General features: G+C 45.3%; 3 protein-coding genes and 1 long non-coding RNA gene across 4 annotated transcripts; 1 reads left to right on the top strand and 3 right to left on the bottom strand.

The window, feature by feature from the left end:
• The first annotated feature begins 20,175 nt into the window (after positions 1 to 20,175).
• On the top strand, positions 20,176 to 26,371 carry LOC144124294 (uncharacterized). Its single transcript, XM_077656933.1, has 6 exons — positions 20,176 to 20,428; positions 20,478 to 20,485; positions 21,851 to 22,140; positions 22,703 to 22,888; positions 25,770 to 25,905; positions 26,349 to 26,371. The coding sequence occupies exons 1-6, from the start codon at positions 20,220 to 20,222 to the stop codon at positions 26,369 to 26,371; spliced, it is 852 nt and encodes a 283-aa protein (XP_077513059.1). The 5' UTR covers positions 20,176 to 20,219.
• Positions 26,372 to 29,963: 3,592 nt separating this feature from the next.
• LOC144124283 (uncharacterized) lies at positions 29,964 to 41,244 on the bottom strand. The gene is made up of 4 exons (XM_077656924.1): positions 40,918 to 41,244; positions 35,105 to 35,927; positions 32,790 to 33,670; positions 29,964 to 30,032 (listed from the first exon to the last, which is right to left on the bottom strand). The coding sequence occupies exons 1-4, from the start codon at positions 41,242 to 41,244 to the stop codon at positions 29,964 to 29,966; spliced, it is 2,100 nt and encodes a 699-aa protein (XP_077513050.1).
• A 7,106-nt stretch (positions 41,245 to 48,350) lies between these two features.
• On the bottom strand, positions 48,351 to 73,615 carry LOC144115805 (uncharacterized). The gene is made up of 5 exons (XM_077650296.1): positions 73,461 to 73,615; positions 65,776 to 66,127; positions 64,016 to 64,140; positions 62,297 to 62,596; positions 48,351 to 50,621 (listed from the first exon to the last, which is right to left on the bottom strand). Exons 1-5 carry the CDS (start codon positions 73,536 to 73,538, stop codon positions 50,352 to 50,354), a joined length of 1,125 nt encoding a protein of 374 aa, XP_077506422.1. The 5' UTR covers positions 73,539 to 73,615; the 3' UTR covers positions 48,351 to 50,351.
• A 5,060-nt stretch (positions 73,616 to 78,675) lies between these two features.
• LOC144115804 (uncharacterized) lies at positions 78,676 to 95,734 on the bottom strand. The gene is made up of 2 exons (XR_013311554.1): positions 94,568 to 95,734; positions 78,676 to 79,295 (listed from the first exon to the last, which is right to left on the bottom strand). It is a non-coding gene; the product is annotated as an uncharacterized LOC144115804 (long non-coding RNA).
• Between the last annotated feature and the right edge of the window lie 48,445 nt (positions 95,735 to 144,179).

Here is a 144,179-nt window from a genome sequence, read left to right as displayed (position 1 = left end):
TGCGAACAGTAAATGGCAAGCAGCAGCAGCAGTGCATCATCCTTTCCTCTGTATTCATTGTCTGTGTACTTTACCAAAAATAAAAATTACGATTACTTACGCTGCGAGACCAGGCCGGATCTCATCAAACAAGCCATTTCCTACAATGTGCTTCGCACCAAGGCACTGCGAGTTTTATGTTTGAAACATAAGTTAAGGAGCTGCACAACAGAGTCCACACAACTTTCTGCACAGTGCGGATGTCAGACGAGTGATGTATTCCTTCCAGTCCTCATAAATTGGTAGTCAAACCACACCCTCGGTCACATGCAGCGTCACACTGATATGGATGTTAGTTTTCTGTACACTAACATAAGAGGTGTTCTATCTGAATACATGGCTCTTTCTTCACTAATCGATTCAAGCAGTTTGTCTATCATCACGCTTACTGAGACCTGGTTAAATGACATGATTTCTGACAATTACATTTTCCTCTGCGACTCCGAATTTAACATATTTCATTGTGACCACGTCGGCCGTAGGGGTGGTGGTGTACTTCTTGCCATTAAAAAAAGAGGTTACTGCTGTGCTTATTGAGGTCGTATCGTACCTGGAGTCAGTGTGGGTTTGTATGAAATGTGGTCCTAGGGATGTCATTATTGGTGTTTACAGCCCTCCTGACATGAGCACTTTTTTTTCAATTGAATTCTGTGGAATGTTAAGCGAAGTTACTGTTCGATTTCCTAATTCAGGCTTACTGTTACTAGGTGATCTTAACTTTGCAGCAATTAGTTGGTCTTCATTAACAGCTACAGCTAATGATCCTGAAGCTCAGGCTTGCGTGTTTTTTTTATTGCAACAACATATTTCTGAACCCACGCATTGTTCTGCCAATGTTCGTGATCTTATCCTAACCAGCAAACGTTTGCTCCAATATTACCCTCTTAGAAGGCCTTTCTGATCATACTATAATCACGGGAAAGCTTAATTTCAAACACCACAAGAAAGCAACTCGGAAAAAACAAATCAGCTGCTACAACTTAGCAAACTTTGCCGAAATAAATGCTGAGTTGACTGTTTTTGCTGAGCACTTTCTTCTAAATTTTTTCAACACGTTCAGTGCAGGTCAACTGGAACCTGTTCAGTAAAAAACATGCTGCTCTTATTGACAGATTCATGCACTAATCCTGCGCTTTGGTTTAATCGGCACCTACATCGCCTAAACAGTGACAAAAAACTCTTTTACAGACAGGCTGACTGCTGGAAACGCTACAAAGGCTGGAAATGCTACAAAGCATGCGAAAAGGATTAGCAGTTGATGTCTAAAAAATGGTGTCATTACATGGCATCAATTTTTTGTCGAAGAAGCATTCGAGTGCTTTTTATTTATTTACACATACTGCTGTCTCTTCTCATAGAGGCATAACAGGGGTGGGCTACACAGCATTTGATTACAACAATGCCAATAACATGGTTAGGCAGTTCTTTTTGAAATTATTTAGCAATGCATGCAGAGAACCGTCCAAGTTGTTCCATAATTTAACGTTCCGTGGACCTTGATATGCCGGCCTTGATATGACGTAGATGTGCAAGCTTGAGCCATTTTTGCAAGCCACCCAAGACAAACACATTAGGTAAAAAATTGTGAAGCATAGTAGTGATGTCATTGTTAAACAGTATGAGAAGACGGGACACATGAAAGGAAGACAAGCTACACAACCACTGAAGCAAATGGATCATTACCAACTTGCCCAAACAGAAGCTTTAATTTAGTGGTGATATGTTCACTTTGTTTCAAGAACTGGTGAGCGGTTTCAGCAGCTTTGCACCGTACCAGTATTTTTAGTTTTCATTTACCCACTGCAGTACGTTTTTTTCACATTCACACTGCCCTGATATAACAACTGCCAGCCCTTCTGACATGTATGATCCTGAAAAACTGAACGAAATTTGGCGTGCGCAGAAAAACCCATATACATCGCCATAACCCATAACATTTCCAAGGTAATCATGAGGGAACATGCACGCTCCATTCACTGGCGTAATGCCAGGCAACTGGTGCACAAGGCAGCAGCGCACCAATGAAGTTTTTTCTACACAGCCACATTCTGCAAACCTTTAAGGCTGACAAAACAGAAGATAGCAGTGCAGCACAAGGTCATGACTGTGACTCAACATTTCTGGATGATAGGATTTAACAAAAGTGGCCATGGAAAACTCTGTATCAAACATGCACATAACTAACATACAACAGAGAACCGTACACTGGTATGGTTTATTAGGGTTCAACGTACCTAAGCAACTCAGGCTATGAGGGACGCCGTAGTGAAGGGAACTTCGACCACCTGGGGTTCTTTAACGTGCACTGACATCGCACAGTACGTGGGCCTCTAGAATTTTGCCTTCATAGAAATTCCGCAGCTGCGGCCGGGATCGAACCCGCGTCTTTCGGGTCAGCTGCCGAGCGCCATTACTGAGCCCACCGCGGCGGGTCGTACATAGGTGAGTTGTTTGTATTCCATGGCAACAGCAGCACCACAAGACAATGGCACAGGAACAGCACAGCCCCCTAGTTCTTGTGTCAATATCATTTGGTGCTTCTTCTATCACAGACTGAATATTCTATATTCAGTACTTATCATGATAACTTGGTATCTTGCAAATACTTTAAAAAGTGAATATTTACAATGAACTTAAACACTATTACCCATTCTTTAACTACTCATAACATGCTTCAAGTTTGTTTGCTTATACTGATTACTCATACAAGACATGTTAACCAGTTGTAGCATTTGTCATTATGAGCAGGCAGTGGTGGTGAAAAACACTACAGTAAAAAAAAATACAGAGAGAGAAGAGGCTATCAAATACGGATGCTTTGCTAAACCATGTTGATGACCTCTGTTAACACTAGTTATGTCAAACTGAACTGGTTGCCGCTCATTTAAGGTGCTGAATCGAGCAGGGCTGGTCAGAAACGTGCTTATGGAGTGTCTTTATACTGTTATGAAGGCATCAACTGTACAGCAATTGTAAACGTCACTGTCATTTTGGCTCAGGAGGGCTAATATTTTAGTGTGAAAGTACTACTACATGAGGTCTAACTGGCTCACAGAATTAGTGTGAACCTTGACCTTGAGGATGACCTTGGCTAACAAATAATAAAATATTGCCGTGACTGGGATTCAAACCCACGGCAGCACAAGCAGATCAATTTCGCTGGCCTGTGGACGAGAACACTATGCTGCTGCCGCAGACGACCACGGCTCGCGTTGTTGCCATGAGGCTTGGCACATACCCCACGACAGGGGATTGGCCAGGGTTCAGTGGGGAGACCCCATAGAATAAAGTAAACTGCGTCAAGCTAATGATTGTGCCTTGGGTGAAATTTCAGAGTAATTTAAAAGAGAAGGAAGAAACAAAATACCGGGAGAGAATATCTGAGAATTAAATAATTAAACATACGAAAATACCCAAACGCTCTTTTGAATGCGGGAAATTTTTGAAACAATCAGCAAGGAATCTGCCGGTAGTTAAATAATTGTGGAGGTGTTCGCAACTTGATGCAATGCAAAACCCCTTGCGCTCATGCCGAAAGAGTTGAGAAGGGGAACCGACAAAGTGAGACCCAACTTTGTAATGGGAATTTCTAGGTGCGCTCTCCTCTGGTGTGCAAACCTCCAGCAAGAGAGTAGGAAATGCTGCAATGTCTCGACTTCACTACAAGCCGCACAAAGGTTTCTGGGACTGAACCCGCATCTACATAAGTAAAGATTTAAATGGGGAACCCTGCACCGCATGAGTGTCATCGCTACCTCACACTGCCGGGTTTTACACGCATGAGCCTTCCATGGGTACATGAGATGTTGGCAGCCAACGGTAGAGAGTAAGGGATCGTTGCACGTGGCGGTTATAAAATGAAAGCGCTGAAATCGAGTCATACCAAAAAGAACAAGATTAGGGACGCTACAGGCAACAGGTGCATTTAGAGCTTATTTTGTCAAAAAGTCTGCTGGTTCATTTTGTAAAATACCACAGTGGCCTGGTATCCAAACGAAGCGCACCTCTTTCACCCATCCAGGAATAAAAAAAACTTTAGTGGGCGTATCAAAAAAGCATTTCATGTGGACTCCAGCACCAACAGAAACAAACAGAGAATCGGAGAGGAATATCACCTGAGAAACAGTTGGGGGAATTCAAAGTGACCAGCCCAAGAGCCATAAACTCTGCTATAAATATGGTTGTGTAATCCGGGACTCTAAACGAAAAGCTCCACAAGAGAGGCTCAAAAAATAGCAACCACTGCCTTCCGGTTGGCCCAGACGCATCTGTAGCAATCACAGTATGTTGCGGGTAATGGGCAAGGTGATCAATGAGGAGTCCAGTTAATGTCCTTGCAGGCAGATGCTTCGCATTAGGTGGGAGATTATAATCAAAAGCAATATCCACAAGGACGCTGCCCAAACAACTCTGCATACAAAATTGAGATGCACACCAATGTTGGATAAACCTTGGCTAATGAGGAAGTGAGAAAGAGGGCTGGGTGACGAAAATAGTGTAGCCACATCAGGAGCCAACTCAAATGCCCGCAAAAAAGTCCTGACAGTTAAAGGTGAAACAGGAGTTAAGGTCGGGAATACGAGCCTCCAGGTACAGAACTGCGGTGAAAACTGATTGAGGGAGACCTAGGCAGAGGCGCAGTGCGCGCTTTTCTAACAGCAGCAACGGATGAAACTTATATTTAGGGGAGCCAGAAAAATTATGCAGCCAAATTCCAAAATGGGTCTGACATAGGCAAGGCTTTGTAGTGAAGTACAAGCATGTCCGGTGCATGCCAAATTTCCTATTACTCATCCATAGTAGCCTACCTAGTGCACGCTCACCTTTCTGAACGTTAGTCTTGATGTGGGGCCGCCAATTCATACTGGCATCATAAATGACGCCTAGATACCTCAACGTTTCTACCTGAGGTTATGCTGTCCGAGCAATAGTGTAGCGATATATATATAGAGGCATGTTGGTTTTTAAAAGACCATCACGCTGCTTTTATGCACATTTAATACCAAATTTAACGTATCCAGCCAAAGCGCGAGCGCATTGACGGTAATCCTGGAGAGAACGATATAGGGCATGAATGTCTGCTGCCGAAGCAAAGAAGGCTATGTCGTCTGCATAAACATATACTGTAACATCAGGGTGTACTGGAATGTCACAAATCAGCAGATTGAATAGAAGTGGCAGAAGTACAGAACCTTGTGGCATGCCTCTGGTTTGGGCATAGGTGTCTGAGGTGAAGGAACCGTCAGAGCAAAAGAACTGCCATCCTGTTAAAATTCGCGGATCCATGCATGAATGTAGTACGGCGGGTGTAATAATGCCAATTTAGAGAAAAGGGTCGAATATTCAACACTGTTGTACGCTTTAGCAATGTCGAGCGTAGCTAATGCTGATACTTCTTTCTTGCGCATAGCAAGGCGGAATCTGCCTCTCTAAATCGACATGGGCCAGACCAAACGGAGCATCCGCGGCGAAAGCCAATCTGGGCAGAGCTCAATGCGGTCACTACTGGAACAATGCGTGATAGGCGGCTGTGCACAATTCTGTCTATGAGCTTTACCAAATTGAATTAGAGCTATCGGCAAATGTTATCAATATGGAAGCCTTTTTTTTGTACCTTTTAAGAGCAATATTATTTTCGCCACCTTCCAGGAGTGCGGCAACCATGCAGTTTCCAATGATGTATTGACCAGATGGGGGGTCCCGAGTGAAGTCTTGCGCTAACATTTTGAACATACCGACCGTAACACCATCCCAACCCGGAGCTGAGGATTGCATTAAATAAACTGCAGTTGTTAACTCTGATTTGTCAACCGCAACATAGTCTGAGCCGGGGTAGGGGGCGAACAAAGGGACTCTATGCTGCTCCTGAAAACGTGAAGCACGCCCCTTGAGCAATTCGCTCTAACTCATCTTTCTCCTCATGTGGAGAGAGCACCACTGAGCTGCTTAAATGCATGGCTGATGAGTTCACATTCTGTTCCATAAAACGATACAAAGCTTTCATATTTTTTGGATTTGACAAATAGGTGTTCAAATTTTGATTGTAGTCATCCTTTGCCTTTGCTATGGTTTGTTAAAACGAGGCCCGAGAAAAATTTGTAGTTGATCCAATTTGCCTGGCTCTGATTATGCGAAAGGGTCCTCCACACTGCTTTCCGGCAACGGAAGGCTGTCTCACCTGCGTCATTCCACCATGGGGATGGTGATTTCTTGCAAATAGCAGAACGCACAGTGAACTGGGATCTCTCCGTAGCCTTCAAAACTGAAGAAAAATCTCGCTGAGCCCTGTCGGTCACACAATAACAAGGATCAGATGTAAGGGAGGCGCACAAAGATGATTTGTAGCCTGCAACTAATTTTCGGGCAGAACCATTATCTTGGAGGGGCTCACCAATATGGTGAAAGTAATTGGCAGGTGGTCACTAGATGTGCCACAGTCAATTGTGGACCATGCCCCTATACCTACTCCTCTTGCTGCCAAGGACAAATCGAGAACTGAGCGTAAGTGTCTGAGGATGAAGGTTTATGGCCCGAGAATTGCAGCAGCGCACATTTTCTGACATCATGCCCCATAACATATGTCCATGTGAATCAGTATAGGAACCCCAGACGACGTGATGTGAGTTGAAGTCCCCAGCAATGATTACCCTGCTAGAGCTTGCAAGTAAGCTGTCTAGGTGGTCTGTTCTGCATATTCATTTGGAAAATAGACGTTTGCGACTGTGACAGTAGAGCAGTGCGGCAAAGTGAGATTTATAGCTAGAAGCTCACAATTGGAATCCATTACTTTTTAGTTATTAATGCCCGGTGACACAATTTTGACGAAATCAGGGTCACGAACCCTCCCCCCCTGCCATTAATGCGGTCCACAGGGAAAATACAAAACCTGTTTAAAGAAAATGACTTAAGAGGGAAAGAGCCAAGTTCCTTGCAAGAGCAGAATATCTGGGCTATGAAAAGAGAGAAGGAATTTTAAATCGGGAAGAGAAGATGCAACAGAGTGGCAAATCCATTGGAGAACCTTTACACCTGCCATGATGCCTATTTGAGAATAGAGGCTGAAACAGCCTTTTGTAGCATATCTGACCTGGAAGACACTCTAAAAGCTTTTTTTTCTCTTCAGATGGGGAATGGAGGACTTAGAAGGAGCGGTTGAAGCACGACGCTTCTGTGTAGGACACGCCATTTCTACATCATTAGTGCAAACAGTGTTGCAAGAAAGACTTACAGGGGCGCTGTCGAGAAGCGGCATGTGAGACGGTACCTTGGGTGATGACGTGGCAATGAAACTTTGAGCACAGTGTTGCTGTGATGTTGATGCTGGTGGAATTACAAGCTGAGGTTGAGGAATAGCCTGATTTGCAACAATATCAGACAAGGCCTGCGTGAAGCTGCTAAACATGCGCTCAACCACAACTGAGAGGGCTTTTCAACGGTTGACATTATTGAGGCAGACAATGTGGCCTCGAGGTCAGGAGTAGAGGAATGCACAATGCTGGCATATGAATGTTTTTTTGCGGTTAAGGAGTGCTTAAGCGTCTGCCCGTGAGCAGCGATTCTGCTCAATTAATTCCAGTAAACTTTGCTCCTGTGACCGACTTTCACAAATGGCATCATCGCCGCTGTGACTGTTACTGCATAGACAACAGCTTGGTCGTTCAGCGGTGTAGCTGTCGGAAGAGCGACCTTCGCCACACACCCGGCATCTGGTCACCTACTTACAGGCTCTGCCACTATGTCCAACTCTCCAACAGTTGGTACATTGCAGGAGTCGAGGATGCAGCGGGTCCACGCGGCAGACAATAGGCCAAATTTTCAACTCCGAGGGGCATGTGCGACCATCAAAAGTTGTTATGACTGACTCCGCTGCAACACGGACTACAGCCGTCTCGCGAGAGCAGCGGTATACAGAAATAATTTCCGCCCCGGCTTCCTGGAACTCCTCCAAAATTTCTTGAATTGAAGATGACGGGTCCACTCCACGTACAATGCCCTTAGTGCACGCAAGCTGCTCAGGAATGAAGGCTTTAACTGGCAGAGAAGTGAAGGTATTACACCGGAGCAGATCCGACACACAATCAATGTTTACCGACTTACAAACAATGCCCCACCTTCCAAAAGGTCGCACTTCAGAGATGTCGAGATAGTGACTGGTTAGACGTTTTAGTTGATGCTGCATTGTTTTGGGTTCTTCATTTTGAGAATTGCATCTCCAATCGGTACATGCGCCATGGGAATTGAATCGACGCCATTTTTAGAAATTAATTCAAAGGCAAGCTTTTGGCCGGCAGGCTGGTGAACCAGGCTGCCAAGCCTCCTCCCGGGGAGGTGAAAGACATGCCTACACACTGCGCGCCGGCAACCTTACATCCCCTGAGTAAGCACAGCTACCCTGAACTGTGGCAGAAAACCCATGAACAGGGAACGGCCTCACCAAAAGAAAAGAAATGCCCGGCACCACCAGGAAATGAAGCAGGCAGGCGGTGACGAAGCAGCAGCAGCCACCAAGCAGCGGTTTTTCAGCCTTTTAGGCCTTTGCGCCGGCACTTGGCGTCTAACACAGCAACGTTCCCCAAACTGCGTTAAGCTGCAACACACGCTCACGCTGTGCATTGCATGTCGTCGTCTTCCATTAACTAAAACTACTCTGGAACTAATCTTGTCACCATAAGTGCCGACGACCTAGCAAAGCAATACCATGAGACAAACAGGCTAAACACATGCTTTCGCACATATACTCGGTTTAACTACGTTGAAACCCTACCATATTTTCCCCCCTGGTGCGGTACCCATTTACTATACAGGGGCAGAGTGGCTGAGCTCAAGCACTGCGCTCAGTATTTCTAAGAAAATTAACTGTGTGAACTCACTTAATTGAACAGGTCAGGCCTGAAGCGATCAATTTCGTGTCGCGTCACACGGAGGTACTATCGGCAGGCAAAATTTACGAGATGGGAGTGTACGGGAAGAAGATGTTTTTGGGGAAAAGAAATGACGCAGTATCTGTCTCGCATCTTGGCGGACAACTGAACTGTGCCGTAAGAGAAGGGATAAAGGAGGGACTAAAGAGAATAAGGGAAGAAAGAGGTGCCGTAGTGGGGGGCTCCGGAATAATTTCGACCACCTGGGGATGTTCAACGTGCACTCACATCACGAAGAGCAAAACCGCAAAACAGGACGGGACCAAGGCAGGCGACAACACAGGGCGGTACTTTCGCCGCACTGAATGTTTTAGTCATGGTTGCCATTGAACTGTTTCTACATGCTTCATCTTCTTTTTATGATTTATGATTGCTTTCCAGATTACACGCGCGACTGATCCTTATAAGCTCTGCTGTGTTTCAATAAATGTTCAGTTGTCAGTACCGCCCTGTGTTGTCGCCTGCCTCGGTCCCGTCCTGTTTTGCGGTTTTGCTCTTCATGATGTCATACCAACTGGCCTACACCACAGTCCTTCTAACTCACATCGCAAAGCACACGGGCGCCTTTGCGTTTCGCCTCCATCGGTAACGCGGCCGCCGCGATCGGGTTCGAACCCGGGAGCTCCGGCACAGTAGCCGAGCGCCACGTAAGCCAATCGCTCGAAGTGTCTGAACGAGGCGACTTGCATTCGCCACACGCTGGTAGCAGTTTTAAAACACTAGTTCGCGAGGAAGCTCTACAATAACTTCTTCCAAGAGAACACGCACCCCAATAACTTTTGCTGCTGGTGGTACATGCATTTACGCGGTATGAACTCGACTCTGCCCGACAGGATTACGCAGCAGAGAAAGCCTCCGAAAAGAAAAGTGACTATAAGGTACCTCAACTGCTGTTTTCCGAAAAATTAGTACAGTACTAAAGAAGGCCGTGTAGGCAGCTGCGCAGCACGGAGAGCTCACCTGAACTGGCTCCAACGTGTCATACTTCAACACCGCAGCCTAACTTTTTGCTTGCGCTTAAAAATGCACTTAGTGTTACAACAAACACAAGAACAGCACCAATCCAGCCACAGATACAAACGACCCGCGGCACGCAGAAGGATGATGCTGATGTCGATGGGCAGGCCATCCCAGCAGATGGCGCTGCAGCGCCACCTACGAAATGAACTTTTTGAGCAACTGTTACGAAATCCGCTGGAAGCATGACTCAGAATTAGTAAGAAAGGACACCACATTAGCACCATAAAATATAATTAAAGCTGACAGCAAAAATAACGAAAGTACAGATTTTAGACAGAACTGCCGATCGTAAAATCAAAACCCAAACTCGGCAAAGAATGCACTCAGCAGACGACTTTACCATTTTTTTTTGTCATCGAAGCGCGTTGACCTACAACTGCACCAACTTGAATCTCAATTTTGAAGCGTGAAAATGTTATTTCTCGAATCAAATGCTCTCTCATAACCGAAACAAGATTGGTTTCGTTTCCTTAACGTGCACTGCCATCAGACAGTGCACGGGCCCCTAGCATTAACGCCTCCATCGAAATGCGACAGCCGCCGCGGGATCGAACCTGTGCCTTTCGGGTCAGAAGCCGAGCACAATAACCACAGCAGCGCTGAGCGAAGGTGCTGGCATTCATGGAGGTGCATGGAAGATATTAATTGTGCAGTCTCAACCCTTTCTCGAGGCGTCATATCGCGTTTCACAAGGACGGGTAAATAATGCAGGCTGAGATAAGCTGCGTTTACAAGAATGCAGCAGTGCCGCACCGTATATTTCACGGACGCGACACGCCACTATTCACATACAGCATGTACTATCCGGGACGAGAGTTCTTGGAAAAACGTTTATTGTAGCTCCACCGCCCTCACGGAGCAAGACTATACAGGAGGTGAAACTCCCGTCAGCGCGAGCGAGCGCAGGCGCAGGCGACCAGATAGTCACAATTTTATGCGCCGACGGGGGCGCATGCAGTGGCGGCGCCTTGCGGCGCCTCGTAGAAGCAGCAGGAAAAAAAAATGCAGCGCCCAGACACGCGGCTCCGGCGCGCTCTCCGGTGGCGCGAGCTCAGAGCAGACAAGCAGACGAAACGGGTGTTTGCTTCAGCGGGCACGCCGTGACGTTGTATTTCAGTAGTTTCTTTCCAGGCCGCCAGGCGCCGCCAGCAGGATAGTGGCGCCGCGGGATGTGACCTTTTCTGGTCGCCGCAGACGACGGAGTTTCCACTCCTTATAGTCTTCCTCCGTGACCTCGCTATTCAGTCGCCAGATACTGTATGACGTATCATCATCATCATCATCATCAGCCCTACTACACCCACTGCAGGGCAAAGGCCTCTCCCATGTCTCTCCAATTAACCCTATCCTTTGCCAGCTGCATCCACCCTTTGCCTGCAAACTTCTTAATCTCATCCGCCCATCTAGCCTTCTGCCGCCCCCTGCTACGCTTACTTTCTCTTGGAACCCACTCCGTTACCCTTAAAGACCAGCGGTTATCTTGCCTTCGCATTACATGCCCTGCCCAAGCCCATTTCTTTCTCTTGATTTCGACTAGGATGTCATTAACCCGTGTTTGTTCCCTCACCCACTCTGCCCGCTTCCGATCTCTTAACGTTACACCTATCATTTTTCTTTCCATGGCTCGCTGCGTTGTCCTTAACTTAAGCTGAACTCTTTTCGTTAGCCTCCACGTTTCTGCCCCGTAGGTGAGTACCGGTAAGATTATGCTGTTGTACACTTTCCTCTTGAGGGAAATTGGTAAACTGCCAATCATGATCTGCGAGAATTTGCCATATGCGCTCCACCCCATTCTTATCCTTCTAGTTATCTCCCTCTCATGATCCGGATCAGCTGTCACTACCTGCCCTAAGTAGACGTATTCCGGCACAATTTCTAGGCTCTCGCTGCCAATTGTGAACTGTTGTTCCCTTGCTAGGCTGCTGAACATTACCTTGGTTTTCTGCATGTTAATTTTTAGACCCATCGATCTGCTCTGCCTGTCTAACTCGTTGATCATGATTTGCAGTTCACCTCCTGAGTGACTCAGCAAGGCAATGTCATCAGCAAATCTCAGATTATTTAGGTATTCTCCATTTATTCTTATTCCCAACTGTTCCCAATTCAGGCCTCGAAATACCTCCTGCAAACATGCGGTGAACAGCATTGGCGAGATCGTGTCTCCTTGCCTGACGCCCTTCCTTATTGGAATTTTATTGCTGACTTTATGGAGGACTATAGTAGCTGTGCAGTTGCTATATATATCTTCCAGTATTTTGACATAAGGCTCTTCTACCCCCTCATTACGCAATGCCTTTATGACTGCTGAGGTTTCCACTGAGTCGAATGCTTTCTCGTAATCAATGAAAGCTATATATAGAGGTTGGTTATATTCTGCGCATTTCTCTATCACCTGATTGATGGTGTGAATATGATCTATTGTAGAATATCCTTTACGAAAGCCTGCCTGATCATTTGGTTGATTAAAGTCTAACGTTGCCCTGACTCTATTAGCGATTACCTTAGTAAATACTTTGTAGGCAACGGATAGTAAGCTGATCGGCCTGTAATTTTTCAAGTCCTTGGCGTCTCCCTTCTTATGAATTAAGATAATGTTTGCATTCTTCCAAGCTTCTGGTACAGTCGAGGTCATAAGGCATTGCGTATACAGGGTGGCTAGTTTTTCTAGCACGATGTCCCCTCCATCCTTCAACAGATCTGCTGTTACCTGATCCTCCCCAGCTGCTTTTCCCCTTTTCATTGCTTCTAAGGCTTTCTTTACTTCATCTTTCGTTACTGGCGGGATGACGCATTGCTGTGCACTGCTGTCTTTCTCATTAGCGTTCTGATTACATTGGCTACTGTACAGGTCTGTGTAGAACTCTTCGGCTACGTTAACTATCTTATCCATATTGCTAATGACATTGCCCTGCTTGTCTCTTAATGCATACATCTGGTTTTTACCTATGCCTAGTTTCCTCTTCACTGTTTTTAGGCTACCTCCGTTCTTTAGAGCATGCTCGATTCTCTCCATATTAAACTTCCTTATGTCGGCTACCTTGCGCTTATTTATTAACTTTGATAGCTCCGTTAGTTCTATTCTATCGGTAGTGTTAGATGCCTTCATGTTTTGGCGCTTCTTAATCAGATCTTTCGTCACCTGAGATAGCTTCCCGGTATCTTTTCGAACTGTCCTACCGCCTACTTCTACTGCGCACTCCGTAATTATTGATGTCAGGTTATCATGCATTGAATGAACATCAAGATCATCTTCCTCAGTTAAAGCCGAGTATCTTTTTTGCAGCGCTATCCTAAACTCCTGTGCTTTCCCTCTTACCGCTAACTCGTTAATGGTCTTCTTCTTCGCTAGCTTCTTCCGTTCCCTCTTCAAGTCTAGGCTAATTCTAGACCTTACCATTCTATGGTCGCTGCAACGCACCCTTCCGAGGACGGCTATATCCTGAATGATGCCAGGTTTAGCGCATAGTATGAGGTCTATTTCATTTTTAATCTCACCATTGGGGCTCTTCCAGGTCCACTTCCTGTTTTCTCGTTTGCGGAAGAAGGTATTCATGATCCGTAAATTATTTCTATCCGCGAATTCGACTAATAACTCTCCCCTGCTATTTCTAGAGCCTATCCCATAGTCACCTACCGCGTGGTCGTCAGCCTGCTTCTTGCCCACCTTCGCATTGAAGTCGCCCATCAGTACAGTGTACTGCGATTTTACTCTATTCATTGCTGATTCTACGTCCTCATAGAAGCTTTCAACGGTCTGGTCATCATGGCTGGATGTGGGTGCGTAGGCCTGCACCACTTTCAGCTTGTACCTCCTATTCAGCCTAATTACTATAGCTGCTACCCTCTCATTAATACTGTAGAGCTCCTCTACATTGCCAGCTATATCCTTATTAATGAGGAAACCCACACCTAGTTCTCGTCTACCCTCTAACCCGCGATAGCACAGTATGTGTCCGTCCTTTAGTACTGTATACGCCTCACCTGTCCTCCTAACTTCGCTAAGCCCTATCACATCCCATTTAATTCCCGCTAGTTCCTCGAACAGCACTGCTAGGCTAGCCTCACTAGCTAAAGTTCTAGCGTTAAACGTTGCCAGCTTCAGATTCCAATGGCGGCCTGTCCGGAGCCAGAGATTCTTAGCACCCTCCGCTGCGTCACAGGTCTGACCGCCGCCGTGGTCAGTTGCTCTGCAGCCGCTGGGGACTGAGGGCCGAGGGTTAATTGGTTTGATCATAGAAGGTTGTGGCCAAGTACTACACCAGGGTGGCCAAATCCTGCTCTGGTGAGAGAGTGCGTTGTCGGTTCTGGTCACCGAGATAAGGCCGCACTCCAGGCCTGGTTATGCAATTCCATCAACACGCGGATTTTTTTTTTAAACCCGGTGGAGAATTGCGCGGCACCAGGATTTGAACCCGGGTCCTCTTGCACGCGAGGCGGATGTTCTACCTCTACGCCATCGCTGCATTCTGTATGACGTATACTATAGGCTTAAATGCTCATTCCTCTCAAAAGCAGCTACAATGAACAGTGAACTACCAATGGCGCAACACGGCCTCCGAGATTACCGAGCTAACGTGAAATGGGTGATTCCGGAAGCCATTGTTCAAGAGTGTAACGGACGGACGGATGAACGGACACAGCACGAGCCATTAAAGGCTTTCTCCTTAATAACAAGCTTATAAAACATCTCCCTCCGTCCTCGTTCACCCCTCGCTCGCAGTCGATATTTGCCCTCTCCTTCCTCCGTCTGCTCTCTTTCACATGCCCTTTCTCTTCTCCCTCCCGCCAAAAGTGCATTGTTTCACGGCGCACCACGTAAACGCCATTCGACAGCCAGAGCTCGTCCCGAGTCCGTGTCTTGTTCTCTTAAGCGGTGTGCCTCGCGTTGCGACCTGTCAAGTTTGCGTAAGCCACGCCTGCCTTGTGGGCATCACATCTACAAATGTCGGCTCCTACTGCACTGGAGTGCGTGGAAGACGTCCAAGCCTCCACCCCTGATGTGAACCGGTGCTTCGCTGCAACCTCTCAGATGACGCAGCAGCGGAGCAATGGGTGCAACAGTACAGCGCCGATACTAACACATCGTGGATCGTCGACAAGGTGACAACAAAATGCACCAAGTAATGTTAGCATAGCATGCCACACACGACAAAATGTGGCGTTCATTACACGAGAAGGGGGGGGGGGGGCTCGATCTCGGCCATCTCGGATTTATTAAAAAATACCATGCCAGTTAGCGGCAGGCAACTCTTGCGCGATAGGCACGAAACAAGACAATGGGGAAATAATTCTAAAGAAAAAACTCCGACGGCCTTTACGTTGCTTGCCATGGTGTCTACAATGAGATCTAGCTCAATGTTCTTCCGATTTTCCCGCCAGAACTCCGGTGGGAACTGGTACCATTCTCCTTATAGGCTGTGTATGAGCTATCCCGTCTAGGAGATTAATAAAAGCAGAAGAAAAAAAACACATCTCGCCGGTGATCCAAACCTACGACCTCCCGATTCCGCGTCCGGTGCTCTACCAACTGAGCCACGGATGGTGAACCTTGGATGGTGGATGGAAAGTAGGAGCGTCACCTTTGAAACGGGGCAGTGGTAGTCCCCACCATGCTGTTTTTTTCCTTTATTTTTGTTTAACTCTGCTGTAAGTTGTAAATAAAATTCGCTCATTTTCTTTAAAATACGTCTTTCTACACTTTAAAACTTATGTCACCTCTCTGTTTTTGTGCCACCAATCCTCCAATCACTTTTTGCTAATTTCCACCGCAGATTTATTTACATGACTATAGTTATCTCTAAACCCTAAGGCCTCAGGAAGAGTGACTGCCTGCATCAACATGGGGATGGATACCATCACATTTTAGAATGAGGTGTTCTATTGTTTCTACAGATTTACCACACGCAGCACACGTGTCATCTAGCTTCTTCGTTAAATTTCTTTTTGTAGCGGCGCGTTCTGGGACACCCTGACTTTGCTTCAAAGAGGAGGGCACTGCCTCTTGAGTTATCATAAAAGGCTTCCTTCCTGATTTGCCTTTTCCAGCATCGATATAGTTCTACACTACGCTTCTTTTCCACTGAATCTATCCAATTTTTACCTTCGACGTTTTTAACCTGTCAATTAGTGCTCTTTCTTTCTCCTTCCTCATCTCTGGCAAACTTACTGGCCAGCTTTCTAGTTCGTTTCCGACACTGTGTGTCAACGCTCTTTCTGTACAGGTATTTAAATACCTTAGCTGCCCACCTGTTATCGTCCAATTTGCTCAGGCGTTCTTTGTATAGTACTTTACTCTGAGCTTCCCGTGCTTCAAACGTTGCCTAGCCCATATCCCCCTGTACTGCCTCGTTTGTGGTTTTCCTGTGGGCACCTAGTGCTGATCTTCCAATAGTTCTCTGATTTACTTCTAATCGCGACTGAACTTCAGCCCTTAAGCATAGAACTGCATTCCCGAAAGTAAGCCCCGGCACCATTATTCCTTTCCAAATACCTCTGAGGACTTCATACCTGTTGTACCCCCACAATGCCCTATGTTTCATTATTCCGGCATCTCTTCGCCCTTTTGCTATGAGAGACTGTTCGTGCTTTTCCATGTACATATGTCCTTTGTTTGCCCATACTCCAAGATATTTGTATTCGGCCACTCAGGGTATTTCATGGCCTTGTATTGTAAGCTCCTGATCAGTTGTACTGTTGAAAACCATCACACCTGATTTAGTTGCGCTAAAACTGTAACCTAGACTGTCTCCTTCGTCTCCACAGCAATTCACCACAGTTTGCAAATCTTCCTGGCTATCTGCTAACAGTACAATACCATCTGCATACATTAAACCTGGTAGTCGTTGCTCAACAATATTTCCGGCTAATGTGTATGACAGATCATAACCTAGATTGCTTCCTTGTAACCTTCTTTCCAAACTGATCAAATAAAGCATGAACAGCAGCGGTGATAGAGGACAACTTTGCCTTAATCCTTTGTGTACCTGGACACTTATTGTACTCTTAATTCCTTCTCATGTTATTTCAACATTTTCTCGATATATTTCCTGCAGAAAATTAATTACCTCATGACCGACACCTTCACCTTTTATTATGTTCCACAGGAGTTCCCTGTTCACGTTGTCGTATGAACCGCTTATCTCCAGGAAGGCTAAATACAGAGGTCTGTTTTCCGCCTTAGGTATTTCTATGCACTGGGTAAGCACGAACAGGCAGTCATCTAAGCGCCTACCACTTCTGAACCCGTTCTGAAGTTCTCTGAGTATTTTATTACTTTCTACCCATGACTGCATATTTATTTTCACCGCCTACATCGCCAGCCTGTATGTAACTGATGTTATCGTAATTGGTCGGAAGGATTTTATGTTCGTCTTATTGCCATTCCCTTTATAAATCAAATTAATTTTAGTCTGTTTTCAGCTGTGCGGAATTTGCTTATTTGTTATGACTGCCTCCAATACTTTAGCAGCGTTTCCTTGCCTCTTGGGCCAAGTTCATTAATTAGCTTGATTGGAATTTCGTCGATCCCTGCGGACGTACATCTTGGAATATTTGTTTCCGCCTTTTTCCAGTTAAGATTCGTCAGTTCCTCGCTGTTTTCTATTGTGCTGTCCTGTGTTGCTCCCTCATTTGGGGTGATTACTCTATCGTCATTCTTAAATGAACCAGCTATAACTGATGACATGTAGTTCACAGCATCATCTCCCTCTAAACATTTTCCCTCGGCATCGTGAATCTGTTCCTGCTCTCTGTGATTCGCTTTGCCCAGCCAGCCTATATGGTTCCAGAATTTTTTTGGCCCCCCTTTAGTTGCATCGTGAACTTCAGCCAGCCAGCGATCAGAGGACTGCTTTATTTTAGCCTGGACGAGGACCTGCACTTGCTGTTTCTTTTGTCGATAAGATTCCCATTTTTGGCCTATTTCCTCTTCAGATAACCGCGCCCTCTTTGCTTCTCTGTGTTCCCGTGATGCCAACCGTCGTTGTTCGATGGCCTCCCTAATTTCCTTATTCCACCAACTTCGTGGCTTCCTCTTTCCTCTCCAGCGGTTTACTCCTTTAACTTGTTTTATTTTTGTACTAATGAGTAGTTTTAACTTATTATAATCCCACTTTTCCATGGGATGTGTGCTTTTTGCTTCCTCTATGCAGGCCGCTATTTGCACTATTTGTTTGTCATTTAATTTTGCGTACTCTTTTTGACTCCCCTTCATTTCTCTTTTGAGCAGGGTTCCAAACTGTAGACTAATACGCTTATGATCACTACCGAGGCTGTACTTCCCCTCTTCGTCTATTTCCATCATTGTGAGCTTGCTATACATCCCCTGCGAGATTAAGCAGTAGTCAATGGTTGTTTGCCTGTTATGGGATTCCCACTTGATTTGTCCCTCACACTTAGTTTCTCTATTTACAATAACTAGGTTGTGTCGCTCACAGAAGTCTAGCATCAACTTCCCGTTACAATCTGTGTATCCATCCAGATCCTCGATGTGGCCATTCATGTCCCCCAACAGAATAATATCGGCGCCTTCTCCAAACTGCTTTATATCGTCATTGAGACACTTAACTAGATCCGTGTTCTCTTGCCTGCATTTATCCCCTGTCCTTAAATAAACTATTCCTAGCCATGTCCTTTTACCGGCAATTGTACGCGATACACAGACATGTTCTTTGGAAGTTGACTTTATTCTTTGCCAATTTTTTCCCTGCTGCATAAGCATACCTATACTCTTTCTACTCCGTAGTTGTTCTGTTCCTCCCTTCCCAGGCGTAGCCGTCAATAAGCGTTGGATCTTCTAGATCCCTGAGATGTGTCTCGCATAGCGTGTACACACCTACTTCTTCGTCCTTCAACTGCTGTTCTATCTCTAACCACTTCGCTCTCTTTCTACCGCCTTGCATGTTTATGTACCTGAGGGAGGGGGGGGGGGCCAGGAAGTAAGCTTTATCAAGTGTGCCATTGCCCGAACATCGAAGTGTTGACCCTACGTGACTGTGCACGCTGCATTTATTTTGGCTCGGTTATCATGAGCAAAGATGGCTTCTTTTTATTACTGTTTTTTTATGTCCGTGATGGTGTGTCAAAAGGAACTCGCGGGAACAATAGATGATAGTGCTGCTTTTAGCCAGTATTACACAAGCTCGAAAAAGAGATAGAGTTTATTTTCCCGGTGCAACTAATACACACAAGTCACTTTGTTAGGAAACTGTAGTAACAATATTAACAGGAGCACTATGCCATCAATTCAGGAAAAGAAGTAAGGAGGAGAGCCAGCTCGCTGTCGTGATGCGAGAGCAAATGCGTCGTTGCACTAATGGCGTGCATAGGTCCCACCGACCCTCACAACGCTTTGAAGGCGCTCAGGGAAGGAGTCAAGCAGGCTGCTTGCAAGGTCAGGAAGAGGCTGGAGCCTGCTCCATTCCTCTCGAACTGCCACCCAAAGGATATGTGGCGATGACTTGTGCAGCTGCCTTTTAGCAAGTCGCTCTTTCATTAAACCTGATTATATTTTCAATTATATTCAAATCTCCCTTGGGAGGCCATGGCGGCTCCTGGATGCAGAGCTGCTCAAGCAGTTACCAACCGCAGTGCGGCTGAGGCTGCTCGCAAAAGTAACTGCCACACAAGAAAAAAAAAAACAAATATTATATTCTTCACCAGTTGCCTTTGGGAGCAAGGCTGCATTAGGTAAAAAAAAAGAAAAAGGGTGATACAGAAAAATAAATTTTGCTGGGCCATGACAGTCCGTTAAACCCCTCTAATACTGTAGAGTGGGAACGGTCCGGCACTCTTGTTATCAGCCTACTCATCCCCCGCAGCGCCACGCGTTGTCATTCCGGCGCTCCGGTGTTCCCTCATATGTGCTAATCTTTTTACTCGCGACTGTACATACAATATGCCAAATTTGTAATTATTGTGATTTGAGCTGTGAAATCCCTAAGGCAGTTCTGTTTTTTGCAGGATGGTCTTCCATAAGGTATGGTGCTGTCAGCACCACCACAGGAACAAGACTTCTTCTCAGAGAAGCACTGGCTGCCCTGCAAAACTGCATATCAAAATAAAAAACTGAATCGGAATACAAAGAAGAATGACCAGTTCCTCTGCAGGGCAGTCCCTCTGCCTGCTGTAATTCGGTTGACATCAAGCCACAATCATAGTACCGAGTCAGCTGATTCACTCAGAATGCTGCGCACCAGCCCCGAAACAAAGGCCACATTTATTTCCTACTTTGAAGCGGGAATGACACCCTCTCAGGCTATAAACCACCATGAGAGTCTCCTCGCTGTGCAGCCAGATGGGCCACAACTTCTAGCAAGTGGTTTTGTGAATCCTACTAAAAGGGCCGTGTACTACATGCACGACCATTGGCGGACCGACAAGTATGGACCATGCGGGAGTCCACTGGTCAAGCTGCAGGAAAAGATGCCACAATATGCAGCCCAAGGTATGCAATATCATTCCTAAAATTTCACTGTAATATGTTTGAAACCTATGCAGCATGCCAAGTTGGTGTCCTTGCTGCTGCTCGTACAGAGAAGTAAGCGCGCCACATGCAGTGACAGGAACTTTCTATACAGGATGAAGCATGAACTTAATAGTGCAGCTGCTCTGCAGCCCAGTAGGTCGCTGCTGCGGAGTTTAGCAGCAACTCTCGGCTGGCATGCTGCGCTCGCTTCACTGCCGAAGGCATTGTGGAAACTAACTGTACCTTAATATGCACTGTGATTAGAATATTTATAGTGTACTGGTGGCAGGATTATACTTCTTATATTAGGCAGTGGCTAGCTCCAAAGCACCATGTGCTGCGGCTCCAGTGAAAAGCACATTACATCTAGGAATGCCTAGCGAGTGGTGTGCTACCAGTACACTGATGGACGACGCTTTGTTGCAAGAAGCCCGCTGCTACAGTGAGTGCAATGTATTCTTGTTTTTAGGTTACAGATAAGCTCATTTCTTGCTATTTTTTAGACATCGAATTACCAACATATCAAACTTTTCGTGAGCCCCGTCAAGTTTGATATATCCGGGTTTGACTGTTGTAGTTGTAGTCAAGTAGCAGTAGCAGTTTGGTTTATGGGGTTTAACATCCTAAACCAATTTAGGCTATGAGGGGTGCAGTAGTAGAGGACTTCGGATAATTTCAATCACCTGGGGTTCACTTTACGTGCAATGACATCGTATAGTACATGGGTCTTAAGCATTTTGCCTTCAATGAAATGCAACCGCTGCAGCCGGGATTGAACCTACGCCTTTCAGGTGAGCAGCCAAGCACCGTAACCACCGAGTTACTGTGGCGGTTAGTAGTAGTAGTAGTAGTAGTAGTAGTAGAAATCTGCAAGCTAACCCAAGACAAAGAAGGAGGGAGAAATAAGAGGAGGCGAAGACGAGAAAAATCAGGGCTCTCACCAAATGTTTTAACTAATCTGTAGCTTAGTTTGGCCATAATTTTTCACATACTACATGTGTTCCATCAGTCATGAGCAATATGGTAGCAGCCATGGCTCCTAGGCAAAACTGTGAACCAACATCATTTCTGACACAACCAAGAGATGCCTTTCCAAGCGAAAGTTGAAAACATTGTTTCACACTTTTTGACTTTCTCCTGCCATCAATACTGAATAGCTCGCAAATGTGACTCCCATTTGTGACGCACATCTGCCTAAACTTTCAATCATACCTAGCATATGACAGAGTGTTAAAATATAGTTACTACAGAAAGGAGGCAGCAAATATGTTCCCTGCAAAATGCCGCAATGTTCATTAGTGGTAACAGAACAAGCGCCATGTCAATTCTTCCTCTGGAAATCTCGGTATCTGTGTTACTTCATTTGTGTCTCCTGAATGACCATTCTGCATGTTCTGTTGCACAGGCACAGATGTCTACACCAGCAGTAAGGTAGATGACTGCTGGGCAGCACTCGTGGTCACACCCATTATGCGGCGTGCCCAGAGCCTGGAGTCAGCTCAAGAACTCATCTTTGTTGACTCGACGGCTTCCTGCGACACTACAAGGAGCACAGTCACAGTGTTGTTGACAGCCACAAAAGCTGGTGCAGTGCCAATAGCTGTGCTAATACACAGCTCACAGAGCAGGGAGGGCTACAGTTTGGCTTTCCAGCTGCTGAAGCATTGCTACCCAACATGCTTTGGAAACAGAGAGGTAAGGGTTTCTGAACTAATGCAGGAGCTGAAAAATAGCGACAGTATTTAACGGGTGACAGTTGTAGATTATGTTGCTTATTTTTCAAGGAAAATCAAATGACGTCATTAGCATCTGACATACTGTTGTTGGAAGTGAGGTGCTTGTGCACTGTTGTTGAAAGTGGCATGCTTGCTTCAAGATGTTTAGAAACCATACTCTTAAATGAAAACGACTTCCTTTGTTTTCAACATTTTTCGTTTCTTAACGTAAGTTTTCCCTGTGAAGCTGGTATCGGGGAAAGGTCTCACCATGGTAAAGCACGTACACGCACTGCCCGCCTTACTTTTGCAAAGGTAAACTTCACATATGAGTAATACTGCTTGACATGTGGTTAAGCCTTTACTACCCATGAGTACAAAAGCATGGTAATGTTTTAAAGGTTACTTCATAGCTTTCATTTACTGCATTAACAGATAAAAATAACTGTCTAAACGCCCTCAGCAAACACAGTACACATGCACTTTCCCTTAATGCAGCAAAGAATGCTTATCTTTTTGGCGTATGTCAACTGGTGTTGCAGGCACCTGCTGCATTCATGTCAGATTCTTCTCGGCCTGAGAAGGACGCCCTGCGTGACGTCTGGCCCTCGGCACAACAGCTGTTGTGCCATTTTCATATCCTGCAGGCAGAGTGGAGGTGGATCACCTCTTCACACCATAAGGTGGACAAAGATGATCGACGCCGCTTCATGGCAGCCTTCCAAAAGGTATTGCCAACTTACTGCTCGCTGAGTACTACACAAAAAATAGACCAAATGCTGTGTGAAAAAATTTAAATGATGGAAGCACTACATCTAAGCTATCATACTGCTTGCGTGATACACATTACACAGAAAAAACTAAACAAGATCAAGGTCTTATGTTTTGGCATGGTGCTCAAACAATATGAACGTTTACCAAATTGTCCAGGTTTTCATTTTTCCCACACCACATCTGAGCCTATAAGATTAATATTTATTTGGTAGGAAATTGATGTAATATTTAATGATTGTTAAATACTAAATGCAGAGTGATGTAGACACTGGGTTCTGTCCAGTCTGAGCCAGAATGCACTGCTTGCACTAACGGAAGAGAATTATTATACCTCAGCTCACCAGCCTAATGCATTAATCAGTGAAAGCTGATTGGCGTTAGCAGCTGAAAGGTCTGGAGTGGCAGGACCAATTTGACGTTTCACAAGCGCCTGCCCACTTGGGCGTCTTACAGGCCTGTTCTGGTGCCTATATGCTCACATGAACACTCTGCCTTCTTCTGCTTCCAATGTTCAGTTCGATCCCATTCCCGGCACACTTCACGGACTCCAGGATCTGTTTGCACAAAGCAAGCAGTCTAGTTCCCAGTGTTGCCTTATTCGCAGTCTAAGCACTCCATTCAATTTCGGGACAAAAAAGGCATATAACTGGCTCCCAGGGTCAGCAGACACCTTAAAGGACTATAGATACCCGATTTTTGCTTGCGTGTTTTCCTCTTTCAAACAATGCATTAGACATTTTTATGTATACAGCACCCCGCTGTATTCGGCTGCGACCAATATATATAACATGTCAACACAGGTTAACAACATCTTAGTTAAAATCAAAAAGTGATGGACTTGGGCACGGCATGTAATATGAGGTCAAAATAGCCGATGGTCGTTAAGTGTAATGGACTGGATTCCAAGAGAAGGCAAGCGTACCCGGCGGCGGCATAAAGCCAGGTGGGTGGGTAAGTCTGCAGGGATAAGGGGCCATGGGAGAGGCGTTTGTCCTGAAGGTGGCATAGTCAGATTGATGATTATGATGAAATCTACAAAACAAGTGGTTTTTTTCCCACTAAAAGCAACATGGAGTTAGGTCAGGCTTATTGTGTGAAACACAACTCATAGAATTCATCTCAGCATTCTTTTTTCGGTAGACTGCATTTCTCTGGCTTCAAGAAAGGCTTCCAATTTAGAAGCTCAACACTTAATAGGTATTGCAAAAACTCTGAATAGCAAACATTCCTACTACCCTCTTCACACGGATTGAAGCATATCTAGTGGGAAGGAAGCACTGTGCAGCTTACAACTGCACAAGTTCAACAAGTGTGTGTGTGGCCTTGGGTGTCCATTTCAGGCCTCCGATGTATTTACAAACGATCTTGCTAGCAATGTTTGAAGTGCTACCAAACTGTAGCTGATGTGTGCTGCACTTACCATGAGATTTCCTCTTCAGGATGGTTACGGCAGAATGGGTAGAATAAGGACAAAGAAAGGAATGCACTGACAGGCGTGGACAAAGGTGCTGCTTCAGCACCTTCGCCCACATCTGTCTATTAAGGCGAAAGCCTTTATTGGCTCACCGTTGTCCGTCCGTCCGCAAAATCTGTCACACTATAGCTGTCAATAAAATGACGTGAACTGGATAAGAAAAAAAATCCTTGTGCACAGCGGAATTCGAACCAGCATCCTTCCACTCCGCAGCCAAGCGTGCTAACGACTACGCTACTTCCTGCCAATGCATATGTAGTTCTCCTTGTCTGCTGTAAGGCGCGGGCTGGGCAACTTTATTTTTCTTTCTTTTTCTTTGCCCACACTAATATATGTCTACTGTAAGGCAAGCCTGTTATACGTAGTGGCATGGGCAGGGACAATTTATTTTTATTCTTTTTATAGTCCAACAATAATTTTTGTCTAGCATAAGGCAGCCCGTTATACCTAGTGGAATGGGCAGGGTCATTTTATTTTTCATTCTTTTTTTAGTCCCACTGTAATTTTTGTCCACCGTAAGGATGCTGGAGAGTGTTTGCGGAAAGGCATCTAATCAGACGGATGCCTCCCAAACATCCTCCAGTGTCTCCAGCATTTAAGATTCACAAACAATTGTGTACTTAACATTTTAGCCACACATCAGTGACACAAGCAGCAACACCGTGCTAAAGCCCTCACTGCACTTTAGGTCAACAAAGTACCCCCTGAATTTTTGCTCTTTTCTTTGTCCTCGCTCTACGAAATGTGTTGGAGCCACCATAAAGTATGCAACAAGCTCAGTTACCAACCCTTTTAACAGGTGTTTGCTCAGAAACAGGTTTAGTTATGCTACAGGTTAATATTAAGACAGTACTTCTTTCACTTTCCTTTTACTGCACTGGCTCACTTTTTTTTCTACTACCTTATTTGCTCATAAAATGCATGGCTTGTGTTAACAGCTTTGGACATGATATCACCTGTTCATTATAATGCATTCTGTTTTTTTGTTGTGCAGTTTTCCCTAAAACAACAATGTGCCAGTGTGGGCACTCCAAGCAGTGTGTGTGTGTGTGTGCGTGCATGCGCGCGTGTGTGTGTGCACGTGCATGTGTAAACCTTTACAAAACAACGAAAGCAGCTGGAAATACTCAATCAGAAACGAAATCATAATGACTGATCTGGAACTGAATTACGAGCTCCTAATAAAAATGGCTTCAGAAAGAAGTGCAGAATTTGAGTTTAGCTCTTCCTTTTTTAAAAAAACCTTTTTCTGTGACAAAGTACCTCCTCATGCATGAGTGAGGCAAAAAAAAAACGATTGTGCATCACTACGTTCATTAAGCATGGTTAATACACTCCTATTGTTCTCATTTATGTCACAGGTCCTGTATTCAAAGACCAAGGAAGAACTTGAAGAAGCAAAAGCAGCTCTTTGCTCACTGCCTCACCAAGACTACGTGCAAAGAGTCGACTCGCTTTTGAAGACCGAGGAGGAATGGGTGGCTATGTACCGGGCAGGCATTGTTAAAAGAGGACAGAACACAAACAACTACAGCGAGGCATCGATTAGAATTCTGAAGGACATTGTCCTGTGCAGAACAAAAACATACAACGCAGTAGCCTTGGTGGAATATATCACAACAGCATGGGAGAAGTATTTTGAGACAAGAATTCTTCGCCATGCGCACAACAGAGAATCGGCGCATCGAAACAGCATAGACCGTCTCTTAGACAAGATCCCAGACATGGCTACCGAATCTATCGTGCAAAACCATGACGAAGGTTACAGCGTCCCAAACTCAGCTGGGACTGGGATGTATGAAGTACATGCCGACATTGGGGTCTGTAGCTGCTGGGCAGGGAGTCAAGGGGCCTTCTGCAAACACCAGGCACTTGTACAGAGGGTCTTTGGAGGGTCCTTTCCTAACAGCCCACAGCTAACACCTGCTGACTGTGTCCAGCTGGGTCAGCTGGCACTGGGTGAGAGATGCCCACCACTGGAGTTTTTTATGCCCATGACGGGAGGTCTACAAAGTGATGCACCTGCAGGCACTTCCGTGTCTTCTTCTGCCAGTCTGCAAGACCCAGAACACCACCAAGGCCCCAGCTGCTGTGATCAACCAATGGATACGTCGGATGAGACAAGTCCTGAGCCACGTTTAAAGCCAGAGGTACAGCAGAACCTTTCATTCTATTTACTTCCATCAAAAGTAAAAAAAAATCTTGTAGGCAAAACAGCACAACCATGATGCAAGATACCTTGTATTGCATGCCGAAAATAGTTAGCCTTCAGCAAGGTCTAATGATTACACTCCTAGCCACTTAGTGTTCCAGCTGCCATAACTGGTGACGTATTAAAATCAGACTTCATTAACCTTTTGCAGGATCTCGAAGAAAAATACAGGACCCTGGAGCAACACCTGCGACGTCTACACAGACTCGCTGAGGGAAACTCGTCATACGCCGCTTTACTTGATACCGTGAATGCACAGCTCGGTAGCGTGAATACAAGCAGTGGTGCATATGGAGTTATGCTAACCGTAAAGGCCGCAACAAAACCAGACAGGCGGCGAGGACAGAAGATAAAGGTGCAACCCACAAGCCTGGCAAGGCGCCGACCAGGTCTGGCAAGGGGCTCAGGACGTGTTCCCGCAGGACGGCCACCACAATCAGGGGCAGTAAGGAGCCTAAAACGGAAGCACGCACTGAGCTGCAATGTCCGTGACAATGTGCCTAGTGCCAAGTGCCACTAGGATGGACACACATCACCAGTAATCCTTAGCCTGTCAAGAAGCTAAGTGAACCAAGATGGCTTCAATAACTCTTTGTGGGTGTGGCAGAATCAACAATTTCCTACCTTGACCAGCACCAAATGGGGACATCAGAATTTACCAGTGTGCTCAAAAGAGCATGTTTTTTCCTGACTGAACATTTTACAAGCGCTGTACTCGTAATGAAAGAAGAAGAAAAAGGGCATTATTCTAGCCGCACTGCCACTGCTCAGAGCGAGAGCCTGCTGACCTGGACAGACCAGAGACTGTCGCCGCCGTGGTTTTGCCGCAGCCTGAGCGCTGACCTAAGCCCCCGTTACATTAGATGGAGGTTTGGTTTAGCATCCTCATACCACCCTGGACCTTTGCAGCCGCACACGACCGACCCCCACTATGCCTAATGACGCCAACCACCAAGCCGTGCAGGTGGACTCCTCAGTCCTCTGCTCCAGCTGCCTCCGGCAGCGGGACCCCACCCTTTTCAGCGGTACTGATGATCATGATGCTGAAGACTGGCTCACATACGAGCAGGTGAGCACATATAACAAGTGGGACGCTACTACCAAGTTGAGCGCCATCATCTTTTATTTGACCGGCGTTGCCAGCCTGTGGTTTTCAAACCATGAAGCAGACTTCTCTACGTGGGCTGCTTTCAAGGCGAACCTCACCGAAGTGTTAGGACGTCCTGCTGTGCTCAAGCTGTGCGCTGAACACCGCTTGCTCGAGCGCTCTCAGCACTCGAGTGAGACGTTCACAAGCTACACTAAAAATGTGGTAAACCTGTGCCTGCGCATCAACGCCCAGATGTCTGAGGTTGATGCCTTTCAGATGCTGCTGTCGCGAGATCTTTGCACCATTGCCGAAGTTGTCAGTCTCCGCCAAAGCTACGACAAGGTGCGCAAGCAGAGGCTAATCACTCGCCAGCACACAGCGCTTGTCGAGTCGCTTGCCGGCCTGTCAGCTGCACCCGACCACTCGCAACTATTGGCACACATCAAAGATTTCGTGCATGAGGAAGTTGCACGTCAACTATCGCTTCTGCCATCCCGCTCCATGCAATCTCCGTACCTGGTACCCGACCTTCGCACTGTCATCAGTGAAAAAGTGGCTGGGGCCCTTCCACTGGTCCCTCTGCCTGCGCCAGCTCAGCCGCCCGCACCTGTCACTGCACCCCTGACTTACGCTGCTGCCGTCGTCGCACGGCCGGGGCCACCTAACTACTGCCCAACCTATGCTCCACCTCAAGCATCTATGCCTCAAGCCCCCTCACGCTCTGACGCCTTTTTTCCGACCGCTTCGACAATTCGGCAATCCTTGGCGTACCAGTTACAACCGGCCTATTTGTTGCTCTTACAGATTGCCCGGTCATGTGGCCCAGCTTTGTCGTCGTGTACCAATCTCCCAGGTTCCCGGTTACTGGCCTCCTCCCAGTGAATATTCACCACCAGCCGAGCCGCCACAGAGTTGCCCTCGTTCACCTGATCACACTACCGTCTCTACCCAGCGCTCAACTTCTCCTCGTCGCCGTTTCCTTTCTCCCATGCATTGGTGCCTGGATCTTTTGCAAGAGGAAAGCTAGATACTGCAGTTCCTGAGGCAAGAACTGCGCCACCAGCGAAATGTCCAAGGCCTCAATTATCTCCCGCAAATCTGATCGCCGTTTCTGTAGAGGGTGTTTCTGTTCTGGCGCTTGTCGACACCGATGCTGCTGCTTCTGCCATGGCGGCCATCTTTTACTGCTCCTTGCAAAAAGTGACGACCCCACTTTCTGGATTTTCGCTAGGCACCGCAAGAGTGCAGGCTATTGCACCGTTAGCGACGTGCGCGGCTCGCGTCATTATTCAGGAGATCCTCTACGTGATTGAATTCATCATTCTGTCTACCTGTGCTCATTAAATCATCTTGGGTTGGGTCTTCCTGATGCGCCATAATGCAGTCATCGATGGTGCTCGAGCTGAACTCAAGTTCTTCGCACTCAGCGGTTCTTCGCTGCCCAATGCCCCTGCTGCTGCTCCTGCCAAAGCCGTCGTTGCTGAAGACACTGAATTGCCTGCCTGCTCTTCAGTTATAGTGCCCATCACTTCTGACCTTGTTTGCGATGGCAACATACTTTTTTACACCATCGCACCTCTTTTTGTGCCGCAAGTACGTGCCCATACCTTACGTCATCCTCACCCTGACATCTGGCCTTAGCGCGTTGTTCGTGACGAATCCATTTACATATGCTTCCACTGTGCGTTGCAGTGAGTGTTTCGGAACTGTTTAAATCATTGATTTCATTCTCTATCACGAAGAGACTGATGATTCGCCGTCCCTCGACGTAGATGCCATCAGCCCGCTGATTCCTGCCCTCGACACTTCGCATCCAGACGTTTTCCTTCCCGCCATCAACGCCTCTCTCCCTGCACCTCAACACACTCAACTTCTCGAGCTGCTTCATCACTTTCGTTCCTCCTCCGATTCACACCAGACCGCTTTAACCCGCACGTCGACTGTCGCCCACCACATCGCCACCGGTGACCGCGCCCCTCTGTGTCAGTGCCCATATCGTGTCTCCGCCAGTGAGTGGCATGTTATTCAAGAACAAGGTGACACCATGCTTCAGAGCGGCGTGATTCAAGCCTCACACAGTCCCTGGGCCTCACCCGTGGTACTCGTGAAGAAGAAAGACGGCTCTACTCGCTTCTGCATTGATTACCGCCACCTGAATAAGATCACGCGAAAGGATGTTTACCCTCATCCCCGCACTGATGATGCTCTGGATTGCCTCCAAGGAGTAGAACATTTCGCTTCTCTCGATTTACGCTATGGGTACTGGTAGGTCCCCTGGTATCTGACGATCACCCTTAAACCGCACTTGTGACCCCTGATGGCCTGTATGAATTTAACGTCATGCCTTTTGGCCTCTGTAATGCTCCAACTACTTTCGAGTGCATGATGAACACCATTCTGCACTGCCTGAAATGGAAGCCGTGCCCTCTGTTATATCGACGACATCGTGATCTTTTCGCCCGACTTTGCAACTCATCTGTCCCGACTGAAGCACATCTTAACCTGCCTCAAGAACGCCAGCCTTCAGCTGAAATTAAAAAAGTGTCGATTTGCTGCTTGTGAATTGAAAATTTTAGGCCACGTTGTGTCAGAAGGAGGCGTCCGCCCCGACACAAGCAAACTTCGTGCTGTGACTGCGTTTCCAACACATACTTGCATTAAGGAATTGTGCAGCTTCCTAGGCCTCTGTTCCTATTTTCGACGTTTTATTCACAACTTTACGGCCATTGTTGCCCCTTTAACTCAGCTTCTCAGCAGCAACATAGGTTTTTCGAGTTGGTTGCCTGCCTGCGACGACGCGCAGTCTCCTCAAGACACCACCCACCTTGCGTCACTTCGACCTGCAAGACCCAACCGAAGTACACACGGACGCCAGTGGCATTGGCCTCGGGGCTGTGCTCGCCCAACGCAAGTCTGGATTCGAGGAATATGTGGTTGCTGACCCCTGCCGCACCCTCACAAAAGCCGAATCCAACTACTCCGTGGTAGAAAAAAGAGTGCTTAGCCATTGTCTGGGCTCTTGGCAAGTTTCGACTCTATCACAATGGCCGTCCTTTTGATGTGGTCACCAACCATCATGCCCTATGTTGGCTTCCTTCGCTAAAAGATCCCTGCGCTCGCCTTGTGCGATGGGATCTCCGTCTACAAGAATATAACATACGTGTCGTATATCTTGCCTTGTCCCGCTCCCCGCTACTGGCCGAGCTTGCCAGCCTCTCTACCCTCGAATCCGCTGCACCTTCGCTCACCACCTCCGGCATGCCTTCTGAGCAGCGTGAATATCAATGGAGTGCCTCTCTTTTTGACTTTCTCTCTTCCCCATCTACGGCTCCAGCGTACCGTGCGAGGAAAATTTGTAAATTGTAGGGTTTAACATCCCAAAACAACCTGCCGGCTACAAGGGTCACCTTAGTGGAGGGCTCCGGATTAATTTAAAGCATATAAAGAAGACTGAAGACATACACTTAACGTAGTGTGACCATGCTGCCTCGAGAACTTCTGCATAGGCTGTTACAAGCAAAAGGCTAAGGGCTATCCTGAACTATTTCCAGTACTGTGTCTCATGGTGTCTGAACCTTCAAACCATTTAGGTAAAGAGAGCTAATTGATGAACAGCTCAGAGCGAGACTAACACCGTTCTTGCTTCAGGTTGTTGGTCAATATGGCCTCGTGCACCATGGCATCTGCTAGGCATCCTGGTTAGCTTAAAAGTAGAGTGACTGCCCAGGCAGGCTGTGGTCCCTGGTTCTACCCCAGACTAAGACGAATTTTCCTTCAGCTGCAAAGTTTCTGAAAAAGCTGTCTAGCTTTGCTCTGCAACCGTATAAATGTGATCAAGTAGAAACTCATGAGTAATTACTGCCTAATTGAAATGCACTTCACCTTGAGTGTTTCCCTTAAACACTTTGAGCTACATTGTGAATGTGCATTCCAAGAGCATCTTCCATTCCCCAACATTCTCCTTGCCCCAAAACAGTTATCAATCTGAAACTCAAAACAAAACAAGAGGCTCCATGCTGACACTGTCAACAGGAATTTCCTATTCAGTCTTTGAGAATATACGCATCCTATTGTAACGATACTTTTGATACAGCATTGTGTACACAGACTTAAGACACAAATCAATCGCACTCTCACTTTACAGTTCCATTCAGTGCCTCTCACGATGAACGTTCATGTTTACTGTTTGGTTGCTAGAGGGTTTTTGCTGCAGTGCTGCCTGCATTACCTACCCCCTTCTAATTTCCTATTTTTCTTTTGCCAAGGCTGTGGAGTCTGATTGCACCTGTTTCATTTAACAGGTATATTTAGCAGGCTATTTGCTGCAGTTCACAGAGTGTTCGAATTTACTTTCTTTGCAATGGAATAAAATGTAGCAGGAAGCTTTTAGATAACTGGATTCTTATGCTGCAAACCTGTTGGACCTAACATGTGCTTTCTGGCAGTTTCTCGGGGTCAACTTTCTGCATTTCCGGAGTACACTGAAACTTGGGATTAGAGATAATGTTAGATAATGCTTTGTGCAACATGCATGAAAGCAGCTTCACATTTTTTCACAGTGGCTGCAGTCCTAGCAGGATGACCTACAGCATGAACTAACACATGTTGACGTTTGAATTTAGGCTCCCTCTTGGGCTTTCTAGACAGTATATGCTTCCTGCATGAAGTCGAGGGTTGGACGGAAACCTGTTTGGTCGGGGCTGTACATCGAGAAGGCAGAACACCGGCCAAAATAAAATGAACTCCTAAATGACGTTTCGGCTCTCACACGGGAGCCTTGTTCACAAAAAGGTGCAGACGTGAAATGCTGGCTATTTAAGCTTGAAAATGTGCCCTAGGCAGTGGGCTTATGCACTAGGAAGTGCCCCGTCAGTGCGATTAAGAGTGTGTTCGGTCGTTTGAATGGCTAAGGAGTCTAGTGCATTTGACGAGGCTTTCTTGTCTGCAACAGCATGCAAGTGTTGTCTCAACCTTTTAACAAAGTTTCCACTTTCACCTACATACACATAGTTACAGTCTCTGCACGGTATAGTGTACACTACGCCCGGAAATTTTTCTTTCGGCAGGCAGTCTTTTTACATTGACGAGCAACTTTTTCGCCGCCACGTGTGACACCTCAGCGTCATAAGATCGCAAGATGCGTGCCAAGGCATCATTGAACCCGGGCACATATGGCACAGGTCCACGTTTTTTGGCGGCTGAGCCACTGTCAGATCGTGGGGGTTGTAACAGTTTGCGTTCCACAGCGTTGACGAAAGGCAACAGGTAGCCACATTCGGAGAAGTCCTTGCGAACACCTTGACGGTCGGCCTTCACATCCTCTGGCTCTGTGCAGATGCGGTTTGCTTGAAGAAATAGTGAGGCAACTACTGATCTCTTGTGAGAGGCTGGGTGAAAGGAGTGAAAGTGAGGATAGCAGCCAGTATGAGTGCTCTCCCTGTACACTTTGGATGAGAGCATGGATTGGCTTCGTTTCACTAAGACATCCAAAAACGGAAGCTGTCCATTCTCTTCTTTTTCGACTGTGAACTGGACGGCTCTTTCGGTGCTGTTAAGATGCGCTGTGAAATCAAATAAAACATCCTTCTTGATAATAGCAAAGCAGTCATCAACGTACCACACAAAAATCTTTGGCTGTGGGCTGAATGAATTTAGTGCGTGGCTTTCAGGCCATTCCATTGTTAGGTTTGCAGCGGTAACAGAAACTGAAGCACCCATGGCTGTGCCGTGAACCTGTTTGTAAAACACCTGGTCGAAAGTAAAATATGTGTTACTCAGGCAGAAACGCCGGAGTCGCCCGAGATCTGGCACATCGATTGGCGACCTGCCAGGCGAAGTAGCATCAGATTCTAGGGCCGCCGTGCAAACCTCGACTGCTAAGTCAGTTGAAACACTCATGAAGAGTGTCTTGACATCAAAAGAGACCATCATATCACAGTTGTCAAGACGCACGTTTCGAACTTTTTATATAAAGTCAGCAGAATGAGGCACACTGGTCGGGGTTCTTCCGATGAGCGGAGCCAGTATGTGGTGCAGGAAGCCAGAGAGCTTGTAGAGTGGTAAACTGGTAAAATGTGCGACAGGCCTCACTGAAACATCGGTTTTGTGTATCTTAGGAAGGCCATAGAACGCTGGTGCTGAGCCATTGTGACATAGTAGCGCTAAGCAGAAGGACTTATGTTGGGGTGGCACCACAAAAGGTGTGATAGAAGCTTTTGCAACTGAGAGAGAGAGAGACTCTTTAATGAAGAAACAGAGAATTTAGCCGGCGTTTCAATATCGCTGGCATGCTACTCTGCGTAGGGAGGGGAATTTGGGAGATAAAGACTGAAGGAGAGCAGCGTGGAAGAGGTGGGAAAAAAAACGAAGATAAAATGCAGCCATGAAATGGGTACTAAGGATGCAGTGGCGAGTATTGATGTAACCTATGGAATGATGGAGTGCATAGTCCGACGAATGGGCTGACGAAGTTCACTGCAAGAAGAATGCATGAAGGTAACCTGCAAGTGAATTTAGAGCTTATCGAGATGTCCAATGTCTTTTAAATATGTAAAAAGAAAGTTCATTGCAAGTCTCTGTTGCCTGAAGCAGGCTAAGGGGCCTAAAACTTTGTCCATTGTTAGGGGCACTGGGCAGAGCTTCTGCATGCAATGTTCATAGTACGCACGCTCGTTAGCATACGCAGGGCTCTCAAGCAGGATATGTTCCACAGTTTCTATCGCACAGTTGTCACAATGCGGACTGTTCATTTGTCCAAAACGGTATCGCAGGCCATTTGTATATGCAGCATTCAGACGAAGTCGGTGATAAAGTGTTTCGAGTTGTCGAGGAATTCTGGGTGAGAGTCTTGATCTAAGATGTGGGTCGATTGAGTGAAGAAATTGGTACTGATGTGTCGGCAAATTCCAAAGCCGATATGTTTCTTCGTACGCAAAACTTTTAGCCATTTGGGACGCATCAGATTTCGTGAGAAAACTTCGAATGTATCTCTGATGTTGATGGCCCTTACGGGCCGCTTCATCTGCTTTTTCATTAGCCATAATGCCACAGTGAGCAGGTACCCATTGAAATGTTATGCAGTGGCCTGCGGCAATAGCTAAATGATGGATATACCCAATGTCCAGGGAAACTGGCTAGTGATTCGTTTTCTTCAGCAGGTTGGCCAGGATCTGCAGAGATGCTTTTGAATCGGTGAAGATAACCCAACGGCCGGCGGTTCGGCGCAGGATGTAAGAAACAGCTTCCTTAATGCCGTGAAGCTCAGCTGTTGTAGAGGAGGTCCTCCGCTGCAGCCGGTAAGAAAGGGCATGGCCTGTAAGATACAGGCATGCAACTGTGCCTGTATCTTTGCCATTTGATCCCTCTTGACACACACGTAAGTGCTCTGGTCATACAGCAGGGCCAGCATTTGGTCTTGTAGGTGACCTTGTCGAGAAGAACAGTGGCATTTCCTTTGTCAGCTGGTAGAATGACCAAATCGGCATTAGCCTGGAGCTGCTTGATGGCGTTGCACTGAACTGAAGAGAGTGTCGAGGAGGCCTGAAGCGGCCGCAGCCTCAAAAGAGCGCCGAGTGTGCGAGTACGTGCTTCTTCGCGGCGGGAAGGTTCCACCTTGCTGATTGCGTTCTCCACTGCGTATAGAATATTTTCTTTGGTCTGGGGCCGGTGCCACTTGAAGTTTAGGCCCAGGCTGAGTACAGACATTAGAGCAGGATCAGGCTTATGAGAGTACAGGCTGTGGACTGTTGACAAAGTGACGTTGCTGTGTGCAGGCCTATCCTGATGTGTGAGCCTGTAGAGTTCGTCTTCGTGGGACTGTTCTGCTCTGGCTGCAGATAATTTGGCCTGAAAATTGGCGTGTAGCTGCACACTTAGGAATACTGCCGAGTACTGGCACTCTAGCCGGCACCGTGCAAAGAAAGCTTTGTTTTCTAGTTTCCTAATAGTTTGTTTGCAATCCAAAATTCTTGCCTGTAGTAGAAATCGTTCAGCCTTGGCGACAATGCTGTAGCCGAAACTTGTTGAAACGGGCCTGTTGAGGCGGAGGGACTGAGGAATGAGGCCAAGGGTCTTGCATATGTCATGCTGAAGTTCAAGTGACCATTTGAATGATGCCGCTCGAGTGGTCACGGAAGTAAATCGACAGATTTCGGTGATTGCTCTTTGGCCATACGACCGGTGTAAGTTGATGAACTCGAGGGTTGGACGGAAACCCATCTGGTTGGGGGTGTACATGAAGAAGGCAGAACACCGACGAAAATAAAATGAACTCCTAAATGACGTTTCGGCTTCCACACGGGAACCTTGTTCACAAACAGGTACAGATGTGAAAGGCTGGCTATTTAAGCTTGAAAATGTGCCCTAGGCAGCGGGCGTATGCACCAGGAAGTGCTCCGTCAGTGCGATTAAGAGTATGTTCGGTTGTCTGAATGATTAAGGATTCTAGATATAGACGGCTCTGCAGATTATTTTCTGTTTTCAAAATGCACGCGTTGCTCCAATCTATATCATGCTGCCTGCTTTCAGAATGTTCGGCGAGTGCATTTGACGAAGCTTCCTTGTTTGCAACATCATACTGGTGTTGTTTCAACCTTTCAACGAAATTTCCACTTGCACCCACATACACTTGGTCACAGTCTATGCATGCATACTGTACACTACACCCTGATTTTTTTTTTCATGAGGACAACATCTGTATACCTGGCTTGAAAAGTCGTGATATATATTCTAGTTTCGTATTTATTCATCATTCTCAGCAATCACTGTCTGCAACTCTCTGCTAACAATCATCACATCATCTAGTACAGAAGCATCATTCCATAAAAGGTTGAAAGAGTGTGTACTTTTTAATTACCATAATTTGCCATGCCAATGAACCCTGTATTTATTGTATATGGCTTTTATTGCTCGAGTGCTTTTGTATAGTAGTGTTCTCTTTTTGCCGTGTTCCTTAATGAGTTTGCAAAATTGAGCATACTTAATCAAATTTTTTCTTGTGATTGTTAATTTCCACCGCACCTGTTTTCCGATATGCAGTTACTATCTTCCATATGTTTATCATGCGTCATATATACAATTAATAACAGGAGGTCCCCACGACAGTTTCTACTTGGGGCCTCCTCTTCTACTAATTTACCTCATGCCTGCACTAGTTTTTGAATAAACAATAATGTATGTCAAACAAAACTTTGCAGTGGTTATTCGTCATCTGCATGCCGTCTTGCTCACATACTGTTAGATTCACACTGGCTGCTAAGCTAGACCGCATGCTGGAGATCATATTTTGTGTTAACGGGATTGGTATATTATTGCAAGATGTTAATCAGGCCAAGGTATTTGGTCCTGATGATATTCCTCCAGTGTAATTCACAAATTGTGTATGATTCACCTACTTTGCTAAAAGCTTTGCAAACTGTTCACATCACCTTTACAAGACAGTGCTGTAATGACTTTGATAGGTACAGAGTTAAATATTACTTTAAGAACAAGCAAGAAATTTATGCTTAGGAGTGCTTTTTATCTCGGGCCTTGGAATAAGCAACTGAATTACATTGGGAACAAGGCAGCCATCAGTTCTGGGTTTATTACAGTAGAGATTCGGTCATTTGCAAAGTGATTTCAGAATACAGCTGATAGTCATGTGTGATCAATACTTGAATATGGATGTGTCTGTTGGGGCTTGCAGACATGGCCACTTATAAGTAAATTGAAAAAATTCACAACAGTGCTGCTTGATTTCCACCAGGAAATCAACCAACTTAATTACATATTGAAGCATTTCAAGGTGAAAGAGCTTTCCTTAAAGGGTGATGTTTTCTATTCTTCTGTTTTTTACCTATCTTAGAGTGGAACAGCTTGCTGTAATGTCCTATGGGGTGGTGCAAGTAACTGTTAAATAAAAAATAAATATTGATGTTCAGAGAAGTAGCCACCTTTTTCTTTTTTATTCTGAGGACACTATATAAGCAACCACCAAAGGGCGGCTCACTTTAAAAAACACCAAAAGAGTCATTATGCATTGGAGAAAAGGAGCAAGCACATAAACCAAGCAGCATTATCACCTATGTTTAGGACCTACCAGATCACAGATTGCAGAAAACATGTGGATGCCACATCGAGCTCAGATTAGACACAGAGCAGTGGATGCAATATTAATAATGGCTACTGTTTGCACTCTGAACAGTTTAGGTATGGGAGGTTGCGCTTAGTGGGATTTTTCCATTCCTGTGTCCAATGTGAAGATAAGACAGCAAGGGTATGCCGACAGCAAGTATATGCCATCATGAAACTGTTTGCAACAGTGTATAAAGGCAATGATCTTACAGCCCAGTGCACTGTTCTAGGTTACCTGACACAATTGTCACTTCAGCTCCTTTATTTCAGTTTCGCCTAAACAATCATGCGACGGCGTCACCCGTAACCGCGCGCAGCTTTCATGAGAGGTATGAGATAGATATGAACGTTTGTGAAAGGCCAGGAATTTCACACACTGGCGGTGACACTCACCTATTCACACAAATGTAGGCCAGGCTAGCGTTACTACAATACAACTTGTGCAGACGCGGGGAACTTGTGCAGACGCAGGCTAGCGTTACTACAATATAACACTGCCGGTGACACTCACCTATTCGCACAAATGCAGGCCAGGCTAGCGTTATTACAATAAAACTTGTGCAGACGCAGGCTAGCGTTACAATACAACTTGTGCAGACGCAGGCTAGCGTTACTACAATATAAGTTGTGCAGACGCTGGGGAACGGCTAGCAAACGGAACGGCCAGCAAACGGAAATACGCGGCAGCGGTTTTGGCAACATTGCACTTGTCGGGAACGGGCGTGGGCAACACTGAACTTGGCTGCAGCGTCTGTTTTGGCAACATTGCACTTGTCGGGAACGGGCAACATTGGTCTTGTCTGCAGCGGCTAGCAAACGTAAATACGCATCCCGCGCGCGCTGTCACAAACGTGGGGAATTCTGAGAAAACTCTAGGGAAAATGTGTCTGTCCCCAACCGGACATGACGTCATTAAAAGTCACGTGACCATGACGTTAGAGGCGTGACGTCACTTTTTTGGGGCCAATCAGCGTTTCCAGCCCACCGACCCGCAATCGCTTGTTTTCCAGACCCGAAGATGCAGCAGCGGAAGTTCCGGTGACGTCACTAAACACAAGCAAAACAAAACGACTACGCCGCTTACGTTTATTCGAGCATAGCACATATTGCACAAACTAGAATGCACTGTTAATAAAATGGTCTGCTGCATTAAAACTTCTCAACAGCAATCCGCAGCCTACATCGGCTGCGCATAACGCGCCATCTACCGCTTTTGCTTGTGCCGCGTTATAGTATATTCTAGGCACTATAGCCGCGTGTGCACGTCTGCATTATTGGCACTTTCTGTTGACAAATAAGCTACTTTTACTATTGCTAGGGCACTTTTTTCAGAACAAAGGTGAAAACAGCAAGAAACCAGTGTTTACTTACATACGGGGCGTTTTAGAGTTATCTACGCTGTCGAGAGCGTTTCGCTTTCGGTCGCGCCGTTTGTGAACTTTTCACGTATGGGTGTGTTGACTAATTTGAACGATTGCTAACATTAACGAGTAAATGTAGTACACGCTGCAGCACATCGGACTCCTCGAGAACTTGGTGCAACACCCTGCTGTTGGAGCGCCTGTCGGGAGCATGCGCGCATTCGCAACACACATTTATTGTGACGTTTTAAAAGCGATAGCGTCGGAATGACGCAGCATACTTTGTAATTTTTTTCTCTAAAGCACTTGCCAACTGTTAACGAACGACTGCCTGGATAGGTACGGTGTAAAACGAGAAAAAATTTCCGGCAATTTTTGTTTAAACGCGCCGCCCGGTAGCCCCTGCCAAAGCTGACTGCCAGGTATCGCTGTTTTTAAAAGTAAATGTCAATGAAAATAACGTTTCATATTTTCACGTTCATGTGCTTCCATTTCCGAAAGCATTACGTACCTTGTAGCACGTTTTCGAAGCACTTGTGAACGCTGCAGGCTCATTGCCCATAATATCTACATTTATGTGTTAATGAGATCCCCTGATCCCTCAGGTAGAGCCCACCTGACAGATGAGAATTTCCAACCATCCCCCCTCTCCCTCCGTTCCCCTTCCCACGTGTAGGGTAGCATACTGGGCGCTGCCTAGTTAACCTCAGTGCCTTTCTGTCTTTATCTCCAACCATAACTGAAATTTAGCATAAACGACCTATGCGTTTTGGGTTGCAATAAGCCAACCACTGGATTCCTACACATACACAATGAAGACGAAATTTTTCTTTGTACGCAGAAATGAGCCTGAAAAGCTAGGTTATGGTTTAGGGGGGTTTAGCGTCCCAAAGCGACTCCGGCTATGAGGGACGCCGCAGTGGAGGGCTCCGGAATAATTTCGACCACCTGGGGTTCTTTAACGTGCACTGACATCGCACAGCACACAGGCCTCTAGAATTTCGCCTCCATCGAAATTCGACCACCGCGGCCGGGATCGAACCCGTCTTTGCGCTTGTGTGGAAGACCTCCGGTCAGTGGCCGCAAACCATGGATTTAGGAAGAGGGAAGTGTCCCCAGGGAGCGATTCACATTCTTCCGTGTCTGTTGGATGCGCCACGACTCGAGTAGAAGCCTCCTGCGCGGGTTAGGCGACCGCTTGATGCAAAGAAAATCGCGCTTTGCATCAAGCGGCCATGTCACGCCTTTCACGTATGGGATGAGTTGAGAAGTTCCAATCAATCCTGGTCACGGCACCAGTTAAGCTTTCCGAATCCTTCTTTGATGGGATGGCCGGATTGGGCTGGTCGATCGGTTGCACGTCGCGAGCGGTGAATGATGGCGGCACGCTGGCCGGTGATCGAAAATACACGGCGGTTAGCAGTACGAAGAGCCTTCAGACCTTCGTCCGGCGGCACGTTGCCGGTTGGGGCAGCAATTCCAACTTCTCAAGACAAAACTTAATTAAGACGGGATTGAAATACAAGGCAGTGAGAATAATGCAGTTTAACAAAAAGGCTGTTTAAAAGCGGTCGAGACTGAGACTTGGCGCGCTCCTCCTATGTCTTTGTTTGCAGCGGGTTTTAACCCATTCGATAATTGGGCAGAGCTTTACTAAACCAGCTATCGCCCAGTTTAAACTAATAGCAGTGCAATGGCACCGTATGTACAAGTGGACGGAGCCCAGGGCTCACCGGCCTGAACACTGTGGACCTCGCACCTCCTGGAGCGTGCCGGGCGCGTGGTTCCGCGTACGCAGCTCGCTGCATGTGCATTCCATTGATGCCCCATAGAAGCTTCCACGCATAGGCATTGCCGTCTCCGCTGACAGCAAAAGGAATTTCTTCAGCGGGAAAAGGTCGTCGGCTCTGACAAGGCAGTTCGGGGTTCTTCCCCAATTTTCCCACGGCTTTGGGCAGCGTCCGAAACGCGCGATGCACCGTCACTGTTCTACCCCTCGTGCACGGCCGGTCAGCAGGGGATGAGTCGGCGCCGGAAGGATTAGCGCGGGTAGCTGGCATCGAGGCACCCTAAGCGCGGGCGTCACGCCTCTCAGTAAATCACTACTTCCCACGGAGACGACCTCTCCAGAGAAATGGACGACCCAGCTTCTGGCGCGTGCTTGGGGAAAGAATAGAGAATTTCTGCTTTCCACCCCCCTCACTGTATTTTCAGTGGCTGTCTTTCGTCTGCATACGTGCGCGGTTTCGCCGTGCTCGATTTCCTTCCGAGTTGCGGGAGCTCGCTGACGTTGATTCAAGTTCAGTATGGAAAAAAGTTCAACGAAACCATGCTTGCTCCTCCCGAGGAGGGCCTTGGGTTCGGTTGGCAATGCCTCCGGGATGTTGCTGCTTCGGCAGCACATACTGTCGTTTTACGAAGTGACTTTCCCAGTGAAGAAGGGGCCTCGGAGTGGGTGAAACGTTACAGCGCTGCTACGAATACATCATGGATCATCTACAGCGCCCAAGAGGAGGGCAAATGTCAAAAGTAGGTCTGAATTGTTTACTCCGCGCTCTCGGCACATACATTGTGCGATCATGATCCGGGTCGCCCGCAAACGCATTAAAAAAAATTCTCGTTAGCAGTTCATGAAAATCCTTCAAGGTAAAAAATTGTCACGACTTTCATTACCACCCTCGGGAAGGGGGAATTGAACTGCAAGGTAGTTTCATTTGTGGACGAGCCTTAGCTTTGCAGGAAAGCAAGCTTCACGTCGCGAAATATGGTCTAAGCAGCAGCAGTGCACAACCACAAGCTACCTTTCCCACATTATTTCCCCATCTTCGCCGAATAGCATCTCAAGTGCTGCATTACATAACTTCAATTAGTTTTTGTTAGAAACCCTCGCGACACGAAATTACGGTTAACATGCGATGCGGGAAAGCTACCTTACCTGGAACGACAGTGCTGTTTCAGAAACAAATTATAACACTGCTGTTAGCATAAATTTGTTGCAGGCTGGACTTTGCACATGAGTAATGATTTGTAGTTATATTCTGGTAAATAGTTTTGTTTACTATAATTTAAGGTTGTGGTGAGCAGTGTGGCAGGATACATGCAAAAATAGGCCAGTAGTTTGCACGATGGAGTTTTTAACAATGGTAGCGAAATATGCACACCTAACATTAGTCTGTCTAAGTATATCAATGCACAGATTAGAAAATTGAAGAAAGTGGTGTTTTATAGAAGTTTTTAACAATGGTAGCGAAATATGAACACCTAACATTAGTTTGAAGTATATATCAATGTGCAGATTAGAAAATTGAAGAATGTGGTGTTTTATAGAATGAACATGTGTCCTTTGCAGAATGGTGTCACAAAGTTTGGAGGTGCCGCCTCCACTGCCTTAACAAAAAAAAACACCAAATGCACAACAAACTGCAATGCAATGATCAATATAAAGATAAAAAAGTCAACTACAACACCCAAAAGAATGATGCGTATCTCCGAAGAAACCCTCCGCTGTGTGCATAAATCAAGTTGCACACCCAGCACAACCATGCAACGGAGAGTGCAGCCGCTCTCCACCTTCTGCGATGCAGTGAGGAAACAAACAACTTTTTCACCAGTACTTAATTCACTGATGGACTTACTCCGGCTGATGCGATACGCCTGCACGAAGGGTCGTTGTGTGTTGAAGACGACATTGGAAGCCTGCTGAAACTTGCCAGTGGTGCACTAAACCCAACGAAAAGGACTGTTTATTATATGTACGAGGCCTGGCGGGAGACACAATATGGCACAGTTTCGGAACCACTGATGAGGCTGCAGGAGAAAATCCCCGAGTATGCAGAACAAGGTAAGCAAAAAAAGAAAGGCTTGATGACAGCTAAGTGTGCATGCCACAAACCTTTGTACAACGTGTCAAAGCGAACATTTTTTTTGTTGCTTGCCACTTGCTAGAGCTGCCAGTGGGAATAAAATGTACTGCCTTCAGAAGTTCACTTCTAGTCCTCCATAAGGGTTCCTTTCTGTACATCGTTCTGTGGCTAATAAGCAGCTGTGTCAGTATGAAGGCTAAACCAGTTTTTGCATGTGCTCCCAGTCTGGTTGCCTTGCTCAGTGACCACACCACAGCAGGGAAGCATCCATGCACAATGCTGCTAAAACAGCAACACAGCATGGCCTCTAGTCGCTCACCACAAAAACAGTCCGAGTTGTGATGTCCTCTAGCAGTGTATTTTTCTATGCCACTTCAACACAAACTCACGCGCTACGCACAGGTGCACAGCTGAATTGCAAACCAATATTTATGGACACTAGACTGGACCATCTGCCACCGAGAAAACTGTTTTGAGAAAGCCGTCAATTTTGCAAGGTTGTGTTGTAAGCAGTAACATACTTAAAGCTAAATGCTTTATTATTGCTCTGGAAGAAGTGAAGCAAGTTCAAATATGTGTCTCATTAGCCTGTTCAATGTACTGATGAGGGTGGAAAATTAACAGAAACAATGCACTAAGCATGATCGCTATCTAGTATTGAGACACAGAGATACTCGCTTAGCAATGCCAAGCACCTATTAACCAATAAGGGAAAAATTTGTCAGCTTTAACTATGTTTACACAAAGATACCAAAAATGTTGCCTACCCCACTGCACCTTTAGCTTTCTTTGTAATGCCAAAAATTTATTCAGGCCTAATGCCAGGAGATAGCTTTCCTTAACACAAGTTAGTGACAAATATTTGTTCTGCTTACTAAGAAAGCAATATGCCCTAACCCTTTTCAGCCAAATATTGTGCCTAGACAAAACTACAATGCAGCACACCCACCAAGCGGGCAGTGAGCGTAAACATCTGCACACGGAGGTACTAACATGCGATATGTATTGAAAGAATTGCACCCCTTTGTGTAACAGGTCTATGAAGCACTTTATGCTCCGAGTGAAAGAAAAATCCCACCAAATCCCATTTTTAGAGAAATCGTCAAAACACAGAACAGCATACAACGAAGATAAAGGACTTGCAATAAGTGGATCATAAGGCCAGGACTTATAAAGGACTACTCAACAGAATAAGAAAAAAAAAGAGCTTGGTGAAGTACTGAGGTCCGACTAGCAGTAATACTTCAAGGACTGTTAAAGTGAGTGCTACTCCTGAGGTTTATCAAACATTTCAAGTTGACAGTAGCATCACATCTTTATAGAGTCCACTCTACACAACAAAAAAACCATTTTTCAAGTTATTTAGTGAACCCATTTTAAAGAAAGCAAGAACAGCAAGCCGAAACTGAAATTCAGCCTGTGGCCAGGGGCGTGCTTCGCGTGATGCTGAAATGCCATCACAGCATCATTGAAAAATATGCATATTCGTCTTGCATGGCCGAAGCAGCGACTGAAAACAATGAGTCCTTTCATAAAATGTTACGATGACCTAAAACAGCATGAAAATTTTGTTAGTGAAGCAGCTAGAAAGTATAATCGAGACTTCTTTTAAGAGGTTGTGTGTTTCCTGGGCTAGGTAGCGGAAGAATTGCAAAATGGTCGTGGGCACGACTCAGGCATCATCAAATTCGGAGGCTTTAGGACCACCTGCGCAAAACGAATATTACGATCTTTTCTTCACGATGCCTGAATTAGAAGCCCCTCTTGCCTCATGTAGGCATGCATCCATCTGCACCCGGTCCTGATGACATTTCCCACTCAACTCTCTCACCTTGGTATGGATGGTCGATCTGCGCTGCATAATTACTACAAGGACACAATGGTTTCCGGTAACGTCCGAGAACACTAGAAGATCAGCCGCCTGGTTGCTCTTCTGAAGCCTGGAAAGCCTCCTTATGAGCTTGCCTCATATCGACCAGTTGCCCTTGCAAGCTGTGTTGGAAAAGTTATGGACCGAATGGTGTTGGCGAGGCTTGAGTTGTATCTAGGGAGCAAATCCCTTTACCCGGATTTAACCGGGTTCCGGCGAGGACGACCTTCAGTTGACAGCGTCATTCTACCTTGTTGCGACAGCAGAACTCAAAAAACGTCACCGCAAACTCGAAGCGGCTGTCTTCTTCGACATCAAAAGGGCTTACGACAACGTGCTTCATGACGCCATTATTTATGCACTTGACGACTTGGGTGTTGGCGGCCGGCTCTGCCTGTGGATTGTGAGCTGCCTCCGCGGCCGCTCAATTCACATGTCTACGGCTGAAGCAGAGCCCACTCATCAGGCCTACCACAGAGTTCCACAGAGAGGTGCCTTCAGACCAACATTATTTAATGTTGTGTTGAACTACCAGCTAACGTTCATATCAGTACATATCCTGATGACATCTGCATCTGGGCTTCTGGTTCCACACACCGACAAATGCATGCGAGATTGCAGCGAGCTGCGAAACCTACACTGAGACACCTACGGCACCAATAAGGCTTATTCTTAGCACCGGAAAAGTGTGCTGCTGTCGCATTCACGCGCAAATCTCTTTCCTGCTACCCGATAACACTACACGGAGCGGAGACACATTATGTCTCCCACCACAGATTCTTGGGCATTATTACAGACCGTGGTCTGTACGTCTTGGATGAGGCGCATCAATATGCTAAAGCAAAGACCGACTAGTTTTTGCAGTGTCCCACGCTTAGCAGAAGGCATGAAATGGGGTCCAACTGAGCGCTGTTTACTAAGATTATACCAGACTCTGTTCGTAGGCTACAATAAATACAGCGCCTCCCCGTACAAATACACATCGCCCTTCACACCACATCGTCACCCTCTTTCTTCTCCTCCCCTTCACCAGTGCAGTGTGGCAGGCCACCTTTCTGCCTTCGTTTCAATAAATTTATGTCTGGTCGATTCAAGAGCCCGCGTCTCCATGCATTTAGGCTGGAAGACACGCCGGGCATAACCGCCGCGCTGTTCGCATTTCTTTCTATCGCGACAGTACACTGCATTGTAGGTTCAAAGCAACAGCTAACGGACAGCGATATTTTTTTTCTCGCAGCGCAAACAGTGGATCAGGTCCACTCCGTGGAGCAGATTATTGACGAAAACAGTCACCGACACAGCAAGGTGTGTAGCACGTAAATGACATTATCAATTACGATGTGGAATTTAAGGTACATACTGTTTTATGGCACGATAATTTTCGCAATATACTTTTGTTGGACAACTGAGCAGTTGAGAGCACGCAACTCTTGTCCAAATAGGTGGATTTCATTGAGTTTTTCGCTGCATAACAATTAAAATAACGTTTCCTTGAACATAAAATGAAGTGCCCATAAATCAATACACGAGGATGAAGAGAAAAACGGAAAAACGAACTGCGGCTACCACGCAGCTGCTCGCTTATGGCTAACAATAAATTTCCTAGTTTGATTAATCACTACCATTGAGATAAACGCTTGGTGTGTATATATATATATATATATATATATATATATATATATTTTAATGCCGATGACAGCGCACGACCACCCCCAAAACAATTTCCTTTTGCAGAGCCATCGCTTATATGCAAATGCTCATTCATGTGCAAGCAAACATTTCGACTTCTTAAAATTTTTGGACATTAGTAAAGTAGCTTCGTAAATTGAGCCGGGCGTCGCACACCGGAACAATGAGGCAAAACTGACCTTACCTCAAAGGTGTCTGCATAACGAAAAAAAAGTTTCGCTAGCACGAGCTCTACGACTAAACATTGCATGCGTAGCGAATTACAGAGAAAATTGGCCAGAAATAATATTACGCGTGCAGCACACCAAACATGTTTAGCAAGAGAAGAAAGCTCACTTTAACCTGCACACAGCAGTTGTCCAGGCTTGCAGTCTCTCGTTCACAACCATACATCCAAAATTGCTTTTGAAAAGTAATTGAATTGCATTACAAATTACTTCCCTAGAAATCTCTCAAAAGTAAATAAATTGCATTACAAATTACTGATTTCACAGAGTAATGACATTACATTAGAATAATTCCACAAAAACCATGCAAATTACTTTTTTTAATTTTGATGTGTTGCTTGTATTTAATTTCTTTGCGCCACCACCGACCTTCAAAATGGGCGTCGGAAATTTTTCTCTTTAATGAAAGGTAGCCCTAGTCCATTAAACAGGTATTTAGCTGACGTAGTTGAGGTCAACGTAATCGTAAAACATGTATAATTGCTCGCATCACTCTTCAACCAGAAGTTCATCATTCAGTGCACAGTATGGTCCCACACTCTTGATTTTGAAGAATTTGTTGTCCGCGTAAACATTGAGAGTACATAAAGTTCTTGTATTCATTCTCATCGTCCCAGAAATGCACCAGGGCACAAACAAGATGCCAATTCTGCTGTTGAATTGACCCGTTGTGGAGGCATGTCGCGGTTACACTGTCGCCTATGTTGCCTTTGACTCAAAAAAAAGAAAAGAAAAAGGGCTTCGAATACGGCTGCAGAAGGTAAGTTTTCCCAAAGACTCAAAACCAGGTTTGTTAGATGCTCTAGAGGGAAGTACTCGTTCAAGCACTCTCAGTACGCCTGTGCGTAGCTCTCCTGGTGACTCTGCAGCATGCCTGTGTGTATGACCATACGCAGTGCTGGAATTTGCGTAGCACTCGTAAAGATTCTTCACCAAGGCTGTGCTGATGCCTGTGCGCACATCGCCTCTCGCCCGCATGTGCCACTTCGCTGGAAACGGGAGTGCTGGCTGTTGCTGGTCGCGCATTTCTCTTGCTTCCTAGATGTTCGACCACACAAGCACGAGACCAAAGCATGGCCGATCCAAGGACCAGCACGGACTCATTATTAAGCAAACGTAATTCCACTAGTAATTAATTACTTTTGGCTGAAATTACCGCTTTGATGTAATTCATTACAATAATAAATAATCAACTCACAAGAGTAATGAATTATGTTACAAATTACACAGAAAATAATTACTGTAACTTAATTATAGCAATTTAAAGGAATTTAATTACTGTCATGTCTGTTCTCAACAATTTCATACTCAACAATTCCGGACAAAAGCATTTTGAATGGGAAGAGTGTATGAACGCATGTTTTCATATATTGGAGGATTTGACTATCTCCTCCCATCTACAGGCTTGCAAATTTGCTATTAACGTTTCTGCTATCGTCAACTGCTCGATGCGAGCGATGGGAAATTTTTAAGATTTTGCTGCATATTGAAAGGGAGGACCATTACCTTTAATATTTCTATTGAAGTGCCTTAAAATTTATCAATATTCAAATTACAAGACATGTCGAGGAAATGTGTAGAATTCCTCCAGCAGCCCTTGACCCTTGGTGTTCAGAGAACTATTGTGACAGCTCCCAACAGAACAATAAGTTTCTCCACTCTTCGAACACCGCAGAAGTCCATCCATGACTCACAACGAGCGGCAAACCCCTTTTGTACACTTGCGAGCAGGACAGCATGTGCTCACAATGAAAGAGTGTACCAGCGGTGCGAGCAGCACTCTACCACTCGAGACGCTGCTGATGACTCAATGCATTCCACCGGCGACATGCCCGGCGGGCTGTCAATTTATTTGAGCATTAGTTTTCTGTATTCTTCCAGTAGCCCTAATCTCATAAGATTATTTCTCTATCTTTGTTGTTCTACCTTCCTGTACCATGAACGGTGCAGTACATCACCGCTACTCGCTCCAATAGTGATGCTGACACAAAGCTGCGGGCATGATAATATCAATGGATCATTGCAGAAGCCCACTATCGTTGATGCAATGGTTGTGAACATTAGGCTCATTACATTACCCTTCTGGCCCAAAAGAACTCAGTTGTCCTAAGATTGATGTCTTCAATTCCCAGCAACCAATGGGGATTGCTAATGCAGCAGACAAGAAATTTTTTTTCCCTCTCAGAACACTGTGAGGCCTCTCCATGGTGCCTGGACAATTAGTGTCACTGCAATGTTTTTTGGTGTCGATCAAGCCTAGCAAAAGAGAAGATGCTCCACGATGGACTTCAAGATTACATCACAAATCACACTCACACACACTCGCTCTCATCGAACACAGATGTACAAGACTGCTTCCCACTAGCTCTGCTCGAACTGCCTAGAAATAGCCAGACAATAAAAAATTTTGGCCGCACTTATCATTATGTGGTGGCAATGCCGTAGCATTAGGTATACTCCTTGCTTTTAGTCACTTTTACTTACTGTTTCTTCCTATTTCTTTTGCTCAATAAAGCCAACTGCTAAGCAACTTTGCTGTGCTCTTTGATCAGTAATTCCAAGTCATTTTTACTTTTGATGATGATGAATATAGATTCTTGTGATGCAAGGGCATCTATAGCCAAAGTGCGCCATGGCACAAGGTATTTCAAACTTCTCAAGGTAGGGTCAGACCCATTTCCAAGCATTTCACCCTAAATAAGCCAAGCCCCCAAACCAGGAAAAAGCTTGCGCCCGTTGTATCGCCAGTGGGTACCCGGCTACACTGGGGATTGAACCCCGCACTTCCCTCATGCGAGGCAGATGCTCGACCCCTTGGTTGAGCTTTTGCTGAGCTTTTCTTGTCATTAATAGTCCTTATCAATTTTACAATGAATTTTTTTGTCCCTGTGGTAGCCACCTTCCGGCCTCCACTCTACCTTACAAGTGGAGAGGGTAATTTCTCCCTGCCCATTTTGGCACCAGACAACGATGGCAGGTGGAAAGTAGCAGCACTTGGCTCTTTCCACCTGAAAGGTTGAGAGAGTCAGTGTACACAACACTACGCCGCCAGAAAACGCTGCACTTTTTCTTCATGGTGGGGCTTCAAAAGCTAACGCATTCAAATACATCAAGAGCTACAAACCACCTACAAGGAACTGAATTCAAAGTTTGCGGTGGCTAATTTTCCAATTCACAGTCATGGACGAAATTTGGGAAATGCAGATTCGCGTGAAAAAAAATTTCTGTGTTGTCCTACCAGTCCATCAGCTGGCATTATTCAGTGGATGCAGCACGCGTTTCCCCTTGTGATTTAATGCCGTTCATTAGCATACTTTGGCCGACTGCGCAGAAATTTTTTGCATCTAACTTGCATACCGCAAGCTTTTTTGCATGGCTAAGAAATAATCACACGAAAACACTATTTTTTAGCACGCAATAAATGTTGCATTTAACATACTATGAACAAGTACAAAATTAGCCATGACTTGTAAACACAAAGTGCACGGCAGCACAATTCGCCATCGCGATGAAGCGATTCAAGGCGAAAATTCCGTAAATAAGCTCCTAAATCTCGGAAAATCACAGTGTGGCTGCCAAAAGACTCCTTGGAAAAAGTCTTTTCCAAAGTCCACTGCGGTTGATACCGCTGACAGCTGCTGGCCTTTCGGGGCTTCAGGTCGTGGTAGATGGCATTGCGAAATCCTGCCGCCAGCAGCTGTAGTCTCAAGCATGGACCTCCGTTGGCGGCGCTCCCCCGGTCGCTGTACGGCAGCCATGCAACAGCCTTTGACAAACATGGGAAGACCCTGCGTGGCAATGATCCAACACACAGCAACACAAATTTGCAAACTAGCGAGATGTGTCATGTGGTCTCCTCAAAACACTTGCTTTGATCTGCCAAGTTGTAATGTGGGAAGCAACACTCGTTTACTTTCAACACGTTTACCAGCACACAGCTCAAAGCATCAGTGGGACATCTGGGAATCTAGGACAAGCGTTCAATCTGGGTACAGGCAGCACAGGCTCTTACTCAGCAACATTGCTGGGTTCTGCGTGCTAAAGGCGGCACTGCAACGCCATCACTAAGGCATGTCCTACATATTCAGAACATCCCCTTTGTGTAATTATCTTTCTCACTGTTGCTTCCACAGGAAGCACACGGTGTCCAGCTCAGCTTTACTAACTTCAGCTAAAGACGCCGTTGAATAGAAAGGCCGCCAGCAAGACTTTCGTACCTCTTGCCAGAACTGTGGCGGCGAGGGGTTACAATATGTCGTGGACCACGGTATGAAAACCATATCAATTGGAATAATTCCTTCCATTGCCCAACCTCCTGACACCCCATGCCACACCAGACCTCCCCATCTCCCGCTGCCACATGAAAACAGTCTGTATTAGAACCGTAACTGAGCTTGAGGCTGAGCTACTTGCTACAGAATTTGTGAAAAATATACAGGTGACCTGGTTTGTTTCTTGCCCAAGCCCGTGGCTTGTTTTGCCTCATGGGCATTCTGAATTTTCCAAAGGTGACCACAGATCGTGGTCTAAGCAGTCTGGAGCACAGATCTTCAAGAGTTTAAACAAAAGCCAGACTACACGGCTTAAAAAGGGACTCTCTCGGCTGTCTATTAACGCGAGAACATTAAGGCTTCCATTCCGCGGAAAATCCGGTGTCTGCACAGTGAGCGAAAAATCCCTGGGAAAGAAGCCTAAATAAGCCCCCTAGGTCAAATGACCTAGTGGCATCATCACAACCTGCCCACTGGATTTTGAGCAAACTGACCACCGTGGCAGGTGGCAGTTCAGTTAACAATTGGTCGCAAGAGGCTGCTCAGAAGGAGCAACCTGGTTCTTTAGCCCCACCAGTGGCAACACCTGCCTTCACCGGGCAATGGCGCATACCTTAATTGCTGCACCTGCGCAAGGAGGTGAAGGCTTCCAAGGATCTATGAATGTAAAGTTGAGAATGACCAATTCCGCAAAGAAGAGCATTAACCGAATAATGTTATCGTAAGATACCCTTCAGATGAAGCTTAAGTGTCCTCTCCAGGGTCCGTATTCAGAGTTTGTGTCATAATAAAACGCGTAATAATGTGCTGCAGCGGCCACACCAGATTCGTTGAAACACCGGAAGCAGATGTGGTGGTTTGGATACAGTGAAAAGGGTCGAATAAATCAGATGGTGACATCGAAAACATAGCGTCACAGCAGATGTTCAAGGACAGCAAACATGGTGGGCTGTCTGAAGCAGAGCCTGCCGCTTCAAAGTGAACTCGTCAGAGTTACTGAGCTATTCTGCACTTGAACTGGGTAAAAACTACCCAGGGTGCAGGGCTTTCGCTTCAACTTATCTTGCCTATAACAAATCGGATGGATGATTAATTTGGCCTGTTTTTGATTTCGTTGGACGATTCGGAAGCTCCTAAGCCTAATGAGCACCGGTTTGTTGTAGAAATTGTTCTCTTCTTTCAAACCGGATGGTGCCACTAACACCAAAGTTATCTCGTCTGCATGCGTGACTGATGTAATATAAACCATAATGTCCGCAAAATGCTTGCGTTCACTGCACGCAAACGTGCATTTCCTATTGTGGAACTCTCAATTAGCTGTTGAAGCGTCCTCTATCATGATCGAGTGTAATGCCTGGCAGCGTATGGGAAACTGCTCATGTGCACGGATACTTGGTCACCAGCGAAGTGCTACAACACAGACTTGTTTTACATTGCAGAGGTGGTTTTTTGGCGTCCCTTACGGTTCTCAAAAGCCATGGTGGTGTGGCTCTACATTGAGCTTGCGAGTTAGCTTGCAAGTTAGTTTTCAGGTGCCAGTGTAGGCATGCATGCACTTTGTACCATGGCGAACCTACGCAAACTTCGTCTCCGAAACCCATTGCTGCGAAACACAGCAACATTTTTATTAGCTCCTCCCTTTTATTTATACGCCGCAGAAAAATTAAAAAATTGGCGGTGGTTTAGCTCTTGTTAAACCTGGAGTGACGCGACAACTACAGCTGGCTGAGTAGAACTTGGCCACGTGACAGCGTGGCGGCGCCGCCACGCTGAAGGCTCGAAATTCTACCGTAATGTAGCTATCGCTACAAAACCTAACAGTGGCATCTCGTGGTTCTTGCGTTGCCAGCACGAAAGGAATGAAAAGCAAATCACTGTCTGTACAACCGTCTGATCCCAGCAGCAACTTAGTTTCAGCAATGTTGCAGATGGCAAGTCATTACAGCATTTTGTTTCAGCACTGCACGGAGCGTGCACTGAGCAGCGAGTGACTGCATGCCCTCCAGATAAATGTAAAACGCCGTATTGTGCGAACAAGCTAGCTGCTTTTTATTTACCATCGGCGATAGACGCTATAACGGCCGCCTTCTGCCGCTGAAAAGCCATGCGTAGTTGGGCACACTACTTTCTTCTTTAAGTACACCTCCGGCCTTTACAGTGCAGAAAAGAGTAACTCAACTATTGTTTCTATCTGTTGAAGTCCACTGGGTAAACAAAGCAGCTTTCATATTACCCCTTTACAGTGGCATTGGATGCGCAACTCAACTTCTGGCTGAATGCTTGTCCTGTCGCACTAGTCACGTTCAATTTCACGGCAAAGGGCAACAGCGCCGCTGGACGTTTCGCTGTGGAAACCGCAACACATTGGCATCCTGCCGCCGCTCACAGTCGCAACTAGACAGGCATCCTCACGAGGGCGAACTCTCATGAGGTGTCCTCACCCTCACCTCAACTCACCTCATGAGGATTTCACTCGGTCTGGTGAGGGAGGATGGGTGGATGAAAATACACGAGGACGAGGGAGGAAAGAGATGGTGAGGTGAGGGCGAGGAGGGAAGACATGAAGTGAGGGCGAGGGAGGGAAGTCATGATGAAGTGAGGGCGAGGGAGGGAAGTCATGATGAAGTGAGGGTGAGGGAGAGAAGACATGATGAAGAGAGGGTGAGGAAGGGAAGACATGATGAAGAGAGGGTGAGGGAGGGTAGAATTCACTGTTAGGCGAAGGTGGCTGCCCGAACCGTACTCCGGGCTATCACTTTTGTCTGTGCCGCCTGTTATGAATTTCCATTTTAAAGCGGTACTTCTTAGGGTGAAGATCCCGGGGAAGACGTAGTTTCTGTGCTCTGGAGGTACACGAGGCAAAAACGAAACGCGGGCGCAGCACACCTTCTCCGTCGCCGTGATGTACTACACCGCTGAAAAAAAGCACTCTTCTAAGGCGAAAACCTTTCTTTAATTGCCTAAAGTATTCGGTGAAACACCCTGTATATGCGATAACAAGGAGCCACAGGTCAGGCCGTGCTGGTGGCTGCCAGTCCAACAGGAACCATGGTACCTTAGTAAACATTTTCATTATCAGCCCAGTGTCTATCAGATGATCATAGTGTATAGTAAAACACGTAAAAATTATACCTAGTAAGGCTGTTGAATTCCCAAGTTCTATGCTTTCTTTGCCGGAACGAAGTCAGATTTTAGATCAGTGAAGTTTCACAGAATTTGCTGTAGTGCAAAAAATGCTTTTGCAAAATTCCACTGTCAAATCAAACCCTGTTGGCGGCATTCGTGTGGAATTTTTTTATTCATGCTGTGAGTAGTTCAGTACAGTCATATCTTCTTTCTATATTCTATTTTCTCTGGAACTGCGGTATAGGAAAGCGGTGCCACAATGTGGTGGGCAAAGGCGACCACTGTAGTCTTACCATAAAAATAAAGCAGCACCTTAACCACCTTGGTCTGAATCATTGCTCGCTTCGCCTTGTGTACGATGTGCTAAAAAAGAAAAAGTTGTACTACTCTCCAAATAACATCAGCATCTCTTGGTTTATTTCTGTCCGCGGTTAGACCTGTGACCGCGTAATTGCGCGCCTGATTTTATGAACCAAATTTCTAGCAGGCATTGTAGTCAATTAGCACTCAGCGTTTGAGTAGGGCGTAGACGTGCAAGCAAAAAAAAAATCACAGGCGGCTTCGCTTGGGGTTAACTATTAATTATCGTTGCTAGCACCGTTAGTCCTGTTTCGCATGGTTTATCTTGACTTTCTATGTTGTTCCTTTGCCTGAACATGCTTACTTTGGCTGATATGTCATATGATGCAAGTCTGCGTGTTATTGCATCATTTTAGACTTGTACTGCAGTAGAATTGGTCATTCTCTACATTCACAGATACCTGGGAGTCCTGATTTCACTCCAGGCACAGAGGTGCAGCAGTTAAGCTACGCCCCACTGCCCTCCGACAGCAGGTGCTGCCATCGGTGGGGCTTGTGAGACCTATGTTGTTCCTGAGGAATCTCTCGTGACTAATCATTAAATTGACCTGCCACGGTGGGCAGCTTGATCACAATCCGATGGGCAGCTTGTGACGACGTCACGTGACGTGACTAAGGTGGCCCACGTGCTAGAAGCAGGCTTCGGACAGACAGACAACCACTTCAGACTCGGGGAGTTAGTGATTACTATTATTCAGCCCAAATGCTGCATTTTAGTGAGCCATTTGATTTTCAAGTGCCCTCAATAATGTTTTATTTCAAGCGACCACATAAGAGCCTCACTGCAGCGGAAAGCCGGCACCGCACCTGGGATAGACACTATAGAAATATAAAATTTTAAAGGTGGAGGAGCAGGATCCGAACTCGCAGTGGCACTAAAAAATGAGTTCCGCTGGCCTCTACTTCAGACCACTACGGCGTCGCCACAGCTTTTTTTTTAGGTATGACATTCTTAAAATTGAATATATTCTATTTACATTAACAAAATTATTTACAAAGCTTTTAGGATACACCAGGAACACATCGCAAAAAGACATCAACAGAGCAGTAGATGCGAGGTATAGGCTGAGCGCATCACCAAGAAGGACTAACACTCCGGTTCTAGGTTGGTTGGTTCATAAACTTCCCTAATTTGAACAATCAGTTGGGAGAAATCCTAACATCCTGCCTGTACAAACTGCCAAGCTCTCGTGCTCTGCTTGTGATGTCGTCGTCACGTAGCCGCGTTCACGAGAGTTCTTGCTGAAAGTGCCAGTCTCTCACGCTGTATTTTGAAAGCGTGGTCTTCATCATCTTCCATCCGTGCGCGTGGAACCGTCATCAGACGAGCAAGCAGAAACCGCACGAAATGGCGGAATCTTAGAAGCAGCGAAATTCAGAAGACCCAATGCAATCGCAATATCATCGGTTAATGGTAATTAAGCGACCTACAAAATTTCCTTGTTCTCGGTCTATTCTGTGCTTAGCACTTATTGTAATTCTAGTGGTAAACGCTATTGAATTGTTTTCTAAATACTCTTGGCGTACACTAGTCTGTTACTCAGATACAACAATGTGCCGATTGATTTTAGCAGTCTATTTTAGCACAGTGGGCATGGCAGCAGCAAACGAGGCACCATGCTAAGAAATCCTTTTTGCTTTGCTATCCACACTAGTGATTCCAAGTCTGCACATTGCTAGAGGAGTGACGATCGCTTTTTAGTGCTGCTGCCCTGCCCACTGTGTGTTGAGCATGTCCTTTCTTGTGTGAACGCATTATCAAAAGATCTGTTGTCTGGTGGCGGTGTTGAAACAAATCCTGGCCAGATTGAAAACAAATGCTGAGAATTGCTAAAAGGCCAGAGCAAGATTAATTCAACAATGGAGAACCTGCAGGCGTCACAAAACATAACTGAGAATGAAATTTCCGGTTTAACTCAGCGAATAAATGGCACTGAGAAACAGTTGTTGGGCCTAAATGCCTTAGTCACGAAGGTAAAATACATGAAATCGGCAATATCGGAACTTCGGGAGCAGCTTAGTACAGTTAGGAACCAGATAGACGATTTAGAAAACAGAGACAGGAGAAATAACCTGATCACATTCGGAATAAAACAGCTGGGCGAGGAGACAGCGAGGAGCTGGAAAACGAAGTACTTCATGGTGTTTTTTTCTGGAACAAGGTGTAACAGTGAGTGGTGTCGAAAGATACCACAGGTGGGGTAAAACGAAAATAAATAAGGCGCGACGAGTCGTTTTGAAACTTCTCGACTTCTGCGAAAAATTTTGGCTTGACAATACAGTGTTCAACAGCGAGTTCGTTACCACTGGCTACAGTTCGTACCGAAAGGATCGTGACGGTAGAGGTAGAGATGTCAGCATTCGGTTTAAATCATCACTGCGAATTTTACCAATGCCTGATGTACCCAACCCAGAGTGCATTTTTTGCACAACGTAATATGGAAACGTTAGATGCATTATTCAAGCAATGCACAGGCCCCCCAACTCTACCGCTGCCATATTATAGGAACTGATTTAGTATTTGCACACGAATGTTAATCCCAATATTCGTATTATACTGTCAGGATATTTTAATTTGGCTGAAATAGAGTGGTCAATTTTTTCATCTAAAAAGCGTGACACCCAAGGTGAAGCTATGTTGGGCATTGCTTTTGCCTTCGACTTATTGCAGATTGTAGGAGAAAATGCCATACTTCACGGCAATTGTTAATTAATTTTCGACCTCTTTTCTGTTAGCGGATCAATTACTGCCAAAAGAAATAGCCAGATAGCAGACAGAATATAGGACCACAAAGCTGTACTACTCACTACTCTACACAGCGCTTTAGATAAGAAACCTAAATATTTATCCTATTGAAACTTTTCTTGAGCCTTTCTCGAGATACATTATAAGTATCTAGGACTCTTGATCACTAATGACTTCACTTGGACTAAGCACATTGACTACACAATGGCTAATGTTAATCGCAAGTTGTTCTTTCTGAGGTGAGCTTTGAGACTACTTGTTCTGTCCGACTGCTCGCACACAATATATATATATATATATATATATATATATATATATATATATATATATATATATATATATATATATATATATATATATATATATATATATATATATATATATATATATATATCTTCCGATACTAGACTATGCATGCGTCATTTGGGACACTTTCACTAAAACTCACACTAATTAAGAAAGAAATGGTGCAACGAAAAGCAGCGCACTTCATTTATGACAAATTTGGACGTACGTCAAGTGGACTTGCCCCAATTAACGCAAAGAAACAGTGTGTCTCGACTAAAATTCCTCTTCCAATTTATTAACGCCCACATATTCTTTCTCATCTGGTTACGCCACTAGGCAAAGGCAAAGACAGCCGCATAGTAACGCCATTTACTACACATAATAACCATTTTAAGTATTATTGATTTCCACGAACAGTAATTGAATGAAATATCCTAACCAATGACCACGTTTCAAAATCATCTGTGTCGATATTTCTTTCCAGAATTGTTTAAAAATCAATTGTGTATGCTTATTTTGCAAAATTTTCGAACTCTCGTTGTTCTACTTTTTTTCTTGTGTTGATTGTGTTATTACCGTGTTTACTTATCTGTATCCCACCCTGCTAACATCCACAGTGGGAATTGCAGTATAAGCAAAATAAATATATATAACAGTGAAATGTTATAAGTGCAGGGCACATGTATGCATGCAGTGCGTGCCAGAAGTAAAGGCAGAGTGATATTTTCGGGCCCAACTTGTAACTGTCTCACGTATTGGCTGAAACAGCTCACACACACTTACCTGCACACACACGAGTATTAGCATCTAGCCTCTCGTTAAATAAAGCCTTGAGGGCTTGTCCTATATGCTTATTGCTCAGTAATATCGGCAGATGTTGCAGACTAGAAAATATAACTCGAATTTGAGAATGACTGTTAGAGAGGGTGAGGGAGGGCCAGAAAATTTTTCTAAGTGGGGGCGAGGGAGGGCCCCATAATTTGTGAAAGTGAGGACGAACCATGAATTCAAAAGTGAGGGTGAGAGAGGAAAAGTAAAAATGAGGGCATTTGCCCCCCTCTGGTAGCAACCTAACCGGCATCCGCATCCGGCGTTTCGGCCAGTCAGGTGTGGCCACTGCGACAGGTTATGACAACTTTTATTATGATAAAAACTCGGAATATGGTCCCAGGTTCTTTTTTTAACAACGGTCCTATGTATCTGTAATGGGTTCTGTGTAAACGCTGGTACATGACGCGAAAGAAGTGCAGACACAAGTGCAGTGGTGTCTGCATACAAGTTGTTCTTGCCCTCTCCTGACAGTTACGCTAAGTCTACCTACATATGTACACTGACCACAAGAAAACACCATCGAAATAAAATTAGCAACAAATACGAAGACAGCCTGAGCGTAATGATAGGTCTTAAAGTTAACATGCAGAAAACCAAAGTAATGTTCAACAGTCTGGCAAGGAACCAGCAGTTCACAATTGGTGGCAAGGCGCTGGAAATGGTAAGGGAATACCTCTACTTAGGGCAGGTAGTGGTCGCTGATCCAGATGATGAGGGAGAATTAACTAGAAGAAAAAGAATAGAGTGGAGCGCATCTGGCAGGTTCTCTCAGAACATGAATGGCAGTTTACCAATATCCATCAAGAGAGAAGTATACAACAGCTGTATACCGTAGTTATTCGAATCTAGGCTGATAGTTTTTTTCAAATAATCAGATTCCAAACTCTAGGGTCGGCTTAGATTCGAGGATTTTAAACACGCGCCACTTTTTCAATGAAACTGCTAAATATGGTGCATAGCTAGCGCCACCTAGACAAGTCAGTATCGCAGCCCCTACTAGCCATGCCAGTAGCAAACCGTACACAAGCGAGGTCACCATTTTGACCTGTGTTGTGTCGACCGTATCGGTGTGCGGCGTGGTGTTATTGAAATGGCACCAAGCAGGAGATGCCACTACAGTGCCGCTTTCAAGCGATAAGTTGTGATAGCCGCAGATGCATCGTCGAACCTTCAAGCTGGGCGGGACTTCGGCTTCGACGAGAAAAACGTCCGTCGTTGAAGAGGACGACAGCAGCTTATGTGTGCGCCGAAACAAGGATGGCATTTAGCAGACCAAAGAAAGCCCGTCACCACGAAGTGAAGACAGTTTTGGCAAACTTTGTTCGGACGCAGAGAGCAGCTGCCCTTCCAGTAACAACAGAAGTGCTCCAAGCGAAAGCTAGGGAACTTTTGAGGGAGCGTGGCCTAACGCCAAAGGATTTCAAAGCCAGTCGGGGCTGGCTTCAAAAATTCATGCAGCGCTTCGGCTTCAGCCTCCGACGTCGCACTTCAATCACCCAGAACCTGCCAAGCGATTTCGAAGAAAAGCTGATAGCTTTTCAGCGCTACGTGCTGCGAAAGAGAGAAGCAGCAGGCTACAACCTTGGGCAAATCGGCGACGCCGACCAGACGGCTGTGTATTTTCATATGCCAGTGACGTACATGGTGAATGAAAAGGGTGCCAAGGAGGTGAAAGTGCGCTCTGCGGGCTGCGAGAAGCAGCGCGCAACTGTTATGCTGTGCTGCGCAGCTGATGGACATAAACTCCCTCTTTATATACTTAAAAGGAAGACACTGCCTGCTCGAGAAACTTTACCAAGAAATGTCATTGTGCGGGCAAATGAGAACGGGTGGATGACGGGTGCGATGGTGGAAGAGTGGGTTAAGATTGTGTGGCGACGGCGTCCAGGAGCCCTTTTGACAAAACTCGCTCCTTGTCGTCGACCTTTACCGTGGGCACTTGACCGACAACGTGAAGGCTGCGCTCACCCAAGCGAACACGGACCTCGCTGTCATACCGGGCGACATGACGGGCCAGTTGCAGCCACTTGATGTCTGCATCAACAAACCTTTCAAGGATCGTCTGCGGAAATATTGCACGGACTGGTTGAATGACGAAGACCACATGCTAATTGCAACAGGCCGCATCAAACCTGCATCGTTATCACAGCTGGCGGTCTGGGTACCTGCAGCGTGGGACAACATCCCAGGTACTTTGATCATGTGCGCCTCTGGTGGCATCTCACTGGATGTCCAGATTTCGTTAAAAATTCTGAGAAGTGAAGTCAATGCTTCACCATCCAGATTCCGGAAAAGGGCATAAGGTACACCGTCATGACCAGGTGCAGTGTTAGGGCGGATGCCTTCACTTGCAGCTATAAGCTCAGCCATGGTGAACGGGCATGTTATCTTATCCTCTGCCTCATGTTTGTAACTGACCGGAACAGGCTTGACGGTACCGAAGATAGTGCACTGTTTGAAGGTGACAGTGACGAGGAACACAGCGACAAGTCTAGCAGCGACGACTACGTTGAATGAGCTCTGCACGTTCAGATTCAATAAATGCTGTTTGCTTTTCGTGAACGCTGTCCTCGCATTTTCGTTCGGCCTATATTCGAGGTAACATTTTTTTTGATGGCTTCGAGGTTTAGGAGGACGGCTTAGAATCGGGGTCGGCCTAGATTTGAGTAAATACGGTATTATCAGTACTCACCTATGGGGCAGAAACGTGGAGGCTAACGAAAAGGGTTTACCTGAATTTGAAAACGCAGCGAGCTATGGAAAGAAAGATGATAGGTGTACCGGTCGGTGAGGGTGAAGGAACAAATGCAGGTTAATGACATCCTAATCGCGATAAAGAGGAAGAAATGGGCTTGGGCAGGCATGTAATGAGAAGGCATGATAACCGATGATACTTAAGAATATTGGACTGGCATCCAAGAGAAGACAAGCGTAGCGGGGGGCAGCAGAAAGTTGGGGTGGACATATCAGATTAAGGAGTTTGCGGGGATAGGGTGGCCACAGCTGCCAAAGGACAGGGTTAATTGGAAAGATATGGGAGAAGCCTCTGTCTTGCAGTGAGCGCAGTCACACTGATGATGATGACAAATCGATGACAAAATGAGACATGCATGTTGTAGCCATTGCACGATCACCTAATACAAAGAAACCGACTGAGCGCAAAAGACCATTACACGATCACCTAATACAAAAAAACCGACTGAGCGCAAAAGACAACTTTTTTTTACTGCAGTAGTAGTGCTACTGTCCATCAACAAAGTGCCAATCTTGTTGGCAGAGCCTACGCAGAGACAGCACCTACCACCAGCCACATTCCCAACCTCACCCCCCTAGATAGGAAGCTGGCCGTCTACCCACCGCTACACTCGGTCAACCTCCGAACCCCGCCAACCTCTGCTCTTCAGAGGGGCCATTCACAACCGAAATCTACTTTCCAGATGCACCACACACCCACACACCTACTTTTCCCTTTCAAAAGGCCTCCGCCCGCAAAAAAACCCCACAGACAGATCGAAAATGCGATGCCGAAGTCGAGTTTAAAGAAGCAGTGAGTCAATCAGCTGCCCTCCAGACGCGCCACCCACCAGCCACCTCACCCCGTAGCTAGGGGACTGGCCCCCACCTACCACCGCCAACCATCACCCACCTCCGCACCTCACCTGCATCTTCCACAAAACCACCCACCACACTAGCACGTACCAGAAAGTTCCCACAGATATTGCCGTCAGCATGCTTGGTGCCTTTTCTGTTTCCCACATGTCCTGTAGCCAATTCCATCACACTGTGAGTGTACGCAGCAGTTCCCAGAAGCCGTCAGGAAAAGCGCACAGCAGGCACTCACCTTTTCGTTGAAAAGCACCATACAACTGAGAGTGTCTTCGGGCAGTGCAGGATGCAAGTACCGCACCAGAGTCAGCAGGTCATCCCTCTTCAGAGGCTCCAGGCCCAGTTGGACAAAGCGGTTGAGGAATGAGTGGGGCAAGCCACGCATTGCTCCACCTTTCTGATGTGGGTTCTGGCAGCCGAAAAACCGTGAGCGGCCAACCATGAAGCTGCGGTTCAGCTCGGGCACAAACACTTCCGCCCGGTAGTCAAGGCAGGCATTGAGCCCTTCAAGGACGCTCAGGGAGGCCCGGTTGAGCTGCGACCAACGCAATGCATTAGGTGAAGAAAACAATTTCCAACATGGTAAAACCCGGCGGTGCTACTCATCGCCCATATTCACCCTCCAGAAAAATTATATGGTGTCTGTGAAGCCTCTGCTTAGAGTAAAAGCATCCATTAAAGTGAAAGCATCAACGTAATAATTTTGGGTAAACCTAATTGCTTTCGCAGAATTGTAGCATCATTTGTCTGATCGTCCAGTAATTTTTTTCCCTATTCCAACTGTCAGCAAACTGTAAAGAACAGAAAACTCAGCAGACGTCTGCACACCCTAAAAACTACACCCCATAGAACTACAGACGACCTCTAGAATTCAAAAAATAACAATAAAGTAGATTATTTTTAAGCATTTTTGTGACATCATTTCTTGTCTCGCTTTTTTGTTTTTAGAGTCACAGGGTAGGGGACAAATGTTTTCATTTCCTTTCAACATTCTGCCAAATATTCCACACTCACCTGCTGGCAAACCTTCCAAGACTGCCTGATTAAGAATATTAAGATGTGCATGAAGATGTAAAATATGTGTACACTAGTGCATGTTAGCTGTATAAGCCTTGTTCTGATCTTATACCAACTGTATCACCTAAGACATTACAGAATTTCGAAAAATAGGATCTTGAGTTAGAGTTTTTTTCACCACAGCATTGTCAGCAGTGAAGTACTACATCAGAATACAGCTAAGATGTACTAACTAGCAGGCCAGTTAACTTATATATAATGGTTAACTTTTCAATTTTCACTGGTGTGCTCCTTAATTATTGAGGTGTGTAGCTCACCGTATTTAATATCCACGTCAGTTTCTAGAATTTTGAAAACGCAATTATCCTCGGCTCTGTGGCCCAACAAATTTTGGATATTTCAATGAGTTATGTGCACTGGAGAGGTTGCTTGCCTGCAAGCTTCTCGAAAGCAAATGTATTTCGGCACGCTGTAGGCCAAATTTGTTGAGCCATAGCGATGAGGGTAACTCCGTTTTCGAAAATCTAAATTACGGTGGGCTGCATGGCTCTCAGTAATTAAGGAGCGCAACAGTAATAGTTAAAAAGGTAATATTAGTTAACCAGCCTGACAGTTAGCACTGCTTAGCTGTATTCTTATGTACTTTACCGCTGACAATGCTATGCCGAAAAAAGCTCTCTTCTATCAAAAAGCCTATTTTTGAGAAATGCGTAAAGTATTAGGTGAAAAACCCAGGATATGATAACCCCAGACCACGGACGCTCAATGCGACGTCGCTCACTGTCACACTGGGCCGCCTGCATGAGAGTTCGATGCGGAAGGCACCGAGCTGCCCAAGCATTTCGGTGACATTCTGCTTGAAAGGCTGCGGCAGCGAGCCCCTCTGAAGCAGTAGCCTCTGGAAATGGTGCTGCATACAGCGGGACTTCAGACTCACCAAATGACTCCCATGCGACGAGGCTCCAGAGTCGTACTCCTGCAGCGCCGTGGAGCCTGTCTGGTCACAGCAGGATGATATGCACGCCCGCAGCCAATCGAGGGCTTGTCGCTGGAGCAGCATACCTGCGTTGCATGCGCACGCATATAAATTTGAGGGAATACGAAGATGGCTGGAGACAACATGTCAGGAGAATGTCTACAAAAGATCCCAACAATTACAGCAGATAATTCTAGCACCAACACCAATTCGCCTGCTGCGAGCACTAACGGGCTGAGGCTTTAGAAAAACGACCTCTCATTCAAAACAGTGCTGCAACCATAGTGGTTATTTTGTAAGGTCTGCTAATATACCGTCTATTACTTTTGTGTTCTACATATGAACCCATATTGTGCAAGGACTTTAAACATCTGGTGTCTTCAGCACAGCAGCACGCAAAGTCACTAGAAAACCACCTCACGTCCACAGTGTTGTTAAAGTGAAGTAAAAAGAGGCACAACAGTCTGCAAAAAAGTTGTGAATACCTACCAGCCTTCCTGACATGCAAGACTAAGACTACAGCATTTGTCCAAATGACACAGTGGCTGAAAGCACGGGAAACATGAGATTTCCTCCCCGGAACTATACCACTCGAGCAGAGACTCAAAGATGGGAGAATGGCACACAACCTCCACATCAATGCCAACCCGCTGCAACCAATAGTATACTAGGTAAAACTGAAAGTGAATCCTATAAAGTTAATTGTGACAGCAAAGAATATCGAACCGCACATGACTGGATGAAACCCTTACTTTTTCTCTTTCTGTCTTTCAGCAATGGAAGGCAGGCATTAGCTCTCTGCTCACACAACTTTTCTCTCCTCGACTTGCAACGTTGGTTCGCCTCAAGCAATAGGCCCTGGTTTGAAAGAGCTACTGAGTAGTGAGTGTGAGTTTTAAACATAATGGCAAGTTCTCTGCATACGTACTACTAGGTTTAAGCCTCTTTGAATACCTTGGAGGAATCATTAGTAGATGCACAACAGCAATACATGCAAGTTGTGCGAAGGCGGAATCTGTAGCGCCTCCGTCAGTGCAGCCAGTGAAACTTTCTTTTCCTGTCTTAACTAGCTCCTCTATGTGCCCTTTTCTGCAGCCTATACTTAGAGCAAGATGTTGCCAAACTGTTAAAAAAAGAAACTCCCTTTTTGCTCTAAAAATGTGCCACTAAATTTGGCGTATTGCCCAACTAAGCGATCGTGAAGGAAGCGAGATTAGCGATGCCAGCGGCTTTTCATCTCCAAGACACGTTCAACAAACATAGGTCAGTCTATTAAAGTGCCTTAACTTATTTTCTTGTTAAAACGTACAACCGCAGAGGTGTACATTCAACATGTGTCACTTCTAAGAATAGCTACTCGTGTTTATTTCCTTCAATCTGATCTTGCTGTGCATGTGAGAGAGAAACTACGGATGTTTATAGCAGTAACCTAAAGCGGTTACTAGGCTTGCTGTAAAATAATTTTTCTTTGTAACGTTGCTTGAGGATTGTGTCGAGAGCGCATTGTAGGAATAAGAATATTTGCGCACTCCAGGTATTGAATCGAATTACGCTTTTGCATATACCTTCAAGACCCGGAATACTATTTCGAAATGCTGAAAATACTCCTATCGTTATAATTAAAAAACCTTAAAATAAAATCAGGATATGACTTTAAAATTTATTACATATATAACTGCTCCGAAGTTTAATCTAAACAGCTGTAGTTTGTCGACGCTCACCTGGCTCCTCGCTCGAGTTGGCCGTGAAGAACTCAGACATGTTGAGCCGGTATTTGGGCGCAACGACCACCAGGTCCGTTCGGGACGCCAGCGCGACGGATTCCTGAAGCTGTGGCTTCTTGCCGCCAAGGAATAGCAGCAGCGCCAACCTCTGGGCTAAGCCAAGAAGCTGCGGCTTCTTGCCGCCAAGGAATAGCAGCAGCGCCAGCCTCTGGGCTAAGCCAAGAAGCTGCGTCTTCTTGCCGCCAAGGAATAGCAGCAGCGCCAGCCTCAGGGCTAAGCCAAGCTGCGGCGTTGAGATACTCTTGTGTAGGTATCCATTATACTGCTTCCAGGTAGCCATCTTTGAGAGCTGCATTCAGGCATACCATAGGAAATGTTACATAGTAAATCAGTTTTGTAGAAGTAGGAGCCACGTGTTCAGCATCCATATCATAATGTATCGCCCAGTAGCAATTCTGTAGTACCACAGTGCTGCTGTGAAAAAAATTACAGGATTGCACCTCAGTCTGCTTAAGAGCGGAAATGCGAAAGCCTTTCCTCTATTTCTTCCTGCCTGTTTCATTTTTTATTTTATTTTTACTTCATTTTTATTTTATTTTTATTTTTGAATTTCTTCTCTCTCCATTTTTCATTTATAATTTTTTTGCCGCAATCACCTTCATCACTATAACAATTTCCCTAGTAGCACAAATTTTCGCCAGAACATTATGGCAATGTCACCAATGCTTTGTAATGTTGTACAACATACTCCAATATTGCATGAATATACCCATAAGTTGGTCAGGATGGCATAATCTGCTAGCATTGCAGCCACATGCTCAGGAATTGGTTAGGGCAACATACCATCTGTAACTGTTGGAACAACATCATGATGCAATGTATAGCCCGGTGAACGCTATGTTTGAATCATAACAATACAACAACGTTACAAATATATTTCAGGCACAGGGTTCCAGAAATTTTCCGACTTGTTACAAGAAACATTTTTCAACTAGCAGTACTTTGCAAGTAAACCTCTTTTATTGCGTCTGCATAGATTGCATGCATAGGTCCATTAATTTGTCGCAACGCTTTGCTTATTACCCATTAGCCACAATAATCCTTAAGACACCCTTCAGTGATGGCTATATAAGCTTAACTCCATGCTATTCGTTGGGAGGTGTATCAGTTGCATTGTATTATATTGGTTTTTATGGTGCATAAGCAACTCGGGCTATCATGTGCCAAACACATGGTATAATATAAAAAATTGGGTGCCCTCAGCAACAGTCCTTCTACAGACAAGGACTCTGAGGAGCCCAACAAATCGAATGTAGACCTCAGCCTTCTTCTTAGGCCTGAGAAAATGGATGAGGTGCACCACAAAATGCGGCAAAGCACAGGGTGAAAATTTTTAGAATTAATATTTATTTGATATATTTTGTTGAAGATCGCCGCTTCTTTCAGGAAACTAAAAACAGATGAAGTACCTATAATTGGTTTATCTCCTAAAATTAAATTGGGGTGGAAGGGAATGCGTTCATCGTAAAATACTGCAAAATAATTTTTTCTTAGCCGTTCGAGTTCTGAGCTCGAGAATACGATGCGATTTACTGTGAGCTCATCTCCACATTTCTCACATAAAGGTCTGTCTTGTTTCGTCAGTAGAAAGGTATGTGTTAGGTGCGTGTGTCCGATACGCAGGCCGAATAAAATTACCGCAATAAACGTTCCTGATGCCAGCATTTTCCCAGAATAGGTTTTACTAAATATAGATTGTTATTTTATTCACTGTTCCATGCAGACTGCCATTTCTCTTTAAGTTTATTTTTAATAACTTTACGCAATCTGCACTGTATATTTACAGTTCTGACTTCCTTATGGCAAGCTTGAGCAACGCAAGCATCAGCTCTCTCGTTGCCACTAATTCCGAGATGGCTTGGTATCCAACAGAGCTTAATTTCTTGTCCTTGTGTTTCAGCAGTTATTATGTTATGTATTATATTTCCTATTAAAGGTTCTCTCACATTTCTGGTGTTCAGTGCTGATTGCACTCAGTGAGACCATGTAGATAATGTTGTTTTGAATGTTCTTTTTGACTATTTTTGATACAGCCACCGAAACGGCATAACATTCGGCTGAGAAAATTGACACGCACTGAAGTAACCTGACTACCTTTTCTCATTTATCTTGCACTACAGCACTTCCAACGTAAAGTGCTGTTTTAGGACCCTCTGCATAAAATACTGTGTATTATTTGTATTTTCGTCTACCACCAAAAATTCTTTTTATGTGAGTTCACATGGCATTTGCTTTTTATGAAATTGTGTCAGTGTGCAGTCGCCTACAGCAGGAAAGGTGTACCAAGGTGGCAGTGGCTCGGGCCTCTGGGCAACATCAGGTAGTGTTGTCCAGAATACTTAATTCCTGGCAATTTTTTTCAAAACGGAGGATAAGGGATCTCATTGCATTGGGTTTGTGCTTAGACGGACACTTTGTAACTATGGAGTAGCAGAGATGTTCTGGTAGTGAACGAGGTTTTTAGGACGTATGCACATGGACATGAGAGCATGGAGCTTCTATCGGCAAGGGGTGGTTCATTACATTTTACATACAGACTGTTTATGAGCGATGTCCTGTATGCCAGACTTGCAAGGCGCAGACCTGAGTTATGCACTGGATCTAATTGCTTCAGGTAGGACGGCAGTGCTGAACTGTACACTATGGACCCATAATCTAGGCAAGAGCGAACTATGCTGCGGTAGATGTGTAAAAGGCAAGTCCTATCAGACCCCCAGCGTTTACGTGAAAGCACCTTTAAGATATTTAACGATCAAAGAGCTTTCTTCTTCAGGTTTTTATGTCAGGCAAGGTCACTTTTTGTCAAAAGTTATGCCCAGAAATATGTGGCCACTTTTTACCGGTAATCTGGTTTTGTCCAGGTGTAGTCTAGGATCTATCTGTAGGCCACATTTGAGTGAGAGAAGAAGGGCCACTGTTTTCTGTGGGGAGAAACGGAATCCATTTCGGTCAGCCCATGTTGAAAGTTTATTTATTGTTAACTGCACTTGTCTTTCACATGTTGATATGTTTGAGGATTTGCAAGCTATTTGAAGATCGTCGACATAGACTGAATGCATAATAGACCTTGGAATTATTTTACTAATAGAATTCACTTTAACAACAAAGAGGCTTGTAATTAGGATACTCCGTTGAGGCACTCCAATTTCCTGAATGAAAATTCTTAACAGGGTTGAACCGAGGCGTACATGGAATGAACGGTTTGAGAGGAATCCTTTTAAGCAGTTCAACATCCTGCCACGAATGCCAAGTTCAGCCAACTTGTGAAGAATCCCAAACCTCCAGGTTGTATCATACGCTATCTCTAAATAGAGAAAAACATCAAGAGAGTGTTGTTTGTGTAAAAAATCTTCACGGACAGTATTTTAAAGAGAACCAGGTGGTCTGCTGTAGAGCATACCTTTTTGAAACTGCACTGAATGACATCGAGAAGCTCACGGGCTTCTAGCACAAAGGTTAATCTAATATTCACAATACATTTGAAAGGATTTTGCAAGCAGTTGGTGAGGGCTATGGGTCTATAACCACTTGTAGGGAGTCCGTTTCTCGGCTGTGTTTTTGCACTTTAGAAATGATCATGTAGTTTTATGAGCTCGAAACTGCTGAAAAATATTCACCTAAAATGTATGCCTGCTCTTCTATGTATACCAGGAGCTGTCAGAAGAAGTGTTAATGGGGAGTATTTACCACTTAGCTTGCGTACCTTCTCCCACATTTCTTTTGATGTGGTGGAGCTATTTATGGATGTCATGTAACTTTGCCACGAAGCCTTTCCAGCACTACGGCGGATATATCAGGGTTCTGCTCTTGCCTTTATAAAGTTTGAGATTTTTCTGCGTGGGGTCCCTCCGAAAGTTTCCCCATGCTGTGTTTTGTTTCTTTTTGCTACTTTACATCCTTTTGTATACCAGGTTTTGTGGTTTTGTTTCACCACTCCAGAGGCTGAGGTATAGCCAGGCACGCAGCGAAATAATGCAGCTCGTGACAATTTCATAAGTTCATAGACTTCAAGTTATGTGGATCTATTTTGTCTAGGTTAGCGTGTTCTTGAAACAGCACCCAGTCGACCAAATCCAGCTTCCAACGTGATGGTTTTGTAGGAATGATTTGTGGAGAAGATGTTAGGTTGATAAGAGCAGGTAGATGATCGCTGCCGTAAAGGTTGTCCAAGACATCCCATTTGAAATCAGTAAAAACGGAAAGCGATGTAAGAAAAATCTATGCAGCTCCATTTTCCTCAGCTTGGGGAGCATTATGTGTGCTTGTCCCTGTTGAGTAGGCATATATTATTGCACAGAATAAAATCTTCTAAAATACGGCCTCTAGTGTCCGTTTGTTCGCTTCCCCAAAAATTGGAGTGAGCATTAAAATCGCCGACTGATAGATATGGATCTGGTAATTGTTTTAAAAGTTCTTCTAAGTCATGGAGTGTTACTGTCAGGTGTGGTTGGAGACACACGGAACATACTGTAATTGTTTTAAAATGTACAACAGTGACTGCAACGGGTTCCAATGTAGTCTGAAGCTTGACTTCATGAGTGGCCGCACTACTTTGGACAACTATGGCAGTACCTCCAGAGAGCCTATTTGCTCGTAGTCGGTCGTGGCAAAAGACTTTCTATCTACTTAAAATATTTTTGTTTTTATCCCATGCTTGTCTCCTGGAGACACAAAACAACCGGGGAACATAAAGCAAGAATATCTTTTACGTCACTGTAGTTTTTTTTAATATGCCTCGATAGTTCCAGTGAATTAGGAACGCCATATCTAATGTCTTTTTGGAGTGTATTTAAAAACCTATGCTCCCGGTTTGGTGGGGTCCGTTATTGGAATTTTCCCTCGCTTTTTGTGTTCAAGGAAGTTGTGCTGTTGCTGCTGTGGAGGCAGGCTACTGCTTATATCCATCGCCTCGCAGGAGGCGATGGATTCCCGCGGGGAACCTGCAAGGGTATGGATTTGTGGCTTCTCCCGATGGGGGGAAGCTGTGCAGCCTGCCGGCTCAGGGACCAGCGAGCCTTTCTTTTGAGATGGCAGGGCAGTCTTGGCTGCACCTGTCAGATATGTGGACGGCCCTGCCTTGCCAGTGGCCTGAAGTTGAAGTGGTGTATTACCACTGCCACTATCTTTGGTTGTGCCAGAGGGGCCGCCGTCAGGTGCACCTCTGGGATGTTAATGGTGCCGACACCGGAGCGCTGTCTGGGTGGGGAACGGGGCAGGCACACATCAACAATGGTGCACTGTGTGCCCACTGTTACCAGACGCCGCTCGTCTCCCCGGCACACGGCATCAACTTATGACCTCGACGTCTCTTCATTTAACTTTTTTCGTGCCACAGGGTATCTTATTTTTCGTACTTTCGGATTAAATATTTTTGAATACTTTACATGATCGCAAGTAGGCTGCATGTGGTCCTTCGCAATTCGCACATTTTGTTTCAGTTGATTGGCACTTATCTGTATCATGTTCAGTTCCAGGACATTTTGCCACAGGTCTCCTAGCCTCTACATGTCTTGCTGCCATAACCATACTATTGGCATTTGAAACATCTCCTAGGGTTAGGGATGTATGGGTGCACTGGGCACCTGATGAATGCAACCCAGACAGACTAGGGCACGCGAGTCCTGCCAAATATTACCACGTAGTGAGGTGTTATTTTTTCTTCTCCATTCCGCCTTATAGTGATGCGGCGAAGGGACGTCACGCCTTGGTCTCGCAAATTCTCGAGCAGCTCGTTTTTATCTTCTGTCGTTAGCAGCCCCTCAGAAAATACTCCCTGAACTCTGCTCAGGCTTCTGTGAGGTGTTACTGTAATGTCAAGGCCAGCAAGTTTCTCTTGTTTGAGTAATGCATCACTCTGCTTTTTGGACTTGACCTGTACAAGCAGATCTCCGGAGGAGAGTTTTTTTGCTTCATATTCCTCGCCTGTGCGGCCACTGGAGCGTTTTGCTCAACAGCGTGAGCTATCAGGAACGGGGGGAATTTTCAGCAGATTTCGAAGTTGGAACCGATTCTTTCGGTGCAGTAGCATTTCCAGTTCCTATAGTTTTTTTAGAGGGGAAATTGAGAATCCATGCGGCATGTATGGATTAAGGGTTCCTATTCTGTCACTTGTGCTTCACCCTTATTGACACAAGAAGGTCCCGGAGCCCCCACCTGGTATACAGATGGGGAGGCCTTCGGCGGGGGCTTGATCATGACCCCGACCACCACTGTTCATGGTTTCTACTCTTCACCTACAACCTTTCGCCACGGTGCGGATTACAGCTTCGGTAGGGGGGCTAAGGGTCTGTGGTGGCGCCAAGCACCATCACTTTGAGACTCAAGGTGCCCTTGCGGGAAGTGTATCAGTTGCATGTAGCAAATGTATTGTGGAGCTCAAGTGCCACTCGCTCTCAGTGTTTATCCTTGTGAAGAGTTGTGATATTTTGTAAATAGTGCCGAAATTTAATAAAAAACTTTATTAACTGTTCCCCACTAACACCTGTGGGATGCCCTTAATGAGGGAGTACGTAAGCATGAGCTTATAGAAACAGTTTGTATTAACGTGAGTGTATGTTTCTCATATAAGTTAGATGTGTATTGCAGTGCTTTGTTGTCGGTGCTTGATACGAATAAAGCTATGTGTTCTCACTATAGGCAAATATGCGGGTTGTGCAGGGTGACACATTTTAGTGTCTGTTTCTTCTATTTTCCAGATTTTTTGGAGTGTGCTTAATAACATTAAGCAACTATAAAACATTTTGTAACTTGTCAGAAATGTTAGAAATCTAAGGACTTATTTCACGGAGGATGCTTTATCCAAATAAATGTTCCTGCTACCAGCATGCAGTTATTGGTCCCAGCTGCTACATGGAATGGGCCAATAAACCATTTGAACTGGGACCATAAAAAATCCCATTTGGACATTTTCCCCTGGGTTAACATGAAGGCCTTCAGCCTAAAGGGCCGCTACCTGAGGTCTTTACCCGGAAGGCATTTACCATGAAGGCTTTTACCCTGAACGTCTTCCCATAATGCAGAGACACACCATAAGGGCAGGCCCCTAAGCCTGTTTCACATGCAAGCGAAAACGCTTGCGGATCTTGCCGACACGGTGCAAAACCTGTTTTGAGTCGTCGAGGGGATGAGCGGCGAGGTTCCAACAAGTTGACGTCGCTCAGTCGCTTGCATATGAATCAGCCTACGGTGTCCCTCGGCGGCTAAGTGGCTGTGACGTTTAGACCCCGAGTACGGAGTTGCAGATTTAATGTTGGCCACGGCGGCAACATTTTGATAGATGAGAAACGGAGCACACTTGCGTTCAATGACCGAAATCCTAGGAATTGCGAATCCGCCGATCACAGGGACGCCTCCGCGTGAGTGAATTAGTATCACGCTGTAATTCAATTATATTACTGTCCACAACGCATTCCCTTTAGACGCTATTGGTCATATGACGCTTATTCGCTAGATTCTGCGTGATTATGCGACATTAGGGAAGGAGGCTTTTCGGAATCAGAGCTAGGCTTAGCCAATTACAGAAAATGCCAATGTCCTCCAGGACGGCACAATGTGGTCGAGGACACACGCATTGTGCTTTAGTTTTGACGGTCATTGCGATAAAATAGACACGCGTTGCTCACCTCCAGTGTGTCCAGCGAGATGAAAGCTGTTCCCTTGTAGCGCGCAGAACACGAAAGTCCGCAAGCAGCTCTTAGCATGCTCCTAGCAATTAGCTCCTAGGCGGCACTGTCCTAGCTCACTGCGTCGAGATGTCGGACGTTCTTCTGAGAGCGCTGTCACGTGCTCTGTCAAGGGCGTTGCGCGTCTTCTTTTTTTACCGTTTTGCGGGAACAAAAATCAAAAGCACCACTGAGACACCAGAGATTAGTGAAAAATGTCTAATGAAAAAATTTCAGTACCGAAGATATGATGCTTATTTAAGAGACTCCTAAAAAAACTGCTGGCCGAATCGGCGTTGCATCAGTTCGAAAAAAAAATAAAACGGTGGCGAGAACGTTGGTTGCGAGTGCGTGTTCACCATTGAGGAAGGAAAAGTTCCTCCATGGTGTTCGCGGTCAGCGTAAGCTGGCGCAGGGAAGGGAGGAATTTCAGAAACAAGGTTTTTTGGGAAGGAGTTGTTTACTTGCGTCTGCCCCCCCCCCCCCCCAACATGCAATGATCGTTCCTACGGGGATGGGGGGGGGGCGTTTCTTGCAGGCTGGTAGAGGGGTTTTCTTTTTGCGGACGACTGAAAGCTAGTAACAGTTAGCACTGCAAAATACCACCTACACTGTTCGCTTATTGCGAGGCGAGAAATTTACCTTAATTGATCAGCACTGAACACCGTCCACTCAAAAGGAGGTCGTTTGCCCCATCTGCGTGGTACACGTTCGTTCTATTGATTCTTAAGACATAGCGCATTGCCATCTGCAGGCTTGGAGAAACGGCAGCGCTCCATTTCGGAGTAATCAAAACGTCAACAAGTTGTTCATTGCGTTACTTATTATGGCACAAGCGCACAAAAAAAGCTTATTGAGATCAACAAAACCTTTAGAGAATTTATTTGTGCATTGTAACGCTGATTAGAGGAGAAATTAGCAGTGTCATTTTAGACACGAGGTCATTCCACAGCAGGTAGACGACGACCGCATATCACCAGTTGGATCTGAATTCATACCATCATTAATGGAAGACTTCTCGCAAGGACTGCAATATAACAGCACAATAAACTCCCACAAACCACCTCATGGAGTTACACTGTAAAAAAAAGATTGGCTGGGGTTCAGCATGGCTTGAGCCTATGAGCGAAAGCTCTGTTAAGCATGGCCTCCACTGTCTCAAATCAAATGGCAAGGTCAGGTACCCAATGGTCATAGTCATATGACCACGAGGTCATGCTAACATAGCTTGGGCCATGCCACGACACAGTTAAGTTCGGTTTGACCTTTTGAGCCATTGAAGGTCATTGTCGATGTGGTGCCCACTGCCTCAAATCAACTGTCAAGACCAAGTACCCAATGGTCGTACTATCATAGCTTAGGCTATACCACTACGCAGTTAAGTTCGGTTTGATTTTGTGAGGCATTGAAGGTTACTGTCTCATACACATTGATTGGTTAGGTTTATGGGGGTTTAACGTCCCAAAGCGACTCAGGCAATGAGAGACGCCGTAGTGAAGGGCTCCGCAAATTTCGACCACCTGGGGTTCTTTAACGCGCACTGACATCGCACAGCACACGGGCCTCTAGAATTTCGCCTCCATCGAAACTCGACCGCCGCGGCCGGGATTGAACCCGCGTCTTTCGGGCCGGCAGCCGAGTGCTATAACCACTCAGCCACCGCGGTGGCTCATACACATTGAAATCAGATGTGCCCCGAGGAGTAGAGCTCTCTCTTTAGTAAAACGCCTTTAAAGGCATTTTCGAGTGTCTATATAATTCGCATTCAGCACAGAAGGGTGCCTTGTGTTTTCATACATCTTTCATTTTGGTTATTTCGCGAAAGAACCATCCCAAAAAATAAAACAAAACGTGACCTAAAGGTGTTGGAGTGAATCACATGCTATTACCACCAAGCCATTGGCATTTTAGCACTTCTTACAGCCCAGCAACCTTCAGAAAAATGCATGCAACGGGTTCACAATAATGCCTACATAATGTAATACACCTGTACTACTAGAGCACTTCATAGCAGTTAATGGGTTGCCTGCACATATGAAAAACATGTATTGACATGCAAACCACAACAGTACATAAATGTGGAAACATTTTAATTATCAGTGCGAAACAAATCCTTAAACAAAGCGCACGAAGCTTCGCCAATGAATTCTTTACTGGCATACAATGAGCACTAATGCAATAATTTCAAGGAACAACTGCACCATACCTGCTTTTTTTAGTGCTATGGTGCTACAAGAATAAGATTCCATTGCAATTACATCTACCTCCTAATTTTTCAGAGCAAACAGAATAAAAAATTCATGCTCGTGCAGCATTATAAACAAGCTTGAGGAAGGCTTAGACACTGACACTAACTCACAGGGATAAGTGTTCTTATATAAATATCTTGTACGAAACCTTAAGGTAGCTTATGCTGAACATCCATAATCCTGACATTATGGCAGCTCTGGAATGAAACACAATGATGAGCGTGCTGAGCAATCATCCTCCCTCGACAAACAGGTTCTCAACCACCTTTCAGCCACCTCAGCATTTTCTTTACAGCACAGCATGCATGGTGCGAGTCTGCATTTTACAAAAAAAACAGTAAAACATTCCACATCAGTTTACTTTGCTCAATTGTCCTTATAAAATGCCAACATACTACTCATTACAGCTGTGCGATATTACGCATGCTAACGCTAACAGAAATCACAAAATCTGCCCATATGGTCAGCCAGCGTTAGCTGTTATTCCCTGAATCATTCTAAAGAAGCCATTGTGGTTTCAGAGGAAACAGCTCTAAATGGCAATATGAAAACATGTTGAGCTCAAAAGCTAGCTGTTAGGAAATGGAATGAAGGTGGTCAGGTCATGCAATTAATTCTGCACAAACTGCTACAAGCTAGTGCACACCACAGGCCTGGCTTGTGCGTAAATCGACTATAAATGGCATAAAATATCACCACAAATACGAAAATAATAATGCCCTTTAAAATGCTTTACAATCACACCAATGACAGGTCAGGCGTAACATTCACTGTTACAGTAGAAAACATAATATTTGAGTCAAAGTGAGGGGCGCAATTCCTTCCATGACAGTGGTCCACTGCAACACAATACAAATCATCATTATTCTACCGCGCATGTGACATCTTGAAAGGCAGGCAACAGTGCTGAGTTAAAGGAAAGCTGAAGCACTTTTCGAAAAAAATGAGTTCTCTACGTCATATTGTAGCTTTTAGTCCGCAGAAACAGAATATCTCAATCAAAAAGAGCGGAAATAAACGCAAAAAGCTGCTTTTAGAAGAAAACGCGCCCCGTCGCCTCAGAGCGCCGAGCAAACGCCGCTCTTGCCCGCGATTGGTCGGGACCGTCGTGACGTCATCCACGGGGATCTCCGGCCGGCACCGACGGCTTTGCTGCGTAGCGCGTTGCTTCAGCGGGCTTTTAAGGACTACGTTTTAGAAATTATGGATAATTCAAGCAGTGTTGAACAGTTTGGACTTTCACCATGCATGTTCAAGCGATCAGCAGCTTCAGAAAACGGCGGAACCAACGATCGACGCCGCGGAGTGCGCCGGCATCGAAAGTCAATTCGCGGCATTTTCACGATTTTGAAATCTCGACTGGATGGATGGGTGGATGACAGCTTTCATTTCCACCGGAAATGGAGACCCCTTACTGCTCATCGCCCCCGGAACGCAGTCCTGGAGGGCGGGGGCCGGAGCCTTCGTGACTAAAGGCTAACAAATAGATTTTGTCTTTTCGCGGCGTCAGCCGCCAGGCGGATTGGCTTGTTTCTGCCGAGCGGGTTCTTCGCTGCGCAGCAGGGCTTCCCAGCTTTCTCTGCTATCAATATCTTCGTCGACTCCGGTGTAGACAGCGCATTCCCATAATCTATGTTTCCGGGTAACTGTGGAACCGGCGGACCGTCGGAATTTGGACGAGCGCGCGCAAACCTATTCCGAAATTGTTGAGAACTTCCAACTAAGCAGAAAACTGGTGCCACCGCCTGATAAGAAGCTAAGCAAGCCGGAAATTTCGGAGCTCGCAGTGCTGCTCATCAAAACCAGTATGCTGCGAGATATAGTTGCTGCTGCTGTGTATCGAGATAACCAGCAGAATTTCTTGTGGCAGATATATGCATACCGCTGCTCGGCCACTTTGCCGTTCTGACTCAAGGACAAATTTGTATGAATTCTGACGCCATTGTCGATCGTCAAACATGACCAAGCGCTCATGAATGAAAATCGTTGCTTTGCTCAGGTATACTAAGCTTATATAATCGGTTTTTTGTTCAGTTAGGTGCAGCTGCATGTGCTGCGCCCTGATGAAAGATTAAGAGAATTGCTTATATTGCCATGAGGTGCAAGCAATCAGGAAAAAGCAAAAAGGCACACAGTGCGTAAAAACCTCAAAAGACAGTGCTGGAAGTGGCCTTAGCTCAGCGTCGATGTGAGCCAACTGGAAAAGGCAAAGAGCTTACAAACAGGCAAGAAAGTAATATAACAAAAAGAGAAATATTGCTGCACATATTTTGTGCAAGCAGTTTCGGCATGCTGCGTACCACCAGATTGTTTGGTTAACGTTGAAGAGGCTGGGGGAGAACAACTGACGGATTCTACCAAGCTGTGTGCTGAGCGCTGTTCGAAAGAAGTACCATGCCAAAACTGGTTTATATGCAGGCTTCTTACACGGAACGCTGGAACGAGAGAAAGCAAACGGCACTGGCAGAAGGTTGCGTTGATCTGTCGTTCGCCAAAGAAGCGCAGGCTACAGTGAAGGAGGCGCAGCCGGACGGCCGGCCGACTCTCCGTGAATGGCGTCACTTCCGCCAGTTCTCCGTCTCTGCCGTCCCCCCACCCGGCGCTTCCGGAAGCGACGAGGGCGTGCCAGCGGCGGGTTTTTAAGAAGTGATTGCAGCTCTGTTTGCGGATAGAATCGGGAAAAAATTACATGGTTTTCAAGGTCCTTTCTTCCCAACCACAGCGTTTCATGCGATTTGAAAACCGTTTCAGCTTCCCTTTAACATATCTCCCGTGCCTGCAACCACTAAACTCAACAAGCCATTAAGAAAAATTTGCACGAGATCACTAAAATACTTCAGAGAAAGCAGCCAGGCCAGTTGGTGCATGATTCTTGATAAAACAAAGAGTAGAATAACAGGACACAGAAAAGAAGACAGGCGCAGCACTGACTAATGACCGAGGAATTTATTGCTTTTGCTTGCAATAAATACAGGAAGCATCATCTAAAATACAAAGAAGGAAAGTCGTAATTGTCATTTTGTCCCATCTGTTGAGATTGTTTATCCAGATGAACAATTTCTTTTTTTCGTGAACATTAGTGATGATGTGCTTCCTCAGGTTGAACAATTCTTATATTGGATGCATGCCTCGTATATCGTATATAACGGATCACTGGAGAATGCTCGGGCCATAAGAATGGACCGGATGACAGCTGTACCCACCCGAATGCACATTTAATAAACCCTACACCACACAGGCACTAGCACACAAAACTAATTAACAGCACTAACCCAACATCTCACGGTACATATGATACTGGAGAAGTAAGAGACTACTAGCGTCAGTGTTTAAGCCCGCAGTTCAGTGTCGACGAAGCGTTGCGTGGGTCCAGGCAGTGGCGTCAGCGCCGCGGTGATGTTCGAATTGCGAAAGGCTGGCGTCGCTGGCGGCGTTGGATGGGCTCCCGGTCGAAGCGCTAGCGGAGGCAACATTGGCGTTGACGTTGGCGTCGGGGGGACCACCAGGGCAATGCAAGTGGCAGGTGGTAACAGCATTGGAGGTACCCCTGGGCATAGCAGGTGGTTGCATCAACCACTGAATCCCCGGAACAGATTCAGGAATGGCATGGAACCTACAGTGCAGTGCCGTAGAACACAAGACCACCATACCAGCAGCCGGCATTGCTTTATTCCAACCGAGGCGTCCCTGACCTGCCGGAGTCTCCACTTCCGTTTGCACCTGTGCCATGTCATTCCTCGCGCTTTTGTTGTTGTTAGTGTTGCCTTCGTTACATGGCACATACCCACGACGGGGGACTGGCCAGGGTTCAGTGGGGAGACCCCATAGAATAGGGTAAACTGGTGCCAAGCTAATGATTGTGCCTTGGGTGAAATTTACGAGTAGTTAAAAAGAAAAGTAAAAACAAAATATTGGCAGAGAATATCTGAAAATTAAATATATGAAAATACCCAAACATTCTTTTAAATGTGGAAATTACCCAAACATTCTTTTAAATGTGGAAATTTTCTAGGTGTGCTCTCCTCTGATGTGCAAACCTCTGGCAAGAGAGTAGGAAATGCTCCAATGTTTCGACTTCACCACAAGCCGCACAAAGGTTTGTGGGACTGAACCCGCATCTACATCAGTAAAGATTTAAACGGGGAATCCTGTACCGCATAAGTGTCATCGCTACCTCACATTGCCGGGTTTTACATGCACGAGCCTTCCATGGGTACATGAGATGCTGGTAGTCAACAGTAGAGAGTAAGGGATCGTTGCACCTGGTGGTTATAAACTGAAAACGCTGAAATCAAGTCATTCTGAAAAGAACAAGATTAGGGACGCTACAGTCAACAGGTGCATTTAGAGCTGATTTTGCCAAAAAGTCTGCTATTTCATTTTGTAAAATACCACAGTGGCCTGGTATCCAATCGAAGCGTACCTCTTTCACCCATCCAGGAATAAAAGCTGTCCAATTCATTTTTATAAGCTCGGCGCTGATACACGGACCTTGTCATCATCATCTTCTCCATCAATCACCTATTACAACATCGCCCCCCATACTTCTACATCTTTATTCTTCAATTGGCGCACGTCATCTTTATCGCCCGTGTTCTCTTCTCCTTAAAACTTCGTTTCTTTTTTGGCCGCTTATATGTGACAGCCCCCCCCCCTACTCTCAAGAATTTTCCCTTGTAAACTGCTCACATCTGCGACATCTTCAAGAAACCAAATGTCTTCTGTGGCCAGTTTGGACCCAGCACTCGAACACTGCAGTTGTCAAGAACGCACGCAAGGCACAGCACAAACACAGCACTCCAAATATGCCTTTACAGAGAACTATCATAACACTGTCGTCTGTGCAGTGTCTTTAAAACATACTAGGGCCCACAGCACACTTCATTTTATCAGCACACAACAAAAACAAAATAAACATACCCCAGAACGAACTAAGGTTGTTTAGTCAGCTCTACTCATGAAGTCTGCTCGAACGTTGTCTGTGCCTGTAATATACTCCATGTGAAATGTGTACACTTGCAAGGCCAAACGCCGCCACACAACTTTGATATTGTTCATTTTGGCCTTGGTAAGATATTCAAATGGCTGCATGATGTTCAGTTTGAATTCGAAAATGTCTCCCATTGAGATAAATGAAATTTCTTCACTGCCCAAACCACAGCCAAACATTTTTTTCAATAGTGGAGTAGTTGTGTTCACTAGCAGTTAATCTCTTGCTGGCAAAAAATACCGGATGTAATATGTAATTCTCTTACAACAGCACTGCGCCCAATGCTCTGTCTGATGCATAAGTGCAAAGAAAAAACGCTTTGTTCAAGTTCGGAGCAAGCAGAATGGGCAGCTTTGCCATATACTGCTTTAAAGTCACGAATGCGTTTTCGTGTTCAACTGTCCATTTCAGCTTATTGCTGGCAACCTTCTTAGTATGTTCGACAAGCCGATTGGCTATGTGAGCCTAGTTTGGAATAAACTCCCTGTAGTATCCCGCTAAACTAAGAAACGACTGTACTTTTTTCTTGGTCGTTGGTGTCCGGGCTGTCTGCATTTTGACCGAGATATCGTCTTTCGTTGTGATGCGGCCCATCCCTAGCTTGTCTCTGAGAAAATAAATAGCTCCAAAGCCTACCTCACATCCTGTCGATTTTAGTCAGCCTGGCTTGCTGAATTTTGTCAAAGAGCTTCTCTAGCGTAACTACGTGCTCTTCCCATGTATCTGTAGCCACATGGACGTCATCAACAGTGTTTCACATTTTCAAGCCCATCCAAAGCCTTCCTCGTCAGCTTCGTGAAAATTGCAGATGCCGTCTTCAAACCAAAAGGCATGAACTTAACTCAAATAAGCCCGCCGCACAAGAAAAGGCAGTTTTCTCTTTAGTTGATTCCTCCATCGGTATTTTCCAATAACCTTTAGCTAAATCAAATTTAAAGAAAACCTTTTTTTTGTGGGCTACCTTAGCGAACACCACATCCGCTCCTGGAAAAGGTTCAGCATCGGGCACAAAGATATTATTCAGCCGAAGAAAATGTGTGCACAATCTATTAGTGCCATCACGTTTTTTGACGACCACGAGAGGGGTATTGTGAGCTGACCATGACCTCTCAATAAAACCAACTGCAACATCTCCCGCACGTCCTTTCCAATTGATTCCTGTACACTAACGGCAGTGGTTATTGCTTCATACTGACTGGTCTGCCTGTAGAGAGGTCTAATTTTCAGCACATTACAGTAGCCTTTCCCAACACATCAGAGAAAATGTCTCCATTGCTTTGCAGTATAGCCCTTATCTGTGATCTTCTGTCTTCATCCAAATGGGGGTTTATTATTACCTTTTCCCATCCTACAATTTTCTTCCAAATGCGAGTGGCCACCTGGCAATATCATCTGGTTCTACAGAGCATACCTTAGAGCCGTACTATGCTGGAACTCTTTCTTCATATTTTTTCAACATATTTGCATGAAAAACTTTCTTGGTGCTTTTAATAATTATTAATCCATATAATTTATATTCTGTCTCACAAGTTAAGGTCCTTTCCATTGCCTCAGTAACTTATTACTGTCCGTGGTAGTAGGATCAGAACCCTGTCACCTGGACTGAGATTTCTATGAGTGGCTTTCTTGTCATAGTAGCCCTTATAGCAATCTCGCGCCCTCTCCGGCTCTTGATATGCAAGCCTGCGTTTCCTCCAGCCTATCCTGCAACTCGAGCACGTATGTTGGTTGGTTGCTTTATTGGGTTTAACGCCCCAAAGTGACTCAGGCTATGAGGGACGCCGTAGTGAAGGGCTCCAGATACTTCGACTTTCTGGGGTTCTTTAACGTGCACTGACATCGCAAGGTACATGTGCCTCTAGAATTTCGCCTCCATCGAAATTCAACTGCCACGGCCAGGATCAAACCCGTGTCTTTTGGGTCAGCAGCCGAGCGCCATAACCAGTGAGCCACCGTGGCGGACGATGACCATGTATGTGTATGTCATCTGGAGATCTGACACAATCTTGTTATTGGCCCACAGCTCCTTCAGCATTGTAAGTGAACCACTAACGGTTCTCCCGTACATCTCGAAGGGAGAGAAACAAGGGCTCCCTTGCGGTACTTCACGGTAAGCAAACAAAAGGGGTGGAAGGTATCTATCCAAATCGGTCAGTCTCTCCTGGCACATTTTCTTGATCGTATTTTTGAGGGTACCATTGAATCGTTCTACTACACCATTACACATGGGATGGTATGGTGTATTTACTAAATCCTTATTGACAAAAGACGGTTAAGCTCCTTCATTAGTTCCGACGTGAAGTTCGAACCCCCATCACATAAAATCTCTTTCAAAATCTCATAGCGAGCAAACTTTATATTGTCGATAGTTTTCAATGGAACTGCGTCAAGATAATGAGTGGCCACGTCGTCCAGAGTAAGCACATATCTATTGCCTTTTGTGGATACTGGAGAGATTCAATCTAAATGTGAATAACCACTCTTTGAAGTGGTAGGTCGATGGTTGGCATCTTGCCCAGTGGTATGGGACCAACCCTGCCCTTTGGAATTATGCGTTGACAAATGTCACACGACCTAACAAAGCGTCTAACGTCGCTCTGGATGTCTGGCCTGAAGAACTCCTTGGTGATTCTGGACACAGGTTTCTGAACACCCTTGTGTCCAGCCATGATGGAGTCATTGTTGCTGTTACCATCACACAATTCCACATGCCCACACAGGGGGATTGGCCAAGAATTGGGGAGCACAGTGAGCTTTTCAGATTAATCTTTACATGGACGAAAACAAAATGAATGCTGAGGAAGAAAGAAGTAAACAAAAAGAAACAGCGAAATTTAATGGAAAATGTATAACGCATGCAGAAGATTGACACTGGGATTTGTAGCCGAGTGGATAAAAGATAATGATAATTGTAAAAATAACAATGATAATATTGAAAAACAATGTTACCAAGGTAGTTGATTTGATTCTATTAAGAAATTTTGGACAGCAGTAAAAACAGACTTGTGGCTGTACCAAAGTATGGTGGCTCCAAACGACAATATGACTGGGCTGCTCACACACTAAAGCCAAGCCTTTTTGTGGCTTCTCTAGAAACAGTATCATCATGGTGAAGCGGCGACAAAGTAAAAAAAAATGCTCTATGGCTTTGTTTGGTTTGGGTTATTGGGTTTTAACATCCCAAAGCGACCCAGGCTATGGGGACGCCGTAGTGAAGGGCTCCGGGAATTTTCGACCACCTAGGGTTCTTTAACGTGCACTGACATCGCACAGTACACATGCCTCTAGAATTTCACCTCCATCGAAATTCGACCTCCGTGGTAGGGATCGAACCCGCGTCTTTCGGGTCAGCAGTCGAGCGCCATAACCACTGACCCACCGCAGCGACGGTCTATGGCTTCGTGTTCACCATAGAATACAAAGACGGGAGAAAGCGCCAAACCAGACTTGTGCAAATAAAAATTTAAGGGTGGTATCTGGCAGCCGAGCTTGGTTAGAAAGACCTCAAGCTGCCGTGAATGGCATGATTTCCTGCTCCACGAATACCCGAGCTGCAGGTAATCATCAGATCTTAAGAGATCCAGTTGTTATGCTTAACAAATTCTGTCTCCGAAACCTCGCTGCTGTGATGTACGCTGTAGCCGGAACGATAGGTAGCAGGAGGCCATTGAGGGACGCCTTTGCCAGGCTATCAGCAACTTCATTGGCTGTCACACTGCTATGATCTGGTACCCTTATCGTGTGAACAAGGCTCAAATGTGGAGGGAGCATTGATAGGAACGTGTTCAAGATTGGAGAATCCATAGTCGAAGCGAGGGACGAGCACAAAGAGAGTCTGCAATAACAGCCACTGCAGAGAAAGATAGGCCTAGTTTGCGAAGAGCAAGTACCACTGCCAGAAACTCCGCTTGGAAAGCTGGGGTGTAATCGGGAAACCGCACAGAAAAAAAGCAATTTAGAAGCGGGCAATATATTCCCACCTCTGCCTTTTCATCACATTGGGGGACGTCAGTAGCTATCGTTAAGCTAATAGATAGGCTTTCCAAATGGCCTTCTAAAAATTCATTCAAAATGTGTGGTGGCAAATACTTTAGTGTTTTTCGGGAAAATGTCATCATAGACAATTTCTACAGAGGACTCACTGTTTTGTGTTGGAAGGATGTTATAGAGGAGCACATTTAAAGGTTACAGCAAATTTTGTGCCATAGCTACCTGCGGGGTATGAAATCTAGGCCAGTGGACTCCAAAAAAGGAGGTCAGCTGGCAACAAAAAAACAGACAAGGAGTGGTGTAAACTTGATTCATATATCCTGAGGTACAGTTAGAAATTTAAATCTAGATAATAAAGGAGGAATTCGGGCTTCAAGGTAAAGCACGTTATTAGCCACAAATTTGGCGCTTTTTGCCGTTGTCGTCTTTTCTCCTTCAAACTTCCTTTATTTCTTTTTTGGCGTCCATATTGTGACACTCGCACATGAGTTGTCGATTATATAGTACAACCTTGTTAATTCAAATTCGGTTAATTCGAACTTACTGTTAATTTTAACTGATGCCCAGGTCCCAGCACAGCCCTGTGTATTTCAATGGACGAAAACTCCCGATAATTTGGACAAGTCGGCATCCGCTACGGTTAATTCGTACTTGGGCCCCTGACTGACACCGCTTTTCGTAGATAATTCACCCATAGCAAGTACAATGCGCCGAAAATTTACAAAAGATGTAAAACAAAATAGAAAAGAAAAAATTCAGACCGCACGAGGCTGGAGGAGTCCACGTTCCGGTGCATGCTGAAGCAGATTTTCGCTGCCGGAGCATTCACCCACACCGCCGATGCTTTGGCACAAGTCGTTGCAGGTTTTCGTAGTGCTGCAGTCGCTGGGTTGCGATCACGTGGTGTACACAGCGCAGTATGGTAGTTCGGGAGCCGGCGTCGTGCCTTTTGTTGGTGCCACAAGTTATGTGAACAGCAGTGTGGGGACATTGGAGCCCTCGAGTGACGCCAATATAATTGAGGCAGTATGCTGTCAGCAGACGCCACAGGTCTCACGGGCAGTGAGCATAGCCGACCGTGATGAATCCGACTGCTGTGATGAGCCTATGCCACCGCAAAGCGCATGTAGTGCATGTGAAGTAGCGTCGGCACTTGATACTGCAGCACGTTACTTCCCTGCCAATGAGAACTCGAATGTTGTGCTGGAGCTCTTGGGCAAGCTGCAAATGATGCTGATAGTCTCGGCAAAAGAAACGCAAGAAAATGAACATCACTGATTACTTATACTTTTGACAACCCTTCCCCGTAAATAAACATGTTTTGGAGCATGCATAGCGTCCTATATTCTGGCACTAAAGCTTGCTGCTCCCGCGAATGCATTCCAGTACTTGTTTCTGGCGCTTAACTGGCCGATAAACGTATTTCATTTGCCATTAAGACACGTGAATTTAATTCTCAGAATCGCTTGCCAATAAAGTGTAGTAGCGCCTAGCTCGAAATAACCAGTATATATGTGACTGCTTTGGATTCTGCCGCACGGTGGGGCACAATGACCACTCATTCTAGTGCCCATTCGATAATTCGAGCTTCGCTTAATTTAAACAATTTTCCGGTCCCCTTCGAGTCCGAATTATTGAGGTTTTACTGTATTTCTTCAGAATTTTACATCATCGAAAGTGTGGAATACACTCGCAGTCCAACATCCGTCTTGCTAGCTTGCTGCCATATCCGGTCTCATGTTGCTGACATGTTCCATAAGACGAACATTGACACACCGACCTGATTGTCCAACATATGATGCTCCACCTCACAGAGGTATCTCATAAACTATGTTGCTGTCACATGCAGCGAATTTGGCTCTGTGCTTCATCTTACACTGGGCAGTTCTTAAGGCACCTTGGTTAACCATTTTTCACAAGCAAGATAATTTGATGGTTGCGTTATGTATACTAAGTTCACACTAGCCCGCCCAACCGCATTTTTTAGCACGTGGCTCAAACCGCGTGCATATGGCTTGACAGCGAACTTTCATTCTTCTTTCTGAAGCCTCATAGGGGTAAATCAGAAAATTTCTTTCATTATCTTGAAGCCAAGGCTGCAGATGAGGTGATCTGGGAAACCAGATTCAAGTAACCTTCATGTAATGCTTGGGTGCCATGTGTTTAAGGAAGGGGACTGATACTTGTCAGGCATCCATGCCTTTTGTCAGCCTCCTAGACAGACCACCTTGTTTGTATCTTGCCTGCCTGAATAAACTTTCATTGATTCATTCACTTGGGCCTCGGCACTTTCCTGTCGTGCTGACGGTGAATAATACACGATATGTTTAGGGCATTTTCAATGCGCCTGTAGCCACAGCCCTTTTTTACCGTGAGGCATAACATCAGCACATATGGGCCACTCCGATCTACAGCCATAAAAAAAGCCAAATCAAGCCATCGCCAAGTACTTCCACGGACTTCAAATTAAGGCCAAGCCCCAAGCAGTGGAAACAAAAGCCTAAAAACTGTGTGAAGTGAAAAACGTAACCAAACTAGGGCAGGCTGTGAGGAAGAGCTAAGGCCTATGCCTTCTTTACAGCAAAAACACACAAGGATAATTGGCCTTTCAGAGTAATTGTCGGAACAAGGATTGTGGCAAGAACCCTTAGTATGGTAACTGCAAGCATCGCTCTCCTTGCTCACCGTGGAAGACCCTTTCCTGGTAAAGAAGCTTGAAGAAATGTCCGTATGCCTCTCAAAATGCTAAACCCAGAAGGAGTGTTTTCTGCATTGACATCCAGGGCTTATATTACACACTGCCACAAACGCCTTGCTTGAGACTGTGAGAGAAGGCATTGATTCTATGGGAGTAGTAAGATTCCAGAACCAATGCGGAAAGAATGCGGATAGAATCCTGGACTTGCTAGCAAACTATTTGCATTCAATTTTTGTAAAGATTAATGATGATCTGTATATTCAATGGCAAGGAGTATGCACCAGTTCCGGCATTGCACCAATTCTTAATGACCTTCTGCTAGCCTGTCGAGATTGCCAGCCAAAAGAAGCTTTGCATGACACCAATATCATAATGACTTTCCGGCTTGTGGACTTCCTAGTAATCCACAGGCTTCCTAACCAAGGTCAGCACAAGGGTGCTGTTGACAACACCTTTAAGATCTTCTCCGAAGTTCTTGCAGACATTGAGCTGAACAAAGAAATGCCAGCGGGGGAATTGTTTCAGTTTCTACGGCTGTACATTGGAGAGGCATATGTGTGTGGGTGTTATGCCCCGAGGTCAAAAAAGACATATTACTGTATTTATCAGCACACACGAAGCTGGTACTTATGGCTGTGGCTACAGGTGCATTGACAAATGCCCTGAACAGATTGTGTATTCACCGTCAGCAGGAAAGCTTCGAGGCCCAACTGACAGGGCTACCAGAGCTGGTTTCCCCGATTACGCCATCTGCAGCCTTGGCTTCAAGATAATGGAAGGAATTTACCCAACTACACCTACGAGACTCCAGAAAGAATGGAAGTTTAGCTGTCATGCCATATATGCACGGTGTCAGCCACACATTAAAGAAAGCAGCCGAGCAGGCTGATGTGAACTTAGTATACAACACGGACGCGCCCAGCAAATGTGCTTCAATGACAGCCCAGTGTAAGACGAAGCTGAGAGATAAATTCACAGCATGCAACAGTGACGTAGTGTACGAGATTCCTGTCATACAGAGCGTCTTATGTTGAGCAGTAAGGTCGGCGGGTCAACATGCATTTGTCTAATGGAACATGTCGGCAACGTTGAGACAGGATATGGCAGCAAGCTAGAAAGACACGTGTCCAGGGACGCCAGAACGGAGGGGCAGGGGAGGGGGCAGAGCCCCACCAAGTATTCTCATGAGGGGGCTCAGCCCCTCCCCCACCTGATATCTTGCCTTGTTCACATTTTTTTTGCAGTACAAACTTCCCATTAACGTCCCAGCAGGAAACTACACGTTGAAGATATCCCCATGTTTCTGGAACAAGCATAAATTAGAGTGCGAGCCCTCATTTTGGATTTCATAGAACGGCAATTTTAACAATAAAAACACTCTGGCGCAGGTACAAATTCGCAGTAGCAGCAGAAGCAGGGAGCTGGCTTCGCTTTTCCTTTGTTAAAAAGTGGCCAAGTCCATTAACGTATGCGAAGGGAATTTTTCTGGGAGTCCACCTTTCGCATAACCTGAAAAAAAGTGGCGAACAGGTATAAAATAGGGGTAGTCTTTTCAGTTCCTAAAAGACTTAAAAGGTTATGTGCTAAGGTGGAAAGACAGGCTGAAAAACAAAACGAATCCCAAAGTACCGGTGGAATTAAACATAAAACTAAGTACGTTCCATGCTCAGAAGGGGTTGTTTATAAAATTCCTTTTTCTTGCGGACAAGTATATATCGGCCAGACGGGTCGTTGTATTAACACGCGCCTAACTGAGCATGCTAATACATTGGAGGCTAACAAACCTACGAATTTAGTTGATCATAGCAGAGACTGCAAATCTTGCATCCCTTCTTTTCATCACCGTGATATTTTGTACAATCAGCCAACGCAGTTAACTAGCGAGAATATGGAGGCGTTCTATATGAAGAAAAAAATTATATTGTGCATTTGCAGCCCGTTAGTTTGCCTGCATGATGATGAAGTTCAGTTCCTCGATCCCACATAGCTACACGTTTGTTTGCTTTGTTATCTTGTTTGATTTCGCTGTTTATATTCCTGGTTTCCTATGAATAAACCTTCAGTTGTTAGTTAGCAATGGTCCTGTCGTTTTTTTCACTTGTCCCCGTCTTTTGCGCTATTTTCTCTTAAGTACGGCCTGAACCAGCCTTGTATGTCACAGCCATTGTTAGGCTGCTGGAACCAAAACCGAAATAAATTAGACTATAAATTATTTACCACACGTTGCAGCAATCCAGTAACGATGTACGTTTTCTAAAGCACTGCACGTCATCCTAAAGAGAGAAAACCCACAAAAATTTGGGGTCTCCACTTCTTCAAATGGTAACTCCAGGTAGTTTTCGAACATTTTGACTCAATGAGCGCACCTCATTCCTTGGACTCCTCTGTCTCCGACACAAGAAGGTGTTTTTCAAAATTTCAAGTGCAACTATTTTAAAACAGCAAACCGAACGTCAGTTCTTGGGCAAGGACGATGCTTTTGTCGATGCAGCCGATATTTTTGGTCGATTACAGTGGCAGACGGGTAATTCGGACTCCAATAATTCGGACTTGTAGGATATTTTGAACACCGATGAGACACCGTCAGTCACCTAATAGAAAGATGCACATAGAGATTAGCGACGGATATGTCGGACTTCAAAAGTTCGATTTTTCGGACAAATTTCAGTCACCTGCGGGCCAAAATCGGCCACCTTATCGGCTTTTCGCCGGTAAAAAAGTTGCCATCTTGGATTGAGGAGGATTTACGCTGCATTTGGATTGGCTTGCCATACTTTCGGTGTCTCATTGCTGCCAGTAAGTTCCCTGCAATCTCTGACACTTCGAGGTGGCAGCCGGATTGTCATTGCCGTCAACTTGCTTTTGTCGCCGACGTTGTCGCGGGCAGTTATCGCTTGTCCCATATGTTGAAAATTGGTTGGTGGGGGAAGCAAATTGTGCACGAGCTAAGTCACATCTCGGCGGGAAGGGATAAAGGAGGGACTGAGAGAAGAAGGGAAGAAAGAGGTGCCGTAATGGAGGGCTCCGGAATAATTTCGACCACCTGGGCATCTTCAACGTGCACTGACATCTCACAGCACACGGGCGCCTTTGCGTTTCGCCTCCATCGAAACACGGCCGCCGCAGTCGGATTCCAACCCGGGTCCTCCGGAACAGTAGCCGAGCGCCCTAACCACTGAGCCACCGCGGCGGGTCTCATACAGTCTCGCCATTCGCCGTTTCGTCACTTGGGTTTCTCTGACAGCATCGACCGAGTGGCACTCAGTCTTCACGAAGTTACATCCGTTCGCCGTTTTGCGATAGCGTCCGACGGTTCCACCGCTTTCAGTGAAAAGTGCCTTATCTCTGCGTGTGTTTGACGAGCGGTGTGGTGCACACTTGGGTTGTGGACAACATGGCCCCGCCGGGCCCGTCAAAGAAGCGTGGGAAGTATTCCAACTAAATGCGATGACATTGCTGTCTAGCGTGTACAGTGAAAGCACGAGAAATTTGCCGCGAGGTAAAATCAGTGAAATTTTTAAGCCGATTTCATCTCAATAAAGTGATCTTTTGTACTTCACGGATTTTTCGGACTGCTCGATTATTCTGACCATTTTCCGGGTCCCTTCTAATTCGAATAATCGGTCAGCGACTGTATTCACAAACGCCCATATGTGCACTGAATGGCTGAAATTACGACTTTCAAAGACCCCATTCATAAAATGCCTTAGACAACCTTATAGAAGTCTGAAAATTGGTTCTTGATGTAGGGAGTGAGTAGTAACACGCGGTTAATGCTTGTGATGTTGCAAATGTATTGTGCTCAAAGAAATCACCAGAACTGAGGTCACGGAAACGGCAAAATCAAAACAGATATGCAAAGAAATGCATTTTTGCACAGGCTACCAAACTTGGGAGAAATAATCAGGATTGGGAGGAAAACTTGGAGCAAATGTTTTACCACAATACACGACTCTTGAAATTACAACACCCAGAGTTAACCTCAAGGAATCCAGCTTTTCAGACCTGCAGACAGCAACAGTATGCTTTGCAGTATGTTGACGCATGCGTACCATGGCTCAAACTGGGCCATGCCTTAGACAACCTTATAGAAGTCTGAAAATTGGTTCTTGATGTAGGGAGTGAGTAGTAACACGCGATTAATGCTTGTGATGTTGCAAATGTATTGTGCTCAAAGAAATCACCAGAACTGAGGTCACGGAAACGGCAAAATCAAAACAGATATGCAAAAGAATGCATTTTTGCACAGGCTACCAAACTTGGAAGAAATAATCAGGATTGGGAGGAAAACTTGGAGCAAATGTTTTACCACAATACACGACTCTTGAAATTACAAATCCCAGAGTTAACCTCAAGGAATCCAGCTTTTCAGACCTGCAGACAGCAACAGTATGCTTTGCAGTATGTTGACGCATGTGTACCATGGCTCAAACTGGGCAATACAGTGTGCTCCCTTCGCACAGCATTGCAGTAACTACAGTAGACTCCCACTAATACAAATTCAGTTATGACGAATTCTCGGATAAAATGAACAAAGCAAGACTATTTGGCTGGTTTCCCAGGAAATTCAATGTTAAAAATCTACTTTAAGGGCAGCGCTGGCGCTTTTTTCTACCTGGTCTGACTATACTGAAACTTTCACAAACATTCTCCACAGTTTGATGATCCTTTGTGCAAGTTTTGCAGAAGGCTGGTGTTTTGTTGCAGTTCAAAGAAGTTTAAAGTTTCCCACTTCGTGGCAATATCAGACAGACGGCAATAATGCGTGTGTGATGCCAATGGATGTACGGCTGTTGATATTCGTTCTGCTGAACGAAGAAAGTTTAGAGCTGGTTTCTGGTCATATCAGACAAACAATAACCCAAGCTCTCGCTTACGGCCACCAGCTTAGACAACCAATGTGCACACAATAGACTTTGTGACAATATCCATGATGTCATAGAACAGTCTGTCAGGTAGTCGTGTGGTTGAAACACAATTTAGGTTTCCTAGGTTTTGTTCTTTTGAAATATTTCTATTTGGTATTTTGAAAAGTGGCTTTTTGTACCAAAGCGAGGGGACTATAAAATGTGATGCGACTACCACCTCAAAATGCTCAAAAAATCACCTGAGCTGTCCTCTAAGATAAATTGTTTTGCATGTCATTTATTTACCGCTCTCGTGTTAAAAGAATGTTTCTAACTGGTAATGTATATTGCTTCATGCTGCTTGTTTGCAAGCTGGGTACCCTATTACTTGAAGCCTTCCTTGACTATTTTTACCCTTCTGTAGGTTCTGTTTTTTACTAGGAAATGTGCTGTGCAATTAGCAAGTACCAGTTCTATCACATTCCTACTGTTATTGCATGCAGCTTGTAAGCATGTGCAATCATTTTCTGAGAAGGATGCTTGCAATAAACATTCTGTTTTCAGCCCTTGCTTGGTGCAATTGTTTCTTCCATGTTTCATCAACTTGCCTACAATTCTGCTTTGCTAAATACATTCCAGAGCAGTTTTTAAATGCTTCACTCTACTGCTTTACCACGAGCAAAGAGGTTATCTTTATGCAAGTTCACTGAACGATTGGTAAAAGCTGGTTAAGTGCTAATTGCACAGTAAGTTACAAAGAGCACATCAACCTGAACCTTTACATTGTGCTGAAGTACAGCCATCAATAGAATGAAGAGACCATGCTAGCACATAAATACGCACTCCCCAGAAATATAATGAGGCCATGCTTACACATGAATATGCAATCCCCATCAATAGAATGAAGAGACCATGCTAGCACATAAGCACTCCCCAGCAATATAATGAAGAGGCCATGCTTGCACATGAATATGCACTCCCCATCAAAAGAATGAAGAGACCATGCCAGCACATAAATACGCACTCCCCAGCAATATAATGAAGAGGCCATGCTTGCACATGAATATGCACTCCCCATCAACAGGATGAAGAGACCAGGCTAGCACATAAATACGCACTCCCCAGCAATATAATGAAGAGGCCATGCTTACACATGAATATGCACTCCCCATCAATAGAATGAAGAGACCATGCTAGCACATAAATACGCACTCCCCAGCAATATATTGAAGAGGCCATGCTTACACATGAATATGCACTGCCCATCAATAGAATGAAGAGACCATGCTAGCACATAAATACACACTCCCCAGCAATATAATGAAGAGGCCATGCTTGCACATGAATATGCACTCCCCATCAATAGAATGATGAGACATTGCTAGCACATAAATACACACTCCCCAGCAATATAACGAAGAGGCCATGCTTGCACATGAACATGCACTCCCCAGCAATATAATGAAGAGGCCATGCTTGCACATGAATATGCACTACCCATCAATAGAATGAAGAGACCATGCTTGCGCATGAATATGCACCCAGAGCCTTCAGTTGCATGCCCAGAAGGCAGGGGGTCAAGCATAACCTTCTCTCATGATAGCGCACTTTACACACTGACATAGTACACGCTAGCCACTATGCTAATAAGTACAAAGCTGCTGACTGATGTCATTGTAATATGTTGACACTGTTGGCTAGAGGGCATCATTTGGAGGCCTATGCGCTTCATTCTTGAGTGGTATTCAACACTAACTGGCGAGTCAAGATGGGAAATAACAGCCAGAAACAAAAACAAGGGCTCCGAAGTGAATAAAGAAGGCTTCAACTAGCATAAAAATTATTGGAAAACAGAGATGCTACTAATGCATCCCCTTTTTCCAATCTAGCATCTAGTCATGACTCACAAGTGAGGATCCTCAAAGAACAGCAGTGGTCCCACAGGCGCTCATGCCGGTAGAGCCAATGTGGCTACTGATGACTTTTGTGAAAGCAATTTATAGCTAAAAACAACCCTTTAGATGTAAGAACAGGCATTTTAACATGTATTACTATATCCGTACTACTGCGCTTTTTTTCAGTTACAAGTCAACAAATATTGCTCGTTTATTGTGTTACGCATCGCCTTCGTCTTGCGGGAAAACTGGCGAGGATGCAACGGACTTTCCCACGGGCTGCCATTGAGTTGGCGGAGGCGACGCGGTTCCCCGCCCCGGCTTATCCACAGCAACGGTGAGAGTAAATCTCTCCTGAAAGGTGTGAGCGTAGAGCTGCCAAGGGAAGCCGTAATTTACCATTCCGAGAGGATGCAGGGGTCAGCGGGGTCCAGTCATCAAGTTTGACAGCGGCATTCCTCTTCAAAGGGGGAAGCTGCCGGCGCACGATTTCCCTGCCACACGTAGCCTTGTACGTAACCCAGGCTGCGCAGTGATGAGGAACACATGCGACCACCTGCGAACCATGACAGCGCCACCCACGACATTCCGGTTCCTGCATGACGTAGATGGCATCCTCCTTTTAAGCTCAACACGTGACGGCGGCGTGTTTCCTAAGGAGAGAGTGCGTGATGAGTGCCACAGTGAACGTTTCAGAACACGCTTTCCTCGGCAGGCCCGGCCTCCATCTGGGGATTTCAGGGAAGAAAAACCCTATAAAACTCAGCATCGAGCATAGCCGAGTAGCTGCCTCACATCGAGAGCTCCCTCTCATCAGACTATTTTACGGAGAAGCACACTATGTTTTTGTACGTGCAAATAATGTAAATACTTGCATAAAGTTTTCCTTGCCTTCCTACTAACCCAGTCTCCTATCCTCTTCTTCGCCTCTCCAGCATGATCATGTTACCTGAGTCGCAACAATTTTAATACAAAAACAACCTGCATTTTACAGCGTATGAGGCTGATTGAGCCAGTAGAAAAGAAAAAAAAAACAGTAGCAGTACAACCCCTTTCCATAAACGTGGTCACGATTCTAATATAGTCTGGCACTGCTGAAGTGTGTTCATATGCTGTTGATGCAGTTGAACCTAGAAAGCCAACAATTTTCAGCTTACATGCAAGATGGCAAAAGCTTTCACTGCGCTAGTAATTTCATGCTTGCATTTTTAAAGCAAAGGCTCCAAACTATGTTTGGAAATAGTGTTCTCGGTGAACTTGAAGTGCCCAATGTAGAAACCATGAGGCTTCTCGTTTCATGAAGCATCTTCAGTACAGTAAAATTGTTTTGGAGAAAAATGCAAGCCAAGAAACTATGCTTTGAGAATAATAGACACATGAATGTGAGTTCCCTGTCAAAATTTTCTTAGGCTTCATACCGCTGACCACACTCCAGCTCAAACATGTAGTCTGCAAAATGGCTTCACAATGTAAAAGGTTATTTTTTTGAGCTAGTCGGTATGTGTTCATCAGGTAAATGCACAGCACGAGTGTGAGAGGATGAAAGAAGTAGACACACACAGTGCTGACTCACGATTGATGATCATTATTGCCGTCATGCAATAAATAGGTGAAAAGCACAACCAACATGTCGCACTGCATCGGACATTGACTGCATAGCGCAAAAACAACAGTGAATAAAAACGAACAAAAAATGGTGAAAATGTAGAAAAAATCACCGCTCTGTCATTTAAGCTGCTGAGATAGTCCAGTTCTCGTAGTGTGAGCATAACAGAACGTTTGCTGACATACTTGTCTTGCTCGTGATGAATCAAATGCTTCAACAGCTACGTATCTCCCTCGTGCTCCAGATGTTCTTTATCCATGTACAGTAAAGTTGCCCGGCTGAAAGCAGGCGTGCAGTTTTTGAATGGCAGTCAATGCATGACCAGAATGCTTTTGGGAGGTGGTTTTAAGAAGAGCTCGTGTTCCCTAGGCCGTCAATGGGGCATTTTCATACTTGGCTGATATAGCATAGCCCACAGGATAGCTCGATTCTGTACAGCATATGTTTGCAGCACTGTAAATAACAGAATTCATGGTTCTTTTTGCAGCCTGCAGGTGGCGGCTATTCACGGTTGACGCTCTTGCGGATATGTTGCAATTTGTTTGGAGCAGAGAATACTAATTGAAAACCGGCTCTAGCTGCTATTCTTTTCAAGTTGTCAGATGCGTGTGAGGCAAGTTGTGTCTCACAACTTGAAAAGAATAGGAGCTAGAGCTGGTGTTTGAGTAGTATTCTCTGCTCCAAACCAACTGCAACGTCTCTGCAAGAGCGTCAATCATGAAGTGTTGCCACCTATAGAAAGCGAAAAAAAACATGAATTCTCTTATGTACAAGTGCCACAAAAATGTTGTGTACACAATCAAGCTACCCTGTTGACTGTGCTATATCAGCCAAAATGAGAGATACCTAAATGACTACCTCACGGAATACGGGAGCTCCTTGAAAACACCCCCCGAAAGCAATCTGGTCATATGTTGGCCGCCGTGCAAAAACTGCTGCCGTGCTTTCAGCCGAACAACCATACTGAACAAGCATAAGGACTAGCGATTGCAGGATTTCACCGAAGTGTTTATGATTCATCGGAAGCCACATAAGTGCATCAGCAAGCCTACTGTTTCACTCACACAAAAATAATTGTACCTCAGCAGCTTAGACGACAGAGCAGTGTTTTTTTCTACATTTTTAAACATATTTTTGCTTTGTTTTTATTCATCAATGTTTTTACCTAAGCAGTTGATCTTTGATGCAGTGCCAACTTTTGCTTGCGCTCGTTTTTCACCTATTTACTGCGCGGCAGCAATAAAGATCATCAGTCACGAGTCAGTGATGTGTCTCTGTACTTCTTTGATCCTGATCCAGTAACACTGTGCCTTTATCTGATGGCTTCACAATGTAATGGAACATTTCCTTTACTGCTTAACTTAAAGCTAACACCAATATTCTTTATGGAATCATAGATAACAGTATACCAGAATGTGAAATATTGCTGTTCTGCAGGTAAAATATTGCAGTATGAATATTCATTACACGCTAAAGGCACTAAAGAAACCTTAAAGATGCAAACAATAACAAGCGAGCTCCCCAGAAGTGATCAGGGAATGATCACATGTGCTCCACATACTTTACTGCCAATATGTGTAATCAAAATGTATTAAGCACACAAGTGCTATATTCATTACCATATTGCCAGCTCTGTATAATACAGACACAAGAAACAAAAGCCACAAATAACAGTATTCACTGAAAAAAACAAAACCAATTTCAAACCAGTGGCCACCGTTACACTGGTCAGATAGGACGCTACCTAAATGCGCGCTTACACGTGAGCGAAGACACTTACTTCAAACACCCAGGCTGGCACTTTAGCTACGCTACTGGTGTGCCCCATCCCAAAGTTTCGTGCTGTGGAGCCAAACCCAAGCAAGTCAGGCGACAGCTTCCACAACTGTGACTGCTTCATGAGCATGTGCACACTTGTGGAAGCCGTTGCCTTTCGCTCATAGTTTCTAATGCACTGTAAGAAGTTTGGTTTGGTTTGTGAGGGTTTAACGCCCCAAAGCGACTCCGACTATGGGGAACAGAGTAGTGAAAGGCTCTGGAAATTTCGATCACCTGGGGTTCTTTAATGTGCACTGACATCACACAGTACACAGGCCTCTAGAATTTCGCCTCCATCGAGATTCGAGCGCCGCGGCCAGGATCGAACCCACGCCTTTCAGATCAGCAGCCGAGTGCCATAACCACCGAGCCATTGCGGCAGCACTGTAAGAAGTGGTGAGGATTAGGAGCAGCAGGTAACTGCTACTGATTACACTGTGGCCCATGCTCCGAGCATTAAAATAATTCCGATGCCAGCTATTGCTAGAAAAAGGTCAATAAACATTTACATCCTGAAGAAAACATTTGTAGGGTTACGAGTCACACAGCTGGCTATTATGCTTTAATATAGTCTGGACTGGCATAAGTGACTGTACAGGCCTTTCTAATGCACACGAAATGGAAGATGTACAAAAAGCCAGAAAGCTATTCAGCTTGCACTTGCCTACATCTCTATGGGTGCTCTTGGTGCCAGATGTCAAACAAACTAGCCCTCTACTCTATCCAATGCCACCGTTATCAATTCCTTTTAGTGGATCCCAGCTGCAGCTAACAAGCTTGAATGCTAACGCTACGTAAGGGCCTAGGTTTTTATTTTTTTTTCAATTATCACCATAATTCTAAAAGCATTCATACTTTCTTCTGCATTAGGCCTTTCTGACTAGCTTATGTAAATGGGTGTACCTGCATTATGCTTGTCATACTGAGGCCTGAAGATCTGTACAAAATATTTAGTTATGAAAGTAGGCCTCAAAATGAGCACCAATTGAGTTGGGGGTTTTGTTTCAGCAATGAATTTTTTTTTCATCACTTTTTGTAACAACCCGTTTTTCATTATCGACAACTGATAATGACATGTTTAGAAATTCCCAACTTTGTTACACATAAAGATGCATTGAGAAGCGGCATTTTTTGGCCTACTCGCATTCACATCATACAAAATAAACCCATCCACACATTTGGCACTTCATTCGTTTAATGCAGGGTTTCAGTAAACAACGTTCAACAATACTCAAACTGGTTTGCAATAACCCTTTGCTGACATCGAACTAGTAGGGATGTACAGCCCCCGTCAAAAGTACACAGCACAAGGGTTCCCTTGTGAGGTCTGCAGCATGCCTCGTTATGCATCCTCAGTGACCATAATCTCTCGAAAGAAAACCGGCTTTGCATCCGCAGCATCCCAACGCAGCCGCCTGGAGAGGACTCCGTTCTACCGAGTCCGTTCTAGAGAGACCAACCGTGAGCCATGTGCCGCTCACGAGTGGAGTGTGATTTGTGACGCGTTAGAGCCTCGCCGGACGTCGCCGTGCGAGAACAGTCGCGTTTGCTGTCAGCTCTCGGCCCCCGTGCCGATCTCGTCCTGTATAATGCTCTGTAGATAATCTATAAAATCCCTTTCGTTGTTCTCACCGACGCCTGGCTCGGAGTCTTCGCTACCGACTAGAGAGCTGGCGACGCTCGGTCACAAAACGGGTGGAGAGCGTTACGGGACCACCTCAAAGTCGGAACTTTGGAGGGCAGCTACGGGATTGACCGGCATCAGCTACCTCGGCGCAGTGAGTGCCTGAAGTTTACCTCAAACACCAGACTTTCCCTGACACAGGTTATTGTAGCTTAGAGAAGGACTTTGTGTAGCATTGTGTTAACCTTGTGTGTTTCAAGCCTAGTGAGAGCATTTTGAAAACCAAGGGATGCTGAAGGGGTAAACAAGGCAATGTGTGAAACACTTGTGCATGTCTTACTAGTAAGGTTATAGTAGCGTATGGCAAGTATATTCTAAAAGGGCAAACAGCAAGAGGACAGTGTGAACGATGGAGAATTACAAGGTCAAAGAACTTCTCCAAATTTGTGAGGAGTTGGGCATTGAGTTGGGCTCAGCAAAAAGAAAGAATGCGATCCTTGGGGTCATGAGGACTAAGGACGTAACGGCTGAGGAAGCCGAAGAGGCCTGGGCGGATATCAATGAACGTCGCGAGGAGGAAAAGAAGGAAAAACGTCGCGAGGAGGAAAACAGTGATGGGAATGCTACGCCAATTGCGCCAGTCTGCGCCATTTCGATAAAGCTGCTACATGGTGCTGAAAACAGGAGCTTTCTTGCGAAACTGCGCCAAAGCTGCGCCAAAACGAGCCGTCGCCAACGTTAGGTACTGCCCTGCGAGGGAAACTGTGCTCGCGACTGTTGTCCGCCATTGAAGGTTGAGAGAGTAGCCGGTAAAATACAATACGATCCAGTTCACAGTCTTCGTCTCTGATGGGAGAGCATAGAGGAAGGTGGGAGAGTGACTGAGCGAGGGTGTCACTGGTGTAGCCGATGAACGCTTCTCGCTTTCCACCGCATCCGAGCGGTTCCGGCGGGTTTGTGCAGTGAGGCCAGTTGTGTGGCCTTGGCTTGTAGTGCTGTGGTAGGCGCTCTTGCACGCTTCCGCCGCTCGTTCGCCTCGAAAGCGTGGTTTTCAGCGGCGTCGTGGCGGCGTCATGATGGCACTCTCGAAACTGAAAGGTAAGCTTTTTCTCTTTCTTTGTGCCTTTTAGTTTATTCAAATGAATTTATCTGCACATTTCGCGGAGTCAATGTGGCGGGGTCCAAATTTAAAAACTTAACGTGACTTAACAGTCACAAACTGAGCGAATGGCAACGGCTGCTCGTCGCAGTACTGACGATTACGTAGTTTGAGCCTGCAGGAGAGAGTGCTGCTGATTCCCGGTATATGAAAGAGGGCACGTAGTTTTGTGCATTCGTCTTAAGCTAGTATAACTGATTACTTCGAAAGCCCTGGAGCATGTGGCGTGTAGGGCAGCCATGTAACGTCGCTCACTAATTTCGTATTGCCATGCGCAGTTCTGAGAACTCCAGGGTTGAAATAAAACTACAGTGATGTCTGGGCTGCCCGTGACAACAGGCTTGCGGCACGAAATGAATAAGTCGCAGGCAATCGGGCCATTTATGCATGCCTTATTCACTCGATATGCGAGGTCGCTTGGTAGTTTCGGACTGTCTGGCTATGGAGCCTACGGAATGCGTTTTCCTGACATCACTTGGGCGGTAGGAAGATATGTTCTCAAAGCAGTGCCTTTGTAGCACGAGTGTTTCATGGATATGAACAGTGAACTCATGCTAAGGAGTTTAATGTAGCAGCTTCTGAAATACGTATCTATACCGCGTGCGAATGACGCCGTAATTTTTCGCTTCTTTATAAGTTCCGAAATTCTTTGCGAATACAGGTAAATGCCGTTATAAGTGGCACGGCAGCAGCATGTCCTGGTACAGCAATCGGGAGGTACAAGCAAGCCTCTTCTAGCACACCCAACGACGTCCGTACGATTTTGGCGCTGCGTTAACGGTCATCACATGTCACCTCTATTCCTGTTCTCGAAGCATGGCAGACTTAGCGAATTTACGACGGAAGCTTTCAAACACACGCAAGAGAAAACAAGGAGGTTGTTTTTTAGGGCAACAACAAACGGGCGGGTAGGGGATACGTGGGAGAAAGCCTCCGCCCTTCCGCGGTGGCCGAGGCGTGATTAGCGCGATCGCGCGCTCAAAGCAGGTGCGCTCTTTGTCGGTGATGTTTCGTGAGCTGGTTTGTCACAAAGTGGTACTGCTTTTATTATAATTACACGTTCGGTTTATGCTTGGTTTATGTTCGGACCTTGCTCTGAAAACATCTAGACAGAAGCCTACAGTATTTAGAATTTGCAATTTTTACGCTGCAAATTTTGGCACTTTGCTTATTCTGGAACTTCATTTATCTCAAAATGTCCTTTCGTTCTTACGTGTTCAAGTTAAAGTTTAGCCATACTTTTCTTCAGCAAAATAGTGCAAGAAAGAGTGCTAGTATGTACAGCTTAGGTGCAGTGAAAGCCCTGAACTATTCTAAGCAACATAGCAGATGAAAGTAAAAAGCTACTTTTGCAGCTATTAAACTTGTGCAAGAAGCTATAATCTCCTCTTGTTAAACTCCTCATCACTGGATAGCATAAAATGAAGGACAGATCAGCAAGTGATGTAAACATGAAACCCTGCATATCAGGGACGCCTTGTTAACAAACAAACCCTGCTCTTTAATATGTGTTTTAATATGTGTCCGTTATAATTTTTAATATTCAATTCTGTATCGACGAACATGTTCTTATAACCTGTACTGCCACTTGGGGACGAAGCGAAGAATTGTTATAACATGACTATTGCGGGAAAAGAACCATTGTTTTTCCTGGGCCTTTATTTCTTTAGAATATGTTTAAGCTCTCTAGAATTATTATTCTCTAATTTACAGGATCGTATTGCTTGTCTAACAGCTTTCTGTTTCATCAAACTACCATTATTATTTGTCGTTTGCAGGACGCAACAGCAAGTTTAACACTGACCTATTGAAAGATGTCGACGGCAACGGGGATTGCTTCGAGGTGTGGTGCAGACCAGGAAAAAGGGAAGAAAATTCTTACTGCATTATTTGTAACCAGACAATCAACTGCTCACAGCATGGTGTCACAGCAGTGAAACGGCATTCACAGAGTAAAAAGCACTTGGAGCTGACCAGTAAGCTTCGGGACCCTGATGGGAAGCTGAAGAGGCCAGCTGCTATTCAAGCAGCGTTGGATTTTTCATCAGCGACAGGCGTGATGACCCATGCAGACCGTGTCACAGCCAGCCAAGCACTTTTTGTTATGGCACAGACGATAAAAGGTCTCCCGTACTCATGGGCTGATAGGGCTACGCTCCTTCATCGCTTGATGTTTCCCGACTCGAAGGTGGCTAAAGATTTCTCCTGTAGCAGGAAAAAAGTGTCTTACGTTGTGTCAGGTGGGCTTGGGCCTTATTTCAAGGGACTTGTGCATGATGAACTGAATCGTCATGGTGTGTTTTACAGTATCAGTGTAGATGAAACACCATTGCCAGAACAGCGATGCCAGCAGTTCGATGCCCTGGTGTGCTACTTTTCTGATGCTGAAAAAGCAGTAGTGGTTGAGCACCTGCAATCGTCTCGTTTGGGGCGGGCAACGGCTAATATCCTTTTGAAATTTGTAAATCAGGCCACTCAAAATATTCCACGAGCAGGGTTTTTTTCATTTTTCAGCGATGGTCCAAACGTAATGAAGTGTTTAAAGAATACATTGATCCAGGAAAATGGCCCCTTAATGGAAATCGGAGAGTGCTCGTTGCACAAGGTGCACAACGCTTTTTCATGTGCTCTTGATTCATTTGGTAGTGAAGTTGAACGTGTCGTCAGTGATGTGTATTACTTTTTCAAGACATCTTCGGTGCAAACTGCCCAGCTCAAAGAAAAGCAAGAGGTTCTTGGATTGCCTGAAGCTGTGTTTTTGCGTCATGTCAACTGTCGCTGGTTGTCTCTTCTACTAGCCGTGGAAAGACTAGTGGAGCAGTTTTCTGCCCTGAACAGCATCCTAGATGCCCAGACACAAGTGCGTGCTGCAGGTAGTGTGAGGGCGAGGCTAAACAGAAACCTGAACGACAAAACTTTGCATGCAAAGGCTCTGTTTGTGAAGAATGCAGGTGACCTAGTTGTGGGATTTCTGACGCTGTTTCGGAAGAGTGCACCTTTGCTGCATGTTCTTTATGATGAAATGGTGGTGATGTTGAAGAAGATTTTGGGCAGATTTCTGAGGTCTCAGGTGTTCATGTTGAAACAATGACATGAGCTTGCTTCCATTGATGTCGAAAGTTTGAAGAATTGAAAAGGAAAGCATAGTAGTTGGTGCAGATACTGAGGAAGCTATGAAATCTTGGTCTGCTTCAGAGAAAGTTGAATTTAGACTAGGAGCAAGGTCGTTTTAGATAGCATGCTCAAAGTATCTTCTGACAAGGCTCCCTCCTCAGAATTTGACACTTCAGCATCTCAGGTGCTTGCAACCAAACACCCACTCTCAGGAGTCTTCAGCAGAATCGTTCAGATATCTCGCAAAATGTGCACCTTAAGTGATACAACCCAGCCAAGTTTCATCTCTCCTTGATGAGGTGACACTCTTAAGCTCTGAAGTGCTGAATGTAGGCCCTGATGTGCCACTTGACAAATACTGGCATAATATATTTAATATCAAGAGGGCTCAAGGTGAGAGAAAATATCCGCTTTTGACTAAGCTTGTCAAGGCACTTCTTTCGCTTCCGCATGGGAATGCTGACATTGAGCGAGGCTTCAGCCACAATACAAGAGTTTTGAATGATAGGTCGAACCTTTGGCAAGCGTGAATAGTATTCGCGACATAATGTAATTTGCCAAAAGGTACAACAGTGACTCATGCCAGCTTTCATTTGGTCCAGATGTCATTAGGGCCAATAGAGGCGCACCAAAACGGTATGCAGAGCGCATTGCCTGTGAGCAAGAGGAATCGGAAAGGCTATGTGCAGGTGTGGATCCAGTGCTAACAACTGCCAGCTTGTCTAAAGCACAAGCAAAACAGAAGGCGGATGAAGCACAACGCATGTTCAGAAATTCTGAATTGTTGATTCAGCGGGGCATGAAGCTAAAGAACTTCAGTGACATTGCGAGTGGCCAGGCAATATTGAGCCAAGCTAGAGAACAAATGAGTGATAGTGTCTGTCATCTCGCTGCCTTTAATAAGGGCCCAAAGAAAGGAACATAGGGCTGTCCAATTTCAAATCAGTATTTTTAAAGCACATGCCTGATTCCCTGTCATTTCCCTTGATACTTGTGTGAAGGGTTGTCATACATGCTTACTGCAAGCCACATGGTCTGTTCCTTTTTTTTTCGGATGCAGCTTTAGTTTAGTGGCTGCTTTTGTTTACACTTATCATTTATTATTTTAATATTTTCTCTGTTTGTGTTGCTGGGGAAGTCATATATTTATTTGTTTTGCGGTAAAATTACCATGCTAATGATAACCAGTGGTAGTCAGTTTATACTTTGTGTGTTTCTGTATTATTTTGCATTTATTTATGCTCTGCAGATCAGCGGGTATAAATTTCTCGGTATGATCTTTTATTATGTTATCTGGTTTACCTAAAATTTCTGCTGCACAATGTTTTGTAATAGTTCTTTTGCTGGCAAGCTGTATTATTTTCAAGGTGAATTTTTATTTGAGCTGGCTAGCTTTTGTTTACTATGTGTTGCATTAGTGCTGTTTCTGTTGCAGATGACAGAGCAGTTTTTAACAGTTGTGCTGCTAAAGCTATGTTTTGCTATTGAGTAGTTCCTTTTCTGGCTTCTTTTACTTATGTAGTGTGTCATGTGGGAGTCACTGCAATATTCCTCATACCATGAAAAATCATACCTGTTTTCTCGAAGTGTCATGGGAACTTAGTCATATTCGAATAATTTTGATCTGCTGTGAGTTGAATTGTTATTTGTGATATTTACAAGAGATGCTGTTAGAAATAAAAAGCTATAAATTTGTCTTCTGAGCTTTTTTTTGAGATGCTGTCTCTTGCTACAAAATGGGTGACGCTTGCTACAAAACAAAAATTTTCCTGCTACAAGGCCTGCTACAAAATGCTCATGGTCATTCCCATCACTGGGAAAAGGAAGAAAAACGTCACGAGAAGGAACGTCGCGAGAACTCCGAAAAACGCCTTGCTCGCGGAGAGGCAGAAAGACAGCAGCATGCTCGCACAATGAGACTGTTGGACTTGGAGCTTGAGGCGCAGCAGATGAGTTTCGAGAGGGATCATACGTTATCTGCTCTGCTTGAGACTAACCGTCAGAACTCGAGCGACAGGCTGCGGCCTTTCTTGATCGCCGAGGATATGGCGAAGTATCTGGCGGATTTTGAGAGCACCCGCGAGAAAAAGCGCATTGAACGGAATGGTTGGGCACAGGTGCTTGTCGCCCTTCTTTCCAGCGAAACGTCTGAGGTGGTCAAAGATTTGTTAGACGGGAGCATAGACAGCTACGATATGCTCAAGGTGATTTTATTGGGTAGGTATCGGCTGTCACCGCTGAATCTCCGGGAAAAGTGCGATTATGAAGGTCGCAAGTCGTACTTCGATTTTGCATACCAGTTTAAAGCCGACGTTTTAGAATGGCTCGATAATGCAGAAGGTCTGGACGACCACGGCGAAGAGGTAGAGTGCGTAGCTGTAGAGCAGCCATGTCAGTGCGGCACAGAGGAAGGTAGTCCGCACTTGGCAGATGTTGTTGCTGCTGTATCAGTGTATCAGTAGGAGACGCGCCGCATTCGCAAACGGAGGAAACCTCTCTACCTTCGGATAAGGTAGCCACGGCATCGGACGACGCTGCAGTTACAGCTGTCTCGCTCAGTGAGACTGGAGAGAAGTTAAGACTGCAGAGGAGTTAAAGGAAACTCGACCTCATAGCGATACAAAAGCAGAGGAAAAAGGTTGCGGCCCCGGCAATCGTAACAAAGGGATCAGCGATGGTTTGGTTGGGCATGCTGGCAATAAAGAAATGTTTCAGCGGGCAATTTCAAGCCCCCAGATCCATGCCACTTTGAAACGGAATGCCGTGCTTCAGGCAGGCTGCGAAAAATCTCATCAGAACGCAGCTGGTGAGACACCCGAGAACGGTTCGTTGAGGACAGATGAGGGCAGACTCGCAGCGGCCCGCGACAGACCGCCAAACAGTAAGGAACCGGGCCCAGGCAAAATCGCAGAGGTGTCCGCAATTTCCGAAGAGCTGCTACCTGGCACTAACAGCAGGGCTCAAGGTGATTTGCAACACAAGGAAAATTGCGAACGCAACAAGCCTTTCGGAACTAATGGGTTAAGTTTTGATGTTGCGGCGAGGGCCGACAGCTTCGCACTTGACGGCACCGCGATAACTGGAGGCGCGGGCGCGCGGAAGAAATCCGCTAGGGCTGCTTCGAAAAGGCGGCGGCGCTCAAAGAAAACTAACTTGGGCAGTCACGCTAAGAAGAAGAGGGTGCGGATCAAGACGCTTGTACGTTTACGGGCCAGCCAACCACGTAACTACCCGAAACTGTTACCGCGGCTCTCAAGAATTTGGAGGCGTCGCATGAAGGCCAATTTGACTAGGCATCCTTTTGCAGTGCGGAAGCCACTTTCATCACTGTTGCAGCACCGTAGGAGTAGTTCTGGGAAAGGTGACGAGCAGAGTAGGCTGCAGAGAAGGGCGTGCGGCCACCAGACAAAAAGGGCGCCACAGAACGCGCATGTGTAGGAGGGGGACACGCAACCACCCCTTTGGGACACCTGCAGAGAACCATGAGAGGAGGAAGCGCCCCTTTCGGCTTAAGCTTAAGAAGCGCTTCCCTGGCTTCGGGAACATGTCCTGGAGCGGCAAAACTAATCAGCCCCTCAACTTTTGCGAAGGGTAGGCTGGTAGAGCGGCCTTCATATTGCGACCGCGCAGGGCGCGAATAAAGAATGGAGGATTCCAGGAATAAATGCTCCCTGTATTCATTTGATTTTCGTTTCTTTTCCCAGTGGCAGAAAGGCGAAAGTTAACCAGGTTTTGAGCCTTTTGCCTGAGCGCGTTCTGTACTTTTCGTGTTTTCTTGCCCTGATATAGCTTAAAAACATCTGCTCATGTAACCTAAAGTGCTGCACAGTTCAGAGTGCAAACGAGCACTGTAGCTGAAATCAGTTCGTTCAGAGCGGTTATCTCACCCACGCGATTATCTTCTTATGTTTTGTTCTGTTCATCGCATCGCTTATCTTGAGGTTCAATGCAAGTTGTATTCCAGCATGCACTTGTGCATACGTTTAGCTGAGCTGCTCATTTTGAGGTCATGCGCTGACGCGCAGAACTATAGCTAAGGAACTCATGGGCCATTGTGGCGTAGTCATTTGCATGGAAGCCTCGTGTATACTTTGGGTTATTTATGTGAGCTTTGTTACGTGTGTTTCTTCAAGTGAACTTACTTGCCGTATTTGTTAGGTGCTACTATCCGCAGACATTGAAACATGGGCGAAACCTTTGTTGGGCATTGTAGCTTAGGTAGCTGGCGTAAGCTCCTAGAGATGCTACCTTTTTACCTGCATTAAGTATTGGAGTTTGCTTTTGCCTCGGCACTGTTTTGTGGTGCAAGATCGGCTCATTACAACCGCTGCAGTAGTATCCGCTGCCACGCAGAACAAAAAGGAAGAACATATGGTCAGCTCTGCTAGTTGCGAAAAGGAAGTACCTTGGGGCAAATATGAATGACCTCATTTGCTTCCTCAGTAGTGTGTTTTCGGTCCACGTAATCTCAAGGGGATAATTCTATTTTCGTTATTATTGCTGATTGCAATGGTTCCTGATATTTTGGCGCGTTGTTAATTTGAAAAATGGTTGTTGGAACCTTGTGTACCAGATCGCCAACCTGCCTCTTGTTGCAGGGGGAGCAAAAACGGGGATAGCAATTTAGTTAGGTTGATTTGGATTATGGCCTTGTCTGGTGTTTGACGGGAGACAGAAGACACTTGCTCGTGTTGGGTGTTGCCTTCTGCCAGTCGGTTTTTGCAAGTTGCAGAACGACCAACCATGACCAGTGGCGAGAAGCAAGGGCATCGGAACGACCCGAGCGAAGCTGGTCGGGGTGCCTTGGCGACAACGCGGTGAGCAGCGATCCTGGCCCGGCGAGTGGGACCTGGGCACGTGGAGCTACCTGGCGTTCGGACACTGGACGTGAACTTGGAGGAGACTGACGAACGTGCGTGCCTGGCATCCGAGCCACGTGGAAGCAGCTGGTCTTCCCAGTGCCTTATCTGATGGCGGGGATGCTGTTGCGCACGGACAACCAGCCCGGATTCCAAATCTGCAGGATGTAAAATTTCTCCTGTGAACGCCCTTGGACAAGCCCGGTGCTGCGCCGCGAGGTAACCGCGCCCTAACGCTCCCTTGACAAGCTCAGATGCTGCGCCGCCAGGCAGCGGCGCATTATGAAGAAGCATCGGTGAGTTACATGTTCAAAAGTGCAGCAAATTGCTAGACAGCCAGGCGCCGGTTCCCCTTTCCCCCTGGGAGTCACCGCGCGCGGCAGACTTGAAGCGGGTGGCCAGCGTGGTTGCTGGTTGGACCTCTCGGACGGCTGTCAAGTGCTGGCTTTTTATTGGTCCGTTTGAGTGACGACCGTTTCTGGGGGCTATATAAGCCCCAACACTGCCGCCTGGAGAAGCCTCCGTTCTACCGAGCCCGTTCTAGAGAGACCAACCGTGAGCCGTGTGCCGCTCACAAGTGGAGTGTGATGTGTGACGCGAGGAGCCTCGCCGGATGTCACCGTGCGAGAACAGTCGCGATTGCCGTTAGCTCTCGGTCCCCGTGCCGATCTCGTCCTGTATAATCCTCTGTACATAATGTATTAAATCCCTATCGTTGTTCTCACCGACGCCTGACTCGGAGTCTTCGCTACCGACTAGAGAGCTGGCGACGCTCTGTCACAAAAAGGAGGGCAAGCGTTACAGCACCACCTCAAAGTCGCAACAGCAGTCCCTGCGCACGGCCACAAAAATTACCACGTGCGAATAAACCGTACTACAAGCAATTTGACGAAATAGGGTTATTAAACAACTTTAATCTTGACAGAACACATATACTTCAGCTCCTAAGCAGCATGCGCCAGTGCTCTGCACCATTCGTTTCGTCAAAACAATTACAGCTAGCTGTGAGTTGAATGATCCTCGGCTTGCTCTGTTCTGTTGAGTGCTGGTTCTCTTCCTTAGCCGCCGCGATGGTTTAGTGCTTACGGCGCTCGGCTGCTGGCCCGAAAGAGGAGGGTTCGATCCCAGCCGCGGCGGTCGAATTCCGATGGGGGGAAATTCTAGAGGCTCGGCCATGTACTGTGCGATATCAGCTGCACGTTTAAGAACCCCAGGTGGTCGAAATTTTCGGAGCCATTCACTACGGCATCCATCATAGCCTGAGTCACTTTGGGTCGTTAAACCCAAATTAACCTTCGCTGACGGACGAGACGGAAGAGGAGACAGACACGAGGCACCAGCGCAAGTGTCTGTCTCCTCTTCCGTCCCGTCCGTCAGCGCTGTTTCGCCCTACCGTTCAACATGAACAAACCAGCCCGACTCAGCCTTCTCCTTGGACCACAGCTATACACAGGCCCTAATTTGACGTATGTATATGAAACCTAATTTGCGATACAATAAATTTCCAGAATGAAACAAAAGCGCTGTTCGCATTTAGAATGTGATTAGTCGAATTCCAGGGAAAAAATTCTAACTGCTCAGACTGGTTTCCATTTGGTTACAGCTGGAATCAACAAGGAATTGTTCCATTACCAGTTGGGAACTTTAGCACACATTCATGTATATAGTTCATTTAAATCTGGAAGGCAGGTATTGTGACTTAAAGCGGCGCATGGGCTATAAGAGACGCCATAGCGAAGGATTCATCCGCGTATCAAATTAAACAACTACAATCAGCAGCTAAGACGCTGTTGACCATGCGATGGTTCACAAAGACAGCTCGCAGAAAACCGCACCGTCCGCTGCAAAGCAGGAGACAGAGTGGGCCGGTACCGCTTCCTCCCTGCACAGGACGCGAGTCAGCTGTGGAGAGTGGATCAGGGCCAAATATCTTACTGCCGCTATGCCCGATGCGATGGAGCGTTAGAGTTCATCGCATCGGTGCAAAGATTCGCGCAAAGATTCGGTGCAAAGAGTCAATGCAAAGAATCGTTGAGAATTACGCCAGAGTCCAAGAGACACTCAAAGAGCTCTTGCAGACACCAGGTTAATTGACCGAAAGCAGCAAGGCTATTTTTAGAGGTTTCGATCGGCTTTTGCAGAAATTTGAAACCTTGTTAGGTATCCACATTTCCATAGCCTTCTTTGGGCCTTATGAAGAATTAGCAAGGGCTCTCCAGGGCTCAACATATCGCGCAGGAGGTGGACAAAAGGCACCAGAGGCTCTCTGCAAGGCGACCTCCCAGTCGGGCTCTGAAACTGCGTTTGAAAACCTGTGGCAGCCCACGAGCACAACAGCAGCGCGTCTAGGCCTGAAGGAACCTGGTACATCAAGGCCGACAAAACCTCCTGCGAGGTATGCGATGACTGAGAGACCTGTCCAGCCAGCTGCCTTTGACTTTAAGGCCGTGCTGTGCAAGAAGTATTTCGCTACTGCCGACTGAATCGTAAGTGAAACAAAACAGAGTTTTGAGCAGCCAGGCATGAAACAGCTCGTTAAACTACAATACATATTAACCAGAGCCGCTGGAGGTAGTCGGTACACAGCAAATGAACTAGAGGTGGCTTTGGGAGTGCATGCAGTTGATTTTCACTTGGGCAGACTGTTGGCGCAGTTATGCTATTATCAACTGTTCTAAGCGGTGCTGATTCTGCCACAATTCTGGGCATTTTGGAGATCCTACAAAGGAATTGCAAAATATTCGCGAGTTGATGGTTGAGGTCGTGAGGTATGTTCAGTTTCTGTTTCCCAAACCAGCGTCTGTCGCTTCTGGGGAACGCTCTTTTAGTGCTATGCGCAGAATCAAAACGTATTTGCGCAACTGAACGACTCAAAATGGGTTATCGTATCTTTAGATTTTGCATATACACAAAGAAAGAATGGTGCTCCTAAGATTAGAGGACGTCATCAGGGAGTTTGTGAGCTGAACGGCGAAGCGAGCAGCAACCTTTGTTCCCGCCTAAGCCCCTAAATAGAGCAGCACTGTCCGAAATGTTTGCTGCTTGCGTGCATTATTGGTAACTGTATACATGTACTCTAGCGTGTTTGCTTGTATGTTGTATTTAAACTGTTGTTTCATGTTATAGTTTTGTTCATGTGCGAATGCCTGTAAATTTGTCAAACGTGATTATGAACGCACTGAAAATTCATTTTGTAATTTTTTTCTTGTCAATGCTTGTATAATATGCACCATCTAACGATCAAAGAAAATATTTTTTTTCACGCAGTTAATTGTTCTCTCCCGAGCCAAACTTGGACTGTAATATCTGAGAAACCTATGTACATAAACAAAAAAATAAAAAAGAACGCGTTCAAGCCCTCCTACTGAAAATATACTTCCGGCATCCCTGCAAGTGTCGGACTATGAGTGCATTCCACACGTTCGAAGATGTAAAAGTCTGAGCAAATATAATTGACAGCTTTTGCGTGAGATATACGAGGCGTACATCATACATAAGAAGTGTTCAACCAGTGTAAAGACATCATCACTCATGTTTGAGTAGAAATTCACTATGTGGATAAATAATCACGACAGATGTGACAAAATGATGATTCCAGGACTTTCCTTATATGTATTTTGGATGATGTTGCCTGTATTTGTTGCGAGCAAAGCAATAAATTCCTCAGCCGTTAGTCATTGCAGTTCTTGTCTGTGTCCTGTTAGCCTGCACGCTATTTTGACAAGACTAAAATACTGCAACACATTCTCAAGAGAGTCTAGATCTGGAAAATGACCACAAGGGGTTCCAAGCTGATGTTTCCTTTCTGCACCCACCCTTGAAGAAATACATGCACACAAAAGCGTCACTTGGAGATCACAAATGCTAGCTGGGACATCATAAGGTCCCGTAATGTCATAATGTCCCAAAGCAGCTCAGGCTATGAGAGACGCCATAGTGAAGGGCTCCAGAAATTTCGACCACCTGGGGTTCTTTAACGTGTACTGACAACGCACAGTACACAGGCCTACAGAATTTCCCCTCCATTGAAATTCAACTGCCACGGCCACGATCGAACTCACATCTTTCGGGTCAGCAGCCGAGCGCCATAACCACTGAGCCACTGCGGCAGAGTCCATATCAAACAGGTCAGGTGAATTTGTTACTCTGCAAGGGGTTCTGGTTCCTTTCTTTGAGGCATACATGCACCACGTAGTAAACTGAAGTACATACTAGATACATAGAATGAATCATTTTGCAAATATCGCTATTGTAAAATGACGTTAACGAATGGCCACATTCACCCTTCGGACAGATCGGCATTTCATCTGCCCTTACACATGAAACATGAAAATACCAAGCAGCCAGATGAATGCATAAATTTTTCCCGGAAACTTACCAAAGGTGCAAACAGCGATACCACTCCACACTGCTCCAGTTGAGTATGGTGCTCCACTTAGGAGCAGCAGTCTCCATTTGGGATGAATGCCTGCAGCAAAAATTTGTTACAAAGCAATGTAAGATTGCACGCAAGATGCAAAATAAATGGCATGATATGGAACCATTACAATCATGCAAGCAAAACAAATATCATTGTACCTACACTGCTATATTGCTCGAGCTACAAAAATATTATAAAGGCTGCTTCAAAACAGCACACAATTGGCATTCATATGTCATTGGATCATTCCAAGCCAACTGATCCAGACTTGGTACTGGACCATCTTGGATTTCTCTTTAAAAAATAATGGTTTATTGCATTACTATGGCAAACATTACCCACCTTGATTTTGGCAGAATAAATTTTTTCTTGCTGTGGTGCCATCTCACGTTAGCAAGTGGTAGCAAAACCAAGTCTTACAAAATAGATTTGTAAAATAAACATTCTAACACATGACTGTGGAACTTTCATTATATATATAAAAGGCATTACACTTTCATATGCAGTGAATTGAGCTTATTTTGTTTCAACTAAAACATGCAAGGTACATGATATAAAAATTTGGAAGTCTATTCTTAAATTCTATGTTCTTGCAGCCATAATTCGAACTATATTTCTAAGCTGTAAAGAAGGCAAAGAAAGCAATAAAAATGTATCAGAGTGCAAAACATGCAAGATATGCGAGCAAAAGAATTCTTAAGTTGAGAAAATTTGCTTTCTCAGACATATTCAGCGGTCAATTGCATAATCAGGTGATCTTAGTAAAATTACGAAAGATGGGAAGTTGCACGGCACCATTTATTGGCATTTATTTCTAGAAGTTTAATCAGAGCACTTTTTGTTTTAAGAGAAAAACAATTTGCAAGTTGAGCCCCTGTGTTCAATATCGACAGCACATTTTGCCGCCGGCTGCAAATACACACAAAACCAACACTCCATTGCTCGAATACAATGCTGTGCTGGGCTTCCGATGCTGCCAGCTTTGGCAATGCAGAAACCTGATGAAGGGCAGATTTAAAATGGTGAAAATGAAGCGGCCGCATGGCAGAACGGCTATTGTACCTCAACACAAATGGTACTGAGCCGAGAAACACACTTTGCAGTCTGACCAATCAAAGTTAAGATCTCTGCAACCATGAAAACGATTCCAATTTTTCAGTGCAATGGCCTTTTCGCCCCGTCACATGGTAAGGGTGCTTGCGACGGCATTGGTGGAACTGTGAGGCTCTTGGCAGTGATGGGAAGTATTCAGAGGCCGTACAAAGGTCAAATACTGACCCTTTGTTTACATGAGTGATGTGTAGAAAACTATCGAGCATACTGTCAGGGTGCCCCGACAAATCATTCAAGAAAACAAAGGCGAACTCACTAGTCTGTTTACAAGAGTGTTACCTTTAAATGGAATACGCAAGTTTCACCACAATAAGCTTTTATCTCTCTCTCACTGGCGCATGCTGGACTTGCATCATGCTCAGCAACCAAAGAGTTTAAAGTGACAGAATGTGAATAAACATGCCAGCGGACCTTGCAGAACCAAAATATCAGGAGCATCCACTTGGAGCACCATACAACAAAACTTATGTGCCTCCTTGATGCAGGCTGTAGCATGCACTGCAGTGACGAGCAAGCAGCGAGCAATGCTGGGGTTGAACGCAGGGACTCAACTAGAAAAATTACGTTCTCGCCTAAAACAAAAATTGTTCGCATTAAACTTTTAGAAAGAAATGCCACTGCACTTAGAAAATAAACGACAACCACCTCACTGAGCAATTGACGGATGAATATGCTTCAAGAAGAGAATTTTAACAAATTTGTTTTTGCTCACACGTATTATGTTTTTCATATCGGCTTCTTTGCTTTTTGAAAAATCCAGACAAATAGCTGAGATGACTACTATGAGAACAAAAATTAGATAAGAAGTTACAAATTTTCATTTTTTTGTACCTTCTTTCATGTTTTATATTACAACCAAAATACAAAACATGAGTTAAATTTATTGTGTATGAAGCACAATGTCTTTTATTCATACAAAATTGTTTCACTCATGCAATAAACGTTTATTTTTTACAAGCTTTTTTTGTAAGAGTAGGCTTTGCTACCGCTTGTAAACTTAAATTGACGGCCATGACACGAAACATTTTTGTTCCGCCAAAAACAAGCTAGAAAATCTTTGTGATCGTACACAGTAAGACATGATCTTTTTTCTGTAAGAAATCAAACGCGGTCGAGCGCAGTCTGATGAATCAGTTGGCACAGAATGGCCTCATTCGGTGTAGCACAGCAATAAACTACATGACCAACTTATCACCAGGTATAGTGCAGCATTTACATGGGTCGAAAAATTGGCTAGACTGTAAGAAGCTCTCGTAACGGCAAAAAATGACATGAACAAATTCTTTAGACTAAGTGGCGCATATAATTAGAAGAACAATGTGAGAGACCCAAAAAAAACATTTCATCTGAGGGACATTCGAAATAATGCTAAGAAGACCCAACTTAAAACGCAGGACAGTCCAAACCAATAAAAATAGCCACGAGTTAAGCAGTACAAGCTCTCTGAATGGCCGCAGATACAAAGCACCCACGTGCAACTCTTCCCAACTTCTGCATTAGTGCCCGCTCAAAAATTTCCCTGGATACTTTTCCATAAATCTTTAAGAGTAGAGAAAAACTTTTGGATGCATTTTGTATTCGGCGTAATGCACTGTTTTCTTTGTTGCGATAATATTCACAAAGTGGAATTCACCTACTGCAGCAGAATGATTTAGAATGAATTTTTTTGTGTTTTTCTGTTTAGGTCTCAAAAGGCAAACAGTAGCTTTGACGTACAAGACGCAATCAGGTCAAGTGAGGTGTGCAAAAACAGCGATGTAATCACTGCTTGTTCATTTTTTGTCTCTCTAACGTTTGAACAGGCTTGCGAAAGAGTAGATGTGAATTAAAACGATGACAGCAGTGACCATACCAGTTTTTGTATGAATCATGTGGCCTGAACCAGCCTTGTAAGTCACATCACTGTTTGGCTGCTGGAACCAAAACCGAAATAAATTCGACTATAAATTATTTACCACACGTTGCAGCAATCCAGTAACGATGTACGTTTTGTAATGCGCTGCACGTCATTCTAAAGAGAGAAAACCCACAAAAATTTGGGATCTCCACAATCTCAAAGGGTAACTTCAGAAAGTTTTCGAATATTTTGATTCAATGAGCGCATCTCATTCCTTGGACTCCTCTGTCTCCGACGCAAGAAGCTATTTCTCAAAATTTCAAGTGCAACTATTTTAAAGCAGCAAACCGAACGTCAGTTCTCGGGCAAGGACAATGCTCTGGTCGATGCAGCCGATTATTTGGTCGATTACAGTGGCAGACGTAATTCGGACTCCAATAATTCGGACTTGTAGGATATTTTGAACACCGATGAGACACCGTCAGTCACCCCATAGAAAGAAGCTCATACATATTCGGCACATACATAATGATTCGGCTCCTGCTATATACGGTCTACCGAAGATCCACAAGCCTGGAGTCCCCCTACGCCCGATAGTGGACTTCACAAGGTCGCCACTGTATCGACTTTCGGGGTACCTCCACGAAGTGTTCAGCCCTCTATCCGGAAAGACTAGGACGTACATCGGGAACTCTTCAAATTTTGTTCAGAAACTGCATGACTTGGAATTGGACGCAGAAGACGTAATGGTCTCCTTCGACGTCACGGCACTCTTCACCAGTGTCCCGGTTGACCTAGCCGTTTCCACGTGCGAGGAAGCGTTGGAGAAGGACCGCAATCTGGCAAGTCGTACGCCCTTCGACGTTCCAGAGCTGAGCACACTGCTACGGTTCTGCCTAAGCAATACGTATTTTTCCTTTAATTCAAAGTTCTACAGACAGACCCAAGGCACTGCGATGGGCGCTTCCATATCGGTCACCACAGCAAACCTCGTCATGGAAGCACTAGAGGACAAGGTATTCAATTCTTTCACTCCAGCACCCAAGGTCTTCTACCGGTATGTCGACGACTGTTTTTGCATATTAAGGAAAGAGGACGCGTCGCGGTTTCTACATGAACTAAACAGTGTCGAACCAAGCTTGAAGTTCACGGCCGAGTTTGAGCAAGAAAACCGCCTTCCCTTCTTGGATGTCCTGGTCGAGCGGAGGGACAATCGCCTTTCGTTCTCTGTGTACAGAAAGCCTACGCACACAGCCCAGTACTTAAATTTTCATTCAAATCATCCAGTTGCGCACAAAGCCTCCGTCGTCACATCACTGACCAAACGTGCGACACGTGTCTGCAAAAGCCGAGAAGATCAAGAAAAGGAGTTAAAAAGAGTGCACGAAGAACTGTCAGCCAACGGTTATCCGAGCCGCTTCATATCAAAGCTACAAGAACGAGCTGCACATCCAGCTACCACTGATTGTAGGACGTATCGGACACGAGCAGGCATTCCATACATGCCTGGTATCAGCGAAGCGTTGTCTCGTGTGTTCTCAAAATACGACTTACGCGTGGCCCACATGCCTGTCAGCAAGCTGCGGAATCAGCTAATGAATGTGAAAGACCGACTACCAAATGAGCAGTTTCCAGGAGTCGTCTACAAAATACCATGCCTGAACTGCAATCATGCCCACATCGGTGAGACAGGGAAGTTCTCAAGACGCATAAAGGACCACCAAAGTGATGTGAAAAACAAAAAGCATGCCACAAATGCGCTGGCGGGTCATGCACACGACACTGGCCACCAGATTGACTGGGGCAATGCCTCCATTTTATCTAAGGAAAGAAACCTGACGGCGCGCCTTCTGCTGGAATCGCTATTCATCCAAACATCCCAAGCAACATTAAACATGAACGCTGGCCCCATGCCAGGCATCTACGCCCGATCTTTACGTCACATTCTCCGGATATAAATTCGCCACCGCTCTTGTCCTGCTCACTGTGAACAAGAAACCCGTACGGGTTTCGAAACGTCTTTCTTTTTTCGACTATGGTCAGTGACTGCTACTTCACTTCATTGCATCACCATGCCTGACCAGACGGATTTCCGTCGAACTCTTGACTACATGAACTTTCGGAGCATTTACGGACAAGACGTGGTCACCAAGATTCGTCGCTTTGTTTCACTAACTTCAAGAGTCGCAGCCTTCAAGACCCATCTCGACTTCAACCTGACATGCAGGTGGGAGAACCTGGTACCCAAGTCTCTCCGTCTCAAAACTCCCGTCCACTCCGTCTGGGGCCACCAGATCATTCAACACGCCGAAAGAAAACTGGTACTTGCACGTGTTCAGGAATGCCGGCAGAAGATAAAGCGCCTCGAGACCGACTCGTTTTTCGCGCGGAGACAGCTCGAATACATTGTCCAAGAGCGCTTTCCGGACGTACAACTGCACGCCAACTACACGGCAGCAGTAAGAGAACGGCATTGCAAGGCATCGCATGAGAAGAAGATTGATGCTCTTCGGATTCCAAGGAAAGAGAACAAAAGACAGGTTGTGGTGAACCTCTCCTCCTACAAGCCAAGCGCAGCTGAAACCTCTGTCCTCTGCCGCGGTTTGAGCTTTAATACAGATCGCCCACCAGAAAAGAAAAAGGTAATCTGTGCGGTTGAGCGTGCGGTAAGCCTGCTACCTATGAACGTCCGAGATGAAGCCCGCACTCGCGCCATTGGCGCTCTCTCGAAGTGGCGGCATAAGCCCCTCTTCTCTGTGGCTGAGAAACGAGCCATACGCGACCTCAGAAGGAACCCGGAGATTGCCATCTTACCGGCAGACAAAGGGAATGCTACCGTCCTGCTCAACCGCAGTGAATACAATGACAAGATGATCGGTTTACTGAACGACGGCACCTACTTGTCTGTACCACGCGATCCTACGGCCAGATTGCAAACAAAATTGCAAGAACTGCTGGCGGGCCTATTTAAGCTCGTGCCCCCGGATAACAAGAAACTTTACTACCGCCTCCTATGCACAAATGGTTCGGCTCCTGCTATATACGGTCTACCGAAGATCCACAAGCCTGGAGTCCCCCTACGCCCGATAGTGGACTTCACAAGGTCGCCACTGTATCGACTTTCGGGGTACCTCCACGAAGTGTTCAGCCCTCTATCCGGAAAGACTAGGACGTACATCGGGAACTCTTCAAATTTTGTTCAGAAACTGCATGTCTTGGAATCGGACGCAGAAGACGTAATGGTCTCCTTCGACGTCACGGCACTCTTCACCAGTGTCCCGGTTGACCTTGCCGTTTCCACGTGCGAGGAAGCGTTGGAGAAGGACCGCAATCTGGCAAGTCGTACGCCCTTCGACGTTCCAGAGCTGAGCACACTGCTACGGTTCTGCCTAAGCAATACGTATTTTTCCTTTAATTCAAAGTTCTACAGACAGACCCAAGGCACTGCGATGGGCGCTTCCATATCGGTCACTCAGTAAACCTCGTCATGGAAGCACTAGAGGACAAGGTATTGAATTCTTTCACTCCAGCACCCAAGGTCTTCTACCGGTATGTCGACGACTGTTTTTGCATATTAAGGAAAGAGGACGCGTCGCGGTTTCTACATGAACTAAACAGTGTCGAACCAAGCTTGAAGTTCACGGCCGAGTTTGAGCAAGAAAACCGCCTTCCCTTCTTGGATGTCCTGGTCGAGCGGAGGGACAATCGCCTTTCGTTCTCTGTGTACAGAAAGCCTACGCACACAGCCCAGTACTTAAATTTTAATTCAAATCATCCAGTTGCGCACAAAGCCTCCGTCGTCACATCACTGACCAAACGTGCGACACGTGTCTGCAAAAGCCGAGAAGATCAAGAAAAGGAGTTAAAAAGAGTGCACGAAGAACTGTCAGCCAACGATTATCCGAGCCGCTTCATATCAAAGCTACAAGAACGAGCTGCACATCCAGCTACCACTGATTGTAGGACGTATCGGACACGAGCAGGCATTCCATACATGCCTGGTATCAGCGAAGCGTTGTCTCGTGTGTTCTCAAAATACGACTTACGCGTGGCCCACATGCCTGTCAGCAAGCTGCGGAATCAGCTAATGAATGTGAAAGACCGACTACCAAATGAGCAGTTTCCAGGAGTCGTCTACAAAATACCATGCCTGAACTGCAATCATGCCTACATCGGTGAGACAGGGAAGTTCTCAAGACGCATAAAGGACCACCAACGTGATGTGAAAAACAAAAAGCATGCCAAAAATGCGCTGGCGGGTCATGCACACGACACTGGCCACCAGATTGACTGGGGCAATGCCTCCATCTTATCTAAGGAAAGAAACCTGACGACGCACCTTCTGCTGGAATCGCTATTCATCCAAACATCCCAAGCAACATTAAACAAGAACGCTGGCCCCATGCCAGGCATATACGCCGGATCTTTACGTCACATTCTCCGGATATAAATTCGCCACCGCTCTTGTCCTGCTCACTGTGAACAAGAAACACGTACGGGTTACGAAACGTCTTTCTTTTTTCGACTATGGCCAGTGACTGCTACTTCACTTCATTGCATCACCATGCCTGACCAGACGGATTTCCGTCGAACTCTTGACTATCTAAACAAAAATGAGTAAAATGGGACTAAGCTGCTATTTGTTCACTCCCATATAATCGTATTCGTGTTTAGAGTCTGTGCGTGCGTGCGCAAGCCTACGCGCGTGTGCGCTCTAAACAGAAATGAGTAAAATGGGAGTAAGCTACCCTTTCTTCACTCCCATATAGGCGTATTCATGTTTAGAGTGTGCATGCGTGCGTGCGCGTGGCTACGCGCGTGTGCACTCTAAACAGATATGAGTAAAATGAGATTAGGCTACTCTTTTTTCGCTCCCATATAGGTGTATTCTTGTTTAGAGTGTGCGTGCGTTCTTGTGTGCGCGTGTGCACTCTAAACATAAATGAGTAAAATGGGAGTAAGCTACTCTTTTTTTTACTCCCATATAGGCGTATTCATGTTTAGAATGTGCGTGCGTGCGTGCGCACGCCTACGCGCGTGTGCACTCTGAACAGAAATGAGTAAAATAGGAGTAAGCTACTCTTTTTTCCACTCCCATATAGGCGTATCCATGTTTAGAGTGTGCGTGCGTTCGTGCGTGCGCGTGTGGACTATAAACTGAAATGAGTAAAATGGGAGTAAGCTACTCTTTTTTCACTCCCATATAGGCGTATTCATGTTTAGAGTGCGCGTGCGTAAGTGCGCATGCCTACGCGCGTGTGCACTCTAAACAGAAATGAGTAAAATGGGAGTAAGCTACTCTTTTTTCACTCCCATATAGGCGTATTCATGTTTAGAGTGCGCGTGCGTAAGTGCGCATGCCTACGCGCGTGTGCACTCTAAACAGAAAGGAGTAAAATGGGAGTAAGCTACTCTTTTTTCACTCCAATATAGGCATATTCATGTTTAGAGTGTGCGTGTGTGCGTCCGCATGCCTACGCACGTGTGCACTCTAAACAGAAATGAGTAAAATGGGAGTAGGCTACTCTTTTTTCACTCCCATATAGGCGTATTAATGTTTACAGTGTCCGTGCTTGCGAGCGCATGCCTACGCGCGTGTGCACTCTGAACAGAAATGAATAAAATGGGAATAAGCTACTCTTTTTTTACTCCCATATAGGCGTATTCATGTTTACAGTTTGCGTGCTTGCGAGCGCATGCCTACGCGCCTGTGCACTCTAAACAGAAATGAGTAAAATGGGAGTAAGCTACTCTTTTTTTCAAATCCCATATAGGCGTATTCATGTTTACAGTTTGCGTGCTTGCGAGCGCATGCCTACGCGCGTGTGCACTCTGAACAGAAATGAATAAAATGGGAATAAGCTACTCTTTTTTTACTCCCATATAGGCGTATTCATGTTTACAGTTTGCGTGCTTGCGAGCGCATGCCTACGCGCCTGTGCACTCTAAACAGAAATGAGTAAAATGAGAGTAAGCTACTCTTTTGTCACTCCCATATAGGCGTATTCATGTTTAGAGTGTGCGTGCTTGCGTGCGCATGCTTACGCACGCGCGCACTCTAATTAGAAATGAGTAAAATGAGAGTAAGCTACTCTTTTTCACTCCCATATAGGCGTATTCATTTTTAGAGTGTGCGTGCGTGCGTACGCAAGCCTACGCGCGTGTGCACTCTAAACATAAATGAGTAAAATGGGAGTACGCTACTCTTTTTTTTACTCCCATATAGGCGTATTCATGTTTAGAGTGTGCGTGCGTGCGTGCGCATGCCTACGCGCGTGTGCACTCTGAACAGAAATGAATAAAATGGGAATAAGCTACTCTTTTTTTACTCCCATATAGGCGTATTCATGTTTACAGTTTGCGTGCTTGCGAGCGCATGCCTACGCGCCTGTGCACTCTAAACAGAAATGAGTAAAATGAGAGTAAGCTACTCTTTTGTCACTCCCATATAGGCGTATTCATGTTTAGAGTGTGCGTGCTTGCGTGCGCATGCTTACGCACGCGCGCACTCTAAATAGAAATGAGTAAAATGAGAGTAAGCTACTCTTTTTCACTCCCATATAGGCATATTCATGTTTAGAGTGTGCGTGTGTGCGTCCGCATGCCTACGCGCGTGTGCACTCTAAACATAAATGAGTAAAATGGGAGTACGCTACTCTTTTTTTTACTCCCATATAGGCGTATTCATGTTTAGAGTGTGCGTGCGTGCGTGCGCATGCCTACGCGCGTGTGCACTCTGAACAGAAATGAATAAAATGGGAATAAGCTACTCTTTTTTTACTCCCATATAGGCGTATTCATGTTTACAGTTTGCGTGCTTGCGAGCGCATGCCTACGCGCCTGTGCACTCTAAACAGAAATGAGTAAAATGAGAGTAAGCTACTCTTTTGTCACTCCCATATAGGCGTATTCATGTTTAGAGTGTGCGTGCTTGCGTGCGCATGCTTACGCACGCGCGCACTCTAATTAGAAATGAGTAAAATGAGAGTAAGCTACTCTTTTTCACTCCCATATAGGCGTATTCATTTTTAGAGTGTGCGTGCGTGCGTACGCAAGCCTACGCGCGCGTGCACTCTAAACAGAAAAGAGTAAAATGGGACTAAGCTACTCTTTTTTCACTCCCATATAGGCGTATTCATGTTTAGAGTATGCGTGCTTGCGTGCGCATGCCTACGCGCCTGTGCACTCTAAACAGAAATGAGTAAAATGAGAGTAAGCTACTCTTTTTTCACTCCCATATAGGCGTATTCAAGTTTAGAGTATGCGTGCTTGCGTGCGCATGCCTACGCGCGTGTGCACTCTAAACAGAAATGAGTAAAATGAGAGTAAGCTATTCTTTTTTCACTCCCATATAGGCGTATTCATGTTTAGAGTGTGCGTGCGTGCGTGCGCGTGCCTACGCGCGTGTGCACTCTAAACAGAAATGAGTAAAATGGGACTAAGCTACTCTTTTTTTCATTCCCATATTGGCGTATTCATGTTTAGAGTGTGCGTGCGAGCGTGCGCATGCCTACGCACATGTGCACTCTAAACAGAAATGAGTAAAATGGGAGTAAGCAACTCTTTTTTCACTACACTATGATCGTATTCGTGTTAAAAGTGTGCGTATGTGCGTGCGCATGCCTACGCGCGTGTGTACTCTAAACAGAAATGAGTAAAATGGGAGTAAGCTACTTTTTTTCACTCCCATATAGGCGTATTCATGTTTAGAGTATGCGTGCTTGCGTGCGCATGCCTACGCGCGTGTGCACTCTAAACAGAAATGAGTAAAATGAGAGTAAGCTATTCTTTTTTCACTCCCATATAGGCGTATTCATGTTTAGAGTGTGCGTGCGTGCGTGCGCATGCCTACGCGCGTGTGCACTCTAAACAGAAATGAGTAAAATGGGACTAAGCTACTCTTTTTTTCATTCCCATATTGGCGTATTCATGTTTAGAGTGTGCGTGCGAGCGTGCGCATGCCTACGCGCGTGTGCACTCTAAACAGAAATGAGTAAAATGGGAGTAAGCTACTCTTTTTTCACTCCCATATAGGCGTATTCAAGTTTAGAGTGTGCGTGCGTGCGCATGCCAACGCGCGTGTGCACTCTAAACAGAAATGAGTAAAATGAGAGTAAGCTACTCTTTTTTCACTCCCATATAGGTGTATTCGGGTTTAGAGTGTGCGTGCGTTCGTGAGTGCGCGTGTTCACTCTAAACAAAAATGAGTAAAATGGGAGTAAGCTAGCCTTTTTTTACTCCCATAGAGGCGTATTCGTGTTAAGAGTGTGCGTACATGCGTGCGTGCGCGTGTGCACTCTAAACAGAAATGAGTAAAATGGGACTAAGCTACTTTTTTCTTCACTCCCATATAGGCGTATTCATGTTTAGAGTGTGTGTGCGTGCGCATGCCTACGGACGTGTGCACTCTTAACAGAAATGAGTAAAATGTGAGTAAGCTACACTTTTTTTCACTCCCATATACGCGTATTCGTGTTTAGAGTGTGCGTGCGCATGCCTACGCGCGTGTGCACTCAAAACAGAAATGAGTAAAATGAGAGTAAGCTACTCTTTTTTCAATCCCATATTGGCGTATTCATGTTTAGAGTGTGCGTGCGCATGCCTACGCGCGTGTGCACTCAAAACAGAAAAGAGTAAAATGGGAGTAAGCTACTCTTTTTTCAATCCCATATTGGCGTATTCATGTTTAGAGTGTGCGTGCGCATGCCTACGCGCGTGTGCACTCAAAACAGAAATGAGTAAGATGAGAGTAAGCCACTCTTTTTCACTCCCATATAGGCGTATTCATGTTTAGAGTGTGCATGCGTGCGTGCGCATGCCTACGCGCGTGTGCACTCTAAACAGAAATGAGTAAAATGGGAGTAACCTACTCTTTTTTTCACTCCCATATAGGCGTATTCATGTTTAGAGTGTGTGTGCGTGCGTGCGCATGCCTTCGCGCGTGTGCACTCTAAACAGAAATGAGTAAAATGGGACTAAGCTACTTTTTTCTTCACTCCCATATAGGCGTATTCATGTTTAGAGTGTGTGTGCGTGCGCATGCCTACGGACGTGTGCACTCTTAACAGAAATGAGTAAAATGTGAGTAAGCTACACTTTTTTTTCACTCCCATATACGCGTATTCGTGTTTAGAGTGTGCGTGCGCATGCCTACGCGCGTGTGCACTCAAAACAGAAATGAGTAAAATGAGAGTAAGCTACTCTTTTTTCAATCCCATATTGGCGTATTCATGTTTAGAGTGTGCGTGCGCATGCCTACGCGCGTGTGCACTCAAAACAGAAAAGAGTAAAATGGGAGTAAGCTACTCTTTTTTCAATCCCATATTGGCGTATTCATGTTTAGAGTGTGCGTGCGCATGCCTACGCGCGTGTGCACTCAAAACAGAAATGAGTAAAATGAGAGTAAGCTACTCTTTTTTCAATCCCATATTGGCGTATTCATGTTTAGAGTGTGCGTGCGCATGCCTACGCGCGTGTGCACTCAAAACAGAAATGAGTAAAATGAGAGTAAGGTACTCTTTTTTCAATCCCATATTGGCGTATTCATGTTTAGAGTGTGCGTGCGCATGCCTACGCGCGTGTGCACTCTAAACAGAAATGAGTAAAATGAGAGTAAGCTACTCTTTTTTCAATCCCATATTGGCGTATTCATGTTTAGAGTGTGCGTGCGCATGCCTACGCGCGTGTGCACTCTAAACAGAAATGAGTAAAATGGGAGTACGCTACTCTTTTTTCACTCCCATATTGGCGTATTTATGTTTAGAGTGTGGGTGCGCATGCCTACGCGCGTGTGCACTCAAAACAGAAATGAGTAAAATGGGAGTAAGCTACTCTTTTTTCAATCCCATATTGGCGTATTCATGTTTAGAGTGTGCGTGCGCATGCCTACGCGCGTGTGCACTCAAAACAGAAATGAGTAAGATGAGAGTAAGCCACTCTTTTTCACTCCCATATAGGCGTATTCATGTTTAGAGTGTGCATGCGTGCGTGCGCATGCCTACGCGCGTGTGCACTCTAAACAGAAATGAGTAAAATGGGAGTAACCTACTCTTTTTTTCACTCCCATATAGGCGTATTCATGTTTAGAGTGTGTGTGCGTGCGTGCGCATGCCTTCGCGCGTGTGCACTCTAAACAGAAATGAGTAAAATGGGAGTAACCTACTCTTTTTTTCACTCCCATATAGGCGTATTCATGTTTAGAGTGTGTGTGCGTGCGTGCGCATGCCTACGCGCGTGTGCACTCAAAACAGAAATGAGTAAGATGAGAGTAAGCCACTCTTTTTTCACTCCCATATTGGCGTATTTATGTTTAGAGTGTGCGTGCGCATGCCTACGCGCGTGTGCACTCTAAACAGAAATGAGTAAAATGGGAGTAAGCTACTAATTTTTTACTCCCATATAGGCGTGTTCGTGTTTAGAGTGTGCGTGCGTTCTTGCGTGCGCGTGTGCACTCTAAGCGAAAATGAGTAAAATGGGAGTAAGCTACTCTTTTTTCAATCCCATATTGGCGTATTCATGTTTAGAGTGTGCGTGCGCATGCCTACGCGCGTGTGCACTCAAAACAGAAATGAGTAAGATGAGAGTAAGCCACTCTTTTTCACTCCCATATAGGCGTATTCATGTTTAGAGTGTGCATGCGTGCGTGCGCATGCCTACGCGCGTGTGCACTCTAAACAGAAATGAGTAAAATGGGAGTAACCTACTCTTTTTTTCACTCCCATATAGGCGTATTCATGTTTAGAGTGTGTGTGCGTGCGTGCGCATGCCTTCGCGCGTGTGCACTCTAAACAGAAATGAGTAAAATGGGAGTAAGCTACTAATTTTTTACTCCCATATAGGCGTGTTCGTGTTTAGAGTGTGCGTGCGTTCTTGCGTGCGCGTGTGCACTCTAAGCGAAAATGAGTAAAATGGGAGTAAGCTACTCTTTTTTCACTCCCATATAGGCATATTCATGTTTAGAGTGTGCGTGCGTGCGTGCGCATCCCTACGCACGTGTGCACTCTAAACATAAATGAGTAAAATGGGAGTAAGCTACTCTTTTTTTTACTCCCATATAGGCGTATTCATGTTTAGAGTGTGCGTGCGTTCGTGCGCATGCCTACGCGCGTGTGCACTCTGAACAGAAATGAGTAAAATGGGAGTAAGCTACTCTTTTTTTACTCCCATATAGGCGTATTCATGTTTACAGTGTGCGTGCTTGCGAGCGCATGCCTACGCGCGTGTGCACTCTAAACAGAAATGAGTAAAATGAGAGTAAGCTACTCTTTTTCACTCCCAAATAGGCGTATTCATTTTTAGAGTGTGCGTGCGTGCGTGCGCCAGCCTACGCGCGCGTGCACTCTAAACAGAAATGAGTAAAATGGGAGTAAGCAACTCTTTTTTTCACTCCCGTATAGACGTATTCGTGTTTAGAGTGTGCGTGCGTGCGCATGCCTGCGCGCGTGTGCACTCTAAACAGAAATGTGTAAAATGTTAGTAAGCTACTCTTTTTTCAATCCCATATTGGCGTATTCATGTTTAGAGTGTGCGTGCGAGCGTGCGCATGCCTACGCGCATGTGCACTCTAAACAGAAATGAGTAAAATGGGAGTAAGCAACTCTTTTTTCACTACACCATAATCGTATTCGTGTTAAAAGTGTGCGTATGTGCGTGCGCATGCCTACGCGCGTGTGCACTGTAAACATAAATGAGTAAAATGGGGGTAAGCTCCTCTTTTTTCAATCACGCATAGGCGTATTCATGTTTAGAGTGTGCGTGCGCATGCCTACGCGCGTGTGCACTCTAAACAGAAATGAGTAAAATGGGAGTAAGCTACTCTTTTTTCACTCCCATATAGGCGTATTCATGTTTAGAGTGTGCGTGCGCATGCCTACGCGCGTGTGCACTCTAAACAGAAATGAGTAAAATGTGAGTAAGCTACACTTTTTTTCACTCCCATATACGCGTATTCGTGTTTAGAGTGTGCGTGCGTTCGTGCGTGCGCGTGTGCACTCTAAACAGAAATGAGTAAAATGAGAGTAAGCTACTCTTTTGTCACTCTCATATAGGTGTATTCATGTTTAGAGTGTGCGTGCGTGCGTGCGCATGCCTACGCGCGTGTGCACTCTAAACAGAAATGAGTAAAATGGGAGTAAGCTATTCTTTTTTCACTCCCATATAGGCGTATTCATGTTTAGAGTATGCGTGCTTGCGTGCGCATGCCTACGCGCGTGTGCACTCTAAACAGAAATGAGTAAAATGAGAGTAAGCTATTCTTTTTTCACTCCCATATAGGCGTATTCATGTTTAGAGTGTGCGTGCGTGCGTGCGCATGCCTACGCGCGTGAGCACTCTAAACAGATATGAGTAAAATGGGAGTAAGCTACTCTTTTTTTCATTCCCATATTGACGTATTCGTGTTAAGAGTGTGCGTACATGCGTGCGTGCGCGTGTGCACTCTAAACAGAAATGAGTAAAATGGGACTCAAGCTACTTTTTTCTTCAATCCCATATAGGCGTATTCATGTTTAGAGTGTGTGTGCGTGCGCATGCCTACGAACGTGTGCACTCTTAACAGAAATGAGTAAAATGTGAGTAAGCTACACTTTTTTTCACTCCCATATACGCGTATTCGTGTTTAGAGTGTGCGTGCGTTCGTGCGTGCGCGTGTGCACTCTAAACAGAAATGAGTAAAATGAGAGTAAGCTACTCTTTTGTCACTCTCATATAGGTGTATTCATGTTTAGAATGTGCGTGCTTGCGCGCGCATGCCTACGCGCGTGTGCACTCTAAACAGAAATGAGTAAAATGGGAGTAAGCTACTTTTTTTTTCAATCCCATATAGACTTATTCATGTTTAGAGTGTGCGTGCGTGCGCATGCCTACGCGCGTGTGCACTCAAAACAGAAATGAGTAAAATGGGAGTAAGCTACTCTTTTTTCAATCCCATATTGGCGTATTCATGTTTAGAGTGTGCGTGCGTGCGTGCGCATGCCTACGCGCGTGTGCACTCTAAACAGAAATGAGTAAAATGGGAGTAAGCTACTTTTTTTTTCAATCCCATATAGACTTATTCATGTTTAGAGTGTGCGTGCGTGCGTGCGCATGCCTACGCGCGTGTGCACTCAAAACAGAAATGAGTAAAATGGGAGTAAGCTACTCTTTTTTCAATCCCATATTGGCGTATTCATGTTTAGAGTGTGCGTGCGCATGCCTACGCGCGTGTGCACTCAAAACAGAAATGAGTAAAATGGGAGTAAGCTACTCTTTTTTCAATCCCATATTGGCGTATTCATGTTTAGAGTGTGCGTGCGCATGCCTACGCGCGTGTGCACTCAAAACAGAAATGAGTAAAATGGGAGTAAGCTACTCTTTTTTCAATCCCATATTGGCGTATTCATGTTTAGAGTGTGCGTGCGCATGCCTACGCGCGTGTGCACTCAAAACAGAAATGAGTAAAATGGGAGTAAGCTACTCTTTTTTCAATCCCATATTGGCGTATTCATGTTTAGAGTGTGCGTGCGCATGCCTACGCGCATGTGCACTCTAAACAGAAATGAGTAAAATGGGAGTAAGCTACTCTTTTTTTCAATCCCATATAGACTTATTCATGTTTAGAGTGTGCGTGCGTGCGTGCGCATGCCTACGCGCGTGTGCACTCAAAACAGAAATGAGTAAAATGGGAGTAAGCTACTCTTTTTTTCAATCCCATATAGACTTATTCATGTTTAGAGTGTGCGTGCGTGCGTGCGCATGCCTACGCGCGTGTGCACTCTAAACAGAAATGAGTAAAATGGGAGTAAGCTACTTTTTTTTTCAATCCCATATAGACTTATTCATGTTTAGAGTGTGCGTGCGTGCGTGCGCATGCCTACGCGCGTGTGCACTCAAAACAGAAATGAGTAAAATGGGAGTAAGCTACTCTTTTTTCACTCCCATATAGGCGTATTCATGTTTAGAGTGTGCGTGCGCATGCCTACGCGCGCGTGCACTCTAAACAGAAATGAGTAAAATGGGAGTAAGCTACTCTTTTTTTCACTCCCATATAGGCGTATTCATGTTTAGAGTGTGCGTGTGTGCGCATGCCTGCGCGCGTGTGCACTCAAAACAGAAATGAGTAAAATGGGAGTAAGCTACTCTTTTTTCACTCCCATATAGGCGTATTCATGTTTAGAATGTGCGTGCGCATGCCTACGCGCGTGTGCACTCTAAACAGAAATGAGTAAAATGGGAGTAAGCTACTCTTTTTTTCAATCCCATATAGACTTATTCATGTTTAGAGTGTGCGTGCGTGCGTGCGCATGCCTACGCGCGTGTGCACTCAAAACAGAAATGAGTAAAATGGGAGTAAGCTACTCTTTTTTCAATCCCATATTGGCGTATTCATGTTTAGAGTGTGCGTGCGCATGCCTACGCGCGTGTGCACTCAAAACAGAAATGAGTAAAATGGGAGTAAGCTCCTCTTTTTCAATCCCATATACACGTATTCATGTTTAGAGTGTGCGTGCGCATGCCTACGCGCGTGTGCACTCTAAACAGAAATGAGTAAAATGGGAGTAAGCTACTCTTTTTTCACTCCCATATAGGCGTATTCATGTTTAGAGTGTGCGTGCGCATGCCTACGCGCGCGTGCACTCTAAACAGAAATGAGTAAAATGGGAGTAAGCTACTCTTTTTTTCACTCCCATATAGGCGTATTCATGTTTAGAGTGTGCGTGTGTGCGCATGCCTGCGCGCGTGTGCACTCAAAACAGAAATGAGTAAAATGGGAGTAAGCTACTCTTTTTTCACTCCCATATAGGCGTATTCATGTTTAGAATGTGCGTGCGCATGCCTACGCGCGTGTGCACTCTAAACAGAAATGAGTAAAATGGGAGTAAGCTACTTTTTTTTTCAATCCCATATAGACTTATTCATGTTTAGAGTGTGCGTGCGTGCGTGCGCATGCCTACGCGCGTGTGCACTCAAAACAGAAATGAGTAAAATGGGAGTAAGCTACTCTTTTTTCAATCCCATATTGGCGTATTCATGTTTAGAGTGTGCGTGCGCATGCCTACGCGCGTGTGCACTCAAAACAGAAATGAGTAAAATGGGAGTAAGCTCCTCTTTTTCAATCCCATATACACGTATTCATGTTTAGAGTGTGCGTGCGCATGCCTACGCGCGTGTGCACTCTAAACAGAAATGAGTAAAATGGGAGTAAGCTACTCTTTTTTCACTCCCATATAGGCGTATTCATGTTTAGAGTGTGCGTGCGCATGCCTACGCGCGCGTGCACTCTAAACAGAAATGAGTAAAATGGGAGTAAGCTACTCTTTTTTTCACTCCCATATAGGCGTATTCATGTTTAGAGTGTGCGTGTGTGCGCATGCCTGCGCGCGTGTGCACTCAAAACAGAAATGAGTAAAATGGGAGTAAGCTACTCTTTTTTCACTCCCATATAGGCGTATTCATGTTTAGAGTGTGCGTGCGCATGCCTACGCGCGCGTGCACTCTAAACAGAAATGAGTAAAATGGGAGTAAGCTACTCTTTTTTTCAATCCCATATAGACTTATTCATGTTTAGAGTGTGCGTGCGTGCGTGCGCATGCCTACGCGCGTGTGCACTCAAAACAGAAATGAGTAAAATGGGAGTAAGCTACTCTTTTTTCAATCCCACATAGACTTATTCATGTTTAGAGTGTGCGTGCGCATGCCTACGCGCGTGTGCACTCTAAACAGAAATGAGTAAAATGGGAGTAAGCTACTCTTTTTTCACTCCCATATAGGCGTATTCATGTTTAGAGTGTGCGTGCGCATGCCTACGCGCGCGTGCACTCTAAACAGAAATGAGTAAAATGGGAGTAAGCTACTCTTTTTTTCACTCCCATATAGGCGTATTCATGTTTAGAGTGTGCGTGTGTGCGCATGCCTACGCGCGTGTGCACTCAAAACAGAAATGAGTAAAATGGGAGTAAGCTCCTCTTTTTCAATCCCATATACACGTATTCATGTTTAGAGTGTGCGTGCGCATGCCTACGCGCGTGTGCACTCAAAACAGAAATGAGTAAAATGAGAGTAAGGTACTCTTTTTCACTCCCATATTGGCGTATTCATGTTTAGAGTGTGCGTGCGCATGCCTACGCGCGTGTGCACTCTAAACAGAAATGAGTAAAATGGGAGTAAGCTACTCTTTTTTCAATCCCATATTTGCGTATTTATGTTTAGAGTGTGGGTGCGCATGCCTACGCGCGTGTGCACTCTAAACAGAAATGAGTAAAATGGGAGTAAGCTACTCTTTTTTCACTCCCATATAGGCGTATTCATGTTTAGAGTGTGCGTACGCATGCCTACGCGCGCGTGCACTCTAAACAGAAATGAGTAAAATGGGAGTAAGCTACTCTTTTTTCACTCCCATATAGGCGTATTCATGTTTAGAGTGTGCGTGCGTGCGTGCGCAAGCCTACGCGCGTGTGCACTCTAAACAGAAATGAGTAAAATGGGAGTAAACAACTCTTTTTTTTCACTCCCGTATAGGCGTATTCGTGTTTAGATTGTGCGTGTGTGCGCATGCCTACGCGCGTGTGCACTCAAAACAGAAATGAGTAAAATGGGAGTAAGCTACTCTTTTTTCAATCCCATATTGGCGTATTCATGTTTAGAGTGTGCGTGCGCATGCCTACGCGCGTGTGCACTCAAAACAGAAATGAGTAAAATGAGAGTAAGGTACTCTTTTTCACTCCCATATAGGCGTATTCATGTTTAGAGTGTGCGTGCGCATGCCTACGCGCGTGTGCACTCTAAACAGAAATGAGTAAAATGGGAGTAAGCTACTCTTTTTTCAATCCCATATTGGCGTATTTATGTTTAGAGTGTGGGTGCGCATGCCTACGCGCGTGTGCACTCAAAACAGAAATGAGTAAAATGGGAGTAAGCTACTCTTTTTTCAATCCCATATTGGCGTATTTATGTTTAGAGTGTGCGTGCGCATGCCTACGCGCGTGTGCACTCAAAACAGAAATGAGTAAAATGGGAGTAAGCTACTCTTTTTTCAATCCCATATTTGCGTATTTATGTTTAGAGTGTGGGTGCGCATGCCTACGCGCGTGTGCACTCAAAACAGAAATGAGTAAAATGGGAGTAAGCTACTCTTTTTTCAATCCCATATTGGCGTATTCATGTTTAGAGTGTGGGTGCGCATGCCTACGCGCGTGTGCACTCAAAACAGAAATGAGTAAAATGGGAGTAAGCTACTCTTTTTTCAATCCCATATTGGCGTATTCATGTTTAGAGTGTGGGTGCGCATGCCTACGCGCGTGTGCACTCAAAACAGAAATGAGTAAAATGGGAGTAAGCTACTCTTTTTTCAATCCATATTGGCGTATTCATGTTTAGAGTTTGGGTGCGCATGCCTACGCGCGTGTGCACTCAAAACAGAAATGAGTAAAATGAGAGTAAGGTACTCTTTTCACTCCCATATTGGGCGTATTCATGTTTAGAGTGTGGGTGCGCATGCCTACGCGCGTGTGCACTCAAAACAGAAATGAGTAAAATGGGAGTAAGCTACTCTTTTTTCAATCCCATATTGGCGTATTCATGTTAGAGTGTGCGTGCGCATGCTTACGCGCGTGTGCTCTCAAAACAGAAATGATTAAAATGGGAGTAAGCTACTCTTTTTTCAATCCCATATTGGCGTATTCATGTTTAGAGAGTGGGGTGCGCATGCCTACGCGCGTGTGCACTCAAAACAGAAATGAGTAAAAATGGGAGTAAGCTACTCTTTTTCAATCCCATATTGGCGTATTCATGTTTAGAGTGTGGGTGCGCATGCCTACGCGCGTGGCACTCAAAACAGAAATGAGTAAAATGAGAGTAAGGTACTCTTTTTCACTCCCATATTGGCGTATTCAAGTTTAGAGTGTGGGTGCGCATGCCTACGCGCGTGTGCACTCAAAACAGAAATGAGTAAAATGGAGTAAGCTACTCTTTTTTTCAATCCCATATTGGCGTATTCATGTTTAGAGTGTGGGTGCGCATGCCTACGCGCGTGTGCACTCAAAACAGAAATGAGTAAAATGAGAGTAAGGTACTCTTTTTCACTCCCATATTGGCGTATTCATGTTTAGAGTGTGGGTGCGCATGCCTACGCGCGTGTGCACTCAAAACAGAAATGAGTAAAATGGGAGTAAGCTACTCTTTTTTCAATCCCATATTGGCGTATTATGTTAGAGTGTGGGTGCGCATGCCTACGCGCGTGTGCGCTCTAAACAGAAAAGAGTAAAATGGGAGTAAGCTACTCTTTTTTCAATCCCATATTTGCGTATTTATGTTTAGAGTGTGGGTGCGCATGCCTACGCGCGTGTGCACTCAAAACAGAAATGAGTAAAATGGGAGTAAGCTACTCTTTTTTCAATCCCATATTGGCGTATTTATGTTTAGAGTGTGGGTGCGCATGCCTACGCGCGTGTGCACTCAAAACAGAAATGAGTAAAATGGGAGTAAGCTACTCTTTTTTCAATCCCATATTGGCGTATTCATGTTTAGAGTGTGGGTGCGCATGCCTACGCGCGTGTGCACTCAAAACAGAAATGAGTAAAATGGGAGTAAGCTACTCTTTTTTCAATCCCATATTGGCGTATTCATGTTTAGAGTGTGCGTGCGCATGCCTACGCGCGTGTGCACTCAAAACAGAAATGAGTAAAATGAGAGTAAGGTACTCTTTTTCACTCCCATATAGGCGTATTAATGTTTAGAGTGTGCGTGCGCATGCCTACGCGCGTGTGCACTCTAAACAGAAATGAGTAAAATGGGAGTAAGCTACTCTTTTTTCAATCCCATATTGGCGTATTTATGTTTAGAGTGTGGGTGCGCATGCCTACGCGCGTGTGCACTCAAAACAGAAATGAGTAAAATGGGAGTAAGCTACTCTTTTTTCAATCCCATATTGGCGTATTCATGTTTAGAGTGTGCGTGCGCATGCCTACGCGCGTGTGCACTCAAAACAGAAATGAGTAAGATGAGAGTAAGCCACTCTTTTTTCAATCCCATATTGGCGTATTCATGTTTAGAGTGTGCGTGCGCATGCCTACGCGCGTGTGCACTCAAAACAGAAATGAGTAAGATGAGAGTAAGCCACTCTTTTTCACTCCCATATAGGCGTATTCATGTTTAGAGAGAGCGCGCGTGCGTGCGCAAGCCTACGCGCTTGTGCACTCTAAACAGAAATGAGTAAAATGGGAGTAAGCAACTCTTCTTTTCACTCCCGTATAGGCGTATTCGTGTTTAGAGTGTGCGTGCGTGCGCATGCCTACGCCCGTGTGCACTCTAAACAGAAATGAGTAAAATGGGAGTAAGCAACTCTTTTTTTCACTCCACTATAGGCGAATTCGTGTTTAGAGTGTGCGTGCGTGCGCATGCCTACGCCCGTGTGCACTCTAAACAGAAATGAGTAAAATGGGAGTAAGCAACTCTTCTTTTCACTCCCGTATAGGCGTATTCGTGTTTAGAGTGTGCGTGCGTGCGCATGCCTACGCGCATGTGCACTCTAAACAGAAATGAGTAAAATGGGAGTAAGCTACTCTTTATTCAATCCCATATTGGCGTATTCATGTTTAGAGTGTGCGTGCGGATGCCTGCGCGCGTGTGCACTCTAAACAGAAATGAGTAAAATGGGAGTAAGCTACTCTTTTTTCAATCCCATATTGGCGTATTCATGTTTAGAGTGTGCGTGCGCATGCCTACGCGCGTGTGCACTCAAAACAGAAATGAGTAAGATGAGAGTAAGCCACTCTTTTTCAATCCCATATAGGCGTATTCATGTTTAGAGTGTGCGCGCGTGCGTGCGCATGCCTACGCGCGTGTGCACTCAAAACAGAAATGAGTAAGATGAGAGTAAGCCACTCTTTTTCACTCCCATATAGGCGTATTCATGTTTAGAGTGTGCGCGCGTGCGTGCGCAAGCCTACGCGCTTGTGAACTCTAAACAGAAATGAGTAAAATGGGAGTAAGCAACTCTTCTTTTCACTCCCGTATAGGCGTATTCGTGTTTAGAGTGTGCGTGCGTGCGCATGCCTACGCGCGTGTGCACTCAAAACAGAAATGAGTAAGATGAGAGTAAGCCACTCTTTTTCACTCCCATATAGGCGTATTCATGTTTAGAGTGTGCGCGCGTGCGTGCGCAAGCCTACGCGCTTGTGCACTCTAAACAGAAATGAGTAAAATGGGAGTAAGCAACTCTTCTTTTCACTCCCGTATAGGCGTATTCGTGTTTAGAGTGTGCGTGCGTGCGCATGCCTACGCCCGTGTGCACTCTAAACAGAAATGAGTAAAATGGGAGTAAGCAACTCTTTTTTTCACTCCACTATAGGCGAATTCTTGTTAAAAGTGTGCGTATGTGCGTGCGCATGCCTACGCGCGTGTGCACTCTAAACAGAAATGAGTAAAATGGGAGTAAGCTCCTCTTTTTTCAATCCCATATAGGCGTATTCATGTTTAGAGTGTGCGTGCGCATGCGTACGCGCGTGTGCACTCTAAACAGAAATGAGTAAAATTCAGATTCAGATTCAGATTCAGATTTATTTCAACAACGCTTGGTTCAGAGGAGGCGAACAAAAAGGCAATCAAAAGTTGCCTGACGAAGCGTCCGCCCCCTTTACACTCTACAACTGAGCAGTGGGCAGGTTTAACCAAAGAAAAACAGATCATAACACCAAAGAGACATTGCTTATAACATTATACACGAAAACATCGAAAAAGAAAAAAAAACAAGAAAAAAACAGCACATATTCATTTAAGGTACACAATTAAGAAATGCTGTAAAAAGTATATTCGCGAATCAACATTGTTGCACAGAATGGCACATAAAATACTAATATCGGTGTGGCTGAACATAACAAAAGGCAAGAAGAGTAACTAGGCCGGCCAAAGTAAGGTTTTCGTTTCTAATAAAAACCTGGATTTTTCTTGTTTTTTTAATATAGGGCAGATATGTGCAGAAAAAGTAAGCCATTGCTATGTCACAAAAAGAAATGGGTTGACTTTTTGCTAAATGCTTTCGTGGAACGACTGTTGTGAATGGTTTTTATAATACCCGGGTACTTATTTAGAAGATCAGCGATTCGATATTTAAGCGTTTGTGTACCGTAGTTCGTACGCACTAGTTCTTTTCTACAGGTCATATGCCGAAGGTTATGGTCGTGGTCTCTAAAGAAGAAAGTTTGCGAGAACCCAGCCTGGTCCATTTTTATTTGATCATATATTTTCAAAGCCACTCTTTTGTTCATGATATTCGTGATAGTTAGTATCTGATGTTTTTCGAAAAGTGGGGCTGACGGGGCTCTATATGGAGAGTTTTCTATTAATCGTATGACTCGTTTTTGTAGTATAAGCAGGTTTTCCATGTTTGCTTTTGTCGTAGTTCCCCATACACGAATACAATATTGCAAACGAGAAAAAACTAGACTATAATACAACTGGGAGTAAGCTACTCTTTTTTCACTCCCATATAGGCGTATTCATGTTTAGAGTGTGCGTGCGTGCGCATGCCTTCGCGCGTGTGCACTCTAAACAGAAATGAGCAAAATGGGAGTAAGCTACTTTTTTTTCACTCTCATATAGGCTTATTCATGTTTAGAGTGTGAGTGCTTGCGTGCGCATGCCTAAGCGCGTGTGCACTCTAAACAGAAATGAGTGAAATGAGATTAAGCTACTCATTTTTCACTCCCATATAGGCGTATTCATGTTTAGAGTGTGCGTGCGTGCGTGCGCATGCCTACGCGCGTGTGCGCTCTAAACAGAAATGAGTAAAATGGGACTAAGCTGCTATTTTTTCACTCCCATATAGGCGTATTCGTGTTTAGACTGTGTGCGTGCGTGCGAATGCCTACGCGCGTGTGCACTCTAAACAGAAATGAGTAAAATGGGACTAAGCTGCTATTTGTTCACTCCCATATAATCGTATTCGTGTTTAGAGTGTGTGCGTGCGTGTGCAAGCCTACGCACGTGTGCGCTCTAAACAGAAATGAGTAAAATGGGAGTAAGCTACCCTTTTTTCACTCCCATATAGGCGTATTCATGTTTAGAGTGTGCATGCGTGCGTGCGCATGGCTACGCGCGTGTGCACTCTAAACAGAAATGAGTAAAATGGGAGTAAGCTACTGTTTTTTTTACTCCCATATAGGCGTGTTCGTGTTTAGAGTGTGCGTGCGTTCGTGCGTGCGCGTGTGCACTCTAAACGGAAATGAGTAAAATGGGAGTAAGCTACTCTTTTTTCACTCCCATATAGGCATATTCATGTTTAGAGTGTGTGTGCGTGCGCATCCCTACGCGCGTGTGCGCTCTAAACAGAAATGAGTAAAATGGGAGTAAGCTACCCTTTTTTCACTCCCATATAGGCGTATTCATGTTTAGAGTGTGCATGCGTGCGTGCGCATGGCTACGCGCGTGTGCACTCTAAACAGAAATGAGTAAAATGGGAGTAAGCTACTATTTTTATACTCCCATATAGGCGTGTTCGTGTTTAGAGTGTGCGTGCGTTCGTGCGTGCGCGTGTGCACTCTAAACGGAAATGAGTAAAATGGGAGTAAGCTACTCTTTTTTCACTCCCATATAGGCATATTCATGTTTAGAGTGTGCGTGCGTGCGCATCCCTACGCACGTGTGCACTCTAAACATAAATGAGTAAAATGGGAGTAAGCTACTCTTTTTTTTACTCCCATATAGGCGTATTCTTGTTTAGAGTGTGCGTGCGTTCGTGCGTGCGCGTGTGCACTCTGTACAGAAATGAATAAAATGAGAGTAAGCTACTCTTTTGTCACTCCCATATAGGCGTATTAATGTTTAGAATGTGCGTGGTTGCGTGCGCATGCCTACGCACGTGTGCACTCTAAACAGAGATGAGGAAAATGAGAGTAAGCTACTCTTTTTCACTCCCATATAGGCGTATTCATGTTTAGAGTGTGCGTGCGTGCGTGCGCAAGCCTACGCGCGTGTGCACTCTAAACAGCAATGAGTAAAATGGGAGTAAGCAACTCTTTTTTTCACTCCCGTATAGGCGTATTCGTGTTTAGAGTGTGCGTGCGTGCGCATGCCTGCGCGCGTGTGCACTCTAAACAGAAATGATTAAAATGGGAGTAAGCTACTCTTTTTTAAATCCCATATTGGCGTATTCATGTTTAGAGTGTGCGTGCGAGCGTGCGCATGCCTACGCGCATGTGCACTCTAAACAGAAATGAGTAAAATGGGAGTAAGCAACTCTTTTTTAAATCCCATATTGGCGTATTCATGTTTAGAGTGTGCGTGCGAGCGTGCGCATGCCTACGCGCGTGTGCACTCTAAACAGAAATGAGTAAAATGGGAGTAAGCTACTCTTTTTTAAATCCCATATTGGCGTATTCATGTTTAGAGTGTGCGTGCGAGCGTGCGCATGCCTACGCGCATGTGCACTCTAAACAGAAATGAGTAAAATGGGAGTAAGCAACTCTTTTTTTCACTCCACTATAGGCGTATTCGTGTTAAATGTGTGCGTACGTGCGTGCGCATGCCTGCGCGCGTGTGCACTCTAAACAGAAATGAGTAAAATGGGAGTGAGCTACTTTTTTTTTCAATCCCATATAGACTTATTCATGTTTAGAGTGCGTGCATGCGTGCGCATGCCTACGCGCGTGTGCACTCGAAACAGAAATGAATAAAATGAGAGTAAGCTACTCTTTTTTCAATCCCATATAGGTGTATTCATGTTTAGAGTGTGCGTGCGCATGCCTACGCGCGTGTGCACTCTAAACAGAAATGAGTAAAATGGGAGTAAGCTACTCTTTTTTCACTCCCATATAGGCGTATTCATGTTTAGAGTGTGCGTGAGCATGCCTAAGCGCGTGTGCACTCTAAACAGAAATGAGTAAAATCGGAGTAAGCTACTTTTTCTTTCAATCCCATATAGACTTATTCATGCTTAGAGTTCGTGCGTGCGTGCGCATGCCTACGCGCGTGTGCACTCTAAACAGAAATGAGTAAAATGGGAGTAAGCTCCTCTTTTTTTGACTCCCATATAGGCTTATTCATGTTTAGAGTGTGCGTGCTTGCGTGCGCATGCCTACGCGCGTGTGCACTCTAAACAGAAATGAATAAAATGAGAGTAAGCTACTCTTTTTTCAATCCCATATAGGCGTATTCATGTTTAGAGTGTGCGTGCGCATGCCTACGCGCGTGTGCACTCTAAACAGAAATGAATAAAATGGGAGTAAGCTACTCTTTTTTTCACTCCCATATAGGCGTATTCATATTTAGAGTGTGCGTGCGCATGCCTACGCGCGTGTGCACTCTAAACAGAAGTGAGTAAAATGGGAGTAAGCAACTGTGTTTTTCACTCCCGTATAGGCGTATTCGTGGTTAGAGTGCGTACGTGCGCATCCCTACGCGCGTTTGCACTCTAAACAGAAAGGAGTAAAATGGGAGTAGGCTACTCTTTTTTTCACTCCCATATAGGCGTATTCATGTTTAGAGTGTGTGTGCGTGCGTGCGCATGCCTACGCGTGTGCACTCTAAACAGAAATGAGTAAAATGGGAGTAAGCTACTATTTTTTACTCCCATATAGGCGTGTTCGTGTTTAGAGTGTGCGTGCGTTCGTGCGTGCGCGTGTGCACTCTAAACGGAAATGAGTGAAATGGGAGTAAGCCATTCTTTTTTTCAATCCCATATAAGCGTATTCATGTTTAGAGTGTGCGTACGTGCGTGCGCATGCCTACGCGCGTGTGCACTCTAAACAGAAATGAGTAAAATGGGAGTAAGCTACTTTTTTTTTCAATCCCATATAGACTTATTCATGTTTAGAGTGTGCGTGCTTGCGTGCGCATGCCTACGCGCGTGTGCACTCTAAACAGAAATGAATAAAATGAGAGTAAGCTACTCTTTTTTCAATCCCATATAGGCGTATTCATGTTTAGAGTGTGCGTGCTTGCGTGCGCATGCCTACGCGCGTGTGCACTCTAAACAGAAATGAATAAAATGAGAGTAAGCTACTCTTTTTTCAATCCCATATAGGCGTATTCATGTTTAGAGTGTGCGTGCGCATGCCTACGCGTGTGCACTCTAAACAGAAATGAGTAAAATGGGAGTAAGCTACTATTTTTTACTCCCATATAGGCGTGTTCGTGTTTAGAGTGTGCGTGCGTTCGTGCGTGCGCGTGTGCACTCTAAACGGAAATGAGTGAAATGGGAGTAAGCCATTCTTTTTTTCAATCCCATATAAGCGTATTCATGTTTAGAGTGTGCGTACGTGCGTGCGCATGCCTACGCGCGTGTGCACTCTAAACAGAAATGAGTAAAATGGGAGTAAGCTACTTTTTTTTTCAATCCCATATAGACTTATTCATGTTTAGAGTGTGCGTGCTTGCGTGCGCATGCCTACGCGCGTGTGCACTCTAAACAGAAATGAATAAAATGAGAGTAAGCTACTCTTTTTTCAATCCCATATAGGCGTATTCATGTTTAGAGTGTGCGTGCGCATGCCTACGCGCGTGTGCACTCTAAACAGAAATGAATAAAATGGGAGTAAGCTACTCTTTTTTTCACTCCCATATAGGCGTATTCATATTTAGAGTGTGCGTGCGCATGCCTACGCGCGTGTGCACTCTAAACAGAAGTGAGTAAAATGGGAGTAAGCAACTGTGTTTTTCACTCCCGTATAGGCGTATTCGTGGTTAGAGTGCGTACGTGCGCATCCCTACGCGCGTTTGCACTCTAAACAGAAAGGAGTAAAATGGGAGTAGGCTACTCTTTTTTTCACTCCCATATAGGCGTATTCATGTTTAGAGTGTGTGTGCGCATGCCTACGCGCGTGTGCACTCTAAACAGAAATGAATAAAATGAGAGTAAGCTACTCTTTTTTCAATCCCATATAGGCGTATTCATGTTTAGAGTGTGCGTGCGCATGCCTACGCGTGTGCACTCTAAACAGAAATGAGTAAAATGGGAGTAAGCTACTATTTTTTACTCCCATATAGGCGTGTTCGTGTTTAGAGTGTGCGTGCGTTCGTGCGTGCGCGTGTGCACTCTAAACGGAAATGAGTGAAATGGGAGTAAGCCATTCTTTTTTTCAATCCCATATAAGCGTATTCATGTTTAGAGTGTGCGTACGTGCGTGCGCATGCCTACGCGCGTGTGCACTCTAAACAGAAATGAGTAAAATGGGAGTATGCTACTTTTTTTTCACTCCCATATAGGCGTATTCATGTTTAGAGTGTGCGTGCTTGCGTGCGCATGCCTACGCGCGTGTGCACTCTAAACAGAAATGAATAAAATGAGAGTAAGCTACTCTTTTTTCACTCCCATATAGGCGTATTCATGTTTAGAGTGTGCGAGCGCATGCCTACGCGCGTGTGCACTCTAAACAGAAATGAGTAAAATGGGAGTAAGTCACTCTTTTTTCACTCTCATATAGGCGTATTCATGTTTAGAGTGTGCGTGCGCATGCCTACGCGCGTGTGCACTCTAAACAGAAATGAGTAAAATGGGAGTAAGCTACCCTTTTTTCACTCCCATATTGGCGTATTCATGTTTAGAGTGTGCGTGCGCATGCCTACGCGCGTGTGCACTCTAAACAGAAATGAGTAAAATGGGAGTAAGCAACTCTTTTTTTCACTCCCGTATAGGCGTATTTGTGTTTAGAGTGTGCGTGTGTGCGCATGCCTGCGCGCGTGTGCACTCAAACAGAAATGAGTAAAATTGGAGTAAGCTACTCTTTTTTCAATCCCATATTGGCGTATTCATGTTTAGAGTGTGCGTGTGCATCCCTACGCGCGTGTGCACTCTAAACAGAAATGAGTAAAATGGGAGTAAGCTACTCTTTTTTCACTCTCATATAGGCGTATTCATGATTGGAGTGTGCGTGCGCATGCCTACGCGCGTGTGCACTCTAAACATAAATGAGTAAAATGGGACTAAGCTGCTATTTGTTCACTCCCATATAGGCGTATTCGTGTTTAGAGTGTGTGCGTGCGTGCGCATGCCTACGCGCGTGTGCACTCTAAACAGAAATGAGTAAAATGGGAGTAACCTACTCTTTTTTTCACTCCCATATAGGCGTATTCATGTTTAGAGTGTGTGTGCGTGCGTGCGCATGCCTACGCGTGTGCACTCTAAACAGAAATGAGTAAAATGGGAGTAAGCTACTATTTTTTACTCCCATATAGGCGTGTTCGTGTTTAGAGTGTGCGTGCGTTCGTGCGTGCGCGTGTGCACTCTAAACGGAAATGAGTGAAATGAGAGTAAGCCATTCTTTTTTTCAATCCCATATAAGCGTATTCATGTTTAGAGTGTGCGTACGTGCGCGCGCATGCCTACGCGCGTGTGCACTCTAAACAGAAATGAGTAAAATGGGAGTAAGCTACTTTTTTTTTCAATCCCATATAGACTTATTCATGTTTAGAGTGTGCGTGCGTGCGTGCGCATGCCTACGCGCGTGTGCACTCTAAACAGAAATGAGTAAAATGGGAGTATGCTACTTTTTTTTCACTCCCATATAGGCGTATTCATGTTTAGAGTGTGCGTGCTTGCGTGCGCATGCCTACGCGCGTGTGCACTCTAAACAGAAATGAATAAAATGAGAGTAAGCTACTCTTTTTTCACTCCCATATAGGCGTATTCATGTTTAGAGTGTGCGTGCGCATGCCTACGCGCGTGTGCACTCTAAACAGAAATGAGTAAAATGGGAGTAAGCTACCCTTTTTTCACTCCCATATTGGCGTATTCATGTTTAGAGTGTGCGTGCGCATGCCTACGCGCGTGTGCACTCTAAACAGAAATGAGTAAAATGGGAGTAAGCAACTCTTTTTTTCACTCCCGTATAGGCGTATTTGTGTTTAGAGTGTGCGTGTGTGCGCATGCCTGCGCGCGTGTGCACTCAAACAGAAATGAGTAAAATTGGAGTAAGCTACTCTTTTTTCAATCCCATATTGGCGTATTCATGTTTAGAGTGTGCGTGTGCATCCCTACGCGCGTGTGCACTCTAAACAGAAATGAGTAAAATGGGAGTAAGCTACTCTTTTTTCACTCTCATATAGGCGTATTCATGATTGGAGTGTGCGTGCGCATGCCTACGCGCGTGTGCACTCTAAACATAAATGAGTAAAATGGGACTAAGCTGCTATTTGTTCACTCCCATATAGGCGTATTCGTGTTTAGAGTGTGTGCGTGCGTGCGCATGCCTACGCGCGTGTGCACTCTAAACAGAAATGAGTGAAATGGGACTAAGCTGCTATTTGTTCACTCCCATATAGGCGTATTCGTGTTTAGAGTGTGCATGCGTGCGTGCGCATGCCTACGCGCGTGTGCACTCTAAACAGAAATGAGTAAAATGGGAGTAACCTACTCTTTTTTTCACTCCCATATTGGCGTATTCATGTTTAGAGTGTGTGTGCGTGCGTGCGCATGCCTACGCGCGTGTGCACTCTAAACAGAAATGAGTAAAATGGGAGTAAACTCTATTTTTTTACTCCCATATAGGCGTG

This window comes from Amblyomma americanum, chromosome 1, assembly GCF_052857255.1.
Source record: "Amblyomma americanum isolate KBUSLIRL-KWMA chromosome 1, ASM5285725v1, whole genome shotgun sequence".
In the NCBI taxonomy this organism is placed as follows: Eukaryota; Metazoa; Arthropoda; class Arachnida; order Ixodida; family Ixodidae; genus Amblyomma; species Amblyomma americanum.
Note: the sequence above shows the minus strand (reverse complement) of the source record. Positions and strands in the feature narration are given on the sequence as shown.

What these genes read in the sequence shown, in the direction of transcription:
- LOC144124294 (XM_077656933.1), top strand. Translation starts at nt 20,220, where the DNA reads ATGACACCCTCTCAGGCTATAAACCACCATGAGAGTCTCCTCGCTGTG. An exon ending in CATGCTTTGGAAACAGAGAG is followed by an intron (nt 22,141 to 22,702) that starts GTAAGGGTTTCT and finishes CTGGTGTTGCAG; the next exon opens with GCACCTGCTGCATTCATGTC. An exon ending in GGTGGCTATGTACCGGGCAG is followed by an intron (nt 25,906 to 26,348) that starts GCATTGTTAAAA and finishes GACTGTGTCCAG; the next exon opens with CTGGGTCAGCTGGCACTGGG.
- LOC144124283 (XM_077656924.1), bottom strand. Translation starts at nt 41,244, where the DNA reads ATGCCAGCTACCCGCGCTAATCCTTCCGGCGCCGACTCATCCCCTGCT. An exon ending in GGTCCACAGTGTTCAGGCCG is followed by an intron (nt 35,928 to 40,917) that starts GTGAGCCCTGGG and finishes ACCCCCAACCAG; the next exon opens with ATGGGTTTCCGTCCAACCCT. An exon ending in CGAAAAAGTTGCTCGTCAAT is followed by an intron (nt 30,033 to 32,789) that starts GTAAAAAGACTG and finishes AAATTCATACAG; the next exon opens with GCCATCAGGGGTCACAAGTG.
- LOC144115805 (XM_077650296.1), bottom strand. Translation starts at nt 73,538, where the DNA reads ATGCTAAGAGCTGCTTGCGGACTTTCGTGTTCTGCGCGCTACAAGGGA. An exon ending in TCTCGCTGGACACACTGGAG is followed by an intron (nt 66,128 to 73,460) that starts GTGAGCAACGCG and finishes GCCTGAATGCAG; the next exon opens with CTCTCAAAGATGGCTACCTG. An exon ending in CAACTCGAGCGAGGAGCCAG is followed by an intron (nt 64,141 to 65,775) that starts GTGAGCGTCGAC and finishes CATGCAACGCAG; the next exon opens with GTATGCTGCTCCAGCGACAA.